The following is a 144179-nucleotide window of genomic DNA, read 5'->3' as shown; positions in this document are numbered from 1 at the left end:
GCTGCAAATTATGTGGAGCCACGTCACTGCTAAGTTGGGCCACACTTCACCTAGAAAGTGGATAAATATTAATTGAATTACCACTATAACGACCCTAAGCATCCGTAAGGATATCCCAACTTTTACAATTTTTAATTATTAAGTGATAATTTAGGTATTACTTGTTACGTTAGCCATTAAAAAATTAAATTTATATGTTAAAATTATGGGTTAAATGCTCCATTAGTATTTGAGTTTTAAGTGTTTTTAAATTTAGTATCTGAATTTTCATTTGTATTATAGGATAGTACTTGAGTTAAGAGTAAAAACACATTTGATACTTTTGTTAGATTTTCAGTTCAAATTTTAATGGCTCTCCACGTGTCAACTGCTGAGTTTGACACGTGACATTATATAAAAAAAATAAAATAAAAATCTTTAAAGAAATAATAAAATAAAAAAATTTTTAAAAAAAAAAGAAAAAAAAAAAAAGAGAGAGAGGGCCACCCCCATGGTGGCCAGAGCCACTTGGCCGGTCTGGGCTTGGGGGTGGTCGAACCATTTCATGGGAGTGGTTCGGCCACCCCCAAGGGCCAAAACCAATACACACACACACACACACACACACACACACACACACACACACACACACACACACACACACACACACACACACACACACACACACACACACATATATATATATATATATATATATATATTTTCTTTTTTCTGTCATAGGGTGGCCAAACCACCCCAAGACCGGCCAAAGGGGGTGGCTGACCACCCCCTTGGCCAAAATGGGGGTGGCTGGCCATCCCCATGGTGGCCAAGAGGGGTGGCTCAGACACCCCTTTTCTTTTTCTTTCTTTTTTTTTTTCAAAATTTTTTTTTATATTTTTAATTATTTATTTAAAGATTATTTATTTTTATTTTTATTTTTATATAGTGCCACATGTTCAACCTCAGCGGTTAACACGCGGCGAGCCATTAAAATTTGGACGAAAAATCTAACAAAGGTACCAAATGAGCTTTTACTCCTAACTTAGGTACCACCTATGATATAAATGAAAATTCAGTTACTAAATTTAAAAACACTTAAAACTCAGGTACCAATGGGATATTTAACCCTAAAATTTTACTGCTTACCACCAGTGGCGGTGTATCAGTGGTAGACCAAGACAATCCCCATGCGGTTAGGCACACATGCACTTAGGGAGCGAGTTTGAATTCCGTGATGAGAATCACTCATTCCTGATTAGTGTTAACTACGTACCTTGGGTTTTACTGATGCTCTGGTGAAGCTTGGTCAAGTTATGATTCAATTGGTTTTGAGGCAACGTCTGCTATTTTTCGCCGTCTACGCCTCGATCTCTTAAGCAATTCCCAGCAGATAGGTGCTACCTTGGTAATGCTCAAGTACAAAATAGCCACAATTGGTCACCCCATCCTGCCCTTTAAAAAGTTATATATATATATATATAGTACTTAATTCAGATTTTTTTTTTTTTTTTTTTTTGTTAGTAAAAATTGTAATACCCAAATTTTCCATTTAGCTTTCCCGTACTTGGTACCGCAGCAGAGGTACCAATCAAATTAAAATTGCACCAGATTCGAATCATGCATATATGTTCATGGGTACTGCAGAGTTCTCATGGATCTGTGATAAATAGATAAAAAAAAGAAAAGAAAAGAAAAAGCCATTTCCATACAGCCATGCCTGTGGCAAAAGATAATTGGGAAATGAATAATCCCTGCAAGAGTAATGATATTATAATATGATCATTGATTCAGCTAATTAAAAATGGAACCACCACTCAAGTTCCTGGATTGAAATGTGGAAGCATTCTAGATTAAAGCCTGCAATTATCCTGCTTTCTTTATATTTCCCAGTGGAGATCCGAAAGGGATTATGCTCGAGTGAAAGTATCTACAGAGAATATTCGTGGATAAAGAAACGAATGAGGGAAACATACATGGGGTAGGAAAAGGGTCTTACAGCATGAGCCAAATCAGTTTAAATTAGAAGATGCATATATGAAAGTGGGTGGCTCAGTTATTTCATGCTTCTGGAGTGCTACCTCATTTTCCACAAGCTACAGCATGCTAGGATTCGTGTTTTGGAGGTGGGTTTAATTTCTTTCCCATGGCCATGGGCTTAATTTTCCTTCTCTTCACTCTGGAATAAAACGCATCGTAGAAGCACCATGCACGTACGTACGTGGCGCAATCACTCTCCCCTCGGTTTCTAGTTTCTACCTGTCCACACTAACCCTTACATCAACCGAGGGGAAAAGAAAAGCTAATTAATGATTATTTCTTGTTCAAATTTCAGGCAATTAAGAGTACGTACGTAGTGCCAATGCTTTGAACATTCAAACCTTAATCCTATCAATAGATTTTGTTTCAACCAAATTTTGTCTCATGACAACGTACTTAAGGTTCAAAAAGATTATTTATATATGTCTTCTATATATCCAATACGTCCGATGTAGTACTCGATCCGTCTTATATTTGAGTGTTGTGAACTTCACTTATAAAGAGGAAAAAGCACTATATATTTATTTGATGTATTGAATATTTTCTAGGCAGCTCAAAAAAGGAAAAAGAATAGTTTCTCCTCCAATTTCCGTACTTATATTGGGTCTAGAAAAGCATCAAATATTTATTTTCTTTTATTTCTTGATAATTTCAAATATGGGTATATGCATCGATCATTCCCAATGATCATACTGTTACCCTTTGGGCTAGCTAGGTTTATTGTGCCCGTCGGATCGCAAGGACTAGTGTCATCAGATTTGACCCCTCTTTCCTAAGGAAAACCACTTACCAGCAGCCTAGTTCGTCGAGTGCATTATGATGAACAATAAGACTACCAAATAGTAGCCAGTAAGACCAATCAGATAACTGCAAATGAAAGGGAATATTTGTTAGCGACTCCTCGTGTCACAACAACTATGTCTTTCTACATGTTTAGGTTGGACAGTCTATACTAACAAGATGTCAGATGTCCAAGCGAGACAATCCGTACTGTCAAGATGTCGGATGCTCAAAAGGAGTAGTCCATAATGACAAGTTGTCGATCGCCCAAATGAGACAATTTGTACTGACAAAATGTTTCCCAATCGGAGAGTACCACGTGGCCCAAGTTGTTGTATCTCCTCTCCTATAAATAGGATTAATCCACTCTAGCAGGTAAATTTCTAATCCCTTAATTTCTAATTAAGTTTATAGCTTTCCATTCATATCAAGAATTTCTTACCGGATATAGGCCCGGTTTGGCAACATCTTTTCCCCAAACCCCCCCTCCCCTCTACAGTAAAACTGTACTAATGCAGGATTTCAAAAGCGACTGTCTGGCACTTGGATTTTCCCATTTTACCCTTTTTCTTTTTTTGCCCTCACTCTTCTTTTGGCAAAAACTGAAACGAATTCAGTGTCTCAGTCGACGAATTCAGTAAAACTGTACTAACGCAGGATTTCAAAATCAGGGGGGATGGGGGAAAGAAGAAATGGTCGTCGACTGAGACACTGAATTCGTTTCAGTTTTTGCCAAAAGAAGAGTGAGGGCAAAAAAAGAAAAAGGGTAAAATGGAAAAATCCAAGTGCCAGACAGTCGCTTTTGAAATCCTGCATTAGTACAGGTTTACTGTAGAGGGGAGGGGGGGTTTGGGGAAAAGATGTTGCCAAACCGGGCCATAATTACTGGAGTGTTCTTTGCCGCTGACACCTCCTACGAGCTAGTCACATATATCTACATGTTTTCCATCCCTCCAATGGTCTCCTTAATTAAATTACTGACATGAGTTCATCTGTACTAACACTTACATAGGGTTGACAATTTCTGATACGACCCGCGAACACGACATGGAAAAATAGGATTTGAGTTTTATATAATCGGGTCAACCCGATTACAATCGTGTCTGGCGGGTCAACCCGCGGGTTGATACGCCAGACACGATTTTGACCTGGTTATTAAAAAAAAAAAAAAAAAAAACTAACCCGAAAGTCCAAAACGAAATGCCCAACATATGAAAATTGAAGGAGAGATGCAGATAAGAGAGAGAGATCGGTTGAGGGAGAGATGCAGATGAGAGGGAGAGAACCCAAGAGAGACACAGAGAGAGGGACTGAGCGGAAGAAAGAGAGACGAAACAAGGAGAGAGAGCTGGAAAAGCGGGAGAAGACCCTATGAAGTATGAACCCCGTGATTGTCGACACCGAGGGAACCAGGACCCGATCTTCCGGTGGATCAACGCCGGCGAAGCAGAAGGTGATTTCTGGCCATTTGAAGTGATTTCCGGCTACTGGGCAGAAAACTACCCCTTTGATGATTTCTGATGGGTTTCTCAGAAACTCTTAAGGGTAATTTCTTGTAATTGATTGAGTGATAAATTCTGGAGTATTTTTGTGTTTTTTGATTATGGATTTATGGGTATGTAATTAATGTGAATTTCTTGTTGGTTTTTGGTGTGTTCGGACGGTTTGGTGTGGGGTGTGATCTCCCCTGTTTTGGCTGATCATGGGTATGGAGTTGGGCTGTTCCGCTGTTGTGGTATGAAATTTTGAATGTGTGTGTGTGTGTGTGTTGGCTAAGCAGTGGTGCAAGAACTGATTTTTGATTGAATTTATGGGTTTTGGGTTGATGTTAGCCGATTGAAACTAGGTGGTGATTTTGGATGGTATTTTGATGTTGGCCGTGTATGGATTGATTTGGGGGTTATTTAGGTGTTACGACCAAGCCCTATTTCAGCCAATTACTGTAGTATACAACAACCATACTATGAAATTGATGTTGAGTCGGGTTAACGGGTTACACGATTATTAGTCGTGTTTATCGGGTCGTGTTCGGGTTATCCGATTATTAATCGGGTCGTGTGTCACAACCCGATTAATAATCGGGTCGGGTTCGTGTCAGACCCGTTTATACAATCGGGTCGGTTGAGTTGACACGAACCCGACCCGTGAACCCGAATTGCCAACCTTACAAACTTACAAACTGCATAACTGTAAATTTATTTATAATTAATTCAGCATATGTAATTAATGTTCCTTTGAGTCCTATCTGAGCTAACTGGTTGACGTGTATTGTCATAAAAGTTCCTTTTACCCAAATAGAACAGTAGTACGAATAGAACGAGTTGCCACCTGCTACTGGAGCAATGACTAAGGGGGCTAGCTTTCCAACCAAGTAGGGACATGCCAACATGTATTATTTTAGATCATCCAAATTGTATCTATACCATGGACCATGATTAAAGTCTTTGCATATTGGCAGCCACGCGGAATTAATTAGAGGTGTTGATAACTGATTAAGCACTATCATTATGAGGGTTGATCATGCTACAAATTGCCATCTCACGTACGTCAGGATGGCCAGTAAATGGTGGCTCTTTCGGTGTGTGGATGCGTGTCCAGATTCTTCGCCAAGAATATGCACTCGATTTGCCTACTGGATATGGCTTGGGGCCGCTACAGGATCTGGGACTGTGGGGAGGTTGCTTTCTACAGAGACTGGTTTTAGTGCGATTTGCATGATCATAATAATGTGGGGGAGTGAAGAGATAGTTTATCCAACACTTATTTATTTATTTATTTATTAATTTATTTTGAGTGTGAATGACGTGGGAACATTGCTCCCCTCTGTGTTTCCCCCACTAAAGAAAACCCCACACAATCAATTTGCTAAATGGGATTTGTAAGAGGCACTTTTGGTGAGGGGGAGAAAAAGAAGCAAAAAGTTTAGTGATTGAAGCCAAAGATTGCCCATCAATTGGGGCTGGACAGACAGGAATTAATGTGATGGAATAGTGCTGGGTACCCTTAATCTAAAAGGGTACCCATAACCATGCCAGTATGGCGTACTTTAAAGGCTGTCCCAATGCTTGGATGGCACATGAGGTCAATAGCTCTCTCGTATATATGTCACCTAGTGCCAAGGGAAACTTTAAAGTGTCCAAATTAGTGGAATCAGAATCTAATGGGAGTGTACTTGGTAACCAATTAATCTCGATTTAAGGGCAATTTTGATTAATCGAGATTCTCTACAATTGAAGATTCTGACAATTTTTTTACCCGTTAAATCCGGCTGGGAGCTGTAAGAGGTCCCTTACAGTTCCTTGCGCACACTTCAGGTAGGATTGGTAATTTTTGACACGATCCGCAAATCTTACACGAACCCGACACAAAGTTAAAGGGTTAGAGTTAAGCTTAAAAGGGTTTGGGTCATAAAATAGTTGACCCGTTAGACGCATTTAATAAAATGGTCATTACAGGGTTAACCTGCTTGACCCGTGGGTCGACCTTAATGCTTAAACATTTTTTTTTCGACATTAAAAATTAAATATAAACAATCATGTTACCTTTCTCTTTCTCTCACCGTCTAAAGAGTAAAGAATAAACTAAAAAAAAATCTCACAAAAAACAAAATTAGTCCTTTTCTTTTATTGAGTTAGAACTTGAACAAAAAAGGCAAAGACTAAAAAAAATTAGCGGCGTTTTTTTTTCTTTCAAGTTTTCGAACTTAGAAGTTGAATCAAAACAAATAAACAATAAAACAACTCAATATTTTATATTTCAACTGTGAAATAATATGATTATTCAAACAATATGATATTTTTTTTAAGTTTAAATTTGTGTTTTTATTTTTATTTTTTTTTACTTTATTAATAAACGGGTCAAACGGGTCGAGTCGTGTCAACCCATTATTTAGCAGGGTCGTGTTAGGGTTTAAGAGTTTGACCCTTTTATCTAAATGGGTCGTGTCAAAATTGATCCTTAACGTATTAGCGGGTCAAACGGGTCGTGTCTAACCCGTTTTGACAGCCCTAACTTCAGGCAAAAAATTACAAGTTTAGATTCAATTGCTACACGTACCTTATAGTAAAAGTTATAGTACTTTAAATTAAAGCTAGAGGAATCTATATTTGCTTCATTCTAAGAGGTTTGGTTAAACTAACACAAGTACATATGTTCCATTTATATATATATCTTTGCTTTGGTCAAGAGTGTTCAGTTTCCACTTTCCAGCAGAGAAGAGATCAATATCAATTTTGTGTAGGATGAGAAGGCTGTGTAACACTCTAGTATTATATTGAGAAAATGAATAGTTTTTATAAATCAAGTGAATAGATTAAAAGGGCATTTATGAGTGTTAATTAAGTTTTATATTGGTTTCTTTATGAGTGAGACTAGCTAGACTTTAAAAGTGATTATAAGAAATTAAATCTCCAATTTGACTAATTTTTTTAAAGTGATACGTTTCTCTGCATAGTTACAAATGACATCCAAGTAACCTAGCTAATAATGCTTTGTTATATTAGAGCATTAATTTGTACAACCTGACCTTGACAATGACGTCATGAATTTAACTGGGAGGAGATTAATTGTAACACTCTACTTCCACATTAATTTCTTACTATATGATAATGTGCTTTATAAATAAATCTTCAGAATTTTAAAATTGACTAATTATATTAGAGGAATAGTGTAAATGTGAATAGTGTTTTTTCCTGCTGTCTTTCTTATTAAGTACTTAACTGTTTTTTTTTTTTTTTATTATATTTTTGGGAAAAATTAACTGTTTGACACGTGTACTAGGAGACACGTGTCAAATTGTAACACATTCACAATTGGACGCGTGTAATAATACACGCGTCCAATTGGACACGAGTATAGAATACACGTGTCCAATTGGACGCGTGTATTATTACACGCGTCCAATTGGACGCGTGTATTAATACACGTGTCAATTTGGACACGAGTATTTAATACTCGTGTCCAATACACGCGTCCAATTGGACACGTGTATTCTATACACGTGTCCAATTGGACGCGTGTACTTAATACGCGTGTCCAATTTTGACGCGTGTATAACATACACGCTCCCAATTGTTGATGTTTTATAATTTGACACGTGTCTCCTAGACACGTGTCAAATTGGACGCGTGTCTACAGTAACCGGTACTGTAGACACGCGTCAAAATGATAAAATTCTTGTAGTGAGTTTTCACGTTTTAGTCTTCTATTTTTTAAGTTTCGACGTTAATCTCTATTAATGTAAAAAAAAAAAATAAAAAAAATAAAAAAATAAAAAAATAGAAAGAAAGAAAAAGAAAATGATGCATCTGATCCCACCAAAACTTTCATCGATCCCCATTTTTCTTTTCTTTTTTTTCTTTTTTTCAGTTCTTTATCGTTAAGGTAAAGTCTCATCATTCTCTTAATTCTTTCCGTTCCTCTAACCTTTTTGTGGTTTATTTTAATCCTTAGTTAAGTATTAATTTGGGAAAAACTGGTCACTAAGTGAGTCATCCATTATTGATCGTGGTGGATATCAAATTCTCTCTCTCTGTGCTGGCTGGCTGGCTGACAACCAGAAACCCACAATCGCATTGCAGGATTCGTGAAGTGGATTAGATGGATTAGCATTTACTTTCTTGTGCCAAATTAAGATGCACAATTTAATACGCATCGATCGTCTTTCAATTGCCAACATATATGCATGTTAATTGCACTTCATTGGGACAGTGTATATAAAACAATTTGGTGAAGGCGGCTGGCTACTTTGAGAATATTGTGAGTATTAGGAATGATTACCACCGCCTAATTATGAATATAATAAAATTTGGTGATGGCCACTGGCTAATTAATTTGAATCCTATTTACTTTAAGATTGCTAAGGCCCTTCTTCAAACTAGCCTGCAAGCTAAATGCCCCAAGAATTAGTTAGATTATATTAAAAAAATTTATTTTTTATTTACTAAAGTTTTAAGTGCATTTAATATATTGAAGCATCCACATCATTTAAAGTATCTCCACTAGCTTGCCCGATCATTCCATTACAGTGTAGGTAGTCATATCCATGCATGTTTGGGCACTGAACAAGGTGAGTAGAGCGATGGGGGAACTAGCTGCATGCGATACATGACACGGGCGCTAGCGCTAGCGCTACGAGGCGCACTTTATACATATGCATCGGAGCGAGAAACTCTAATTAATTTTAGAAATTAAAGTTTACTGAGTTGACTAAGGGAGTCTCAGTAGAAGGCTTGGTCGACCGAACTAGCCATTTCATATGCGAACTTAATGAAAATCTTATCGTTTTCTAGTCGTTGGAAGGGATTAATATACTATTTAAAGTGTCCATTAATTAGTTGGATTTTCCAAACTTCAATTATTATTCATATGCTAATTAATTAGGTAAGTTTCCATCTGCACCATGCGCCCAACATCGTTTATTAGTTTTTTTTTTTGGTTGAGATAATACTACACAACCACCGTTTAATTGATCGTGTGCACCGATTACAATTGAACGACGAGAAAAGTGCCTACGCCTATCGCATTCTTTATGACCAGAAAAACAAAGAAACTATAAAAGACTACTGAAATGCTAGGTTGTACGTACACCATTGTATTCTCGATGTTCCACCCATATATCCTACTTGAGTCTCTTTGTTTTTGTTTTCGTTTTGGTTTTTTTTCTTTTCTTTTTTTCAGAAAAACAAATAAAAGAATAAATGAAAGAAAAATAACTTAAAAAAATCTACGAAAGATGAGGGGGACAGCAAGAGTATATTGGTGGTTAACATTTCTCAAAAGACGTACTAATAGATTCTTTACGAAGAAATGCCGATAACTTCGAGATTTGTGAGGAAACTCTACGTACATATATATAGGGTAGTTTATGATTTTGGCATGTAAATAGATTATTAATTAAGCTTTAGAATGAGTAAGTTATTGACCCACCATCATTGTTTTGATGTGTTCTTTTCCATAGTTACAAAAAGAAAATTTTCTTTATAATATTCATCAAGAAAAACAATAACTTGTTTCATAAATAATCATGTTTTTATACATGCAAGTACGTAAATGTTTTTACAATTAAGTAAATATTCTTGTCATCTGAATTATTAAATATGTTTTTACAAGTAAGTAAACTCTTTCATGAACATTTAAGAGCTTTATTACACACACACACACATATATATATATATATATATTTTTAAAAGTAAACTTATTCCTTGAATATGAAAATATTTAATGCATTATTTACTTTGGTGCATGATTTGTTGCATAAAATTATAAACGAACAATAATAGTTTATGATTCATGAATTTTCAAAATAGCCTCATCAATTTTCAAGTGTGCTAAAATGACCCATCAAACTACCAAAGTGTGCCAAAAATGACACTTTTTTTTTCTTCCGATAATACCCTTATTTTCTTAAAAACTAAAATAAAAACATTAATAAAAAACTATTTTTTTTTTAAAAAAAAAAAAAACAAAAAAAGAAGAAGAAAAAGAAAACAGATGGATTAATACAAAAAAAAAAAAAAAAACCATTTTTTTTTATAAATGCAAAATCAATCCCTGTAATTGGCTTAAATCACAAGTCGTTCTCTGCGGTATAAAAATAATTCAGAGGTCATTAGGGTAGGACAAAATAACAATTTAGTCCATGTAGTCAAAAAACTTTACAGATTCCGTTAATGTCCATGTCCGCATTAATAAAATGATGACATGTGTCACTCTTAGTAAAAGAAAAAGGAAAAAAAAATGCAAAATTAGTTCCTATGATTTACCTAATTTACAATTAACTCTCTGTAGTATCAAAATGAACTTAGATGTCCTGTGGTATAGCAAAAATATAAATGACTTCCTCCAGTCAAATTCCATCAAACACTTGACGAATTCCATTAGCTAGTGTGTCATATCAGCGCCAATAAAATGAAGACAAATGTCACTATTAATTTTTTAAAAAATATAAATATATAAAACTAAAAAGTTAAAGCAAGGGAAAAATGCATTATCAGAAAAAATGGCATTTTTAAAGTTTTTAATTTCTTTAACTTTTTACGTTCTTTTTTATTTTTTTTTTTAAAAAAGTAGTTTTTTAATTAATTTTTTATTATTTCTTTAAGAGTATAAGGATATTATCGAAAAAGTGGCTTTTTTTGGCACATTTTGATAGTTTGGTGGGTCACTTCAACATACTTAAAAATTGATAGGACTACTTTAAAATCGGCAGTTAGTTGAGAGAGTTTTTTTTATATATATTTTTTCCTAAGAAAAAAGTGTGGTACAGTTGTAAATTAAAGAAATAATTATTCAAAAAAATAGCACAAATAGTACCATCACATAATATTTATTTGGGAAGGTGTTGTACCTTGAAAATATATTAAAGGAAAGGGAAATGATCATTTTACAACAGGTGCACAACTTGTGCAATCTTTCTCCTCACATGAGGGTGGAGCCCAGTGTGAAAAACACCATTATAACAAGGGTTACCTGCAACAATAATATAAAAGTTGTTATATGAGAGTTAGACATGTAATTGAAGTAATGTTTGCTAAACATTCATGTAATCATAACTTCCTGCAAACAATTTTTTGGGAACTTCATTTAATTTTCATGAACTTTTATTATAGTTGCAATTATTCTTCTAAACTTAAAAAATTCTTAATTTAATGTAACCATATTTTAATTTAACCAATTCATTAAGATTTTTCGTTAAATTCTAACGGAGGGGTGTCAGAATTCTCAAAATAGCCTTATTTATTTAGGGAAAAAAAAATACAATTGCAATGATTCAGACGTTAGTTAGGATTTAACAGAATTTGCAAAAATACTGACGCTTGAATCTTTGAAATTTTTGATTTATTTAAAAAAAAACAGGGGTATTTTAAAATTTTTGACAAGATTTAACGGAAAAATCTTAACTAAGAGATGAAATTGAAAAATAGATACATTATATTGAGAATTTTTTAAGTTTAAGGAGTTAATTTCAAAAGTAATGACAATTCAGAAGAATTAAGTAACGTTTTCTTTAAATTTTATCTGGCCACCAATTGGATTTGGCATTACAAGCGGATATCCTTTAAAGATCTTTCATTAAACGCACCAACTCAAGATGATAAACAGATTGTCTACAAAAATGGTGGGAGTGGGGTGGGGAATAGACGCTGCTGATATATATATATAAAAAATGGATAATTACACCACTAGTTTGTAGGTTGGCTTAAATTACGAATTACTTCATGTGGTACAAAAAGTTCATGGAGGGTCCTTGTGGTAAACTATAATTACGAATCTCTCCCTAAATCTGTTTTTTCGTCCACCAAGTTAACAGAATCCGTTAGTTTGCTATGTCATATAAATAGTGAGACAATCTTTAAATATTATTTGCATTGTAATCTACTTGGTGGACAGAAAACAGGTTCAAGAAGTGATTTGTAATTATAGTACCACATTGAGTGATTCGTAATTTAGGCCAACCCTAGGGACCAGTGGTGCAATTATCTCTATAAAAAAAAAAAAAAAGAATAATTACCTTTTCCCTCATCAACTATCAGCCATTGTCAACATGCCCCCATGAACTGACTCATCGACCAAAAGAGAGTATCCAATTATAAACTTTACATACTTTGCCCCCTTCCGTCAGTTTAATTCGTGAAAATACTTAAATACACTAACTCAAATTCAAAAATGACATAAATGCCCTCAACTTTTTTAAATATATTAATTTTAATATTTTTTTATTAATTACTGTTGGAGGGCATTTTGGTCTTTAAACCAAAATTAACTCTAAAAAATGGCATATTCCATCCAAGTTAACGGGATTCCCTGAGGGAAGGGGGCAAAATATGTAAAGTTGGTAGTTATATACTCTCTTTTGGTCGAGGTGTCAGTTCATGGGGGCATGTTGACAATGGCTGGTAGTTGATGGGGGAAAATGTAATTACCCAAAAAAGAAAAAAAAGAAGATAATTAAAAATGAAAATCTTTGTTTGATAACATTTTTTTTCCCTTTTATTTAAACCAAACATACAAAACACTCATAAAATACTCAAAACTACATTCACTCTTTGTTGTATAGAACACCCCTTTTTTTTTCCTCTTTTTTTTTTTGTTCTTTTTTTTTTTAATAATTAAAAAAAAAAAAAAAAAAAGCCTTTAAAAAGTACTAAGTGAACCAAAAATTCATATTCCTTATCTGAAAGGTTTTTTTTTGATAAGTATATTCCTTATCTGAAAGGTTGCCGGCCAAATGCATCGGGCAAGAGCCAAGAGGTGCTTGTACTTTATATAGGATAGTTTGATTATACCTATCAGTACCATTAAAAGTAGAACCAGAGGTCCAGAACCATATATATAAATATCTTCCTTTTGTCTGCAATAAAAGTGTAAGGGCCATCTCTTCTTTTTCAATTGACGAAGACCGCTGATATTCCACCACCTCATTCCGGCCCCTTGGCAACTCAAAGAATACCCCGGCAGAACTTGAGGGCCTAGTTTCATTGTTCGGTCAACTTGTCCAAGCATCATGGAGATTGGAGACATGTAAAATCCAACTAAAATCAATGTCAAGCAAATGTGACAGATGGAAAATCTTTCATCCATTCCTATATATTAAGTTTTCTTTTTCCTTGTTGGTAGTGGAATATTTCATGACACACACACATCTATATATATATATATATATTTCATGACATATATGTATGTATGGATTAGCCTGTCAAATTTTTTGACAAAAGTTTGAAAATAATTAACAAGTGTCAACTTTAAAAGCCATTTATGTTAACAAGGCTGTACGTGTAAAAGCCCTAGGGCATTGTAGTACGTAGTTCATACTGGCCGGAAAACTGCATATATATATATATATATGCGTATCTGGTTTGAAAATCAAAAATAAAAACAGGAAGGGACAGGATGATGTGAACTGTGAAGTGGGCACTTCAGTATATATCAAGGAGCTAGTGGAGGACTAAATGTTGTTACTGATTCTATCATCAGCATTGAAACCTTCGTGTACATGTATTTACAAGCTGGGGCCAATTTGGTCCAGAAAAATATGTGAGGAAACTAATAACTAGAGGCCTCTCACATTTGAGTGGGAAACGTTGAAATGCATTAATGTGGTATGATTAATAAGGGAAAAAGGGCCAAGAGCACTGAGTGTACGTATCTTAGTGGAGGATACATAAACATTGAGAAAGATGCCACCACTAAATCAAGAAAGCAAATAAGGAAAGAAATATCATTGGGCGTAACACATAGAGTCGTTGTTTGGCCCATTCTTTTGGTGGGTATCCCCTCAAAGACCTAACCCCAACTTCTTCTAAACCAATCCATGTCCTGTTCAGATTCTTTCGAAATAATATATAAACTTTACATCAGCCCATTATTTGGAAAGTTCAACCAGAATTTTGGTGCAGAATCAGGCTGATCTCGCAAGGAAAGTATCTACTTATTAATTAGAACAAATCATTCTTCATTAACCCTGATTGATCATATGTGTAATACACTGAAAACCCATTACAGGCTTCCACAGTGTGAGCACCCAATAAAAGAGAGATCATGCATATAAAGTTAATTAGATGCGTTTTTAAATTAGTCTCCAACATATATAAGATATACGAACTGTCTCGAAAAGTCAATGCACAAGTTTGAAAGAAGTATATAAATATATACAGCTAGCTAGTGCATGATTTACACATGGAATCAAACAACAGGCTTTATCCAGGAATATATATATATAGGATTTGCGTTTTCTTTTTTTTCCGTGGGGGATCATCAACTGATATGCCTGGATAATAAAGAAGATGAGCAAGGGGCACGCACTGTAGGTTCTTGTTTATTAATGAGACGCAACAATTGAAAAAGTTGACATGATGAGATCACGTGACCGTAAGCATAAACTTCTGATAAATCAAGATATATATATGCAACGTCAATGTTTGGAAAACATGGTGGAGCTCGTGTTTGGCTTATTTTTAGTGAAAAAAAAATAACTGAAATTCTTTTCGATTTTTTAAATTTTTATTATTTTTAATTTTTGCACTGAACATCTCCGATCGATAATATTTTCACTTGAGGTAAAGCCAAATTAACTCGTGGAGTTCTTATGCTTCGTTCTCTCTTGAGTAGTAGCTCGACTTTCAATAAAGCTAGGCTATGTTTGTCACTTTGTTGGGATGTAAAGCCACTTTTATAAAATGTTTTGAACATTTTTTGGTGTGTACGGCTACTGCTAAATAGCATAGAAAAATTTGGTCAATGAAAAAAAAAAACAAAAAAAATTGGTTTACCTTTTTCAAAAATGTAAACGGTTTTTGCAATTAAGCCTCCCACATTCACATGCAATTCCCCAATCCCATCTTCAGAAATGATTTTACTATCAAGCTTCAATTCACCCCTCCTTTAAAATCAGCCGGGCTCCACTAATATATAGTCTGATCATAGGATCGGATTCCAACCCCAATGTACGACACAAGCTTTTTTTTTTTTTTTTTTTTTTGGGGGGGGGGGGGGGGGGGGGGTGTGATAACAAACAATTAATAATGTAATAGTAAGAACAAATAAAATACTAGAGTGAATTAAACAACGGAAAATCCCACAAAAACCCAAACAATTAACACTATATTTTTGATTACGAAGTGAAAATTATTTGACTCTTTGAGCACCTCAAAGATAAAACTACTTCGAGGCATGCATCCAAATTCAGAATTAAAGTTGATCACTATAAAAAATTCAAAGTACAGGCATATATAGTAAAACTTACAAACTCTTGTAACTTACGTACTAAGGCTTCTGTACGTAGACAAATTCATTGCTTGCCTCCCTACCTCCTCAATAGCTCTAGCTCTTCATTGGCAATCTTCTATATATGGCTTCTTTACCAACTCACCGATAGACTTCAAGTGATTGAAGGTTTAATGAAGGTGGGGGTTTAAAGAAACAAACGCCAAGAAAGGTAGGCACAAAAGTTTCAAAATGTTCTAGAGGCTTATTCTTACTCTACCTACAATAGACTATCATCGCCCTTATATAGAGATTGAAGGATGGGAAAAACCCTAGTTTACGCAGTGAAAAAAATTTCAGCACTGTCTAGAAAATCGCATGGTGTTAGAACGGTTAAATGAACCGTCAAGACAGTTCTATGGTTTCTTCATTTAAAACTATGAAAACTAAGGGGCATCAGGACATCCTTCTGATAGTCTTCTCGAGTAGGCTCTTGAGTACTCTTTCATCACGCATCTTGTCTAGGCGACATCTGAAGGTCTTCCTAACGGTAGTCAAAACTCCACATTCCTAAGCCTAGTTTTTTTACAGCAAAACACTTAGGCCTCGTTTGGTTTGCGGATTAGACCCATGGAAAGGAATAACTATTCCTATTGAATAGCTATTCCTTTGTTTGGTTGTATATTATTTAAGGGAATAATTATTCCCATGGAATAGCTATTCCCTTACGAAGAGGAATAGGTATTCCACTCAAAAAGGAGTGGAATACCTATTCCTTTCCTGTAGGAATAAATAAAATTCGTCTTTTGCCCAAAAACCCCAACCCTCTCAACATCCAAGTCTTTTATCCCTCTCTCTCTCTGTTTCTCAACTCATGGTGTATTTGGATACGAAATTTTGAAAATAAAATATAATTCTGATTCTACTTTTTTCAAAAATAAATCATATTTTATTCAACTTTTTCAAAAACAAATCATATTTTATTCAACTTTTTATAAACAAATCATATTTTATTCAATTTTTTTTTCTTCTAAAAAGTCAAATCTCAAAATTCGCAAACAGAATAAGAATTTAATTCTGATTTCAAAAATTTATTACTCAAATGCACCATCAGTATCTCTCTCCATCTCTGCAATTATATTCTCATCCCCCTCTCTCTGTTTCTCAACCCAACTTAATTTGTTGTGGGTTAAACTTTTCTTTCTTTTTTTTCTTTTTTTCTTTTTTTTCTCCTATGATTTAGCCTACAGAATGCACTTAGACGTAGCAAAACGAGTACCTCTTAATATCGGGAGGATTCCAATTGCCTGGTGGAGGTTTGAGAAAAACTTTGTAAGCAAAGAACGAATGTTTGTTGCTGAAAAATAAATAAAAAATAATAAAATAAAAAGGGCTTTGCAGATGATTTATTTTTTTATGATGATTATGTTTTTTTTTTTTTTTTCTTATAAATCATTTTACTTTATAAGCAAAGAATGAATGTTTGTTGCTGGAAAACAAATAAAAAAGAATAAAATAAAAAGGGCTTTGCAGATGATCTATTTTTTTTTCTTTTTATTTTTTTATGATGGTGATATGATGATTATATGTGTGTGTGTGTGTGTGTGTTTTTTTTTTCCTTACAAATCATTTTGTAGCATAATTGTATAAGAAAAAAAAAAAAAGCCATGAACTCTATGAAATTAAAAAAAAAAACAAAAAAAACAAAAAAAAAAAATGTCATAGTATGATTGTTTATGTTTCTAAAATAAAGAAAAAAAATGTCCTTAAGAATATAAATTCTATTTTTATTATAAGGGTGTTTTAGGAAATTTGATTATAATATAATTCCATTCACCAATGTATTGCACTATACCAAACAAAAGAATACATATGCAATGTTCTATTCCACCGTTACAACCAAACAAAAGAATAAGAATAGTTATTCCATTCCACCTTCATCTATTCCCAGGAATAGTTATTCCTTTTCCTAATGGAATAGACATTCCACAAACCAAACGAGGCCTTAAAGGTGATAAAAAGTATACAACCCTTGTTTTGATCACAGAAATGAGGGATATCTAAAACCTAACACCCAACATTGATCACTACGCCCATCTTCACAAAATTGTCATGTAACATTCCCTCTCTCTCTCTCTCTCTATATATAGATCTCGCCCTCAAATGTGCGCTCTTCTACTACAAGACTGGTCTCCTCTGTCACAACCTCCATAGGTTTGACCTCACATTTGCCTACATGATCTGAGCCATGCAAGGTGTTCTTTATCAGACATGTTTTAATAAAAATTTCATATCTCGAGTTTTCGACATTGGATGGGGGCAAACGTAGTTGCATTTACAAAGTAATGTTTCTTGAAGTTTTGCTAACTAATTCCAATGTTTATTTGATCAAAACGGGCCGTGAAGAGGAGATTGAAAAGCTGGACAGAAGCTGTCGTTCCAAGTTCGATTTGAACTAAAAACAGGCTTAAATATTTTTATCAGTTCAAAATGACAAGTGCCTCCATTCGAATGGGTCTGCGACAAATTTGTTAAACCGACCTGTTTCACTATTGTTCTATTATGTTTAGGGTTTTATTTACTATAAATGCATGTTATAGAGACCTAATTAAGAACGCAGTTAATTAGTTCATGAAGCCAAATCGAAAACGTGTGGTACGTAGTTAGGCTTAAGTATATTTATCTTTCTTTCTTTTTTCCTAATTAGTGAGTTTCAATTCCCTCCAAAGATGGAAAGATTCTAATTAATTACTGATATTTGAGTTTTAGTCGTTGAAGAATTGTGCTATCCGTCGTGTTCTAACAATTAATTAGTACAAGATCGAGCAGCGCATCCAAGAAAGTTGACAAACCAATAAACTAACCTGATCCAGAAATTAATTAGAGCTTCAGTCTGAACATGTATACAATTTAGTCAACAACAAGAAAGTTCACGTTAAAGTTGCCGCGATGATGCATCTCAATTAGTGGAGACAAATGGGTTGTTCACTTGTTGTACTTTCCTTTAAAGGTGAATCTTGTTCATGATGGGTCCTAATTAAGATATATACATATATTGATGGAAAAAAAAAAAAAAAGCAAGAGAAAATAAAGAATAAAGGAGCTCCAAAAATGATATTCGATCGACTGGAAAAGGTTAAGAACACAGAAAAGGGTCTTAATTATTTGTTTGCTTCATCTGTTTGCTTCATCAGAAGTTTTGCCGCCCAAACAAGCTTTAGGCATAGGATTCTCTACTTCTTTATATTGGCATTCAGCAAGAGAGTCTCTCTGTCCAACAATATTGGTGCAGTTGAAACATGGATGATGGATAAATAATAATCTTGTGTTCAAATATATATATGCCATTCATTATTCATGACTAAAACTGATATCTGTTGATAAATAATAATCATGGACTAATACTTCATCCATCATTACCTATTCCACCAGCAGTTTCCCACGCGGATTTTCTCTATTTCTTTTTTCTTTTTCATTAAAGTAGACCAAAGAAGAGGTTACAGGAGGCTAGGGATCGATCTTTCCCACTATCCGACCAGAGATCAAGCAGAGGGGATGAGATGAACTTCCATATCTTGTTTCAATTGATATAATGACCTCTGATTTATACCATTAAAATCCAAAATGGCGTCTCAGACATGCATGGCCGATGGCCGGCTGTGCTTGAGAACAAAATCCGTTCTTTAGTCAACTTGTACCAATCATCATGGAGAGACATTGAATCGAACCACAATCCACGTCAAGCAAACGTGACACTTGAGAGAATTTGTTAAATATTTTTCATGTACTCATTGATATTGCAACCAGAATCTATGGAGTTGAGAATTTGATAATAGAGTTGTCACCTGTGAAAGATTGAAAACACACTATCAAGTGCCTTTTTTACTTTTTTCCAGGGCCGGCCAAACCTTTTTGGTTCACCATATTATACAGTAATTGTGGGTCCTTAATTTCAGTATTGCCACGTATGTCAAAACTGGTGACATCATCAGCAAATGAGAAGGTCATGTTTATAAGTTGGAGCCAGTCAGGGTTGTAAAAACAATTTGAGTGGGGAACATTGAAATTAATGCATGAATGTGTTGGTTAGTAAGCTAGGAATAGCCACGACCACTCAAAATATTTTAGTGGAGGCTAGGCGGCCGGCTTTCTAAAATATTGATAGAGCCACTGGCACCAACCCAAGCATGCAATTCAACCCAAGCATGTAATTCAGCAGAAAGAGAAACATTCAAGTAATTCTAAATAATCAACTTATATTTTAACTTTTTAGATTTTTGTCGTTTTTCTTTTAATAAAAGTTGATTTAATAGTTTATGGGTATCGCTACATCAGCCTATTAAGGTGCGTTTGAGATTGCAATTTCGTAGATAAAAAGTGCGATTTTAAATCAAATCGCAGAAAATAAACTGTTTGGAAAATACGTTTTAAAAAAATTGCGATTTGAAAACGCAGAAAAGTGCTTATTCAAATCGCAGGCAATTGAGTGTTTTTTTGAAAACGCAGTATTTTAAAAGGCTAACCTGCGATTTTAAATGTCAAACTGTGATTTTGCCAAACGCTTAACTGCGTTTTTAAAAATCATTTTTTTAAATCGCACAATTTAAAATCGCTATTTTTAAATCGCACTTTTAAAATCGCAAACCCAAACGGACCCTAAATGTATAAAAGTGAAATGAGAGTTGTATATGTAACATTACTGAAAAAAAAAAAAAAAAAAAAAAAAAAAGAGAAAAAAAAAGTTAGTCCAACTAAGTCTAGCACTGCACTTCATGTTAATTTTGACATATCTTTTTAAAAAATATAAATAATGCAGAATTCTGTACACCGTTAGATATATCAACTTTAAATTTTAATTAATAAGAAAAACTTGATACTATTAATTTCAAAAGAAACGAAGAGGATCCTTGTCCATATCTTTTAAGAAATGGATTTGATATATATCATTCTATTACGTACACATGCATCTCTTAGACGGAGATATAAAAATGAATTTCATCTTTTAATTTTCAGATGAATAATAATCTTAACCCATCTTATAAATTATAATCAAGCTATTAATGTTCAGGTTTAGAAAAGGAAAAACGATGTTAACGTACATATATGCATCGATCAAATACAGAAAGTATTGTCAATAATTCGATGAAAATCGGGGCATGATGTCACGATGATGGAGAAATTGATTAACGAACAAGTACTAGTCTTGAATCATGATTTAAGCTGTATCGCACAAAAAGCCCATTAGCTATGCACAGTTTAAGCACCGATCGAAACAATGAGAGACATCATATATATCTGGATAGGCAAAGTTGACTTTGCAAGATAAACTAATAATGTCGAAAAAGGTTAATAGAAGGCGTATATTAATTGGGCATGCATGATTCATATACACAGTTTCATTCATAAATTTCTCTAATTAATCAATGCTAGGCATTGGCATGAACAATATATATGCAATCATGACATGACCACCTGCACCACCAGACGTTGAGTATACTGACCATAATAAAGATAAGGTAATAAAAAAATATTTCTTCTACATCTTTTATATTTTTTTTACACTTCATTTTACGTAGGGGTGTAAACGAGCTGAGCTACTCGTGAGCTTACTCGAGATCGGCTCGAATAAACTCGACTCGTGCTCGAATCGATTATTAAATGAGCTACTCGTGAACACGAAAATCAAACTCGATTATTAAACGATGCAAACTCGTATAAACTCGACTCGACTCGACTAAAGCTCGTGAACCCGCTCGTATAAGGATCGACTCGTATATATATATATATATATATATATATATATATATATATATATAAAACTAGTTTTATAATATAGTATATTAATAAATAATATACTATAAGTAAGCATAAATTAAGTAATAAATAACAATAGTTATTAGTTAGTATATATTAATTGGTTATAGGTATATAAAATAATAAAAGTGAATAATATCAATAATTAATTATTAGTCATATGATATAATGACAATTTGTATACTTAATCATATTATTCATGTTATATAATAAGATTATATGACTATATGATCATATAATAATATAACATTGTGCCATATGACATGTAAATATAAAATATGAAATCACTTTATTATATGTTATGAGTTTATCATTAAATACTTAATAATCATTACAGCATGTGATCTAAGATCTAAGATTTAAGATCATACGAGTTGTTAAATCATGTTAATACATTAAATATGCTATCATATGATAATACTTAGATCTTATGATCATATAATATTAGTATTATTAGTAGGTAGTTATGAATTATGATTTATGACTCATAAATTCATAATGATCAATTTGACCATATTTAATTACTTATTATAGATTCATAGATAATTGTAATTCAGATTCTAGACTCATTAGCAGTTGCCTTATTGTTTGCTTTTATTGCAAAATTCTAATACGTGCAAGTGCACATTATTTTGAAAATTTGTGATTTAATTTTTAATTTTTTTAATTTTTTTTTTTTGCTAAAGTCAATAATTTAAATTATGATACGAGCCGAGCTCGAGCCGAGTACTCGAGCTCGGGATCGACCAAAATGGCCGAGCTCGAGCTCGAGCTCGGACAATAGGTTTTGTTATGCGAGCCGAGCTCGCACAAGATTTTTCAGCTCGTGTCGAGCTCGAGCTCGAGCTCGAGCTTTACTGTTTGTTAAACGAGCCGAGCCCGAACAGGCAATACCCGCTCAGGATCGGCTCGTTTACACCCCTATGACTATATATATAAGAGCTTGAATTGGAATCTCAGCTAAGGCAACTATCACGGCTACATACAGCGCTAGCTTCAATAAGAAATATATTACAAAAGGAATTCGATCTCGGCAATTAGCAGCGCCTCAATATTTTTCTTTTTCTTATTTCTTTTTTCTTTTTTTTTTCTTTTTTTTTTCTTTTTTTTTAATTTTTTAATTTTTTTATTTACAGACCTGAATTTGGGTTCTTCTAAATTTGAGATGTCCTTCACTCTTTCTATAAAATAGATAATAGAAACGGATATGAAAATACAATTACTGAAAATACAATTATGCTAATAATAATAATAATAATAATAATAAAATAATGAGAATCATCGGGCTCACTGCAGGCTACTCCCTTTAAGGTGACGACCCATAAGCCACCGCCTCTAACACACCCCAAGCCTTAAACGAGTATGGTAACTCTTAAAATATATTTCTTGTTTATTTATGATTTAATTTCCTTGTATGCCTATAATAAATTCCTTACCTTACCTTTGATAAAACAAAAGGCACAGTATGAGATTCATTGGTTTTATCAACCTTATTTTAATAAAATCCGTACCTTACCTTCTTGATATACCACATCCTAATTTCCCTATAAATATCATCCAAAGTACGTAATACGGTTTTAAGCAATTCAATACAATATATAAAGAATATTCAAAGATACAGCCATAAGGACATTTCATAGTGTTGATGTAGGCCTTTAAAGTTGTGCCACCCTAAAATTTCTTGGCTCTTTTCAGCCTCTTTGCATCCTCTATTTCTCCCTCATTTTATTTTTATCATAAATTTCAAAATAGTATCAGAGCCATTTTTCTATGCATGGCATTTCACAAATGTCTTCTTCTCGTGTTTTTCTGGCATTGTCTCTCTCTTGTGACCACGCCAATCAAAAGCTCAGAATATGGCATTTTTAACGCTGCCGAAATCATTCCATCAGGTCCAACATGCGCCTCCACCCGCTACTTGCAGTTTCTGCCACCGCATGCCTTTACCGCTATCTCAGTTCTGATTCTGGAAATATAAAATCAGAATCATGTTTTCAATGATCGAGTAGATCTGTCGATCTGTGGAAGCCCTGACACTATTAGACGAAGCGCACGCTGTCACGCACCACCGCATTCTAGTGCCAGTTTCACATACACGACCTTGATCCAGCTCTGGCGAGCAACCATAGATTTCAGCCACTGTTCTCCATTTGTTGGAATAAAATATGTTAGGCCAATAGCCATGCAAAGCACATTGTTATTAAAATATGGAGAAAACTTCACTTAATCCTCGTAAATTTTCATCATTTTTGCAATTTCTCTGTCCCTGGCCCCCTCCCCTTCCCCCTCTCCAAAAAAAGTTAAAAACTCTTAACTTTAAAAAATGGAAAAACTACATAAAAGCCCATTAAACTACTAGCCATTTTTAAAGTAGTCCATGAACTTCAAACACTAGCCCTAACCCCCCCCCCCCCTCCCCAAAACTACCAAAGAATGCCAAAAAGACCACTTTTGTCAAAATATTCCTATGATACCCTTGTCACTTGTCATATATTCAAATTAAAAAAATTAAAACTACTTAAAAATTAAATTTAAAATCAACAAATATTAAAAATATTTTTAAAAAAATAAAAATAAAATTTTGGCAGATGGTGGTTGCCCGCCACCTCCATTTTGGCCAAAGGAAGTTGCCGACTACCCTCATTTTGGCCAAGGAGGTGATTGAGCCACCCCATGGCCGGTCTGGGGGTGGTCAAAGTACCCTCATGGCTCATATATGGGGGTGGTTGAGGCAAAAAAAAGTTTAGAGTTTCGCCCTTGGGGTGACCGAACCCACCCCCAGACCGGCCATGAGGGTGGCTGAGCCACCCCTCCTTTTTCTTTTTTCTTTTTTTTTTTCAATTTTTTTAACCTCTTTTTTTAATATTTTTTAGTACTTCTTTAATCTATAATTTTTTTTTTATATTTTTTAATCAAATATATGAAATGTGGCATGGGTGTTATAAGAATATTTCGACAAATGGGTCTTTTTGGCACTCTTCAGTAGTTTGGGGGGGGGGGGGGGGGTTAGAGTGCTAGTGTTGGTAGTTCATGGGGCTACTTTAAAAACAACTGATAGTTTGTGGGGCTTTTATGTAGTTTTCTCTTAAAATATTTACAATCTCACATTTCCTCTTAGGGTTTGAAAACGATCAAATGATAAAATGACCCTTATAGCGCTGTAAATTTTGTAAAATTAAAAAATTACTAGAACATTCCTTTTTATTTTTTTAATAAATAAAAAAAATAATGGTATTTTGGTAATTTACATATCATCAATTAGGATTTAACATAAAATCCTAACAGTTGTGTGAGATTGTAAAAAATTGAAAGTTGGATATATACATTAAATTGAGATAGAGTTTTTAAAGTGAGATTGCAAAAATAATGAAAGTTTAGCGCTGTAAGTGAAGTTGGGGTTAGCTTTGATGGCTCCGCTTTTGTACATTTTTCTTTCGTTATATAATTAATCGTTCATTATAGAAATTAAAAAAAAAAAAAAAAAAAAAAAAAAAAAAAAAAAAAAATAAAAAAAAAAAAAAAAAAAGAGGAAAATAATTGTTGGAATAAGGTTTAAGTTACATGTCTTGATTTTTTTTTGAAGTAAAGAAATGCTGAAACTCCTTCTAACATCCTTCTAGATGACATAGATTAATCAAAAATATTATCTTAAAAGATGACCTACAAAATATAATTTTTTAAACAAAAAAATTAAATCCACATCATCTAAAAGTACACCAAAAAAAATGCTCTTATGAAGTATCATGTAAATGAAGCATCAGTAGTATATAAGGACGTCCTAAAAGTCCAGCCATGCATGGTACGTGCTATTAATTTCATGAAGCCAAAGCCTCTTTCTAGAGCGTCAAGGGAACTGTGAATGTGTCATAGAAACCGCGGCCGGTATGAAATGATTGAAATTTCAAACGCGTTCTCTCTGATTATGGTCCATGCATATTGCTGAAATGCAGTCAAACGATTCAATATCAAACAATATATATATATATATATATATATATATATCCTGATTGCTATCTATGAATATATCCTGATCGCTACGTTTAAGATTTTTTAAGGCATATCGATTACAGCTTAGCGTACGACAAAAAGGATGATCAATATTATGGTCAATACACAGCTAGCATATCCAGATAATGATGATAATAATGATAATAATATTGTTTGGGGACGGCAAAAAAGAAAATTATGAAAGCACTTGGCCGCATTCCTACAACTGTCAGTGACTCAGTAGTGTATTGTTATTTTTTTTTTTTGTTCCTTAACTTCTTCTGGTTTACCCTGCTCGGAAGTTTCGTGGTTGTCTACAAGAAGAAATTCCAAGCAAGAAAGTCGAAGCCGGCCTGTTAATCGAATATACGACAATTTATTATTATTTTACCAGACGATTTCCTTAAAGACATCAAACCAGAGATATATAAATGGAGGGGAAGTAGTAATGCAGTACTAGTCTCTCATAAGGCATTGAGGAAATATGAACATTGATCATCGTCCCCGGCAGCCCAAGTGGTCCACCGACCTTTGTCAATGTGGAGAGGACCCGAGTACATGTGAGTGCTCTCTCTCAGTGACACAAACACAAATTAATACTCCTTTTAAGAACTGTGAAAATTTAGCCATTGACGTTCATCGAAGCTGTGGTGCAGGTTTAATAACATGCTGTCTTCCGTGCATCACCTTTGGCCGGATTGCTGAGGTTTTGGATGAAGGTCAAAGCTGTAAGTTTGAGCACACCATTAGACTGCATGTCCAGAATGGTATACATGCAACACTACATATAATAAACAGACATTTTTTTTTTTTTTTTTTTTATGGTATGATATAAAATTCATGTTGAACCCAAACTCTGACTGTACCGTTCCTGAATTTTAATCTCCAGAAACCAAGTATAAATTAAAAAAATTTAATGTGATAGGAAAGTACTTTGAAAATTATAAGTAATATATCTATATATATATATATTCCAAATTATAAGTAAATTATATATCAAAGTGTTAACTGTTAAGTGGATGGTAGTATAGTCTCGATCATATTGGTTTTTTATTAAATGAGATTGGCCGGGTTTAGTAAGTGACTTTATGAAGCTCCGATCTGGCCGGTCATAATATTTTGATTGACTAGCTAGTCACATTGATAACGTTACACGGTCTTATTGAATTCGTTTTGATACCATTTATTACGATCAAGAAAGTGCTAGCCAACTTTTGAGGGTGTCACGCACATACTATTTGACTGTGATTGGACTAAACATGACACAAAAGCTTAGGCAGATATATATGAACTTTTAACTTGGTTCTTGTCCGCCACTCTTTCTCCTTCCATTTTGCATAGCTTGCGTCGCAGAAGGCTGCGTTTATGGGCTTTTGATGCTCATCCAATGCCACTGGATTCTCTCGTGCGTCTATAGAGAGAAATTAAGATCAAAATTCGGATTACCAGAGGATCCTTGTAGCGATTGCTGTGTACACTGCTGCTGTGAACCATGTGCTCTTTGTCAAGAGCATGCGGAGCTAAAACATAGAGGCTTGAACCCCTCTAAAGGTCGTTGAACATAACTCACACCAATCTGCTTTAATCATCATCGTATCTCATTATTATTTTAGGCTAACATTGTTTCTAACGTACGTACTAGGTTGGATTGGCCCACCAACTGCTCCTCCACAGTTACCTCCGTCGATGTACAGATGAAGTACTCCTCTTTTCTTTTGATAGAAGATTATGATCATCTGATCCGCGCGCGCGTCTGGTTGCAAGTTTCTAATTATGGTTTGATTGTGTCAATGCTACTTCAATTCTAGTTGAAACATAATAAGAGAAGGATGATAAGTCCAAAAATATAAGATCAAGGTTGATTCGATGGATTTACTTCAATATGTTTTATTGTTTTCTGTCGGATTGGCGTACTATTGATACTTTGAAATCAAATATATATATATATATATATATATATATATATATATATATATATATATGAGTTTTAATTGAATTTCAAGCAATTAAAATAACCAATGTTTTAAAACTGACCAAGAGCTAGCGCTAATTAACTTGGAATCATCAATTAATTAGCTTCCCTCAAAGTTGGTCTATTCCTAGCTACCTCAAATGGAGAGATCCTGCTTTTAGATTGTTAGAAGAGTAATGTTACGTATTATACCCCTATCTCAGTCTTATTCTACTGGCCTGATGTGCCAATGCCCATCAGCCCTTATTAAATAAGATCAAGGTCATCCATTACTAGCAACCTAATCGGGTCCGACCTCACGTGGCCCACGTTATTAATGATATCGATCCGTTTATAGTGACCACCGTACCAATCAAATATGATTGCGTTAGTCACACTATAAAATCATTGGACCATATGGTCAAGCTCTTATACATATGTGCCCTTCGTTTGTACATAACTGATAAGCGTTGAATGTTTTACATTAAAAGTCCCTTAATGTTTTGTTGTGTTTTAGTGTTTTATCTTATTTTTAGGTCATAATAGAAAACACAAGCAAAACCAGCGAAATTAGGCCAAAAATGCATCAAGGAAAGTTCAAGAGTATCAAGTGTGGATTGACCCACAAAAGCTGACGATCGATCACTGCAGAAATCAAAGTCGATCGAGCGCCAGAACTATCGATCGATCGCCTAATGTTGTAGATCGATCACTCCCGGTTCTTCCAGAAACATCAAAATATCTGCAGAACTCAAATGACAACATTTTGACATAAAAATCTATTTGCGTGGCTAGTAGACGATTCTGGGCACCGACCTTATCACTTCAAAAGATATTTCCTTAATATTTTTGTAATCCTTTCCTCTATAACGAGAAATCCATCAAGAGATAGATATATAGAATTTTAGATATGTAGATAGACAGTTTTATATAGTTTTTAGTTAGTTTTCTTGTTCTAGTTTTCCTTTAGCTTATTTTTCGTTTTGACAGAAGGTAGAAACACGACCCATAGTTCCAAAGTGCTCTAAGAAATGGTTTTCTCTTATTCAATAAGAGATTCTCAAATCATCATGAGTAACTAAATTTCTATAGGGTTTTGATGTAATTCTTTCTAAATGCCATGGTTGGATTATGTTTCTCTTAAGATTTTCTACATTTGTACAATAATTGTGTAGCCTAGAAGATTGCAAAACTTTTGTAAATCGTTCTTGAAGTTTATATTTATTCTTGAAGAAAAGTTTATCTTGTCGATGAGAACACTTTTTAGATTGAAATGAATTCAACATTTCTATTTTCTGTGATTGTGGGAACGATAGCTATGCATTGATTCTTTTTTTTTCATAAGTTTAAGTGAGTTTGATGAGCTATGCTAGGGAACGCAAATCAATCCACATCTTAGTGTAGTGTAGTTTAAATGCTTTTCATTGTAACTTAAGTGGAGGATTCGTGTGAAACTAAGATGCTTCATGCTTATTCCTTGAACTATGTATGCTTATTAGAGATGTTTTATAAGGCATGTTAGAGAACATGAATCGTTTCACAAATAGATGATAAGTGAACGATTAGTGCGAAACTAAGATGCCTTATCATTACTTCTTAACCAAAGTATTTTCATATCAAGGTCGTCATATGGTTGACAACCATTACGCGCTCATATTGTGCATATAAAGAGAATTCATGTGTGAGATATAATCTGCCATTGGTATGCGATTTGGATAAAATCAATTCCCTATACTTCTCTTTCTACCTTTATCTTTACTTTACTTGTCATTAGTTTACTTTAGTTTTTTTAAAAAAAATTTAAAAAAAAAAAAAAAAAAAAAAAAAACAAATATCTTTTACGAGTTGAATTGGATAAAGTCTTGGATACTTCATAATCAAACAATCACCACAATTCTTGAGGTTCAATACCCTCTCTATAGTCCTATTCTGTAAAGATTCGTTCTATTGCGAGTGGTTATTGATTTAAAATCCACGTTATCAAATTAATTTTTGGTAATAAGTTTTTGGCGCCATTGTCGGGACTGTTGTAACAATTTATTTTTATAAAGTGTTTAGGAGTGTATCTACTTTAATTCTATACATAGTGTATATTCTGTGCATAAATTGTTTTTGTGTACGAATAAAATCGGTCCACATCATATGCTCAATTATTATAAATCATATATCATTTGCAATAATAATTGTTCGATGAAAGTATTACGCTCATAACATATTTCATTAAGTAAACAACATGTATAAAACATCTCATAATTTATAAAGAGAAATATTGCATTTGTATATTAAAAGAGTTTAGCCGTTCTGTAAGCATTTACTTGTCTCGATCGCTCATCTACATTCCTAAGCATCTTAATCTCACGTCACTACAAATTTTACCCTAATATTAGACATAATGCACACCAAGAATCTTAATCTTACACATGAAACCATAATCATGTGGCTAAAACCCTAAACATGCATTAAAATCCTAATTATGCACTTACTGCCAGCATCGAACAATCAATCCCCTCAGGATCGATCGTTCGGTCCTCTACAATAGGAATTAAACATAAAAATTAACAACAAAATCCTAATATCTTCCAATAACCAAGTTCCTAATCATTACAGAAGCCCTAATACAGGTCATCTATCAATTGCACAATCATTACCATTAATCCTAGCTTCATACGTCACGTTAAATATCAAAATTATTAAGTTGTTATAATCATAATTGAAAACCCATTTGCTAACCATGCAAGATAAGGGCATTGAAACATGGATTAGTGTGTGTTCCAATGCTATTTGTTACAAAAACGAAACCAAGTCTTTAAAATCTATAGTTCTCATGCAAGAATCTAACATCTTATGAATCATTCATTAAAACAAATTGTTAAAAGCTAGGTTTGACTTCCTACCACCGTGGTAAAAGCTCTCCAAGCAAAACCTCCAAGAAATCTCCTCTCTCACCTCCCTCTCTCTTTCTCACTTTAGGATTGTTTGTTTGAAATGGGCAAAAATATGATCTGGGGTTTATCCTAGGTCATTTTATAGAGTCATCCCTCGCTGCATGATTCTAGAAATTTCTTTTAAAAAAACTAGCATCAGAACATCGAACGTTCGGTTCTTAAATCGGTCATTCAATGAGCCATGTGTATCGATTTATTGATGGAAACATCGATCATTCGATGATTGTTGATTTCTAAATTTTAATATCTTTAGATAACCACTGTCAATTCAAAATCTATAATTTAAATGGGTTAGCACCCTCACAAAAAATCAACATTGTGACAAAAAGTTCATGAAGTTGCTTCCCTGAAGCCCAATGTGATGCGTGATTTAAAGCTTTTTGACGCTCTTTATCATCATCAAGCTAACCAAGATCGTAACATGCTAACTTGAAAGTTGGGTACAACACAATATTTATAGTTCTTATTTCTTCTAAAGATCAAGGTTCTTTAACAATAATAAGTAACGTTTGCAAATAAAATAGGAGAATAAATTAGCAATATAGGGGAAGTAGGGGGAATGTAGTTGTTTTTGGTATTTTGTCGTGATATGTTATAGTCAGATCTTGGTATTTGTTTACTGCATTGATTTAACATGCATTCAATATTTGTCTATGCGATGATTTATTACTATACATGTTTTCTTTGCATTTAATATTGTGTTTGTGCATGTTTCCCTAGACTTGTTTATTTCATCAGTGAATTAGAAAGTAGACCAAGTTTAATGGTTTGATATGATTTCTTTGAAATTCATTGAGCTGTATTTATTGTGGATATTTTGTCACATAATTGTCAAATGGGAGATTGTTATGTACTTTTATGTTTGTCTTGGCAAATTAATGTCCTAAAACATGTTATTTTGATTGTAATATTTGGTGTTAAGTTGAGGGTTAAGTCGGTGTAAAAGTTAATCCAAGACATGAAAAATTCAAGTTTATGAATGTTGTCCAAAAGAGACTAATCAGAGCAAAACAACGATATCTTTGGATTCCATCATCATATGAAGTCAAGCTAATTAGTTGCATTGAAAATCTGATTCAAGGGCTAAAAATTTGTATTTCAGGATAACTTTCTAATCCCAATAATTACTATGTTAAAACTACCTTTCAACAAAAGTATAAAATTTGGCATTGAAGACTTCATTCGCAAGTTCATTTGCAGTTGTTCGAACGAACTAATGCAGAAAGCTCTATGCAAAAACTCAAGAGATTCGTTCAAAGGTCGTTCGAATGAACTCGTGACAAGCTTTTTTTTCTTTAGCCAATTTAGCTTTTAAAACTTAGGTTTATCCTACCTATATAAGCCAATTGAGGCAAAAAAATTTGAAAGAGAGAGGCTGCTATTCAAAAATCCTTGGAGAGAAAAACTAAACATTTTGAGCCTACTTTGTAACACATCTCTTGTTCTTCTTTTGCAATAAACCACAAAAAACCTTTAGCCACTAGAGATATATATATGTGTTGCAGCGGACAAAGGCCACAACAAAAGAAGGCTAAAAGTTCTGAAGCATTGTGGTGGGAGGTGAACCGGTCATTTTGAAAGCTGAGTCTAAGATTACAAAGGTTTAATTTGTAAGTTGATTAGTTTGTAACATAAGTCTTTTATAGTGAATACATTTGAAGTTGGCCAGCCCCTGTAGTGATTTTTCTTTTGAAAAGTTCTTTAAAAGTTTTCACTTTGTTATTAAAATCTCTAGGTTCATTTATTTTCTTCTTGCTTGACTTTTGGTAATTACACTACAAAAAAACCAAAGTTTTAAGTTGATTGAATAATGTCGTTTTGGGAGGAGAAAAAAAATGATACTATTCATTTTAAGTCGTTTGAATAGTGTCAGTTGAAAAATAACTTAACACATAAGTTTGGACTCCAGATTAGAGCCGTTTTACTTTAAATGATTGCAATTAAAGTCTTTTTGGTGCAAACAATATTAATCGTTTAGAGTCGTTTGAACTGTGAACAAGACCAAATGAATAGTATTGTTTTAATGTTCAAGTGACACTAATTATTTAGTGTCGCTTGAACCCCCAAATGACACTATTGTGAATAAAAGAAAACAAAATAAATAAAAATAAAAATCACCGGAGCGCAAGAGTACCTAGCACAAGTGACTCTGCGCAAGATCGAGTCCTGCGCTGGAGGACAGGAGACTCTTCCTGTAGGAAGAATTAAAAAAATATATATATTAATAATGTATATAGCAGTAGGCTATAAAAGCAGCTACATCAATTACACCTAAAAAACCAAATTAATCCACCAACAAATTATATCTATACAATCAAAGTTTCTCAACAGTACTAGCAAAAAAAACTTCATCTGCTGCAATACACCACAACATCAATATAAAAAGCACCAAACATCAGCACCCTTCAATTGCAACAAAAAACCTATCTCCTATCAGAACACAAGAATCTTGAACTCAACATGCCAGAAAAGTCTTCCTCTTCCACTTATAAAATTTTTAATTTTACAGTTATAACCTCGCCGTAGCAATCGAGCCTGAAAGAGACATCCAGACTGTCCATGCAGTATGACCTATAGAGTTGTTGGGTCATAACTCGAAGATCTCACCAATAGTCTCAGACACTCTTGAGGTTCTCACCTCCTTTCACAATTGATCGGCCTCAAAGATTGACTATAGCGCCAAGCAAATGTAGCCAAATTTTTTGGTATCATTCCAACTTGTATTTTCCCTTTAGTATCCTAGCAGCTAGCGGCAAGGATCCACCAATGTAAAATGTAATGTTCGTTTGTTGTTGTTTGTACCTTAATTATCTCATCCACTAAAAAAAAAAAAAAAAAAAAAACTGTAAAGAGAAGAGAGAAACTGAATCCAAAGCACAAAGCTTTCCCAGAAAATACACAAACCATTAGGTAATACAAAACTGTAAAGAGAAGCTTGGATTATTACCTCATTTGCTCCCAATGGCCAGAAATTCTCCACTTTGGGTTCCCGAGCCTCATCTCCGTCTTCTTCTTCTTCTTATTCTTCTTGGTCTGCGTCTCTCTCTCTCTCTCTCTCTCTCTCTCTCTCTCTCTCTCTCTCTCTCGGGTTAAGCGTGGACATAAGTCAGAGAATGCAAGGGAGGTGAAGATGAAGTGAAAAAGAAAGAAAGGGGGAGAAGAGATGTTGCACAAATAAAAACTCATGGCCGGTCCACGAGTGTAGATATACATGAAGAATTTTAGTGTCATTTGAAAAAATGACACTAATTTTAAATTAAATTAGTATAGTCTAAACAGTAAACGACATTAAAATTTAGCGCTATTTTGTATAAACAACATTATTCTAAATGACACTAAATCAAAATTTCTTTTTCTTTTTCTTTTTGTAGTGTTAAATCTTTGTGGTTTAATTGTCTTTAAAGTTGATAATTTTGTTAATATGAAATCTGTGATAAGATTTAGATAATCTTATTTAATTTGTTATAACTTGGGGTTAATAACGATTTTTCAAGAGAGAATTATATCAACAGAAATATAATAACTTGCCCAAAAGAGTTGCTTGGTTTAAAAGAAACCAAGCATATTGACATATATAAACCTAAAAGTGAATTAAATATACGCATGACATCATGTCGATGAGCATAAATTATGTTGAAACAGTACTATTATTCAAAGTTTTGGTTGAGATTGATCAAGCAGTATATCTGAGATAGTCAACATAGCTCGTGAAAATTAAATTCTACAGCTTCAACTTTACCCTCTCTTAAGAGATGCAATTTGTACTTAAGCCAATAGCTCCTCGTTCAACCATAATATTAATTTGTTATGTTCTCATTAGAGGTTAAAGAACAAGGTTGTCCAAACTTTCCTCCTATTTTTTTAACAAGGCATATATTGCTCCACCACACTCATAGTCTGAAGTCTGAACCCACAATAGAATTAAGTGCACACATGCATTCTAGCTGACCATGCTGCATTCAATCGTTGAGAGTGTCAAAGAATATTATAAAAGTCGATATGGCTTAGGAATTTTGGTAGGATTTTGTAATGAATAATTGAATATCACATTGACAAATTAAAAGGTGGAGAAATTAATATACTCTTATATGTAGGACGGCTTATCTAAAGAATGTACGTGATGGCATTATTATAGAGGACGGCACTGATCGGCATTATACAAACCATGATTTCAGTATTTTTCTTATCTTCTTTTTTGTGAACCTTTGCTCGGAAGTTTCTTAATTGTTACAGAATATGCAAATACAAGGCGACATTTCTTAGGAGGCCGGGGACTCGATCTTCGAGATGATCATATTTTTAATTAACATGCTCGTAAGCAGAAGGAAAGCTAGTATAAATAGATGAATCCTAGCTAGCTAGCTAGCTTAATTCCTTTCAAATTGGAGTTCCAGTCATTAATGAAATTTTTTGGTATTTCTCTTAAGCCCAAATGGTCCAAGGGCCTTTTTGGGTGTGCAGGGGACAAATGTACATGTAAGTGCCCTCTTTCTAGCTTTCTCGAGCACGATGCGCAAATTTTGAAATATTTACATTCTCATGATATAATTGGCATGCATGCCCCATACAGGTTGCATTACATGCTGTCTCCCATGCGTCACCTTTGGCCAAATCGCTGAGGTTATAGATGAAGGAGAAAGCTGTAAGTATAATCAAGAAATTTCCCTCCAAAACACTTGCACCTACCATATATTCACCCATATATACAAAAAGAGACTCCAAACTTTACTGCAATTAGCTAGCGAAAATCTTCGAATTCATTTTTTAGACTTACAATATGTTTTGATTATGAGTAGAAAAACTATCAAGATAGATAAATTAGTTTTCAAGAGTTGTAAAGTGAAAATGTTTATTAGGAATAATAAAATTAACGGGTAGATATACAGATGATTAATTGACTTCTAAACTATGTCGATCACTCTTTTTGTTATTACAGTAGCTAGGTTATAATTGTATTTAATGAATCAAAAACTTTCACTTGAACTTATTCTTTTAAATTTTGATGATATTTATTACCAATAAAAATAAAAATTAAATTTAGATATATTTCGAATATAGAGGAGTACTGAAAGTTCCCAAAATCAACGAATTGATCATATTAAAGTGTCCCACATTGCCAAGAAATACATGACCTTGGCACTCTATAAGCCATGCACGTATACCCCTCCTCTCTCAAGGCGTCTTTTGAGAGTGAGTAAGGCTCATAGACTTTTACATGATATTAGAGCTCCGGGTTCCTTGAATGATGATGGACATTCCCCCCCGTTGGATACGTGTTTGGACAATTAATAATGCCACACGTGAGGGGGCGTGTTAAGAGTCCCACATTTTCAAGGTTTCCCTGGGTTGTGAACTTTATAAGCCAATGTATCACCTCATTTCTCAATGCATATTTTGAGAGTGATTAAGGTCCAATGACTTTTACATGGTATCAGAGCCAGATTCCTTGAACGATGATAGGTCTTTCCCTCCAGATGTTAAACACGTGTTTGGTCAAAAATTGTCACACGTAAGGGGGCGTGTTAAAGTGTCCAACGTCATCAAGAGATACATGACCTAAGCACTTTATAAGTGATGAACACCCCTCATCTTTCAAGACATCTTTTGAGAATGAGTAAGACTCATAGACTTTTACAGATGTTACCCTTCTTCGAACCATACTAGCTATCCTATATATATCAACCCCCCCCTCTCGTATTTACAGCTATAGACCCCAACCCAACTTGCTCTGGCCCCCGTTCTCCCCTTTCTATTCCTCGAGCAACCATTTCAGCTCTGTGACCATTGGAACTGAGGTGATTGCCAGTACGTACCATACTAACAAAGCATGGACGAGTCAGACCCTTCGGTTGACGTAGTCTTCTTGGAAGATGCATTCTCCTAACAAAGAATAGATAATAACTTGATGGGAAGAGAAGCCCGTCTATGATCTATACATGGGACGAATTTCAAAAGGATTTAGGTATAATATAAGTATACTTTCTATAGAAAACAGGATTGTATATTGAATAGGGGTTATATTGAATATGGGTGAGAAGGGCGGGTAGTTAATAACCGTCTAACCGTTTTTGTAGGCGGCTGAAGAAAATCGCTAACCACTTAGGACAGGATGGTTACTAACCGTTATTCACCTATCCATATATATACATATAAAATAACGTTGTTTCATATAGGGTTTTAAATAACATCATACATTCCGTCCAAAAAATAAAAAAGCCAAGAAAAAAGGTCAAATAAAGGTTCAAAATGCCCAAACTTAAAAGCGGTTATAGCTTTAAGATTAGCGGTTATTTTATAACCGCAAACCGCCTAAGGCGGTTGCACTTACGACTATAAAAATATAATAACTGTCTTTTAACCCCTAAATTATTGAATCGCACATAGAAATGTACAGAAAAGGCTAGCTTATATAAAAAGGCCAACTAATATATATACAATGTGGACGTGGGACATGCATGTACAATGTGGGACGATATATAATCTAACACTTTGATTAATAATGTAATTTGTCCTTTCTGTCTATTTTGCATAGCATGCTGCCGGCAAGGTTGCGTGTATGGGGTGTTGATGGGGTTCCAATTGCAATGGCTTCTCTCCTGCATCTATAGAGAGAAATTACGATCCAAATATGGATTACCAGATGAACCTTGTTGTGATTGCTGTGTACACTTCTGCTGTGATTCATGTGCTCTTTGCCAGGAGCATGCTGAGCTCAAACACAGAGGCTTGGACCCGTCCAAAGGTTGTAATTAAACTAATTAACTCACGTACAACAAATTATTGTTACCATTATTAAAGCTTGACATTCTTTTTTTGATGCACCAGGTTGGACTGGCCCTCCCAAAACTCTGTCCATGTTTAGATGATCTCCCAGTTCGGTAGATCGAAGATCGATATTATCAACCAATTTGCCAGTGCTTCATTCCCTTTTTCCTTTTTTCTTTTTCTTTTTTTCTTCTACAAGTTTTATTAACAAAACCTTATTGGAGGGATAATTACTCCAAAATAAATCGCAATCATGGTGAATGGACTGTTATATATCTTAAATATGCTTTCTTTATTAAGTTATTATTGCAACGACCATCTAAATGCATGTGGTGTCAGATCGATGATGAATCTTCTAAATCTTCATCTTTGTCAGTCTTGACAAAGATCCCCGATGAAAATGATTCTTATTGTTATTGTGCACAATAATGACGAATAATATAGAATTAAAAGAAGAGAGTACGAAAAAATTAAGACATGCATAGATTTATGTGGTTCGACAATTATAAGCCTACGTTCACAAAAATGCGGCTATATATTTGTGTGTATGATGTAATAGAAAAGTTATAAATTTATCCACTATTCTAGTTTTATAATTTATATATTTTTGCTACATCAAGTTAGAAAAACGTTCTTACATAATATTTCTGTTTTTTGTCAACGTTGAAAGTTTTATAATCATGGAGGAATTTGATGTCTTTTATATGTTTAAAATGAATACACTGCTTGCAAGCAACTTATATATGTTTCCAATTCGAGCTAAAATTTGTTCGATCTCTCTACTAGTTTCCTCCGCCTCATCTCCGCCTCCTCACATCCCTCATTCATTGCATGTGTGTCCCATGTGCCTGTTAAGGATCGGAAGAGAACCAAGTGGAAAAAGAAAATCAAATTGAGAAAATCAAGTCACTACAGAGTAGCCTCTGCCTTTCACTTTTCTATTTTTCTAGTTTTCCTTAGCATGCTTCCTTGGAAGTCAGCATGCACACGATCCTAAGAAATCAGGTGATTGATCCTCAGCAGCTTAGAACAGTCTACACAGCTGACCTGCAGCCCGATTCCCTCTAGGAATTCTGCAGCACTTTTCTCCTCCTTGTTTCATGGTTGACTCACGGCTCCTCAAATTCAACAAGACTCTTAATTTTCCCGTTCTTTGTTTCATTTGACATGGTCAATTTGATGTAAAGTGTTGTACTAATATTTCCTAAACTGGTGTACATTGATCATTATAAATAAACACACCTTTCCTGGGTTTGATCAAGTAAGTTAAGTAACTAAACCAGTTTCTTACTTACATTTTCAGTGCCTACCCAAGCACACATGCAGGGCGGAACTAGGTGAGGTTTTGGGGACTAATGTACGTCCTCCAAGATTTTAAAATTTATTCTTAAATTTTATGCTTTTTATGTAATATTCCTTCCAAAATTAACATATATCCCTCCAAAATTTTCAAATTTCCATGTTTTCAGTTATGTCCCATGCATACTTCAATGTCTAGTTCCGCCCCGCGCGCATGGGATCAGCGTGTCTCCCGCGGGGCGGATCTAGATCTCTTGAGTACGTCTCCCAACATAAATAACTAAATTAAGGCTTACTTGTTCAATCTAACCCGATCTTGGTCCTCCTTTCTTCTTCTTTTTTCTGGTCTCTCCATAGTAGGTGCCATTTTTGCTGTAGAGGCTGTAAGAATGTGTCCCCGGCCAGCATATGCGTTAACCGCAAGGCACCTCTTTTGTTGAACAATATTGCAACTTTTCCCAATGGGGCAACCAAGTTCCATTGTTGTCGCTATAGATGTCCCTCCAAACAGCCTAACCTCTGTAATGATTAACAAAAAAAAGGTCTATCCTTTAATTTGGACCGCTTCTGAAGCCGCCATTTTTTATGATCCTTTTCGATCTTGGTTGTCGGGGCAACAAACTATTGGATCAAATCAATTTTCAACATCTTTTAACGTGATTGTTTCTTAATAGATAAATGCTAGAACTCCTTTTAGTATTTTTCTGGAATTCTTCTATGCTGATATTGCATCCTATTGTTAATAAAGAAAAACTACAGCTTATTTTCTCTCTCTTATTTTTATTAAAAAATACAAGGTGTCATGTCACTATAGAATGACCCTAAAAAGACACTAGAAGGAGTTCTATCATTCATCTTCTTAATATGTATCAACTGTAGTAGGTTGACTGTTGACCCTCACCCATTTCTCGTATACTTTTTTTCTTCACTATTTTAATGGGAAAAAAAAAAAAAAACCAGACACACGTGTGTAGGATGTAACATGTGTATTTAGTCCGTGTAGCCACAAAGTGCATGCATGGGAATTGGGATGGTGCCCTGAAGCTTCATGAGTTTGAATAGATGCCCCTAGATGGTTGGTGGTGTGTCCGACTTAATTATTATGGGATTTGTTTATCCCATCCTTTGGGACCATTGAACTAGCTTTCCCACTTTCATTCTTCTTCAGTGATGTGCAAAAGACGACTCGTGCATATCAACCAAGTAGCACATTTTTAATTGTCATAAGGGTGTACGTAGGACTAGCTTCGACTCCAGGAAAAATGCTCTTTATCTAATTTAGAAGAAAATGCCCTTCCCCATCATTTTGGTACTTATACCATCAAACTTAAGAAGTCACACTTCATTCCCTACATCTACTACAATTAGTACAAGTTACACCTTTCATTAATTAGCATACAACATTAAAATAGACGAAAAATAGCCACACGTTACTTGCAAGTGAACTTTTTATTTGAATTACCTATATTACTCCTAAAAATTAGAGAAAATTTTACTTATTATCCCTAATCTTTCATCACTTGCAATCATAGCTTTGAACTTTAAAAAGTGTCAATTTAATGTATTCATGTTTCAATTTTTTTTAAAATCCACCCATCCATTAGGATTTTCTATTATATCATGTCAAAAGTTTCAAAATATCCTTGTTTTATATGTATATATAAACATTTTCAAAGATTCATACATACGTATTTTTGCAAATTCTATTAAATCCTGACTGACGCATAAATTCTTGCAATTTTAAGAATTTTAACACTTCTCTGTTAGGATTTAACGAAAAATTCTAACAGAAATGTGAAATTAAAATATGAATATATTAAATTGACAATTTTTAAAGTTTTAAGAATATGATTGCAAAAATAATAAAATATAAATTGTGGTAAATAAAGTTTTTCCCTAAAAACTAGTGACACATGCACTCACAGCAATCATGGATCACAAGACCCATGGTGATAGCTGGCAATTTTTTACACGACATTAAAGGATTAGGATTTGGCACCCGCTTGACCCGCAAGTTTAATTACTGTTTTATGAAATTATATATATATATATATATATATATATAAATACAAGTTGAAACAAGTCAAACAGGTCGTATTTGAGTCGTGTCAAGTTAGGTTGGTTTTGAGTCTAAACATGTTAAATGTCTCAATCCGTTTGTGACCCGTTTAATAAATGAGTCAAGCAGATCGAATCACTCGCTGGTCATGTTCAGGTTGAATGGTTTGACCCGTTTAACTAAATAAGTCGTGTTCAGATTGACCCTTAACGGGTTAGTGGGTCAAGCAGGTCGAATTGCCAACTCTCGACCAACGGAAGTTTTTTTTTTCCCAAATTGATTAGGGTATTTTTTGTTTTTATGTTTTTTTTTTTTTTTTTTTTGGGACAAAAAGAGTACATTAGAAAATTATAATGTACTCTTTTTGTCCAAAATAAAAAATAAAAAACATAAATCCGGTGATTGTGATTATTTTGGGTGGGTTGATAATTCCAGTTTTCACTTCTTTCTCTTTCTCTTTCTCTTTCTCTTTCTCTTTACGCTTTACTCTTTACTTATTTACTTTCTGCGTCTTTGGAGTTGGGCTTTGGCTTTGGTGAGTTTGGTCTTTCTGCTTCTTTTTGAACAACCACAACAAAGCTCAGTATATTCGGCCAAAAAAGGCTAAATTGTTTAAAAAAAAGGGCTAAAAATGTTTAATCCCGAAAAGTAGGCCCAAAAACTTAATTTGGCCAACCAACTATCTCGATAATATAATAGTTTAAAGGGTATTTTGAATGAGAGATGTGTTATTTGTACACATACTTACATTCGATGTAGGATCTATACATGTGAAATGTGTCTCACATGTAGGGGTGGGCAAATTATCCGCCTACCACCTACCGACCGCTTACCAAACCGAACCGAACCACTATCGACCGCCTACTAACTTTACCGACTAATTTTGATTTGGTAGTCAGTATAAAATTTTGTTCTGAAAATCGGTTTGGCAACCGAATCGAATCAAACCATCTTTTAAGCAGTAACCAAACCGAACCGAACAGCCTTTTAATCGGTAATCGAATCGCATTTTATTCCAACAAATTAAACGAACTGACATAAAACAAAACGATGTTGTTTTAGTAAGAACGAAACGTTTGATCTTTTTTTTTTTTTTTTTTTTCCTTTAAAAAAATCAAAACGAGGTCGTTTCATTACCCATGTTAACCGATTTAACCGACCGCCTATTAACCGTTTTACTGACTTAACCGACCGCCTATTAACCGCTTAATCGACTTAACTTACCGCCTATTAACCAAAATAAATTCACCGACTGCATTTCGACAAAAGTCGGTTAACCAATCGAATTAATTGACTTAATCGCCTACCGAACCGATGCCCACCATTGGGCCACATGCATAGGTTCCAAACCAAATGTAAGTGTACGTACAAAATGTGTAAAAAAAAAAAATAGGGTAAATGTATCATAACTCCCTGAATCGAAGTGCAATTTAAAATGGTCCTTAACTTTCTAAAAATGAATATTAACTCCTTCAGTTTTTCACGAATTTGAAATCAGTCATTCAGTATTTTTCCGTCCATTTTCACAACTTCCGTTAGTGCCACATCAGCCTTTTTGCCACATCACCTTAAAATATTATTTTTTAATAATTTTATTTAAAAAGAAAAATTAAAAAATTAAAAAAGAAAAAGGGGTGGTTGCGAGCCATCCTAGAGGTGGCGTCGGCGACCTTTGGGGGTGGGCTTGCGGGGCACCCCCTCCCTAAGGGGTGGCTGCCAAACCCCCAAGAGGGATAGTGGCAACCCTTCCTTTTCTTTTTAAATTTTAAATTTTAAATTTTTCTTTTTAAATAAAATTATTTAAAAAATAATATTTTAAGGTGACGTGGCAAAAAGGCTGATGTGGTATTAACAGAAGTTGTAAAAATGAACCGAAGTAACTGAAGGATTGATTTCAAATTCATGAAAAACTAAAGAAGTTAGTATTAATTTTTAAAATGTGTGAGACCATTTTTAAATTGCGCTCCGACCGAAAGAGTTATGATAAATTTATTCAAAAAATAATAATAATAATAATAATAATAAAAAAGAAAAATTGTACAAATATAATTCACCTTTGAAAGTACTTTTCCTTATTTAGTTCGTTGTATTGGTCTTCGTCTTCGCAAGTCTCTCGACATCACCACCTAACCCTTGACTGGTCTTCCAATTATATAAATCTCATTTCCACTTCTGTTCTCGGTCAACCCTCTCCTTTTCTGACTCTCTCTGTCTCTAAACCCATATACCTTGTAAGAGATCACACAGAGTAAGAGCCAATTGAGGTTGACTTGTGAGGTTGATCCCACACCATGTCCGACATGGTCAACGAGGCTTGGAGGAAATATCTCCTTCAGCTTCAACTCCACCCTCTTAGAACCAAGGTTTCTTTCATTCTTGATTGAAACCCATGTGTTCTGTCTCTCTCGCTTTCTAAATTAAACCATGCTCTAAAAAGATTTTTTTTTTTTTTTTTTTTTTTTTTTTTTTCTTTTGTTAATGACTAATTTGAGATTGTTTTCCAATTTAAATGTAGTCAGATATGACACATTTTTTTCACTTGTTTTCTGGTTTAAATTTTTGGGTTATTAGGCAATTACATCTGGGATTTTAGCTGGGTGTAGTGATGCAGTTGCCCAAAAGATTTCTGGGATCAAGAAGCTCCAACTAAGAAGATTACTCCTTGTCATGGTATGCTAACTTTGACTGCATAGTCTTTCATTTATTGGTAAGCTTGAGTTTTGGTTCGATCAAGCTCTGAACCCTCTATTTGCTGAAAGTGGAGGCAAAAAGTTGGAAATAGCTACTTTTAGTTGTGTTCTAATGTGATTTTCTTTTCCATTAATTGAGTAAATCAGGTAACCATCCAATTATTGTATCAGGCGTTTAGGCCCGATTAAGTGAGCCTTTGCTTTTGATCAGTAGAACTATCAAAGAGTTTACATATCTTGCCATTTTTTCTCAGCAGACAAACTGAAAATTATTTGATATTCTTTTTTCATTAATTATTAGAAAGTTGTTGTTTTGTGGTATTATTTGCCTTTGCTAATTGAAAACGTTAAGTTTCTTTGCAGCTCTATGGATTTGCTTATGGAGGACCTTTTGGGCACTTCCTCCACAAGTTGATGGATAAAATTTTCAAGGGGAAGAAGGGCAACAAAACTGTTGCAAAGAAGGTAATTCTTTTGCTTCAGTTCATGTTCTTTGTCAGCTGATTTACAGTCTTATGCATAATTCTAGCGATTTTGAGTTATCCAAATGAGCCTTTTTCACTAGCCTAGTCTATATGCAATTTTTTTTTTTTTTTATCAAGAATTAATGGATGAAGTGTTCTCTTATTAGGTGTTACTGGAACAGTTAACTTCCTCTCCTTGGAACAACTTTTTCTTCATGATGTACTATGGCTTGGTGGTCGAAGGTATGTGCATCCATCATGTAATCTCCTCTCGTGATTTGTCCCATGTTAAGCATTGAATCCATTAGTTTTATCTGTTAAATTTAATTAGACTAGTTCCATCATCTGTATCCTGTTTGGGCTTGTTTAAAAGTTTTAGTTTATGCTCTCTTGGTTTATCAATTGGGCTGCACTGTCATTGCATATGATGGATGGATGGATATTTGTCAGTTTGTAAAGTTTAAATATCAAGCTGTTGTAATGTTGTTGTTACTGTTTCATTGCATTTCAGAGAAGAAAAATAATGAAGAGGCATAGTTCTTTAGATTCCAAATCATAGTTGGTGATTAAATACAAATGTTCTCTGTTTGCAAGTTTTGTGGGGATGGGGATTTGCAGATACGAGAGCTGGGGGGGGGGGGGGGGGGGGGGGGGAGGGGGGTGCACGTGCTCAAACCCATCTCCATGTTAAGCACGTGTTCTAAGCAAAAGTTTACCTTGTAAAATGAAGAGAAGCCACTACATGACTTATTTCATTTGAAAAACTGACACCTAAATTCTCTTTTACCATTTAATCCTTGGCCAGTTCACAGTATACCTTTTGTTCACAAAAGAACTTGGCCAAGTTTTGGCATTTCATGAAGAATGCTTATGCCACAGAATGCTGAGAAAATTAACTTAGAAAGAAATAAAGTCTGGTATTCAGGAATTGAAGCTATTGTCTGGTATTGCAGGAAGACCATGGGGTTTAGTGAAGAACAAAGTCCGAAAAGACTACCCCTCTGTTCAGTTGACTGCATGGAAGGTACAAATGAACCCTTCTTTTATTATTTGACATGCAAGGGAGTTCATTAAATTGGCAGCACTAAAGCTCTGATGCTTGTGGCTTGCAGTTTTGGCCTATAGTCGCTTGGGTGAATTACCAGTACATGCCTTTGCAATTCCGTGTTCTATTTCACAGCTTTGTCGCCTCATGCTGGTATGATCTATATCCTTTGACTTTGCCCGCTTCTATAAATTATCCTCCATTATTCGTCTGTGTTATTTACCTTATGTGTGAGGGTGAATAAATAAGTAAAATAATTTATTAACAGTATACCCCCTTAGGGCTCCAATTTTGTATAACCTCAATTACTAATTTCAGTTATTAATGTTATTTTGAAATAACTTATCTCTTTCAAATTTCACACTGAATTTTTGGTGGATGCATCTCCTAATTAATCCAAGGAAATTGGATATTACGATAATATAACTCAAAGCAGGATCCCATCTCTGTTCGCAAGGGCTATCTCTCTTTGTGAGGGAATGGATAGTCTGTTTTAAGTTTAAGGTTAGTTGCTGAAGAAAGAACAAACTTTTTAATGAATTTAATGGAATACTCAATCTTCTTACAGCTGAACTCTCCTTATTTATTTCTTTATTTTCCAAGAAGATTAGATTATTGAAAGGGGAGGTTTATTGAAAGCTACTTGAAATCTGTGTTCTAAAGATTTATAACCTTACCAATTCAAATCGAAGATTGGTATAACAGACAATAGAATGCGTATGAGACTTGTATAAGATATGCTCATCCATGATGAGGCATTTTGGCAAACTTTGTGGCAAGCAGCTAATATTAATGAGAATAGCCAATTGTGTAATCTATTATTTGACATATTGGCAAACTTTAGGAAAAATCTGCAATATAAGTATACAAATTTCAAACCTTTTCAATTCATTTCTATTGTGAGTAAAAGAATCTTACAAAACATGTGGAAAAAGGTTTTAAACTTATTGTGTAACCCATGTACTACCAAACATTTATCTCTTCTGCTTGCAGTTCACTTGCATAAGCACTTTGCATCTTCTGTATATATGTTTCTTTTCCCAAATTTCTGTCAAATAGTGTGAGCAAGAATTACGTTGAAATGCTGTTTCCTTTAGATTCCTTCTGCCACGACGAAAAACGTGATATAAATGGTAACGGTAATGGCGGTTTCTCCCGGCTGGAGATGATTTTGATTAATTTGGTAGTATCATACAAGCATGTAATAGAGAGCAAGTATATGTTTATTGTCTAATGCATTCAATGTAATTATGGCATGGATGACTTAGTACTGATGCATTCTCGTTCTGCTTGATAACTTCAGGGCAATCTTTCTGAATCTGAAAGCAAGAACTGTTGCAACTAAGAAGGCCTAGAATGGAGAAACTCTCTCTCTCTCTCTCTGTCTTCATCTTGTTTTTGAAATGCTCCCCTGAATTATTTTTTTTCCTTTGAATAATTCTCTTGTTATGTTAGTATTATTGGCACTCCCATTTGTGTTTGAATGCCATTTTAGCTTGTTAAGGATTATAGTAAATACAGAACTGGTCGATTGTATGTTAAGAAATACCTCATTCCAACATCTGCGGTAAGCAATGAACCCGCTTGCTTTGCCTTGGCCCTTGGCTCAATTGCCATTGGCTTAGGCATCCTATTGATCTGAATGTCCCTTCGTACTTGATACTGCAGAGGTAGTCCCCTCTATAGGCTACTAATTTTGCTCTCCAATCTAACCCGAGTAACCATAGAAATTTTCATTTTACTAATAAACCCAAAAATAGTCAACATAATATAAATGTTATGGTAGCAATTCGTATTCGTGTGTCAACACGAGTATAAGGCTATATAGGGGGCAATCTTAATTCGACCCATTTAATTAAACGGATTAGACATCTTAACTTTAACTCTCGAATTTTTAGTTAGGTTCGTTTCGGGTTCGCGAGTCATATAAAAAATTGTTAGCGTTAAATGTCGCATGTCTAATTTGGATTATAATTAGGTATGGATATAAGATTATATAGGTCAATCTTAACTCGATCTATTTAATTAAACGAGTTAAACTTTTTAACTCTAACCTGTTAACTTGCTGTTAGTGATAGAAAAATGTCCGCTCTAGTAATTTAGTAAATATCGAAGCTTTTGTAAGGAGTTCCATGAAAAGGTGGGTGGAACTGGAACACCGCATTCCCTTCCATAATTGATTGGAATTCACGCTTTAACCTTTATTCAATTAGAACAGAAATATAAAGTGAAAAGCTACACACATCTCCTTTTCTATATATTCGTTTATAAACCTCTTAGGCATATTACAAGAACAACTCTCTAATCATTTGATTTCCATATTCATTCTAGCCTAATTATTATTTTCATTCTATTTTCTTTCCTAATTAAGAGGAAGATGAACAGGGAGGGGAAAGAGTAAATATCAATTATTAAACTCAAACATGAGTGAACTTTTTTTTTCTTTTATAAAATTTGTATATTCATAAGATCCATGGGATGATGGGTCAACAAAATGAACCCTATGATTTGCCCATTAACCGTTCTAGTAATCTTGCACAACTTTTTGGATTGAGTAGCCCATAAACAAATAAGGGGCCATAAAATTATTTAGAAAACTTTTTTTAAACAAACACTTATCTAACGGTTGGTTGGAACACTACAATTGGGGAGTACTAAATATATTCCAATGACACATTCCCTCACATCAAAACCGTTCATAATTTGAAACTACTAATCTAATGCCATTATAATTATTTGCTATAGGCAGAATATCTTAAAAAAAAAAAAAAAAAAAAAAACCAAAAGGAAGAATATATGGCTTTGCTTGAGAACGCCTTTTGAGCATTCGTTGTCCTTTTTAGGGTAAATTAAAATATACATGTTTGCTAATGTATATTTAACATGCACGAGTCTTTTCACTCAGCTTTTCACAAATTTCTAGATAATGATGACAATGGAACAAAAAATTGTTGTGGAAGAGAAATAAACGTACGTACACATTAATGCCTCGGGAAGAGGAAAAAAAAACAAAATTTAGGAAGCTGTGTTTTTCATTGGGTAGTTACAAACCGAGATTTTAAGGTATCGCAGGTCGGACACTAAAAAACCAAATTCAAATTGAGAAACAACACAAAAAACGCGTTGGCAAACAAGCCCCGTATCTTTAATCAACTTTGCTTTATGCACAATATTGGCAAGTACCATTGGCAATGCTGCAGTGGACACATAATGATGAAACAAAGTTCCTGACCGACAAAAATACGATCGTTCAGATTACAACTATCTCGCAATACTTACGTGTATGCAAATGCTTAATATTAGCCGGCCATCTCACACACAGCATACCATTTGCACCTTATAAGCAACTAAGCAAGTCACAGCATGCCTTGCTATGAATGAGTCTAAGTATGCTACCTAGGCAGGGTTTTTATTTTAATTTTTGGCTGTCTAGAGTATGAGAGACAGAATAGTGCAATGATTAAGAAACACAATTAAGGATCATAATTAATGGTCCACCTATATGATTGGTGATGATTAAGAAGAGTAGGAGAAAGCTGGTGGAAGTTGATTTATGATGATGATAGTGATGGCTCTACCTTTGTACTTCCAACCACCAATCTCATACGTACCACAGCGCCGAAACACAGAAAATTAAGCATATGTATCATCTCCAGCGAGATGATTGCCGTGAAATCAAATTATATATAAGAAGTAGAAGCTGCTCCGCTTTTATTTAATATAGGACCCATTCTTTTATTGGACTGCAGATTACACAATTTGATTTTTTTCCTCTCGTTCTTTCTGAGCAAAAGGGTAGGGGGGATGATCGGAGTGGCTTTTTTATCTGGGCGTGTGATTACAGTAGCACTTACTCGCTAGAAATCAATAACAAGAGAGGCATAGACGAAAAGATCGACCAAAACAAAGCTAATCTTAGGTCTGGCCGACATGCTTCTTCCTAGCCTGCTAGCACTGGTGTACATTGATAGGCCAACGCGCCTTATGAGCTTGTTGGCAGTTAAGGCCTAAGAGTACTCACATTGGATCATGTAAAAGCCTCTTTAAATCTATAATAGATAACAAACTCACAAAAACACCCTTCCATTGGATTATTTATCCTAAATCTAAATAGAGTTTTGGTAGATTTGTGAATAGTGCAACTCTACATGTGGAGTTGCACTATTCACTAATCTATCCATTATTTTATTGTTTTGTACATACAAAAAGTGAAAAAAGTAAAATGACAAAAAGTAGAAAATAGATAAAAAGAATAAAATAAGAGTAAAAAAAGAGTATAGAGTTAAGAATAGATAATTGGATGGAGTGTGCCTTTTAAAACCCATTAGCTAAACTAGATAAAGTGAGTTTTGATTAGCTATTTTAGATTGGAATATACACGATCTAATGTGAGTGCTCTAAGGGTGCTTGAATACCTCCAACGGTAACTAGTGTGTTAAGGAAACTTGGCACACCCTTTTACAGTAAAAGGACTGTAGTACTTCTACTAGCTTCAAAGTAACCCATTTTGTGAAGTGGGGCCGGATATAACTATGAGAAATAGACAAGGGAAGAGCAACTCGTGAAGAAAACTAAGATGTGATATTGGGTGATTAGTCTAATCGTGTCACCATTAGCATCGATCCTAAAGTAAAAAATAAATAAATTCCGATATATATATATATATTTTGTTTTCTAATTAAGATGCATAGGGATATATATATATATTATAAAGCCATTTTGACAAGAAAAGTCATGGGAATTATTTGTTTGGACAAGAGTTTTTGCAAAAATTAGCAAAAACGTCCCGTTAATTAAGTTGAGCAATATTGCCCTTCAATTCCTAGAAAAGAGATGGATCGGAGTTAGCTTGGAAGAGAAGTCTTGCTAACTATCTCCGCACCGGAAGAAAGGTACCCCACGAGAGCTGCGTAGAAGGTCCTCATATAATGCCATCCGCCAGTACTTCTCTTAAAATTCCAAGGGTGCCCTTTCTTGTGTTGTGCGTTAAACATATACAGAGAACAACCATCATGTGGTTTAATTTACGCCATCCACAACCTCTTCTTAGGGAACAAGAATACTCTCTACTCCTATAACTTCTCTCCCAAATTGCTTTCTTTTTTTCTTTTTCTTTTTTAATTAGTTTTTTTCTGATAGACATAGTTAATTTTCTTCAATTGCATCTGTTCCTTCCAATTAAGTTGAGCAATATTGCCCTTCAATTCCTAAAAATATAAGATAAACTGTACGTTGCACCATAAACTAGCTAGTTTATCCCTTTTGATTATGTTTTTCTTAAAAATAAAAATAAAAAAAATAAAAAAAATAAAAAATAAAAAAAATTGAAAAAAGAAAATTTGATTAAAGGTCTAATTAATAATGGTTTCTACAAAAGTTGCCCTTTAGTTCTTCTTCTTGATATTTAATTTGCAGAGCCCTAATGACCATCGATCCGGCTCCGCCACTGAATGTATATATATATATATATGCATGCATGTACTTTTGTCACTTGGGTTGCAGCCTAATTTGTTGGGTCCTCTTGATATCCAAAAGTAATAACAATATAAAAATCCTGAGCATACGAGATTTCTCTCGCCAAAGTAGGCGGAACTAGCTGTAGGATGTCTTACTTGAAGGCCAGCCAGGTCAGATCAAGTTCAAAGATGAACTCGTTCGTTAAGCCTTTATCTTCAAATTATAATTACTTTCTCATGATCGATCACTTTGTCAAAATTTGACAATACGAACCTAATTTTTTAACTAACAAAGAAGAAAGATCAATAGTATTAATATAGGCATGCATTAACCGCCTTATTATCTTATATTTTTAAACGCATTGTATCAATTAGTGAAAACTAATAGCAATTAAAATAAACACACCCTAATGATCACATAATAAAATATGAAGAGAATATTCTTTTTCCCTCTTCAATTTTTCTTTTTCCTTACTTTGAAAGAAATAAGAATACAAAATTTAAAAAATCAAAAATTATAAACTCATTGAAAAAATAAATAAATAAATGCATTGCAGGAGCACTAATAGATCGAGGCTTATAATTTTTATATAGCACTAATAGATAATAAGGAGGTAAACTTCAAAACTTCTAGCCAATTAATTTAACTTGTTTGTATAAAAAGGGGTCAGTTATATCATCTGCTTATTTAAATTATGGGATGTATTAGGGTAGAGGAAATTGACTCATTTTAATTAAATGGCCGGGTTGGGTTCAATTGATTATACACATTTTTTGACATGATTCAAACTCGATACGTGAACACAAATTATCACTCTTAGTTTTGAGAGCCGACAATTATTAGAAATTTTGTTAATTAAACCGGTTATATGGGTTGGGTCGTGTCACCAACCTATTTTAATGCATGGTATTAAACTTGAGAAAATTGAACCATATAATCTTATATTTATGACTTTAAGGGTCGAGCTTGGAGTGATGCCCAAGCCCCCTTCGGCTCCGCCATTGTACCCAAATACCAGGTTCGTTAAGATATCGTTAAGATATTCGAACCTCGACAAGTACTGGGGAACATTCCCACTTGGCAGCCCAGGAGACAACACCACCAATCAGGTTCAACTACCTTCATCATCATTCTCACATGCACACCTACACATCATATATATACACATACAAACATACATGCAAAGCCCATGCGAGCATTGGCTTCTATTACACAAGCCACTCCCGGCCGCTTCTTCAACAGTCAGCTAGCTTTCACGATAAGAAAGCTGATGCGTTCATGCATGGATGTAGTTAACAAGCCAAAAACAAATTCATACATACATACATACATACATATGATACATGCACTGAGGGATAAACTAAGAAACAAAACAAAACAAAAGGACATGCATATAAGCTACGATGAACAAGAAAGCATTAAAGGATTTCGATCTCATGGTTTTCCTCCAAAGTTACACACTGCAGTTTAACCTGCAACAGATACAAAACTAACACACAAGGATAGAGAGAAAGAGAGAGAGAGAGAGAGAGAGAGAGAACGACGTCGGAGTTCGGACTATAACAACATTCCGAGATTCCCGGAAACTTAATGCTTTCACCGGGTTTTGGTGTCGATACAGGACTCACCCCCACCTCCAGTTGGAAGACGTAACGTACATTGACGCGCTTAAAGAACTGAACTTCCTCTGACGTGGACGATACGTGGCGCCAACCAAAGAATGACACGTCCGCGAACCCACGTAGCCGCACCCATGGCGGGTCACATCTGAATCCACCGAGCGAGTTGAGTGGGGTTGACAATCCCAGGGATGTGGGCCCCGTCCGTCTTCAGTACGCTCGCCACCTCAGCGTAGCTCTGGTGCTCCTTCTTGACGCCCGGCTCGGCTTCCGGCTTCGACCTCTTCCACTCGGCAGAGGAGCTCGCCAGGGGCTCGGCCGAGGCTCGAGCCGGGTCGAACTTCTGCCCAAATAGAGTACCCATCGTCAAGAATTCGTACGCCATGTACCCGGCTAACAGCCGGTTGGAAGAGAGCGGCTCGCCGGGCTTAGGAGCTGGTACTGGAGCCAAAGCCGGCACAGCCGACGATTTTATTGCGTACAAACCTTCTCTCTCTTTACGCTTTCTTGACGCCCCAGGCGTCAAAATCCGACGAGGATGGAAACTCATCCTAGCCTTTAAATCATGCCACGTCACCAGCCAAAGCAACTTTCACAACAGGGGTAAAAAGTTAAAGTTGGTTTCGAATGGGGGTAAAAGCGTCAAGAAGTTTCGGTTTCGCAAGGCTAAAAGCGTGAAATAAAATTTTTGATAAAATTTGGGTAAAAGTGTCAAATCAGTTTCAACGGGGGATAAGTAGAAAAAAAAAAAAACAAAAAAACAAAAAGGTACAAAAAAAGAGGCTAAAAAGACTAACTATTGGTTGGGTTAAATGGTATACGTCAACAATCGTAGGGACGAAATAAAGGCAAAATGACGAAAATGGAAAAACATTTTTAATAGAATAAAAGAGAAAAAGCAAAAGAAAAAGAACGAGAAAAAAAGAAAAAGGGGGGTGCGTTAGGTTGGGGGTGGTTTAAATCGTATCCAAGGAGCAGTGGGCGAAGGCAGAGGAGACGGTGAGATCTAGGTGTAGGGAGGTGACCTGAAAAGAGCACGCCGCCAAGCCAGGCGCCGGTGAGAGAAGGAGGGAGTGTGTGTGAGGGATTAGATTGAAGAAATGACTTACAGAGAGAGAAGGAGGGAGAGAGAGAGAGAGAGAGAGAGATAGAGATTTCTAGGGATATATACAGGTTGGGGAGGAATGAGCAAGCGGCGTGGTTCGTATATTTAAAGGATAGGTTGTTTCAAATAGAACCCCTTCTGTTTAGAAAAATATCTGCAATGCCATCATTATCGTCAAATGACGAAACTACCATTTCTGTGGAAAAATGCTAAATAATATATCTCCATGGTATGTGCCCATCACCCATTTGTTTAACTCCGTGTAAAAACACAAAATTCAATAGTTAAATGGGCACTGTTACATTAGCAAAACACAATAAAATATAGGTGTGATGAAAATATAATGTGTAACATTGCTCTTTTTTTATTAGGTAAACTTGTATTCTGTCAAGGAGGCAATTTTATAGGCTAGTTTCATTTACTAGGCTATTATAAGGTAGAGTAATGTTATATACTATATTTTTTATTTTATTGGACTGAAGTATTGATGGGTACTACCATATCAACTAAGTTAAATTGGATGAAATGAAAGTGTAATATGTACCATTATTCTGTATTCGTTTTCTATTCTTTTACTAGCTTTTAGTCAAGTGGTTCTAGGATTTTCTTTATCGTTTCTACTATATAATAAACGATGTCTTCACAAATCAAACTTGTCGTGTACCATATGTGTGTAATGTTTTTTTTTCACCAATTATCGGGTAAATCATAGTGTCAGAATTTGAATTTATGGTTTCTGTTATAAAATCATGTTAAATAGTAATTAACATTTTAATATTCGAGCTCAGACTTCTTCTTAATAAGCGAGATTAATTAAAATGAAGGTGAATTACAAATGTAGGATTCGAACTCAGAACTTTTGTTCTGAGACTATGTTAAAATTAATATTTATCTTAAAAAAATTAAATTAACCTAAGCCGATAGAAAATTGTTAATTAATATTATGACATGTAAAGTATGGTTTTATCACATTTTGAATGATTTTTTTTTCTTTATATTTTAAGACAAATACGACCAAACTTTGTGATACAAAAACATGTATTTGTATCACGAGTATTGTTGTGGCAGTTTTGGGTGTTTGAGTGAACACTTTCAAGGATATTCTTAGCATCTATGTCTGCAAAAAAAAAAAAAAAAAAGGAAATTAGACAAAGTTCCTTGGCAGAGCGGGCTGGCAAGGGATAGCTCCAATGCCTAAGTCAGATATGTTTGAGAAAAAGACTTAAAAAATTGTAAAAAGTTTAAGTGTTGGGAAAAATATCATTTATCGTTATTCTCTTCTTCGCATATATATAGTCACTTGAATGTACATAAATGGTCATGTCCTACTATTCCCTGTCTGAGTTAAGTGATTTAGCTGTCAAATTTTGCATGTTTTTGGTTGTAGGGTAATACCAATGTTCGTATTTTGGGATTCCAGAGATGTGTGATCCAAATACCTTCTTTGTGATGCTTAAGTCTTGTCAAATCATTGTTAGTGCCCCTTACCTATTAAATAACATATTAGTCTTCACATCGATCGGTTTTGTTGACCGGGTCTATCTTGACTAACAAGGCTTGATTCCAATTGCTAAACGAAATTTACCATTCGTGATTGAGAGAGCTAGGTTGATGGAACCGATCGTGAATGAGCTTTCATCTGGTTGGGCTCTCTGGCAATCAATTAAAGAACTAGGCATGCATTTAGGGGCCTAATTCCCAACCAGTATCAATAAAGTTCACTTCATAAAATTTGTTGTGTACGAAAAAATAAAATCTGCGATTATAATGTCATCTGTTCTTGTAGGAATCGGGTGAGTCACGTTTCTTTCAGTGTATTTCCTTCTTTTTTGTGAGTCACGTTTCTTTCAATTTCAAAGTCCCTTTTGAAGCTTTGGGCTGGGTAGAAGAAATTGGAGTCACCCCCAATAATGTTTTTTTTTTTTTTCTTTTCTTCTTTTTTGTTAAGTATAATGCTTATCTTTTAGGTGGAGCCCGAAATAGACGTTATGGGAAATGACAGGGGTCCATTTATGCCCCCAACTCGGGTGAGATTTGGAACTGTTTCAATGACATAAATCCTTCAAAACCACCCCAAATGGAAATTGTGCTTCCTTAACATAAGGCAATCTTCTTTTCCACCAAAATTTTCTCTGGGAAAATCTCGAGCTATATAATATCTAAAAAGTTCACTGAATTAAGTATCATTCAGCACTACCTAATCATGCATGTTCAATGGATCATTTATCAGAATTTAACGTACCTAATTTCTCCACCATTACATGGGCTTGCTTTTATTTTACATGGGTGGCGATTTATGTTTTCATGTTGAGTTTGGATTATGTCGAGATATATTATAAGATTGTATGGATCAATTTTAATCTGACTTATTTAATTAAACAAGTAAAACTTACCAACTCTAACTCACTAATTTCATATCGGGTTCGTGGGTCGTGTTGAGACATGTGTATAAAATTATATAGATTAACTATAATCCGACTCCTTGAACAGGTCAAACCCATCAACCATAACCTGTTAATTTTCTATTAAATTCGCAGATCGTATCAAAAATTATTAATCTTACGTGATGCCAAAAATAATGTAGACATAGATAACTTGCTCATCAAAAATATAAAAAAAAATACCTTCGTATGTTTATATTGTATTATATACCGTACATCATATGGTACGGTATGCAAACATTTTCTTATGGGTGTAAGATATATGAACACTTTGCAGAATTGAAATACATATACGTACAAAAGAAATTTATTATAAACTTGGGATATAATGAACTCTTAAATCTTAATTACTTCAGCTTGAGAAATCTAACTAAATAAGTTAAATAATAAAAATATATTTATATCTACAATTTGGTAGAAGGTAGCAGAGCAAGAAACCTGAAGAAGGGACTGGAGAGTCAAAATAACATTGAGACTGCGGTTTGAAGCCTTTTTGCGATAAGATGGGTGATGGCGACATAGATGAAATGAAAACCCCACAAGCAATGCCCATTGAGATTTCAGATAGCATAGATTCAATTAATCAGCTGCTGCTGCTGCTCCTTGAGTCGTGGCATCAATATATATTAGCAATGCCTAAATGCCTATTCCGATCCTACTCCAATGGGGGGCTACGTACAGCAAAGTCAAAAGAATAAGCCGCAGTTATCAGATCATGTGGCCTCTTTCCTAGCATCTATTCCCATTGCAATGGCTGCGAAGAGTTTGTCCGAGGCTATTGTCCACGTATTCTCTTACATGGATCACCCCCTGTGGAGTATGGATACCCAAATAATTACAGTTTTTTTAAAAAAACTTCACTTTAAGGGTACCGAATATCGGCCTATTTGACTTAAGGGTACTGAACTTTAAAACGTCTCAAATTAGGGTATCCAATTTTTCAAATGTCTCAATTACAAGTACTCCGTTAGGATCGATTTGCCGTTAAATTTTGTCAAAATTTTCAAAATACCCCTATTTTTTTTAGAGAAAAAAAAAATGTTAGGAGTTAGGTATTGGTCAGAATTTAACGAAATTTGTAAAAATACACACGTCTGAATCTTTGAAAAATTTTATAATTTTTTTTTAAAAGAATAAATATAAGGATATTTTAGAAATTTTGGCAGGATTTAACGGTAAATCCTAACAAAGTACTTGTAATTGAGACGTTTTAAAAATTGGATACCTTAGTTTGACACGTTTTGAAGTTCAGTATCCTTAAGTCAAATAGGCCGATAGTTCAGTACTCTTAAGTGAAGTTATCAATTTCTTTTAAAAAATTAAAAAAAAAAAAAAAAAAAAAATTGTCATTTTTGTCATTACGAGAGATATTGACAAATTTTCATAGTTTAAGAAGTATATTGACGAAAGTGATAGTTTGAGGGCATTGGAAATGAGGTATAATTTGAAGAGGATATGTATGTGTGATTTTTCCAAAAAAATTAAGTAAAAAAGTGGGAGTTGAGGGCGGTCTCACTAGCCTCAAGGTATGATTCAGCCACCAACAGCTCCTCAATTATTTTTGGTGCAGTATTATATATGTAGGAGTCTGAACCACATGGCATCGTGTTGATGCGTGGTAAACTGTTCACGTCATAAATGGGACATTAGTTATTTGAATGACGGGTGTGACGCGGTAAACTCTTCATATGATAAATGGGCCACTAATTATTTGAACGACATGTTAATGAGATGATCGATTTGAAACGTACGTACAACCTAATGAGCTTACTTGTCCAAATTGAAAACCTAATTAGGGACTAAATTAAAATTGTTAGAAAACTTAAAGAACCCATCTAATAAAATTTAACAATTACAAACCAAAAATAAAAAGTCGTGTTTCATAGTTCATATATAGGGGATGTACCCATTTTCTAGTTCAAAACGATTCCATATATATATAATTAATACTTTCTTGTACATCGTGTGATCCAAAAAGTCTTTTTGATGTGTTCAAAACAAATCAAAACCTTTTACAATCGATTCGATACGAATCTTTCAATACGAAATGTGATACGCCCAATTTTAGCAATTGTGCTATTCATTGTTAGTGGGAATAAGCTTTGGAGATTCCTATCTTCGCAACATCAGCTCAATTCTTTTCATAAATCCCACCCAATTCTTTTCCCACCTTCAATTTTCATCGAGAAAATTAATGATGGATTTAAAAAAGAGTCGAACAAATGATGAACGTACAAGAGTTGAAAGAATGACAGGTGTTTTTTTACCAATCTATGAGTGAAAGAGGAAAAAAAAATGGCGCCCAACCCGTTTAAGATATAGAAAATTCGAAGGCAAAGTATTCAAAGTATGAATAATATTAGAAGTTACATGTTTATCGAGTAATGCTAAAAAAATATGATATATAATATTGCTCTCCAATTATATATGTTTAACTAGTACAACCTTATTAACATTTTTTGATAACTTTCTTTCTTTCTCCTCTCACACTCTCTCTCTCTCTCTCTAAGAAAAGTCTCTCTTCATCTTTGGCCTTTCTTGCCGGGGGGGAGGCTTCATGCCTCCCTCCCGGTTTCTGTTTTCTTCCTCTTAGCCTTGTTGGGCTAAGGGGGTTTCAGAGAAGGCTAGAAGTCCCCCCCAACTATTATGATTGTATGGTGGTTTCTGTCCCCCCGATTTAGATCCGGTGGTGGTAGTGCCCCTTCTAGTCCTTTTGGACTATGAAGGTTTTGTTTTGTTTGTTTTTTCTTTGTTTTACGGCAGGAAAACACCTAGTGAGGTGTCGGAGGAGGAGTGGTGCTCTACTAGTGTCATCGGTGGCAACGTTGGCCGTTCCTCAACGTTTTAAGCATGTCGCGAGGCCAGATCTGTGTTATTTGCTGTCCTCTGATCGACACGCGCCTCTCAACTTATGTCGCCAAGGTCTTCTGATCTTGCTGCTGTTTTCTATGGCTGGAAAGATGGTTAATGTTCGGCGCGTAGCCCTCACGTGCCAAGTTTTATTGTCATTCTGAGACACACATGAGGGCCACGCTCCGTTTCTTTTGTCGTGGTTCGGTGGCGTCCAGTGGCTTTTGGTGGTTGATGTTGGTAGGAGTGTCTTCTGAGAGGCGTTCTTCTTCTGGTTGTAACTTTGTTTTGGGTGGTTTTCTTGTTTGTTGTTGTATTGGTTTGAGCTTTGCTTAGTTTGGGTACACATCTTAATAGTGTTGTTCTGTGTACACCAGTTGGTGGTGATTTGTACATTTTCTGAATGTTTAATGAAAGTTTGACTTTCCCTAAAAAAATAAAAAATAAAAAAAGCTAGTACAACCTTGAGCTAAAATTGTATTATCGTTTTCATGCTTATTAATTGGAAACACCAAGGGCATAACTAATATTTTAGATGTGATCGAGGGGCAAAATTTAAGAAATAAAAATAGGGGGTAGAAATTTGATTTAAAAGAATTATAATAAGAGTATTTTAAAAGAAAAAAATGGGAAATAATTATATTTAGATCAGACTTCTAAAATCTTAAGCTTTTTAGTAATTCCGCCCCTGCCACAATTAATTAACCTTCCAATTAAGCCTCATTAGGGGATGGGGGGGAAATTAAAAGAGTATTGAATTCCCCCACCAATTTTGGTATGAAGTGAAAGCCTTTGTCTAATTTGATGTTGGAATGTGTAGGCACTGTCAGTGCCACGAATCTAAGATTTTAGAATGGTTTTGGCAACTTAATTAGGTAATTTTGTACCCTTAGCATTGTTTTGGTAACTTAGGTGGTCACGAACCAAGATTTCAGCATGATTTTAGAGATAATTTAATTTGTACCCTTTCACCTAAATAATTCCCATTCTTCTTTTTTCTTTATCTCATACAATTTCATTTGGGAAATGATATATTTAAAGCAAAACTGTAGGAAAAAAAATATAAAATTAGTTCACGTGGTTATAGTGATCGATTTGCAATAAATATCTTAGGTCTCGTTTGATTCGCAAAATAGACTCTTAAAATGGAATGATTATTCTATAGGAATAGTCATTCTTTTGTTTGATAAAAGTATATTCTTTATAATAGTTATTCCCATTGGAATAACTATATATTCTCTTACGAAAAGGAATACTGATTCCTCTAAAAAAATGTGAGAAATAACTATTTTAATGGGAATGGACTATAATTTTCAAAAAATAAACTACTCTTATTTTTTTATTTTCTTTCAATTTTTCCTTTTTCCAAAAAATAAAAAAAAACGAAACCCAATGGGTGGTTGGCTAGCCACATAGGGCGCCGGAACACCTCGTGGTGGACCCCTGAGGCGTTCCGGGGGTGGTCAGAGCAATTGGGGGTGCCATTTTTCAAAAAAAAAAATTGTTTTTTGTTTTTATTTTGTTATAATTTAAGTTATATATATAATGTGGAGTTTCTTTAGTAATTTTGATTGGATTCCAATTAAAGTGTATGCGTTGTTACCAAACTAAATATTATGAATAATTATTCTAGAACAAAAATTTCCTATAATTCACATATAAAAATGACATGTGTCCTTTAAACATGTGAGAATTACCTTCTTTTTTTTTTATTAATGCTATTAAAAAAGCTTGTGAAAAACACATGCTATTTAAATAATATGTACTTTTTATATGCCAATGAACACATATCAATCTTATATGTGGGTTGTAGGAAATTTCTTACAAATCGATTTGTATGTGCTATTTCAATCTATCCATTATTATTGGACAGAGTATTATATCTGTCCATTATTCTATTTCAATCTCTTTTATTATTGGGAATAATTATTCCTTTTTTTAATGTAATACTCATTCTACAAACCAAATGAAACCTATATAATAAGTATAAATGACAAATCAAGAATCTAATCGTCGTCCTAGGAGTAGCCATCTTATATGGTTTGGAACTCGTAAATGATGGTCATATCTTGGAGAACCTCACCTGATCAGACCATTGTTCGAAGATCGTGGATTAAGGTACGTGGTGGTATAATAAACTATAGTCTATGGGACATATATATATATATATATATATATATATATATATATATATATATATATATATATATAGTATTAATTCAAAGTGGCTTTCAAATGGAGACTCGGGTTCCAACTTTTATTTCAACTCCTTTATGCCGTAGAGGGTAGAAATGTAAATGGGAGCAGATATTAATCGTTCGCATCCGCATTCATTATTCGTACATATCCATTATTTGCTAACTGATAACCGCACATGTAGATAATATAGCGGTTTTAAGATATGCGAATGCGAAGAATAATTGCATCCACATACCTTTTATATATAATATATATTCTTATATATATTCCACTTATGAATTTGTAATATTATTATTTATTTTTTATGTTGGATTTATAATTTATGTTTTTTTATGTTTGCTAGCTTGATTGTTATGCTTATTAAATCATGAATAATTAAACATAAGGATGTTTCTTGTGAGCATTAATTATCAAGAATATTTTGAGGTCGATCATATCCATCATCCACTTTTTTATCGGTTCTACATATTTTTAGTGTCAAATTATATTTTCAAAACAAGCTCAAAGACTAAAAATCAGTCAAAATTATTTTTAAAAACGTTTAAAATAGGTTCAGTACCTACTTGCAGATAAAAGATAAGAACCATAATAACCGTGCGGATATATATAGTAAAAAAGTGGTGCGAACGTGGATACGAATATTTAATAGTGATATCCGCATTTTGTGATAGCGGATTCGGATACCCACGTGCAGAAACCTAGCAGAAACAACCAGAAAGCATGTAAACTAAATTCCATTATTAATTTTTTTTTTTTTTAATTTATTGGCATATAAATCAACAATTGTGCATGGGTTAAAAATTATCGTCTAAATTCGGACAATTATTAATGTCACAATCCAGACAATGGCGTTGGAATTAAGCGTCTTTAAGAAATGGCTTTCACATGGAGACTCCCCAGGTTGTATTTCAACTTCCTGGCCTGTGCTCGCAGAAGAATGCGAAGCTCTCGATGTGGAGCTTGTACGTGTAAATGATCTCGTCAAGATGCCAACCAGACAAGACTCTCGGAGTCTCGGGTAGTTTATAAGTCTTTAATTGTTGAGCTTGTCCGGACGCGTTGCTAATGGAGTTGTTGAAGATCGCTATGTGCTCTTCACATAGGGACACCATTTTGAAGCCAGCCTAAACCCTAATTCATAAAGACTTATTACCATTGTTTTGAATATCGAATATTCTAATTAACATTAAAAACCTAACATTATTACATACATTGTATAGTATTTATAGAGAAATTAGGGTATAGTAAACAAGGAAAGATAGATCAAATAAGAAAATGAATTGATGACAAACCTTTAAAAGAAAAAAAAAAAAAAATCAAAGCTTAAGACAAAAAATAGCTTAACATGATAAATATTCTACATATAATACTGACCTGGGTGCTATTTTTGAAGTTTGTGAATACTTTATATTTTATTTTTTTCTCCTCAAGATAAAGTTTTTTTTGAAGGAAAATCACGTAGGGCTGACAATTTTGACAAAACCCGACAATTCGACACGAAATTAACGAGTTTGGGTTTACCTTAAATGGGTTTACGTCATAAATGGATCGATTCGTTTATCTTGGTTTAGCGTGTCGGGTCGCGGGTCACCCAGACACAATTAACTCCTCCTTTTTTTTCTTTTTTCCTTTTTTTTTTTTTTTTTTTTAGAAAAAAAAAAAAGGAAAAAAGAAGGGGGAATGGGAAATTGGGATTCGGCCTTCGGGAATGATCTGTTTACTGTTTAGACTGTTTAGCCAAAATCAAAAAAACACAAAACCGGAAAAAGTGAAAACAAAAAACCCTAAGTCTTAACTTCTTTCTTTTTTTGGTTTTTCCTTCAGCCTCGCCGCCGCCCTTCTCTTCTTCTTCCATTTTCTTCTTCTTCAGCTCCGCATCGCCGCCCCATCTTCTTCCTCCCACGAGGCCCAATCGGAAACTAGACCCGCTCGACGCTATCTCTCTCTCTCTCTCTCTCTCTCTCAGTCTCTCAAGCTAGTCTCTGCTCTCCGCTCGGCCGACTGCCGACATCTCTGCTCTCCGGCTCTCATTTTCTCTCTGCCGCTCTCTCTCTCTCTCTCTCTTCTGCCTATGTTGCATTGGGTACCATCGGGTCCGCCGGTATGTTAATAGACTAATAGTTGATTTCCATTTTTAATTTTTTATAGCATCATAATCATGATGCTTGCTTACTTGGTCGGCATCTAATCCTAATAAAGTTTTTGTATTAGAGATTATGTATGCATGAATCCCGATTTTCTAAGAAATAATTTATTTTTCTTCTTGTATATTTACACCTCGTGATCTGAAAATTTTACTTGAAGTCTCTAATGAACGAGAGACCATGTCACATAAAATTTGGGGCAATGGGTAATGTACAAATGTTACATGCTCTACGTTAAGGAGAAGATGGATGAGGCTCCGACACGGTTCCTTGATACCAGGGTCAAACGGGTCGTGTTGACCCGATTCGACCTATTATGTTAAACAGGTTTCACGAGTCGTGTCGGGTGACTCATAAAATTATAGTGTTTGTGTCGTGTCTGGAACTCCGACCCATTAATATAAACGGATCGTGTTTGGATCTAGACCGTTAAACAGATCGCGAGTTTTAACAGATCATGTCGAATACCCGTTTTACCGACCCTAAAATCAAGTTTACCACTTTACCATGATTTTGACTAATATAATTGATATTGTATTCACGTACGTACGTGTACGATGCATCTAAGTTCACAAGAGGTCATTTCAGAAGCCTGCTGCATTTTATTTGTCTTTTAAGATGATGAAAAATGATTTAGGTGGAGAACTTCTCGGACTTCTTTTGGTTCCCTGCCCTACATATCGTACACACTACACACCCTTTCTTAGATTTTTTATTGAAGGTCTTGGATCTGCAGCAGGTACATAATAACTGAGTGCACGTTGTCCTTAGCAACAACATATTTCAGGTCTTTTATTCACGGGAGTAATGCTACTTTTTCTTTTTCTTTTTTCCCTCCAAAGAGGGCGGAGCCAACAACAGATAAGTTTTAGGGTAATGCTACGGAGTAGCATTATATGCGCACACTATGCGCATTTTCAGTGGTTCGGGTTAACCACCTTTTATTAAAAAAATAAAAAAATAAATAAAATAAAATAAAAAATAAACAAAAGACGACGCCCACTGCATTACTGTTTTCATTTTCCCTCTTTCACTCTCCCCCCAAATTTTTTTTCCCCCAAATTTTTTTCCCTCCACTTTCTCCCACCACCACTGTTCAGCTCCGGCCACCACGAAGCAGTGCCGACGCCCACCCAACGCCCACCATCTGGTAAATCTCCTTGTTTGTCTTTTAGATCTGTTTTTTTTTTCCTGCTATTTTTCCCCTGTAAGAGCCTCTGGTTTCTTATATTTGTTTTTTTTTTTATCCTTTTTTCTTTCTGCTATATGTTGCTGTAAGAGCCTCTGATTACTTAGATCTATTTTTCTTTCTGGTTCTTTTTTTTTACAGAGAGAATGCTACTCCATAGATCTATTTGTTTTGGAATGCCTTTATTTTTGTTCCTTGCTTCTTGTTAAATTGATATTTTGTAGTACGAAATTAAGAGGACTGGTGCGTTTTGTGATCTACGGTTTTGGATAATTATTATTAATTTTTTGGTACTCTCTAAATCCATTGTGTGGGTTCCGTAGTAGCATTATTTTTTCTTTAGTCAGAAGTAAAAAAATTGAAACCATATTTGTTGGGCTATATTTTGTATTTGTTTTCCATCTACTGAATTTCTAGAATTGGATTTTGTTTATTCTAATTGTGTATCTAATCAGCCATTTTACCTTGGATTTATTGTTTATCATGATTTTTTATTTTTCATTTGGGTTGATTAAAGTATTCTAATTTTGCCTTGGATTTATTGTTTATTATTCAGTCAGTTGCTTTGCATTCCTAATGCTGCTTTTGTTCACCATATTTTGGTTGTGCATAATACACTTTTGTTTCATCTTGTGGTTTTGTTTAGGTTAGCATCTAATTTTAAATTTTTCTTGTAATAACTCTTAGATGGACTTGGAGAATGAGTACGATGATGATAATTTGCTTCCACATATTACGGTTGATGATGATCCGCGTCCCCAAGTTGTTCCTCAAAATGGTTTGTTAGGCTCTTCCTCTCTCATTAGTACAACATTTGTTGAATGTTGTTTTGCTAAATTTTATTATTCACGGTGGCTCAACAATGTTTTTTTTTTTTGTTGTTACAGATGAAAATGAAATTGTAAGTGATTTCAATTCTTTTAATTCTACACTTCCATGCTTAACCTTCTATTCTTTTGAGAAAAAATTTCAGCAAGTTTACACCATTGCAAAATTCAAAGAAGTCCAGGAAGAGATATTGGGTAGAATTTATTGTACTGTAGGGTGTATTATCTAAAATCTTGCTCACAATTTTGCAGGATATATGGCCACGCGAGCTATTAAAAGGGTAGATGGAACAAGTGGAATAGAAGGAATGAAAGTTACAATATATTTTGTTGTTTTGGAATTTTTTTGTGTTGTATAGACAAGTGAATATGTAGCTTGTCCCTTTTTGTTGTTGCAATAGTAGATTTTCAAGGTGTTGCAACTACTTGAACAAGTTTATCCCCATGTACTTTGTTGGGATGTTGAATATTGTAATAGGATAGGAAGAATATTATCTATTAAGTTGCCAAATGTTCCAACTTTGGATCGAGTTCTTGTACTTGTATTTTAGGTTTCAATGGCATTTTTCAACATTGTCCATGCAATACAATATAGACAACAATTAAATCTTCCATTTGTTGAATTTCTGAGCTAACTAAAACCATTTGAGTTTCTTTTGCTCCTTATAGCAGAGAATTGAGGAGAATATCAGTATACAAAAGTGGGAATTTTTTGCCCAAAATGAATGCTTAGCAAATGGAAGTTGGTGAAAATGTTACTGTCACGTTAAATTGACCACATGACAAGCATGGATAAGCATTAGATTCCAAGAATGTGTTCCCCAATCCCTGCAGAGTATAAATAGGAATGCACCAAGTCTTCTTTATCTTCATGTACAGGAAGTGAGACTAAAAGTGAAAAAAAAAAAATACCAAAAGCCCATAAGCTTGAAATAAGGCAACATTGTATATTGAAATCAAAGCAATTGTACAAAATTGTTCAAACCAACAAAACTAATGAGCAATCTAGCTCAAAACCGAAACAAAAACCAACAACCAACTGGACAAAACCAGCAAACAACCAAACTAATCAACAACAACTAAATCTATCAGTTACACCAAAAATATCAAGCTATCAGCATTACTCTAAAATGTGGAAACTGGTAGCAACTAAACCAATCAAAAAAATTGTTTGTCCCAACTATATCTCTTGGCTTCTTGATCTTGTTTAAATCACATCATTGGAGAACTTGCACGTTGCCAGTGAAGAACTTGAGCAAAAATTGATAGAAACACCATTGATACCACTGAGTTGCTGGAGCAAAAATTGTCCAATCCCTATCTGCAGCATATGATAACAACTTATCAGAAAGGGATAAAAATTCAAGAGTACAGAAAACAAAAATTAATCAAAAATTTCAATGGGTATGCTAAAGGGTGCTATAGATCTTATGGGTATCCAAAAAAAAGGCCGATTGAATACACAACCAAAATCAAGCACCAAAACCAACAAATCTAAGCAAAACCCAGATCAGTGAACCCAAAAAAAAAAAAAACAAAACCAGCCACAAACAGAGGCTACACCCCAGAGCCGGCAGAAGGAAGGCGGATTTCGCCAATACCGGCGGCGCGTGAAAACACGCACCGGCCCGGTACCACCCAGCCGAAGAGACACCCCCGGAAGCCCCCTCCCCACCGTGCAAGACCAGAAAATGGCGAAACGTGGCCGTCACGCGCGCCGAACGGCAGAAACCCCTCTAGCGCGTGCAGGCCACGCTCCGAGCTCCGGCAACCGGCGTGACCTGTGCGACCGGCAGCAGGAGCGGACAGCGACGGACATTCCGGCCAAAAGGCGCGTGTCAAGCGGAAAGCATCGAGCAAGCGTAGATCTGGCATCAAACATCTGCAAAAAAACAATAATAAACGGGCCAAACCAACACTCCTCCGACGACACAAATCCAGCCACTCTCCCAACCATACCAGACGCGTAGAACCAACTGCCTGAGCCAAAGAAAAAACAAAAACAACTCACCATAGCCCAAAGACTAGATGAAACATCAACTCATCATATCTCACAAGCTAGATGAAATAACCACCTCCACCGGAACAAGAAACCGAGGGGAACAAAAACAGGAAGCTTCCCTCTCCAGCAAGACACAACCGCACAACCCCTCTCAAAACAGGAGAAAAGAGAATCGGGAGCTTCTCTCAAATGGAGAAGCCACCGACAACAAGCGTCCGAATAATTACAGCAAAAGCAAATGCGCATAGTTGTTTCTTTCTTTATTTTATTTTTTTTATTTTTTTATTTTTTTAATAAAAGGTGGTTAACCCGAGTTGGGTTAACCACTGAAAATGCGCATAGTGTGCGCATATAATGCTACTCCGTAGCATTACCCTAAGTTTTAAACTCTATATAAGTAATAAATATTGTATACAAAAATTACATGTATATAAAATTATCTTTAAAAATAAATTTTCTTACGAATATAAAAGTGTTCCAGTTTATTATAGATATATAAATAATAATAATAATAAAATTTTAAAAAAAAACTTTGTATCTCTTTTGAAGTGTATTAAAAAACGGTATTTCATAAAATAAAATTCATTCATTATCATTTTTGTACTGAAATCCTTAAATATTTTTTTTTAATATAACTAGCAAATGATCTGCTACAAATTCATCCTTTTATCCTACTACGTAATTTAGTTTTTATTAGTGGGATAAATATTTTTATTTTTTTTTTGGATTGAATTTCATTTTTACTGGAACTAACATTTGATTAATTCTTAAAAAATAATTTTTTTTTTAAGGGTTTTGAAATTTTTTTTTGGAGAGGCCAGAGATGTGACGTAATTGTGAGTGCTATTAAAGGTACTCAATTTTTTTTCCTTTTTTTAATTTCTGATCAGCTTTTAATGGAGCTAAAAGAGACCAATAACTACTGAACAAACAGTAATAAGGTCCCCTACAGGAGAAACAGATTGAACTGAAAAAACATCCGGTTAGTTATAAGTGTAGGGTTATTTTTATCTTTTCACATATTATGGGACAAAAATGCCCCTACTACAACTAACTGGATACTAATACTCCTACAGGAACTTTAAGACAAAATAAAAATAAATAAACAACAACAATAATAATAATAATAAAAGAAAAAAAGAAAAAAGAATCCAGCATGTACGTGGAGAGAACATGCTGAGGTGGACAATCGAACAAAAGTATTAAGATGCTCTCTAATTTAACCGAACGAGAGAGTATTCAGTTAATTATAAGGAACGGGTATTTTTGAAATGACAAAAATACCCGTTCCTTATAATTAATTGGATACTCTCCAATTCAACGGTCCCTCGATCCGATTCGAACCTCTCCGAGCAATCGGATCCCTGACGCTTGACAGGGTAATTCACAATTTTTGTTTGTTATCCATCCTAATCAAGGTAAAGCTGATAAGACCTGTTAGCGTAATTGTCGCTCTATGTGTAGTTTTGTTACAGATAGATCGACGTCAGTTGTCCCCCCCTCAACTGCCTTCTCACACGTTGGAAATATACAAAAATATTGTTGTATTTTTTTGCTAGTCAAAATATTATTGTAATTTGCATATCTTGGTTAGGTAAGCAGTCTGCATCAGTGCCAGTAGTCAGTACTCGGAAAAAAATTTCTAGCCCCGGACTGGGGAGAAGTGGACCCATTGAGACTAGACTAATGGTGATCGATATTCCAAGTAGTTGATTATCATAAAAAATGTTGGAAAAACAAAAATATTCAAAAGCTGGTCATGCTACTCGATTGTTAAGAATTTCAGTTGAAGACTAAAAAAAAATAATAAAAAAAAAGGATATATATATATATATCTAAAGACGTTTTTAAAATAAAAATGTAAGAAGTTTTGTTGTCCGAAAGTTATCTGTCTCGGTGGCCGGCCCAAATTTGAACAGGGTTTGAGTTTGGAGTGTTGGCCCATTGATCAGGTTGATGTCTAGGCACCAGGCCTTGTCAGTGTTCTGGGCCGAGGAACGACCAAACTACTTTCACGCTATACTTATAGGATTTAATGGTATAGCCTATATATGAGATAATGAAATAATTGAAATTGAAATTCTAAACAAATATTTTTGCACAGAAATTTTCAACAAACCGTTAGTTGAAAATTTCATACAACCCACATATAAGATTGATATGTGTCCATTGGCAAGTGAGAAGCATATGTTGTTTTTAATAGCATTAATAAAAAAACATTTGATTCTCACATGTTTAAATGACACATGTCACTATTATATGTGGATTGTATGAAATTTCCTACAAACTAACATTTGTTTCTCACATGTTTAAATGACATATATCGTACATGTCACTCTTATACGTAGATGGTTCAAAATATAATAAAAATAAGGGTTAAATACATTTTAACTCCCCAAACTACAACTCTTTCTCCAAATGGTTCCTCAAACTACCAATGCTTAGATTCTGGCCCCCTAAACTACCACTTTCTGATTTTTTGGCCTCATCCGTCCATTTATGCCGTCAATTCTAAACAGAAACCTGAAAATACTCTCTTACACTTTGAAATTCTCACGGTTAAGGGAGAGGTACTTTTGAATTTTTTACCAATTTCTGTTAGAATTGATGGCATAAATAGACAGATGAGGCTAAAAAATCAGAGAGTGGTAGTTTAGGGGGCCAGAATCTGAGCATTGGTAGTTTTGGGGGCCATCTGAAAAAATGGTGGTAGTTTGTGGGGCTAAAATATATTTAACCCTAAAAATAACTATAATAGGAATACAAAAATTACGGCATCCATGTATGGTGCAACATAAATTCCAAAGAAACAAAAGAGTTAATGCAGAATTTTCACATGCATTGTCACATCCTTTATAAGTGTTTTTTTTTTTAAAAAAAATATATATATATATTTTAGAAAAACTGGTAATACTCTTAACAATACTCTTCCGCCTTTCATAATCAAATAGTAATACTACATACTACATTTTTATCTTATAATGTTAATGTGATAGTTTTAACGAATTCTTTTCTTTTTTTTAACAAGGATAATTAGATGGTTGTTTAGGACTGTCACGTTAATATTGTAAATAATTGTGAAATAAAAATGTAGTTTTAACATTATCCAAAAAAATAATATCTAAAACCTATTTATATGATTTCTTTCTAGGTAAGTTGTCCATGAAGAAAAGAATGAATCCAATGGTGTAGATTATTTAATTAAGGACTCGTAGTTAAAGTGTTTACATCTCGTTCAACAAATTTATTTTTTATTTTAACTAAAACAAAAAAAATCCTTTTCTATTTTAATTACTCTTTTTTTTTTTCTTTTCTTTTTTTCAAAACACTTATAGCTAGCCTTTTATTTTATCTATCTATTTTTACTATTTAATTAAATATTTTTTTTCTGAAATTTCTTTATTCTTCCCCAAGAGAAGATACAATGTAAAAAGAAAAAAGAACTCTCTCTCTTCTCCTTTTCTCCAAAAACCCCTCTCCTAAACCGTGTCGTAGTTTGCCGGGGGAGGGTTCCAAGCCTCCCTCCTCCCAGTTTTTACTTCCTCTCTTAGCCCTTTTAGGGCTAGAGGGGTTTTTGTTCCTCTCTGGCTTGTTTCGGTGGGGGGTTTTAGTCTTCCTAATCCTTTTAGACTATGGAGGTTTGTGTGGATTTTTAGTTTTTTTTTGGTTTTGGCAGGAAAACACTCCAGAGAGGTTCCAGAGGGGGAGAGTCCACCGCTCGTGTTGCTAGCTGAAGGGCTTGGCCGTGCTTCAGTTTTTTTCAATCTTTGATGCCAGATCTGCGCTATTTCACTACCCTCTAGTCGACATGCGCCCCCCAGCCTTGCTCGCCGCCGTCCTCTAGTTCAGCCACCGCTTACTACAACTGGAAAGCTCATCGGTGATCGGCGTGTGGTCTTCACGCGCTAGGATGTTTTTTACACCTTGGGCCATGCGTGATGGCCACACTCCGTCTCTTTTGTTGTGTCTGGTCGTGCCAGGGGTTTCTGGTGTTCGGCTGTTGCAAGGGATCTTCCAATGGCACACGCGCCGTCTTCGATAGTGTTTTCTTTCGACGGTAGCTTCTGTGTTTGAGTGTTTTTCTTGTATTTGAAGGTTTTGCTTTGTGTTAAATTTAGCTTGGTCATTGCTTTTTAGCACAGATTGTTTGTGACCGACTCCATAGTTGAAGTAAATGTTCATATGTTAACGCAGATGCACCTTTCTGTTGGCTAGGTTTGTTTGTAGTAACTGTCGGTATGATCTGAGTTCTAGGGTAACTGTAATGGGTACTTGTATTATTCTGAATCTATGTAATGGTTTGAGTTTAGTTTGACTCAGTTTTGCTGTAAGTCTGTAACTATGTTATCATTTGAGTGTATTATTGAAATGATTACATTTTCCCTTTAAAAAAAAAAAAAAAAAAAAAAAAAGAAAAAGAAAAAAGAAAAGAGAAGATACAATGGCTATGTTTGGCAATGAACATGCCATGCCACGGTAGTGGGTAGTCAATTTTTTTTTTTTTTTTTTTTTATCTCTTTTTTATTATTTATTTTTCAATAACAATCAACATCAAAACATTCTCACTTTTTTTCATTTTTTCCCACTAAAAAAATGTTTCAATTGAATTGTCATTTCTCACCTTTTTTTTTTTTTTTCCTGGATAATTACTATAAAACAGAAGATCATGCCACCATAGCCAATTAGGCATGAACCTCCGATGACCTGGCTAGCCCCAGTGAACCAGAATGGCACTAGTTATCAGAGACGGAGGGAGGGGGGGCTGGCAGGGGCTATGGCCCCCCCAATTTCCTTGAAAAAAAAAATTTCTTAGGTTAAAAAAAAAATCTCAAAAAAAATAAAAAAAAATATATATATATATATAAAAGCTAAAAAACTAAAAATTTAGCCTATTGACCCCTACCAATAATTGTTTTTTACCACCGGCCCCTGCCCATAAGAACTTCTGACTCCGTCCCTGCTAGTTATGATAAGAAATATGTTTAAAAAATTAAAAGATGAGAAATTATATTTTTTTTAAAAATATATTTTTTTCTTAAAAAAAAATATTAAAAAGAGGAAAAACCTTTTGAAACGTTTACCAAAGAGGGTCATTATTGTGTTCTTTTCTTGTTCTTTGGAAAAAGGGACGGGGTTGGTGTTGGTTAGTTGGGTGGGACTTTAAGACTTGTACTCTCTACTCTCTAGTCTCCATTCTCCTCATTTACATTATTGAAATTGACTGGCTCGGTTCAAAACTGTCGGTTCTTTTCTTACATTTATTTTTGCTGTAAATACTATTTTTGTTCCTAAAATATGGCCTCATTTTCAATTAAATCCCTTGATCTAAAGAAATGTGTATTCATTATGAGAAATGCTAGTAGATCGTTTGGTAAAAAGTTTTGTTGTGAATTTTTTGTTTGAATAATAATGAAAGATAATTGATGTGATATAAAATAAAAATGAGATTGAATTTTTTATGAAAAAAATTGTGAAGAAAGTTGTTTTATAATAGTTTTGAAAGGAGTTTAGCATTTGTTTTTTTTGGAGAAATGAAAGTAAGAAGGGAGATGGTTGCCAAAAGGGGCTGTAGATCCAATGATAAATTTTTTTTATTTTTTTATTTTTTTATTTTTAAAAATGGATGGGAGATGAAGAAATAATAAGCCTCATTCATTAAATTTCTACGCATCGATTGCTAGACAATTGTTGATTATGTGGCTAGTTTTTATAGTGATTGGCTAGCATGGGATCCAAAATTCAACCCATCTTCCACAAAAGAAAGGACAAGGATCTCTCTATTTAGTTATGATTTTAAGGTTGTGCATTTAAGAGTGTACACACGATGTTAATGTTGACCCATCTTTTAAAAAGTTTAAATAATATGATATTAAACTATCGCAAACATGCTGTTGCCGAAAATAGCATCGTTTTGACAATAAATATTACGTTAAGCTTAATTAATTACCCTTCTTAATTACCCTAGCTGCCGCCCCTCTCAAAACCTCTCTTCTCTCTCCTGGTATCCTTCTTCTTCGTGCAGCCGGTGAGGGAGGAGGGAAGGGTCTTTTGGTTTCTGTTTGGGATTTTTGTTTGTTTTTCTGTTCACAGTTTGCCTTTATAATGCTCAATTGTTACTAGACTATTTGTTGGTATAGTAGCTAGATTATCCCTCTTTTTATTTGTTTAGATTGTGTTTAAATGTAAAGAGCGGTTCAAACGTTGTTCATGTAATGTTTGTGTGTTGTTTAGATAGCTGTTTTAAGTCAGATTTTTCTGGCTTAGGGTATATGGGGTCTTGTACCTCAATTCTCTGTAATTGCTCGGGCGTTCTTCAATAATATATGGTAACTCATGCTATCTGTTTAATATATATATATAATTTTTTTAGTGATAAATTTTTAAGTTTTAAAAATCCATGATGTGATATAAAAAGTGAAAAAAAAAAACAAAAATAAATTAGAATGTTTTGAAATTGATTTTTTTGAAGAACCGACCTAGTTTCTGTTTGGGAGAAGTGAATAAAAAAAAATAAAAAAGAGGAGTGGATGGAGTTGCCAAACGGAGCCTAGGTCAGCTCTAAAAAAAGTCAACTTCAAAACATTCTATTTTTTTTTTTTTTCACTTTTTATATCATATCAACAATTTTTAAAACTTAAAAATTTATCACCAAACAAATTTATCACATCAACAATTTCCACATTTTAATATCACTAAAAAAAATTTATCTCAAATATAAAGAAAAAGGGTTGCAAGAATCAAATCAACCGTATGAAAATTTATTGAACATTTATTGTAGAGCGAGAGAAATCAACTTATCGTAATATTTATTGTCAAAACGATGTTGTTTTTGGCAACAACATGTATGCGGTAGTTTACACTACCGCATACAAGCCGAATCCAATATTATGTACGTTGTTAGATACACCAATTTAAATTCTGATAATGAAATTGATACTATCAATTTTATTTTGAAAAATGATAAACTCTTAAAATAGGGACAAACTTCAAGCTCTCTCTCTCTAAAAAGCTCTAAAAATAAAATCTCCCCTTCTCAGATCTCAGTAAGGGAGGAGGGAATTTCTTCCCTCCTCTTCCCACCACAACTCTTATGTTTTCCTCTTCACTATCTCTTCTTTATTACTTTTTCCTTTTCTTTTCTTCTTCTTCTTCTTCTTCTTCTTCTTCTTCTTTCTTTCTTTTCTTTTCTTTTCTTTTCTTTTCTTTTCTTTTTTTTTTTTTTTTTTTTTTTTTTTTTTTTTTTTTTGTAGTCTTTTGTTTGGGTTATTAGAGGTTAGATCTACTCAAAACCCACAACCTCTACCACCCACACGCACCTCCTCCTCCATCGCTAGTTGTTGCTCAACCATTCATCGATCGACTCCCTCCCTCGCGTGTGTAACCCACACGCTGTTGCGGCTCACCTGAGTTATACGTGCCGCCACTCCTTTTGATTTGCTCCATCACAACACCTTTGTCTCTCCTCCTTTATAGAGCCTTTTGGTCCACCAAAAATTCTAGATCTAGATCTCAAAAATATTTGATCTCGATGGTTCTTTGCCCCACCGCCTCAGATGCCATCTCCTATATTACTGTATAACTACCTCTTGGTCTCAACAGCTCCCTTACAAGCTGGTCAAGATCGAGCTAAGTCAAAACGAGTTTCTTTTATTGATGCCCACATCATCGACTATAGGTTGCTACAACCAGCTTGGCTGGCTGTATTCTTGATTGCATTTTTCGTCTTCGAGGACCTCCTTTGAAGCTGTGGCTTGATTGCTGTCAAAACTGAATTTTCTTTTTGGTCTTTGTATTTTGGATTCTATAATTTTCTGTTTTAATAACTGTGCCATTTGTTTGAACTTTTTCTTACTCATCTAAAAAAACATTCAAGGACCAAAATCATGAATTCATATTTCTTTTTTGCCTTTCCAAGTGCAATAAGTAGTTACATGCAATCACATTATTTGTCTGCAACTGACCTCATTAAGACAGACATACTCATTTGGCAACCTACTCATTTTTCCTTTCTTCTTTCTATTCAAGAAAATCAAGCTCGCTCCTTTCTATTAAATTTGAGAATTTCAGATTCTTCTTAAATTTGAGAATCTCAAATTTACTAATCTTGGTTGTCTATAAATTAAAAAAAAATAATTGTCATCATCGTTTTATAGATCGAGCTACTCCATCTTCTCTAAACCAAGGCCCAATGTCAGCTAATTTCATAGTACGTTGAAATATAAATATCATTCATTATCACATTATATGTATATATATATATATTCATCATCATGTTATCTTGTCGAGTTACTCCATTTTCCTATGGCATGATCATTGGCACCCTTTGGGTATTTGCTTGATAAGTTTGGCTATAGGGTGGTCTATGATTTAAGTTTGTCAATGGATGCTAAACTTTCATCCATCATTCTTAATGGTGATTGGTATTGGCCAGGAGCTACATCTGAAGCTTTGGTGGATATTCAGTGCCTTCTCTCAGAGATTCATATTATGGGTTCTCAATGACGGAGAGGGGGGGGGGGGGGGGGGGCTATGGCCCCCCTTCAACTCTTAAGAAGACAAAAAAAAAATTAAGGTAAAAAAAAAAAAAAAAATTAAGGTATTTTTTTTAGATGAATCAAATAAAGGTTTTTTTTTTTTTTTTTTTTTGGCTATTGGCCCTAGCAAGATTTTTTTATTTTTTTTTTCCTTGGCCCCTTCCCTTTTATCATCTGTTCAACTATTGTCAAAACTTTTTCTTTTAATATTTTACGTGTAGCAATGGACATGCCTGAGAAGGTACAATGGAAGGATCTTTACAAAGTTGTAGAGGCTTTGTTCAAAGTAAACGAAAAATGTTTAGTCAAGTAGTGCATTGGAAGAAAACAGGTGTGGATTTGAGGAGTCACAAGCTTGACCAAGCTCGATTTCCTAAGAATGTGTGGAAAAAATAACTGAGACCTTTTTTATTTTTATTTTTTATTTTTTATTTTCTGAATCTTTGGACAGCGGTTTTCTTTACTCTCTTTTTTTTTTTTTTTTTTTTTTTTTTTTTATAAAAACTCTTTTCACTTTTGCTTATTGATTTTTAATTTAAATGGAATAATAAAAATATCAAAACTGGGTTATGTTTAATTTACTTAAAATTTGCATTTATATATATATATATATATATATATATATATATACTTTAACCCCTACTTAAGAAAAAAATTTATTTGGCCCCCTCCCATTAAAATGTTTAGCTCCATCCCTGTGGGTTTTGATTCTCCTATTTGGGACTCAAGTAAAGGAACTTTCTCTTGTGCAGAAACATGGAAAAAAAAAAAAATGAGAGTAAGATATCCGGAAACTAATTGGTGGCAACTGGTTCGGTATTCTACAACCATTCCAAAACATACATTTATGAGTTGGTTGGTTTGTAGGGATGCCCTCATTACCAAGCAAAAGATGGTTTGCTGGGGGTATATGGGAGATCCTGATTGTCTGTTCTGCCATGGGGGTATGGAATCTAAACAACATTTGTTCTTTAGTTGTAGTTTCAGTAGGAGAATTTGGAGGGAGTTGATGCCTGCTTGTTCGTTTATTGATCCTCCTTTGTTTTGGGATGATGTGGTGGACTGGGGCAACTCTATGCAGAATGGGAAAGACTTGAAGACTTGCTTGGAACGGTTATGCTTTGGGGCGGTGATATACCATATTTGGAGGCATCGAAACGACCTTCAACATGGAAATACTCCCAATGCCGAAGAAGCTCTTGTTGCTACTATCAAATGGGAGGTCCGATCAAGGTTGCTGGCTAAAAGGAGATTTAAGGACTTATCTAGCCACCTAAGTTTTGTATATAGGTGTAATTTACACCCTTTATTGAAGCATGTATAGTTGGATTTGTTTGGATTAAGATAGGATGATATGTAATTGTTGATAGTGTTTTTCTGCATTGTTTAGCAGTCTTGTTCTGTTGGCGTGGTCTACTATCTAGCAGCCTTTTGTTCCTATTTGGATGTGTTCCAGTTTTTTTTACTGGAGGGTTGTAGCTCTGTTTTGGTGGTTTATGAAGATTTAATTCATATAAAAAAAAAATTGATAAGTAGAAAGAAATGACTATGCCTGAGAACCCACCTTAATTACTCAAATTACTGTTAGATCAGCAGTCATCATTAAACCCTTATCAGCAATCATTATCAATTGGGTGGCACCTCCACATAAAGTGCCATTAATAGTGGTGGAACTAGACTTGACAATTTGGAGGGGCTAAATTGAAAACAATAAATTTAGAGGGGGGCAAAACTAAAAAATTTAGAGGTAATTTTTTTTTGGAGAAAAATCTTGGGGCTTGGGGGGCGCCAGCGCCCCCCCCCCTGCGGCCCCTTAATGGGTCCGCCCCTAACACCATATATAGCTGCAACGCGATCGCTGCATGTGCTTTCAAACTTATCTTTATTAAGATGACAAGAAAACCAAAATCGATCCAAATATCTCAATCTAGGAACATTGCATGTTCAGACAATATTAAAAATAGATATATGGTTTTCAGAAATTAGCCCACAGCTTCTTAATTTGAGGAGAGAATTGAATGCCAAACAAGTTTTTCAACTTGCATTAAAGTCTTTATCTACCGGGCACATGGAATCGTGGAAGAAGGACCATCTCGATCTGGAAAATATCATAAATCCCTAGCATTTTTTCTTCGAATTGGTTGCACGTACTGGATTTCCCATGTGCAATGCTGGAATTGTTTGTCAATTAATTAAGGTCCATATATATTACATGATTTTTGTTAATGGCGCCATTGGGCATGCATGCATGCCCATAAATCTTAAAGATATATTGTTGTTTTCTAGTGACAAGCTTTTGTGTCCGACAACATGCGAGAGGTGCTTACCATTCCTTGATCATGTAGGATTAATTAATTTGATGAATTTTCGGTGGTTGCTATAATCGGAAAAGAAAAAGGAGAAAAATTCCGGCCATGCCAGTAGATTACCATCGGACCAATGGAGAGAGCGTGAACCAGATGGTCCAGATCCAAAAATTCCAGTAGTTTGATTGGACTCGAAAATATTTAAAGTTCACGTACTGCAAAGTAGGAAGAGTATAAGCCTTATGTACTGATGCAACCCCGAGTGATATGGGCTGAAATGGGTGCATGTCAGAGTTGGGCGCCAAACAGATTTGCATGTTAGGGTTTTCTTTATGTGAATGGCAGTGAGAAGAAAAAGTGTAGCCGTAAATTTGACAAATGCACCAAAAGCGTGGTGATAATTGTGGGGTGCATTATTTATTCATTAATGTGGCGATTAGTTAGTAGTTGAAAGGCATTTAATACAAAGGCAAACGGGTCCCTCGATCTACTATATATAAAAACCCTCGTGCCTGCAAAGCTTTCATCAACAACGAGCTTACAGTACTCCTAAAGAAACTGCCGAGATGGGAGGAGGCACTAAGAGAGTTGCTCTATTATCCTTACTTTGTCTTCATGTTCTTGTAGCGAGTGTGGTTGCTAGGAATGTAGTGAGTGTGGAGAAGAATGAGGAAGAAGAGAAGTTTTTAACTGTTGGAAAGGGAGGAGGGTTTGGAGGTGGGTTTGGTGGGGGAGGTGGAGGTGGAGGTGGAGGTGGAGGTGGAGGTGGATTCGGAGGTGGATCTGGTGGTGGTGTTGGCGGAGGTGCTGGCGGTGGATATGGTGGTGGTGCTGGCGGGGGTGCTGGTGGCGGTGCTGGTGGAGGCTTAGGCGGTGGGCATGGGATTGGTGGTGGTGCTGGTGGAGGGTTTGGCAAGGGTGGTGGTATTGGTGGTGGGATTGGTAAAGGTGGAGGAGCTGGTGGAGGCTTTGGTGGCGGGCATGGGATTGGTGGTGGTGCTGGTGGAGGGTTTGGCAAGGGTGGTGGCATTGGTGGCGGGATTGGCAAAGGTGGTGGCGGTGGTGGAGGCTTAGGTGGTGGCCATGGGATTGGTGGTGGTGCTGGTGGAGGGTTTGGCAAGGGTGGTGGCATTGGTGGCGGAATTGGTAAAGGTGGTGGCGGTGGTGGAGGCTTAGGTGGTGGCCATGGGATTGGTGGTGGTGCCGGTGGAGGGTTTGGCAAGGGTGGTGGCATTGGTGGCGGGATTGGTAAAGGCGGTGGCGGTGGTGGAGGCTTAGGTGGTGGCCATGGGATTGGTGGTGGGCATGGAATTGGTGGTGGTGGAGGATTTGGCAAAGGTGGCGGCATTGGCAAGGGTGGTGGACTTGGTGGTGGTCATGGAAACGAAGGTGGATTTGGTGGTGGTCATAGTGGAGGGTTTGGAAAAGGTGGTGGAGTTGGAGGTGGTGCTGGAGGAGGATTCGGAAAAGGTGGTGGAATTGGAGGTGGTGGCGGAAAAGGTTTTGGAGGGGGTGCTGGTGGAGGCATTGGGAAGGGCGGTGGTGTCGGAGGTGGTATTGGTAAAGGAGGTGGGGGAGGCTTTGGTGGAGGAATTGGAAAAGGTGGTGGCATTGGAGGTGGGATTGGCAAAGGTGGTGGATTTGGTGGTGGCGTTGGAGGTGGATCAGGTGGTGGAGTTGGTGGGGGATACGGCTCAGGAGGTGGTGCTGGGGGAGGGGTAGGAGGAGGCTCCGGAGGTGGTTTTGGAGGTGGATATGGTGGAGGAGGTGGATTTGGCGGTGGTGGTGGCTTTGGCGGGGGAGGTGGTGGTGGTATTGGACACCACTAAGCTTCACGTTGCATGGGGTCGATATCGTACTAAAATGGAAATGTATCTTATCAATTAATGTAATGTATTTCTATCATTATTAAGTGTTTTTGTGGAAGATTTTGTTGTTATATATGTTAGTTTCAGTAATCTATTACCGGTGATGATAAGTCGGATGAGTTATTTTTTTTTTTTCACTGAAATGTATACAGTTATTGATATTATATTCAGTTATCATATTTATTAAATTTAACATTAACTAAATATATAAAAGATGTAGAAACCATGATAGGTAGTAATATAACAAAAATAATAAATCTTCGTATTGACTAATTTAACTTATACAAGGGCTACATCTTTTAATTAATGCATTATGCTTGTATGCGCAGAAAAAAAAAAATAAAAAAAAATCGATGCCTCAATTACAAATGGCTAAGCTTTTACATATATGTTATTCTAAATGTTTTTTTTAGTAGGAGTGAAAATCTAGTTACGGTTATTGGTTAAAATTGGCAATTGTAACCGGTTGACCAAAAATCATCAACTGGCTCCGATAACTGAGTAGCCGGTTACCGATTGGTATCCGGTTATTTGGACCGGTAATCAAATTTTAAAAAAAAATTAGGTTTTTGGGGCCTAATTTGAGTATTGGGCATTTTTTTTTTTTTTTGGCTTAATTTAAACTTTTTTAGTCATATAAAAAAAAAATCAACATTTTTTGACCTAATTTGTTGACATAAGTTGAAATAGAAGTAAAAGTGTAAAATCGTAAATTTTATTATTTTAGTTTTTTAAATATATATATATATATAGACACACATACTTGATTACCAGTTATAACCGGTTTCAATATTTTTTAAAATCGGTAACCGTTCCAGTAAAGCCGGTTACAAATTACTAGTTAGTACCCGATTACCGGCTAGCTTCACTCCCCTATTTCTTAGTGCAAAGATCTTAAGCTCGTTTGAGTGTGCGATTTATTAAAAAATTATGAATACTAAGAGAATTTATTTTTTGAAATTATGTTTGGATGATTTAAAAAATTTGAGACAAAATTAAAAAAATTTTAATAAAATCTGAGTAAAATTTAATATTTGAAAAACGGAATTTAAAAAGTATTTGATTTTTTTTTTTCACACAAATATGCCATTTATAATGGGGCAGAGCAGAGCAAATCCAATATTTTGTGGTTGTCACGTAATTATCTGATGTCATATTTCATTTATGACAAGAAACTAATTTTACCTACCGATCAGACAATTCTTTATTAGTGAACCAAAAGTTGACAGCTAGCTAGGACTATTATTTTGATGAAAGAGGTGCATCAGCTCAGAAGCTACTAAAATCAGACCCCTCATAGGACAATGATCATAAATGGGTCCTAAATAATATGGGTTTTAGTCCAATCTTAAATATATACAACTACTCACAAAATATATATATATATATATATATACAACTAGAAGCCTTTTAAGAAGAGAGATTCTAGTAGCAGGTTTCACACAAAGAGCATTTATGATCATCATGCAATTGAGATGGTTGTTGTGTCACTATCTTAATTATTTCCCATAGATTAAATATAATTTTAATTATGTATATATATATATTAGGATCGTCACGATTCTTAGCCTCGAAATTGAGAATAGGTTTCTCTCCATGAAATTGATACTATCTATTTTAAATGAAATGTCAAAATTTGAAGTTGGTGTATCTAACGGTGTATATGAAGTCAATATTGACACGTCTTTTAAAATTTTAAATTATATAAAATCATGTACACTATTAGATGTATTAACTTTAATAAGGGAAATGCTATACATCCCAAAATTTTTCTTCAAAATTTGGTTCTCAAATGATGTGTCACAATCTCATGGGATTGTGACACATCATTTGGGAACAAAATTTTGGGAAGTACGGCATTTCTCTAACTTTAAATCATAACCATAAAATAAATAACATCCATTTCATTTGAAATGGTGATGATCCTACTCCCCGAAATTGTGGAAGCAGACTTAATGGTAGAAGCTCTAATTTCTTAGTCCTGAAATTGGCTAAACTTGACTTTCCATGGCATAATGGTGGGGATGATCCTACTAGCTAGCGGGCGAAATGTGGGCGGATAATAACCATATGCATTCATTATCTGCAGCTATCAGCTATTCCTTATTCACATATGCATATGCGATTAGCAAAAACCATTATCCGCATATGCAAATGCGGATGCGATTATTAATTGCATCCTCATACCCTTTATATATAATATATATTTAATTAAATTCGCGAAAACGATGTTATTTTGATTTTACCTTACATGCGGATAATGACTTTCCAATATATATATATTTTCACTCTACCAACTATAAATGGATGATGTAGGAAGCTAAATAACGTAGATTAAAATTTCAAAGTAAAATAATTAACAAGTGTGATATGAATAATAGTATTTAACTATAAATAATGTCTTTTTGTATTTACTAGAAGCAATAATTACAATTTAAAGACCCAAAACACCTATTACCTCATACCCTTTATATATATTATATATTTAATTAAATTCACGAAAACGATGTTATTTTGATTTTACCTTACATGCGGATAATGACTTTCCAATATATATATATATTTTCACTCTACCAACTATAAATGGATGATGTAGGAAGCTAAATAACGTAGATTAAAATTTCAAAGTAAAATAATTAACAAGTGTGATATGAATAATAGTATTCAACTATAAATAATGTCTTTTTGTATTTACTAGAAGCAATAATTACAATTTAAAGACCCAAAACACCTATTACCTCATACGCGGATAATGAGTAATAACTGCATGTAATATCCACAATAATCGCACAACGTGGATAATAATCGTATAATGCGAATGCAGATATTTAAAAATAAGAATTGCATTATGCATATGCAGATATATATTGCTAATAACCGTATCCGTATTTTCACCCCTACTAGCTAGATAGCCTAGATCTGCAAAGCGAAGCAATTTTTTTGAAATTCAACAGATAGTCAAGAATGACAAACGGTCATTGGCTATCACTTAGAGGGTAAGGCACAACAATGGTATCAATTGTTGAAGGAAAGTGAGGACTGAGGAGGGGGTAACATGCGATGGCTTGACAATTTTGTAGCCACACTTCAAGGAGACAGCTTGCAATGGTAAAAACAATGGGAAAAGATGATGCTAATTTTATGATATCCAAATAATTTTATGCAATATATGTCATTTTGAAGAATATGTTACAACTTTTAGAAAATATTATTTTTTGGTAAACCCACCAAAAAAATGAGTATTTTGTTAGAACAGTTTTTTAACAAAAAAATTATAAAGTGAAGGTAAGATAGATATAAAGCTAAAGTAGCTATATGAAAGAAGAAATACCCTGAAATTAGGTCTATTCAAATTAGCTTAATTCCAATAGGGATTAGACACTTTTTAGATACTTCAATTTTAGTAGTAGTTTTAGACAAAAAGACCTCTTAAAGCAATAACTAGAGGAGTTCAATCTAATGATCTTGTGAATAGAGTAGTTTGGTTTAACATTAATCCAAATGATTTTATCTCTAGTAATGATCCATTGATCCTAATCTGAAAGGCACAATTAGGATAAGGATAAAAATTAAAGGCCGGGTATAAATATTAAATCAAGTTCTCATAATCTATCAATTCACTAGAAAACAATCCATATATGAATTGACAAAATTACTCCAGGCACCTACAAAATATTTAGACAAATTTTGTAGAAATATTTGAACCTAAACCTTTTTATAGAGAAATTAGTCCTAGATTAATTGATTGGACCGATCTAGAAATTCCAAAATAATGGATTTTTAATTATAATGATTTAACTGAAGATTCAAGCTAGCTCATTCTGGTCCTAATAATATTGCCAGCATAAATGTTATATTAGTGTAATAGTCACAAGAAGGGGACCAAAGGTTGGATTCAGCCGAAGCCTAATGTTAGGGCCCTTGAGATTATGTGTAAGAGCTTGGATAAGTGCTAAACTTTGTGCATTATAAGAATGGACCCATTGACTGAAGTTGGTTCACGGGCCACGGCAACATTGACCAAATAAAATATATATATATATATATATATATATATAGAGTAATGATTCACTACCACCGTTTAATACAACTTTTCACCACCTTGCTTATGTGGCAAGGTGGTCCCCTACTACTTTTTAGGTTTTAAAAATAAAATAAGGTGGGGACCACCTTGCCACATAAGCAAGGTGATAAAAAGTTGTATTAAAAGGTGGTAGTGAATCATTACTCATATATATATATATATATATATATATATATAAGTCCAACAATTTTTGGACGACATTAGTATCTCTCATCTTTTCAACAGGAAGAGCCGAAAAGTCTTTGGATTTGATACCTTGTTTGAACGAAGATTCGTGGGTTTAGGATCTACAAAACCCTTTTTTTTTTTTTTTAAGGCTTTAAAAATAGGATAAAGTTTTCTTTACAACATGTTTTATTAACTTTCTTCTACTCAATTTATAAAAATGTCTTGTTTTTTTAGTATATAAAAAGTAATTTTTTTTAAAAAAAAATAAAATAAAACTTTGCTTACTATTTTTTTTTTTTTATCTTTAGTTACCTTTGAAGCATACATTCAAACTTTAAAAAGTATCAATTTAGTATATTTATCTTTCAATTTTTTTTTTTTTCAATTTCAACTATTCCATCCAAGTTCAACGTTAAAACTTAACAGAAAAAGAGAAATTTCCAAAATACCAATTCCTTCTAAAAACAATAATTAAAAAAAGAATAATGATTCAATGCCACCTAAATATACAACTTTTCACCACCTTGCCTATGTGGCAAGGTGGTCCTCCACTACTTTTTGAGTTTTTTTATTTTTTAAAAATAAATTAAAGTGGGGGACCACCTTGCCACATAGACAAGGTGGTGGAAAGTTGTATATTTAGGTGGTAGTGAATCATTACTCCTAAAAAAATGACAGAAATTTCTTACAAACCGGTTTGTAGAAAATTTTTTATAACCCACATATAAAATTGACATGTGTCTATTAGTATGTGAGAAACAAATGTTGTTTTAATAGCATGTACTTCTCACATGCTTTTTTTAATAGCATTAATAAAACAAGAGTAATGATTCATTACCACCTAAATATACAAATTTTCACCACATTGTCTATGTGGCAAGGTGGTCCCTCACCTTAATTTATTTTTAAAAAATTAAAAAACTCAAAAAGTAGTGGGGAACTACCTTGCCACATAGGTAAGGTGGTAAAAAGTTGTATATTTGGGTGGCATTGAATCATTACTCATAAAACAAAATGTGCTTCTCAAATGCTTAAAAGACACATGTCAATCTTATATGTGGGTTGTAGAAAATTTATGTGCTTAAAAAAATGTGACCTAGTTTGTGACCTCCGGTGGTCACAAGGTGGGTCTTTGGTCAGGTTCGTGACCCGCCGTGGGTCTCGTTCAGTCTTGATTTTTTTGAAAAGATAATTTTTAATTATTAAATTAATGTATTTTTGTAATTTTATAAGCATTTTAGGGATATAAGAGACATTTTACTTGTCAACTGTTTAATTTGAACAGAGGAATAAAATTGAAAGATGGATACAATAAGTTAACATCTTTTTAAATTTAAGGATATAATTATAAAAGTGATAAAAAAACACGGGTGATAAGCAGTTTTTTCTATTCCGAAATCTTTATCCTTAAAAATATACTTTGAGATGGGGATTACCTCGTCGGAGTGGCCAGCAGTTGAGCAAAAGCGAGGGGCAAAATTTCAAACTGGGCCAGGGGACATTCCTTTGCAGGTAAGGTAATATCTCAATATTTTACACTAAAATATTTAATATTAAAAGTAGCAGGAAATATTAGATTAAGAGAAGTGTCACATACCCATTCGATTTATTCTTAAGAAGGATTAGAGAAATAAACAAGATCTTCCTTTCTGTTCCCCCTTGACTGTTCACACCTTCGAAGGCAGGACAAGGGAGTAGATCATAATTTAATGCACGAACTTTGACTTCCCCATATATTGTTTGAACTTTTGAACAACAGTAGTAGCGTAGAAGCAAAATAGCAGTAAGTTCCAGGAAAAACAGAAAAGGCATAAAAAGAGAGAAAAAAAGTTAATGCAAAAGCTTTGGATTCTTGTTTAGCAAGAGAAAATCAAGGGACCTTTTTTCTTGTAGGAATTGGAGAGATGCTCGGTGGAGTTGATGGCTTGTGGGCTCGGTCAATGCCTTTTTTCAATCAAAAGGTACTTTCTTGTGAAGGTGTTTTGTTGATCTCATTTGTTCTTTCTCCCTCAATTGTGTAATGGGTTTCCTATTCTTCCACTCTAGCTTCCAAAATCATACTAACTCAGCTGTATCGTGGTCTGGCTTGTGTTTTGTTCATCTGGGTTGTTGAACTATCTTGTTCTATTTCATCTTTGATGGGCTAGTGGGGTTGCTTTAGGCTTGTTGTTGGTGGATTGGGATGGGTATTGAAGTGGCTTGCAGAAATTTAGTTGATTTTTCATCTCATGAGATAATTTGGATTTTTGAATTCTAGATATTAGCATTTCAGAAGTAAAATGTGCTTATAGCATCACGAAATTATAAAAAGCAAAAACTTTTTTGAAAATTGGAAGTTTGGGATAGCATTTTTAATTTTGTTTTTTTTAGTTCGTAAACGTATGGAATCTAATAGTCTAAGAATTCACTGGTTGAGCACTTAGCATTTTATTCATGATCTAAGAAATTAAGAGCACTTAAATGAGCTGGGGTGTTGTGTTATCTATGTTCTTAGAGGGGTTCTGATTTTGAAGTTTCTGTGGTTGATGCTACTTTAGAAGAAGTTCAATTGGATTGATCCGGTATGAGAACTAAGAATTGGCTGATTAAGCGAGTATACAGCATTCGAGGGAAGTTGTGGAAGATGATGAAGTGTATTTGCTCTGGGGAGCAATTGAGGGTAGATGAAATTGTTCATTCATCGGATTCACTGGCGACTCGTGACTATTCAGCAAGTGGCTATTCATCCCGAGCTGGTGAGAAAGAAACAAGGGTGGACAATAGCAACATTGAAGAAGCAGAGTCTTCTCTTCGTGAGAGTGGTTATCTGAACTATGAGGTTAGTTGCATCTGATTTGTGCTGATCCCTTGCATTTTATTGGATCTTTTGTTTACTCTGTTGTACATAAACTGATATTTACTTATTTTACTGGCAAATGTTGACTACTTGAACAAATCTGAACTTCTTTATCATGTTGTCATACATAATCTACTAATACATTTGTGCAGCAAGGACGTGTATTTGAATGGATGCTTCTACATAGAAGACACATGTGAATGTCTAAAAATATTTGATTGCTTGATAGTGGAGGTGACTAGCTGTGCTTGAGTGGTTTAAAAACTTGTGGTAAAGTAAGCGCATGTTTGTTCATCCCACAAAATTGGATGGGTCTATATGCATTCCATATAGTTTTCAATGAACAAAACCAACAAGAAGAATAGGACAATTTAAAAATAGCAACTATCATCATATGTAACAGAACAACTATCTGTCTATGAATTATGGATGAAATGAAGGTATGTAAATGGAAGATCAATGGATTTGTATTCTGAAAATAGGCATTCAAGGTGTCTGGCCTCCTAGAGCATTTCGAGGCGCCCAACCTCCATTTACAAAGTAAACTGATTACAAATTGAATACCTAATACATCTCTTGGGCCTTGTTTATAAAGACCCTTAGTACTACTAACCAAAACTATCTAGTTGGGCTACAGAACCCATGGATCCTACCAACTATAATATGGTAGACCCATTACAACTCAAGGGCCAATGGCCCACTAACCTAATATACCCATTACATCATAATAAAGTTGAGATGAGGGTATTTCATGAATTGATAGAAGTGATGTATCCCACCCATTTTGGTGATGGCTCCAACTTTTGTGATTCTCCCATATAGGATGATGGAATTTTGTTAAATGCTAATACCAAATAGGGATTCGCTATTCAATATCAGGGCACAACCAAACAGGCCCTAGGTATTTGTTTTGCCATTATTTAGCTCTAGTCATTTCCAGGTGGGAGTGGCTTTGGCAATGGGAATGCCTTTGTTGGTTTACTCTACTCACTAATAGATTCCTTTCTTTCTGGATGGTCGTTGGTTATAAGTATATTAAGGGAATAAGGGCAGAATCTTGTGCTACTAAACCTAATTAATTTGTTTATTTTATTTGGTAATTTCAATATAGCTCTCCAACAATGCTTCAGACTGTACTATACATGCCTATTTTAAAAATATTATGAACACCAAAGTCTGTAACTCTAATGGAAACTTTATTAAATTATTGAAAGATAGGTTTATTTTGTTCCATGAAAGTCATGCTCTTTTGCATCACTCAACACATTGAACGCTTATAACCCCGCTCCTGTGCTACTCAACCAACTGCCAGAATTCTTGCATCAGTACTTTTGGCTGTTGGTCGAGTTGCACGAGAGAGTGGTTCGGGATTCCACTGGTTCATGACATGTGCTATTTTTCCTTATAATTTCTGATTTCTGCATTGATAAATGTCCTTTTGCCAAATTGTCCATGGATGTAGCCAAAGCTAGCTGGTGGAATGTGTTACAATTGTGATGTACCCAAATGAGTATGTAACAAACAATTTTAATTTTGTCTATGATCTCCTTGTTTACTTCCACACAATTTATTCTTGGTAAAACAGATCAAACTGATTATTATCAAATGATTTGAACATTTTCACACAAGTTACCATATTGAGGAACTAGTTATTTAGGGTATTTTAGTTCCCTAGAACTAAGACTTACAAGTGGAATGGTGTTGCTGTAAGTAATTTCTTTAACTGATACTGTTCATGTAACAATTTAGTTTTCAGCAAATTCTTTTAACGGCCATTCATACACAACATGGACGTGAAAGTGTTTGACTAAATTTCTCATGTTAATTGATTAAGGTCCATCGTATTTATTAATAAGGATCTACAAATGTTTATATGTTTTTATTTGAGACTCCTTTTAAGGCTTCCTGCAAATGCCCAAGTTATATTTATGGTGCAATATGGGGTTTCCTTGAAGCTTTCTCAAAATCTTCTTCACAAATTTTGTAAAGCTAAGAGAGTTTATTTTTTTAGGAAGCAAGAGCTTTATTAGGAAGGCTTGAGTATCAAAAAGGAAACACAGAAGCTGCTCTTCATGTATTTGAAGGAATAGACATTGTCGCTGTGACCCCGAAGATGAAAGTTTCCATTTCTAGACGATGTGAACACAATAGACGCCATTCACAAAGTGATGCCTCCCCGCCCATGTCTATGCATGCTGTTAGTTTACTCCTTGAAGCTATTTTCCTCAAAGCAAAATCATTGCAGGGTCTTGGGAGGTTTGGAGGTATTCCCTCCAACTCATTGCTTCTTGTTTATCTTTTTATCTGTTTGTATTGTTTCAGTTATCTTTCACGTTCTCTGAGATAGTATACTTATAACATTGCTGCATGACTAATCTTCCTTCCTGACACATTTTTTGCAGAAGCGGCTCAATCTTGCAAAGTTATTTTGGACACTGTTGAATCTGCATTACCAGAAGGCTTGTCTGAAAACTTTGCGTCAGATTGTAAATTACAAGAGACTCTAATCAAGGCTGTTGAATTGCTTCCGGAGTTATGGAAGCTTGCTGGGGCTCCCCAAGAAGCTATCTTATCATACCGGCGGGCCCTCCTTTATCACTGGAATCTTGACATGGAAACTACTGCAAGAATAGAAAAGGATTTTGCCATTTTTCTTCTGTATAGCGGTTGTGATGCAAACCCTCCTAATCTTCGTTCACAGATGGAAGGCTCCTTTGTGCCAAGAAACAATATAGAAGAGGCTGTTCTTCTGTTACTGATTCTACTTAGAAAATTTGTTCTTAAAATGGTTGGATGGGACCCATCAATCATTGATCACCTTTCTTTCGCCCTCTCTGTTTCAGGCGGATTAAGGGCCCTAGCCCATCAGGTTGAAGAATTGGTTCCAAGAATCATGGATAAAAAAGAAAGATTTTGCACTCTTGCTCTCTGTTACTATGCGGAAGGTGAGGATCAGGTTGCTTTGAATCTTCTGAGGAATTTTTTGCATAATAGGGAGAACCATGACTCCTCCATATTGGAACTATTACTGGCTTCAAAACTTTGTGGAGAGAATTTGATTTGCATTGAGGAAGGGATTGACTATGCTTGCAAAGCGCTTTCTGAATTGCATGGAAAATGCAGCCAAGTGGCAAGTGTTGCAAACTGCTTACTGGGTGTTTTACAGTCAGCTGAATCCAGATTGGTCGCTTCCGATTCTGAGAGGATTTTGAAGCAGTCTGATGCAATTGAGGCACTAGAAACTGCTGAGAGAACAATGAGAGAAAGAGATCCACACATTGTTTTTCATCTTTGCCTAGAATATGCTGAGCAAAGAAAGTTGGATATTGCACTTCATTATGCAAAGCAGCTGTTGAAACTTGAGGCTGGGTCTAGTGTTAAAGGGTATATCCTTTTGGCACGAATATTGTCAGCTCAAAAACGTTTTCTCGATGCAGAGACTGTAATTAATGCTGCTTTGGATCAGACTGGGAAGTGGGACCAAGGAGAACTGTTACGAACTAAAGCTAAACTCCAGATTGCACAAGGTCGGTTAAAGAATGCTATAGAGACATATACTCATCTTCTTGCAGTTCTTCAAGTTCGTACTAAAAGTTTCGGTGGCCGGAAGAAACTTCTAAAGGTATGGTGCCTGATGGGCAAGCATTTTAGATTTGTTCTTGTAGCATTGTAATTAGGAGTCAAAATGGACAAATATGTTTTGATAGTTTTGAAAATGTGTCTAGCTGAAACATAAATTTTAAAGCATTTATAACATATCAATTTAAAGCATATTATTGTTATAGATATTATTATTGTTATCATCATAATCATCATCACCATCTACAAAATTGTCCCTTCTTTTTCAGTTTGGAATTTTGTTTTGCTATTCAGAATACATTTGGAATATGTTATGGTGAAGTTTAAAAGCTTTCTTTCTAAAAAGAATAGTTGACTGGGTTAACTTTGAGCCATGCACCCAATTAATATTTCCAAAAGACTCTTTTGAGGTAACAAATGGCCTACTTTAGTTACATTTTTCTCTTACAGAGTAGGAGAAACCATGACAGAAGCTTGGAAATGGAAACATGGCATGATTTAGCTAATGTATATACAAGCTTGTCACAATGGCGGGATGCTGAGGTTTGTCTTTCAAAATCCCAGGCTATCAATCCTTACTCTGCTTCTAGATGGCATGCTACAGGTATACTCTGCTTTATACATTGCTTTTATGTCCTTGCAGAATTAGAACCTTATTTCTTAGTTTATGGCTTTGTTTATCTTGCTTGTTTAAAATTAATCATGTCTTGTCACCTACTTGAGGAAACACTTTTTATAGCCACTAGATTAGTCCTCACACCCTCTTCCAGATATGTCAACTACAATGGAAGAGTGTCTAGAGTCAAACTGGGATACTTCACTATGTAACTTCTGGAAGGTATTTTTTCTGGATAAGTGATAATCCATTGAAAAAGAACAAAGAACAAATACAATAGCTCAGGGGCAATACCCCAGAATAAAAACCACTTTAAAACGAAGTGGAAGGAGGAAACAACAAAACAAGAGCTAAGATTTTAGAATTGGACTCAGAGAAGCCTCACATCCTAAAGAGCTGCCTGTCCTGGTCAAAGTAGAAACGAAACTTTTCTGTCAGCCTCTAAAGTGTGCTGTGGGCCTTTCTAACCTCCACAAAATATGTGGCCATTCCTTGTATTCATAATGGAACCAAAAACTGAAGTTGCTTGAAAAAGTAGGAATGCATTTTAATCTATATCTCATAAAAACATAGCATCAAAGTTTGTTTTAGTCTCTCTTCCTTGAGTCATTTTGACACATACCTCACAGTATTTTAAAATTTTTGTCCATGTTTCAAGGTCATGAAAATATCTGGTCATATATTGGTTATTTCTTAAGTAGGGTGTGAAGATCAATTTTTTTGCCCAGATCTAATGAACTCAAAACTTGGTGACTTGTTAGGTTTACTCTATGAAGCCAAGGATCTCCACCAAGAAGCCCTGAAAGCATTCAGAAAAGCGTTAGATGTTGAACCCAACCATGTCCCAAGCTTGATATCCACTGCCTGTGTGCTCCGAGATCTAGGCGGCCAATCTTTGCCAGTTGTCAGAAGCCTTCTCACTGATGCACTTCGACTCGACAAAACAAACCCTTCTGCCTGGTACAATCTTGGGCTGCTCTACAAAGCTGATGTTGGAGCAACAGAACTAGAGGCTGCTGAATGCTTTGAGGCTGCAGCTGTTCTTGAAGAATCTTCACCGGTTGAACCCTACAGATGATCAACCCTCCATGCACGCTTCGTCTCTTTGTATGAGCCTTGTGATTGTAGATTACAAATGTCCTTGTCAATGTGCACTTTTTGGACATAAATGTAAATTGTTGACCCTCTCCCCCTGACACACACACAAAAAAAAAAAAAAAAAAAAAAAAAACAGGTTTTGAGAGAAGAAAATAGAAGATGATTCATAATTTAATTGCTTCCCTTTGAATGCTATTTGCATCTTTCTACTCTAGCTTCTTTTCAAGTTCTATTGATGAACAGACTATAATGGATTTTGTATAATTATAATTATATCAAGGACATTTAGAAGTGAATATTTTTGCATGTCCACATTCAGGTGTTGAGGGAATTGGTGAAGGACACGGTTCCAATGGATCTTATATGATCTCTTTAACTAGATTCTTCTAATTGGCCAATGCCATTCAGTTTTGTGGCACTGACATCTAAAGGTGTACACGGCGATGCGGATGTGGTTATTTGCAATATTCGCAATATTTGCAGACGTATCTATACTGCATCCGCATTATCTTTTTACTAATTACATTTGAGCGGTTATTAAATGCAATCATTATCCGCTACCTGCATATTAGGTTTTTTTAATGTGCATTTTGGGCCTATTTTAGACTTTTTAGTCTTTTGGGCATTTTTTGGATCTCTATTAGGACCTATTTTAAACAATTTTGAAAATAATTTAAATTGATTTTGTGTTTTAGGCTTCTTATTTTTTTTTAAAGCCCTAATCTTTTGAAAATATATTAATTTCACATTACTCTTACTTTTTTGCCCAAGTGTTACAGGAAAGGGCAACACAGCTAGTCAAACTACTGTAACATAACCTATACTTAATCCAAAATGACGTTATTCTGGTGAATTTATTACATAGAATATATATTATATATAAAACCTTAAAACCGCTATCCGTATTCGCATGTGCAAATTGTGAATGCGAACGACTAATATTTGCATGTATGTACACCATAACATCTGCCAGTTTTCGGCCCAATCAATAAGATTACAATGGAAGAAATCACCATGAAATTCCACCTGCAGTGGATGAGCCCTAACGCCATGGGTCTTGTTCCTAGATATATCGTTGAGTGATTCCTTCTGTTATGTTAATTCCATTCTATCAGGTCATCATTTTTTAAAGTTTGTACCTTTTGGGGAGAGGACACGTGGTCGGTGAAGTGCAGCTCAACTCAAATACGCCTTAAATCCCAATTAAATTGGGTGCTCAAATAAATATAACCTAAAATTCAAGGTGATAAATCTAAAGGCAGGATTTATTCATGGATTAACAGTTTATGCATCCCTCTCATAATTGGTGAGTTCTTAGAATAAAATTCTACTGGATCCACGCCAATCCAACGGTCCAACAAGGCTTACCTTTGTGAGGCTAATACGGTCTTGGACTCTTGGGCAAATATCACTAAATTAAGATCAATAAAATTAATAAAATTCCATTTTTATTATAGTAACGCTAGATACTATAATTTTATTAAATAATTATTCAACAATATTGATGCGATACTCCAAATCAACCATTAGATATTTCTTTCTTTCTTCTTTTTATTTTTTTTATTTTTTATTGTTAGTTGAGAGTGTCCCGTCAATCTTAATAGACGAATGTTAGATAGAATTATTAAAGTTTATCTAGCATTTCTCTTTTTATTAAGTTTAACATGAACAGTCCACACTAATAAAATTCCACAAGAATTGTACACAATCTTTCAACAATTTTCATGGAGTGATAATGTAATGAAGATTGTGCACAACTTCTTTCAACAATTCATATATAGGAACTCGTGGGCATTGTTATATTTAATAGGGAGAAATACTATATACCATATTTTTTTCACACAATGTTGATGTGCCAGTCTCAACTAACCCTTGAATGAGAGAGAGAGAGAGAGACGAGGAAATTAAGAAAATACTGGAGATGAACTTATATAGAACAAGGAAAAAGGAGAAGTAGAAAATACATAGTAGTTGCAACATTTATCTACTAAAGTATAGGACTCCCATCGGATCTATGTTACTTATACACACCACAAGAAGTGCTTAAAAAGGCAAAAGCACAAAAAAGAGACATCTCCACAAACCCACCACACATATAATTGGGGTGTTTCGTTGCCATAATAGCAGCCCTCGATCTTCATCCGTGAGCATAGTAAATGGCTTCTGATCTATAGATCACACGGAAAGTAGGTTGGCCTGCAAAGCTGCTGTTAGGCATGTTGCTTTTATTAATAGGTTCTTTCATCTGAGGAATTACCTGCTCGCTCTCCAGATAAATTACTTTGTTACCATAACCATGCCTCTTGGGCCGGCCATAGTATTTGTCTATGATACCAAACCCTTCCTTCCCAATCTTGGTAAGGTGATCTGCCATGCTCAAATGATGGATATTATAGCACAACAAATCTACAAATCAACTACCTTTGTTTTGCCTTCCTACTACAAAACTTACAACCCAACCCCGACTATATATATAACCATAGTAATCACTGGATATGCCCTCTAGCTTTCCCCCCACCTCATATATTATGCATGGACCCAACAAATTTGGCCGGTGATTCTTTATAGATTTTTATTTTCTTTTCTTCTTTCTTGAAGATCTATGCATGTGGCCCAATGGGCCGGGCAATCTAGAATTGCATGCATCCTTGGCCATGACAATCGCAAATGGACGCCTGGCATACGTAAGGCTTCTTAGCTCGTGCTTGAGAAACTCAGCTTAATTAAGAAGCAAAAAATATTCCAGGGTTCGGGTAGGCAGTGTTTGATGCTTATTTAGGTAATAAAACACAGAGAGGAAAAGAGAAGAGGTGACAGGATAAGATGTTTATTGCGCTGGTCCAAGGCAAAATGGAAGAAGCATATTCACCCCATTATCGAGATGAATAATGCTTTTAGAGCAATATTCCTCCTTTTGCTTTCTTATGATCTGACTCGCGAACTATGTTATCTCCTAGTGCCTAGTGGCTACTGGGTTGGCAAGTTGGCACGTAGGCTAATTTTGTCCTGATCTATCCAATTTCTAGAAAGTTTAAATCCTTGCATGTGCTCTTAAATCATATTATTACAAAGAAACCCGAAAGTTTTGTGCAAGAAAATGGTATCTCTATCATTAATTTTAGACCATAATTTTGTTAAAGAATTTTCTAAGTCAGTATGTTTAATATCTTCTTTGTGTTTAGGAATGTTTTAAATAGAAGGTTTTAAAGAGCCTTAAAAGAATATAGTCCCACATGGAAAAGAAAAAAAGAAAAAAAAGAAGAAGATCAAATTGACATTTATAAGGCACAACTCACACCAAATTATTACTTTAAAGCTTAGAAATATGCACTTGTGCATATATGTGCGGTAAGGTGGAATGGCACAGGCACAAACAAAGGTCATTAGAGTAGAGACAAAGGTGCAAGGTGTGAGTATGAATGAGAGTCTCTGGAGTAAAGGGCGAAAGGTTCATAGCACAGACACAAACAAAAGCTCCTAAAATAAGGGAAAAAGTGCAAGGTGTGAGTATAAACGAGAGTATTTGAAATAAGTGGCAAAAAGCTCATAGCACGGACACAAACAAGAGCCCTTAAAGTAGGGGCAAAAGTGCATGGCGCATGCAAACTCACATAATCCACAAGTAATCTTGGCGAAGGCGCAATGCAGTGACTGACTCACACGTGAGAGATAGATTCTTGAATATATACATATGAATGTAGTAACATTGGGTCGCACATTGAAATGATGTCGCATATAAACTTGCTGAATATAATAAGTTTCAGTTTGACATACGTTATTTGTTGCTGTTGTTTATGTCTTGCTATTCTTTTTCTGGATGAATATATTTTGATATGATCGGATTGTTTATGTGGCTAGTCTACATCACAGAGGTAATACTGATTACTGACAAAGAAATTTAACGGGTGTTTTTGCCTACCTCATTGATAATCAAGCCCCTTCTTGATATGATAAGATGGTGATTTCATTGAAGAAAGAATTCAAACAATTCTTCCCGTGTGACAATAGAATAGAGTATTTGCTCATTTTATGTATTATTTTAAGATACTAGACTATGATTTGCAAAGGAAAATAACAAATAAAATGGAAAAACAATCTTGAATGACACGGCTCCTTTCCTCCTTTGTTTTTGGGTTGCCAAAACAGAGCTTCTTTCCATACGTGAAACAGGGCTTCACATACATGTTAAAAGCAAAGATGCTGGTGGAAATTGATGTTGTTGTCAATGTGCGTTCAACACCATTGTAGTCATGAATACTTTTGCAAGAATGAGTGGTAACATGTCCAAATGTTCAATGAAAGGACAATGGTAGGCTACAATAAATACCCCTCTCCCTTTCAAATCACTTCCCTCCTCATGTTCAACACATGACCCAGATTTTTCCACCAGTGGAATCAAACGTTCTCTTTCCAATGATGCTCAGTGTCCAGTTTTCCTTGATAGCATTACATGGAAAGTGTAAACTGTATCATCTCCACCTTAGCATCTCGTCCAGATTCGTGTGAAGATTCCTAACGTATATATAGAGAGAGTAAATACATGATCTTCGGATCAGTTAGGTAAACCTATCTAACATTTGAATTACAAACATAATCTTATCTAGAGTTTGAACAGAATTCAAACTCTCTAATTTAAACATACAGAATCCTATCCTATCTAGTAGTTAGGCGTGATTAGAGTTCTACACAATAGAGGAATCTTCCCACGAATCTGGACGAGATGCTGAGGTGGAGATGATACGGTTTACAGAAAGGCCAATACAACAACTTTTTCAGAAGGCTATACATGTCTATCATTATTACTGCAAATTATAGACTACTAATGGAATAGAGCTGTTAGTCCTAGTGTTTCATTATCAAAGGCCAAGTATTTTTTTCCCCCAAAAAATTATTTGTTAGCACATCTTTATGCTCTCTTCCGACACAATAAACATGCTATTTTCCAATGTCATGCAATTTAAAGAAAGCCATAAAGGATGTCATCCATGACAGACCAATTTCTTTTGAAATCAGGGGAAGCTACCTAATATTATATATCTCTTTGTTTCTTAAAATTTCCATTTTATCCACTATCCTGGTTTGGCATCAGCAACAAGGGGAAATTCACGAGGGCATTACCAGTAGAAAAATCTTCACAGAGCTTAAAGCAATTCAAAATCATGGATTCATAGTCTCATAGTCCCATGATTACAGGCAATGAAGAAACAAATAAAACTTGTAGGCTTATAGCAATGAAACTTTCATTAAAACAGAAGATCCAACAGAAAAGCAACACAAAATTAAAAAAAAAAAATTATAACAAAGATGAAGTAACTAAACACGCTTTACCAACACATCCAAAGGCTTGTAACAATGGATGCATTACTCCTTGCGGAGATCTATCCCCGCCTTCTTAGCAACAGCATCCAGGCCATTCTTCTCTATGGTCTTCAATGCCTTGGTTGATAACCGCAGTTTGACATAGCGCTTACCAGCTTCCCACCAAATCCTCTTGTATTGTAGGTTCACAAACTGCAACTTCTTGGTCTTATGGGCTGAGAAAGAAACTTTGTTTGCTCTGTTCGCCTTCTTCCCAGTGAAGGGACAGATCCTACCTGAAAAAAACAAACCATTGAGATTAGTTCTAACAAAAGCCACTGCAATGGTTATCAATGGTACCGACTAATCACTTTACAAAGCACAAGAAGCTAGATAAGCAAGGACAACAATCATTAGAAAGAAAGCAAAGAGGGCAATAACTGCTCACACCCTAAAATATTACAACGTTAAAATGAAGTTAAACAACTCATCTCAACCTCCATCCCAACCAAATCGGGGTTGGCTTCGTCTATCGTTTTTCAACTAATAAGGGTCGACTTATACCCTTTTTGCCATTCTATCGCATCTAAGATTACACTCTCCATCACCTCTTAATTCATCCTATCTTTTTCACCACTTCCCTATGTTATTTCACCATCTAGCCTCTTTCTACTCCAACTTAAGTTAGATCACTTTTTTTCAGTGCCACATTCATCAGTCTTCATCGGTCTTTGTTAATTATTCAAACAACTCTCCCTTATTTTTCTTTAAAAAGATGTCACCCCATCCCACCTTTGAACAAATAATTAGTTCCTTATCTTTCCCAGCATTTACATTTATCCAAAATAGAAGTTGGTAACAAAATGTTGCAATGCACACTACAAACATATACTAGAGCACTAATTTCACATAAAAATTACTTTCAGCATAACACCCTCAAGCTCACACATTTTCGCATTTTCACAATTAACCCATAAACTATCAGCTCATACCATGAACTGACAAACACAGGGCTTATTCAAAATCTACCCTTCAATCTGACCCACAACAAGTAGATATTATTGCAACCCACATTCCAGCACATATACTTGTACGCTAAAAACATGAAAACAAAGAAAGAGAGATTTTTTTTTTTATTACGGGCAATAATAGGCTGAAGAGGAGGAGTGAGGGGGGCAGAGAGGGCTCCGATAACATCCCAGTGGTTGCACGAGATTTTGATGCCGCTCAATTGCGAGGTCACGAACCCTAGCTCCGACACCGCCCTGGTCCTGAACGACGACCTCTTTGAGGAATCCGTTTTACGGAAGCACGGACTGGAAGGGTTTGTCAAAAACACTCCCGATGTTGCCGACGCTGCCATTGCTGCTTCACTGTCTAATTGTTTTTGTGTTTGTGTTTGAAAGAAAACGTTTTTGGGGAATAAAAGAGGTGAGTGCCGTTGTTGGATAACGACTCTCAGATTACATTGTAGCCTCTGGTTTTTCCTCCGCTCGATACTTCGGAAAAATGCAATTCAGGATCGTGGCGTAATAGTGAAAATTTAGCTTTGGTTTTTACTTTTTACTGATTTAAAGACTAATTTACTTTTATTACGTCATTTTAGATATATAACAATCTACTAAATAAAAAATACTACTTAATATTTACGTCTCTTTCCAAATAATATTTTTAGACACAACTCTTGACCACCTTGTCTGTGTTGGCAAGGTAATCTCCCAGATAGCTTTAGAATTTTTTCTTTTTAAGAATAAAAAACAAAAATGTAAAAATAAAAATTACCATGCGAACAAACGTTTCATTCTAATCAGAAATGGCACTGCCACATGGCAATTACCGCAACTAAAAAATTAAACTTAATCAGCATTTCAGAGATGATGGGAAGTTAAAAATGCTTCACCCTTGCATGTATTGGTCAAAAGAGGTAGAAAAGTAGAACAACTAATATTCTTAAGCTAAAACCGATGGTGAGAATGGTGTGCAAAGCAAAGATTAATGCACTTTATGTACTGATAGAAGGTTTTGTTGTAGTTTTGACCATAATCATGCTCGAAGGCAAGACAAAGCAAGATATTATTATATTTCAGTCTCTTTTCCATCAAAACCACAGAAAAGCCCCAACCAATTGAAAGGTTGAGCATGATGCTCTTTCCATGGCAGGAGGCCTTCAGATTTATTAATGGATAAGCCATTTAACTCAAGTACATTACACTGTTGGTTGCCACGCATACAAGCAAAATGGCCATTCCCTCGACACAGTTCTCATGCATAAATCCATATTTAAATTTCGAAAAGCATTAAGGAACTGGGTTTTCTTTTATCAAGAAAATATGATATCATTTCTGCACAGGAAGACAACTGGGTGTAAAATCGCACCTACCTCCGTTCATTGAAACTTTGAAAGTAGTGCAATTAAAATCAAATAAATCCGAGGAACTACATCTTTTCATTTGGGCTATTAAATCCAACATTATCATCCTTTCTAAATGGTAACAAAGAAACTCAGCATGTAAATCCATCTCAGATGCTCAAGCAGCATCCAGCAACTAGCTAAAGCCAAGCACCCTTCTAGACAAGGCCAATATGAAGCATTTTCATAAGATTTCACTTGATTCGCATTCCTTAGCTCATGCTTGGGGCCACGGTCAAGATTTTACATGTATTACTAGCTGGCTCCAAAATTTTGAAATTGTTTTATAAACTGAAACCAACGACTGAGCCCGGACCCGATTCATAAACAAATGTGTACCGAGGGAGGACCCAGTTGTCAGATTGGTATTTTTGTGGAAATTTAAGGCACTGGAAATCGTAACCAGTACTAGCAATCCAAAAGGATTCATTTAGGAAACTTTCCCCAATAAAGATCAAGAGCAACATACTCCACCGTCACAATCCGGTTATCAAAAAGCCGCCCATGCAAACAATGTGCCGCCGTGCAAGAGGCTTCTGTTCTTCCAAACTCCACAAAAACACACCACGGCTCAAATACATGTCCAAGATCACAATTCTGTTTCTCATTGTCACCCCTCTCAGTAACATCTGATTCCATAGCCAAACTGCCATCCAATCCAGCAGAAGCCTCCTTTGACTTACTATCAGCTTTATCCAAAGTTGACCGATCTTCGGCCATCAACTCGTCATCCAAAGTTACGTCCTTCGCTTGAATAATATCAGCAACCTTGTCATCATGGCATTCCAATTGATCTTTCTGACCGCCGTTCAGCTGGTTCGGGAGTTCTTCGGGGACACCATCTGATACATTCTCACAGCCTAGATCTTCAATAACCATGTTACTATCAAGCTGACCCATTTGGCATGACTTATCCTCTCCAAGATCATCAGCAGGTTTATTGTCACTAAAGCAATTCCCCTTCACACCTTCATCTTCTTTAAGTTCATTGACATCACTTGGAAAATCTGCGATGCTATTTTGCCTGGGCTCATAGGCAACATCTATTCTTGAAGAAGCATCTGTTTCTGCCCTTTTGTCATCACACAGCAAGTCTTGCCAGGTCCCAGTAGATTCCGAATTGTTGATAACTTCACATGCTTCTGAGGTGGTGATAAGACTGTTGCTGTGCTTGACAACGTTAACAGATTTAACAGTGCCAAATCTGCAGGACAGTTAAATTTGATATAAATATGAGTATCTAAAAGACCAAAAGAGAAGGATTTGTTTCGTGGTAAAGAAGAAAAACTAGAAACATTGCTTTCAATGGTTAGGGTTTTCCTCAACGGAGAAGAATAGCCAGCAATTGATAACATCATTTTGATATTATCTGAAAATAGGCTGTTCTCAAGAACTCTCTGAAATCGTAAGCCATTTCAGCACTACTTTCTGTTTTATGAATTTGATAATAGAATACTGGTTTTGAAAAATAACAAAACAGGCCCTAAATTCAAAAAAAAAAAAAAAAAAAAAAAAAAAGAAGTTTTCTCAGAGACCTTGCACACTCCAACCGTATATCTTCCAGAACTTCTTCCACATCTTGCTCGGACAGTGGTAACAGACCATCTGGATTGAACTGAATCACATAGAAAAAAAAAATGATAATTAATTTGACCCAGAATAAATTTCTAGGAAAGATATTTGGCAAAAAGAAAACAGACTAGATTAGATAAGCTCCCCCCCCCCCCCCCCCCCCCGCAAAAAAAAAGGAAGAAAAAAAATCCCCAATTATAGAAAATGAGTTAAGTAGACACCGCAAAAGCCATACCACATTTTTAAGCTTTAGTACTTGTGTGGGCTGTTTGAGAAGTGGCATTGCATGATCGGGGACTCCATGGCAAAGAGAATATCCAGCATTTTCCTAGTAAATGTTCTTCTCTGGGTCAGAACACATCTCGAGGTAGAATATTGTAAATAGAAAATATACTGAGAGTGGACTAGCTCCCCCATTACATAGTCCACATACCCCACGGGCCTCCAACGGGCCAAAGAGAGAGGAGGGGGGGGGGGAGGGGGGGTGGGAAGGGATGTATGTACTTAAGAAATTGCATCTCAATTTTTCCTGGGAGAAGGGTGGTGATAAAGTACCGAGAACGATGCATTAGGAATAGCTTGAACTACAGTCAGTACTCGCCCTCCCAATTTCATACCACTCAAACCAGCACAAGCTTTGAGAGTAACTGATTGGTCTACATACTGATGCAGTATAAATAAGTCATAAGAAACTGAAAATGTCATCAGAAAGGGTGTTTTTACTTATATAAAGGAAATCCAAAACTTGAATAGAGCAATTTATAACAAAAAGAGTATAACAGTCAATTTTTGACATCTGTCAAGATTCTAGTGGTCCTGATGCTCAACTAACATATGTTTGTCATAGACATGAAACCAATGTACTAAATACAGACTTAAGTGATGAAGAGTTAAATCAAGCTTAAATACAGTTCATTTGACATTGGGTGCATTCCTTCATCAGACTTACCAACAAATGAAGTAAATGAAGTCACTGATATGGGCATTGGAAAGAGAGAAAAGCCATGGCAAACTAAAATAAAAAAAATTGAAGCTTCAAAAAAGAAAAAAGAAAAAGTGCTTCAATGCAGGTTCTGCAGCTTAAAACTGTCTCCAATGAGCATGCATGTCAGTGTTTGACACAAAAAATGAAAGTGTACTTATTATATAGACAGGACACACATAAGAGATATCAAAATAATTATTTTCGGGGTGAAAAGGCAACCATTCTTATGGGCAACCAACCAGAGATAGAATTCAGAAGAATGCCAACTCTTATGATGGGTAAATAACACATAACAAGCATAATGACACATCCAACAAAGATACTAACAGATTTTCATAAAGGCAAGTAGGCAACACCACTTCACATAATTTTCAAGTCTAAAAGATGCTAATAGCTCTCTTTTTTTTTCAATAAATATGAGCTCTTCTAGAGGTATTACAGCTTATCAGGGACAAACTAGTACCAGATCTCTTTGTAAGATCTAGAATAAAGTATTTAGAAGTACTCCAGAGGTCTCCGGTATTGAGTATTTCAATCCAAATGTCATACTCAGGTCTAAACTAAAATTCGGTCTTAGTTTTTCACTTTAACAAGAAACACTATTTGATAATAACTTCTCTTATCCTAACCATAATAATAATAGTAATAATGATGATGATAACTTCTCTTCCTGAAAGTCAACTATAAAATGAGATTTGACCAGGTTGGGCACCCAAAATCATAGGCCTTATGCATAATTAGCCCTCTCACAAATGGCATGGCAACATAAAAAGGGGGAAGGGAGGAGGGGACAAAGAGAACACAATGTTAAGTCAAAGGATTAAAATGAGATTTGACCAGGTTGGGCACCCAAAATCATAGGCCTTATGCATAATTAGCCCTCTCACAAATGGCATGGCAACATAAAAAGGGGGAAGGGAGGAGGGGACAAAGAGAACACAATGTTAAGTCAAAGGATTGAGCTATCATATAGTTGTAAATGTAGAAAATATCAAATAATTCAGAATAATTTTCAATAGTTATAGTAAATACTAGAAATGTCAAATCATTCAGAAACAGTGATTATAGATAATCAATCATAAAGATCCAATTTACATTATGAGAAACTCGACTGAATGGTATTATAGAATGTCTGCAATACACCACAAGGACAAGCAAATCTCATTCAAAATAAGAAACAAATTTGTGCAAGCAGACACTGGTTTAACCTCTTATTGCAAAGCATTTATCAGAAACAAAACTATAGAGGTACAAGCTGCTGCAGGCTGTATTACCTCCAGAAAAGCACATGGTTCGCCAAGCTCTTCATTTACCTCAAAGTGGTAGGCCTTCAAAGGTCCAAAGGCACTAACAATGTCCATAAGCTGGAATGCAGGATAAAGGCCTAATCACTAAAGAGATCCCATTTATAAAGGAAAATGATAACGAAAAGAGGAACAAAGGAAGAGGGTTTGGTTGGAAATGAGGATATAAAAAAGAGCATGTCATTTAAGGAAATGCTATCTATAATGAATCAAAGATACAAACATTTGAAACATATTACCATTTTTGATGAAAAAGCCTTTGAAATTCCACCAATAAATATCTGTAGCAACACAAAAAAGAAAAAGGATAGTAAGAAACATATCCACAATATTAACCAGGGAAAGTAGCACATCGCACCATGAACAAAAAGTACAGATTCAGACAAATTAAGGGCAAAAAAAAAAAAAAAAAAAAAAAAAAAAAAAAAAAAAAAACTAAGTGAAATCCTGAGGAAACTAAGACATAAAATGGCAAGAAGTACAGATTAAAAAAATAAAAAATAAAAATCAGATAAGCGATTCCCTCTTGAAATTTAAAACATGTATATCATTGTCAACAAAGAACCTTAGTTGTAATTTGGGCAATAGGTAATGCTATTAATACTTTTCCCAGTTCTAATGATAATGGTGATGACCCTAGGTAAAACTCACAAGTGAAGAGGTAAAAAAAAGACATCACCTGCCTTCAAAGTACAGGGAAAGGAGTCTGCTCTTGCGTAGAAACATAAATCGTTAAGAGTACCTTGGACAATTACATCAAGCAGAATCTTTCCACAACAAATATGTGACCCCAAAAATACAGAGGAAGAGGATAAAAGTCCAACTCAAACTATAACATAACAGGATTCATTCGAGAGTGAATATTTATTGAATTACATTTAGTGCTAATGATATGGATAAACAAAAAAACAAAAACACTTTCTTTCTTTTTTTCTTTTTTTGTTAAAAAACAAAAATACATATACACAAAGGTTAAACCAAGGAAAAGTTCTGTTCAAAACTTTGAAAAAATCCATTATGCAGTTGTTTCTTTTTATAAGTAATCGAAATATCATTAAAAGTGTAAGATGCCCCATGTACAACACATGAAGTATACAAGAGAAGCCGCGCTAGGTAGTAGGGGCAAAAGGAACAATGAATTCATGAAAACTAATCACTAAAGGAGAAACATAACCAGCTGTCCAAAGGTACAAAGTGTTTAAGAAAAAAGATTTCAACTCCTCAAAAGACGTCTCGTGGTCCTCAAAACATTACACAATTACATCACTTCAGTATGAAAGTACTGAACTGTGACCCTTAGGTATATTAACATTAGTTTACTATTAGCACATGTTGGTATATGGAAACTGGACTATGTGATATGAAGCAGGTAACCGTGTATAATAGTGACTGCACATGCACCAAATTTATCGCATTTATGCATAGAATACTTCACACCACATATACACAGAACCAAGTTATGAAACTCTTCTGGTTTGAACCAAAAGCTTCACTAAAAATGAAACTTTGTGCAATGACTCCAGTGGATTCCCGTATTATTTTGTATGCACTCGTAGAAACGTAGTTCACAAGTATCCATCACCCTTAAGCCTGCTTGCTCCAACAACCATTTGGCTTGTCTATCTTTTTATGTCGTATGTCTGTTTACTACAGTTACACTAGATTAGACTTCCTCTTCTATTTTTAAGGCATTAGGCTTCCTCTTGCCAAAACCCTAGTGAGGCCCTGATGCACTCCATCTTGGAAAATCTCCAAAGAAACAAAGATATGTGGTTATAAACCCAAAATACTTGGCCAGTGTAAACAAGCCCCCACAAACAAAGGGCCTATAGACTTGGTCTGCCCACCTCATTAAACTCTTCATCAAAGACTGAAGAACTCACCATCTCCTAAAGAAACAGCAAAAGAGCAATTTTTTCGTATTTAATTAATTCTTGAAAAGGGGGAGAAATAAAAAAGGAGGAAGCCTTAGTAACATGGGAAATATACAAAGAGACACCAAATAGAAACAACAAGAACACTCAACCTAACTTCCAAAATCCAGAACTTCTAAGAAATCAATCAATAATGTGAAGGCAAGCAGTCAGTCACAGCCATCGAATACTTCAGCTTTATTCATTTTTCGATCATGGACATCCTGAATAATAGAATGGAAAATATGAACTCAAGGACATCCTTATAAATAAATAAATAAATAAATATATATATATATGTTTTATAAGTAGAATTTGTGAAAATACATATAATCTCATAAGTAGAAGAGGATCCAAACTACAGCTACAAAAACAGATGAAACAAGGCCTGGAAGATACTGATGAGGACCAATGCACTATTTACCAGGAAAATGACCTAAACCATGCCTACAGTGAGATGAGATCGCGAGGAAATGCAAGCAGGTATTTTTCATGTAATAAGCAAAGTAATAGACATCACTGCACCATACAACAATTTAAACAGTAATCTTGCCAAAATGCCCTTACCTCTAGATTAGAAGTAGCCATGACTTTTAATGAAAATCTCGTTTGCTTCTTTTAAAGACAAGGGTAATATAGGAAAATTAAGAAGTGCTTCCACTTTTGGAAAGTGCAAACTTACTTTAGACATCCCAAAAAAAGAAAGGAAGAAGCTTATTTTGGGATGAAGTGAATAATAATTTTTTTTTACAAGTAATTGAAATATCATTAAAAGCGTAAGGCGCTCCGGGTGCACAGGAAGTAGATGAGAAAAAACTTAGCTAACTAGAAGGAGAAAAAAGAACAAGAAAATCATGATAACTGAGAATTAAGGGAGAAATAAATGCAACTATCTAAAGAAAAAGAGTATAGAAGAAAAAAGACTCAAGCTCCTTCAACATTCTCTCGTGGTCCTCAAAATTTCAATCATTCATTTCCCTTCAAAGGCAACACAAGAGGCAAAGAGGCACTATTTTCCACACAACAGCACTCCGACTTCTATGGGTAGTCCAAGCAAATAAGTCGACTATTCGACTACACATAACCCAAGACAGCCCAACGTACCTAAACAGACATTTCATAAGGAGCAAGCAACCTCATAATGAAGAAGATGGTCCACATACTTCCCATTCCTTTTACACATACAATACCTATCATTTACAATGACATGCCACTTCCTAAAATTGTCTATGGTAAGGATCTTTCCTAGGGCCGCCGACCAAGCAAAGAAAACCACCCTCAAAGAAGTCTTAATCTACCAAATACTCTTCCAAGGAGAAGGAGAGCCATCACTACGAACCAGTACACTGCAGAAAGATATAACATTGAACAACCCTTTTTGGGAGGAGGTCCACCAAAGGCTCGTCTTCACTTACTCGTCTCCTACTAGCTAAAGAATGAGGCAAAGATAGCCACCTCCCAATCATGAGCTGCTCTATCAAAGTTAATGTTCCACTAATTAGAGCCACCAAAAAGTTCCAAGCGGGCCGCAACAGAGGCATCATTCCACAAGCAATACCATATAAATCTGGTACGGCTTCATTCAGGGCCTTATCCCCACACCACAGGTCATGCCAGAATCTAACCTTGGAGCCAACTCCCACCTCAAATTTGGTATGACAATGAAATTTCCCCCAACCCCTCCTAATATTCTTCCATAACCCCCCCCCCCCCATATGCCCCAATAGGCTCATTTGAACACCACCCATCCCACGCACTGCCAAAATTTAGCATCCACCACAACTCTTCACCAAGTTTCTCTCTCATGAGCATAGCGACATAACCATTTCCCTATGAGAGCACGGTTACATTTGCAAGTTCCGAACCCCCAATCCACTCTCATAAATCGGGAAGCAAACCTTGAACCAACTTACCAGGTGAAATTTGAATTCTTCGCTGAGGCCCCCCTTCCCCCCCCCACAATACGAAATGTCGTCAAAGTTTCTGTATATGGTTTGCAACACCCATAGGAAGAGGAAAATTGACTTTTCAATAACACCGTCTCAAATAGACTTCGCCTTAAAGCAATCCCCCCAACGGAAAACCAAGATACTTCATAAGCAAAGAAGAAACCCTACATCCCAAAATGCCATACAACCCGTCCACATTCTCAACATTATCAACTGGAACCAATTCCGATTTAGCCAGGTTAATCTTCAATCCGAAGACAACTTTGAAGCATAAAAATAAAGCACGCAGATACTCAAACTGAAAAGAAGGGCATAGATACTCTCCCACTATCTAACAAAAAGCTAATTTACACCAAAAGATAGGAAGTCCAACCAGAATAGGAAACAAAAGAAATTCTAAAAGAGATAACGATATTTAAGCAGTGAATCGATATAAAGTAACATATGGCTGCCTTACTTTACCGCTATCTTAATACAAAAGCAGTTATTTTGATATTACTAGTGTCATACACATACCTTGTTAGGTGAATCCTTCACGGCATCACTTATTGGATCAACTTCAGCCACTGATTTCTCCAGGTGACCAGTCTGCATGAAAATAGCAACTGTCTGAAAACCTGCTACATGGATAATAAGCACAATATACCTCAGAAACTGCAAAGCAGCAGTATAAAGTGCTAATTGAACCAATAATAGCTTCTGTTTAGGGCATAGAATAACTTAATCAAATACAATCATGCTAAATTTATGAAGATTGAAAAGAAAAGGAAGACAATATGAAGTCATAAAATCTGAAACAGTCAGCACAATGTGTTGATTTCAATTTAGGGGGGGGGGGGGGGGAACCCAACAATGGTAATCTCATAGTACAGATTCCATGATGAAATGTTATGAATAAACACCTAAAACTTGAAATAGAATGGTGAAAATGGTTGTTCGATATCCGAAATCTGCCCTTTTATTTAAGGGCTTCTATCTAATATTCATGTTATTCAATACTATGAGTTAATCAATCATCCCATGTATTTCAGAGCATGTCCAACAAGGATAGAAAACCAACAACATATCATCGTTATTAATTGAAGCAAACATGACAGAAATGAAGCTGCAGAAAATAAAAAATACAGAATACTAATAAATTAAGAAAGATTGAAAGGTTGGCACAATTCTTAAATACTCACTGTCAACTTCCAAAAATTAAATGACAACTAAAAGCATGAATCTTGTGACACATTCCCTAAATACTGATGCATAATGCACAACCAGATAAACGCATTGAAACATTCAGTACCAATCAGCACTATGGCAATGGAGCAATAGTTATGATCACATAAGGTCCCAGATTAGCATAAGGGGTTATGAATGTTACTTCTCTATACTGATCATCAAGTCAATGCATTACGTTATGAATATTTACTCTGAGCAGAACCAGAAGAAAACTACCATTTCTCACTACATTACATGGACGAATCATTTTGCTCCATTTAAATGTTTCCAAGCATCATTATAATTTGATATGAAGCTTCTTCATCAAAGTTGACAGATATGGGCATGGCTTCTCTATAATAAGTGCCAAGCCACATTTTGCAGCAGGGTAAACTGAAATCCAATCTGCCATTAGGAAGTTTAATATCTGAAGTAAGAGAAGCTGCCGAAACATATAGAATAAGCTCAATGGGAAAATGTATTCCCACGAAAACTTAACATATTGGCAGTGATGGTGCAATCCAGTTAACAATATTGTTCCACAAGAACATATGAACAAAATGCTAATGAACATGGAATAAAAGAGGGCAGGTGTCAAGTACTTACAAGTAGTTCAGTGGCTTATCAAAATCAAAAGGAGAATCAACCACATATATTGACATGATGAAGAGCATTTAAATGGAGTGGTCAGGGATGTATGAACAGAAACAGAGGAGAATTTGTAACAGGAATCCTAAAATAGTGTAAGAAAAGTTACATACACAGAGTTCCGGATTATAATAGGCATGTATTAATTATTGAAGGTGAACGTTAACCATGAAGGCTTTAATATTGTACTCACAGATAAAATTTGTAGGAGACTATGCTTAGGAAAGATCAGAAATTCCTAGAGGCATACCGTCAGAAAAAGCTAGTACTGATGGATGATGCATTAAAGTCTGATGAAGGAAAGCCAAGAAAATGAAACCATAAATGATGAAGCAGCTATTCTGAAAAGAAAACAAAGCCTCTTTTTTTTCCCTCAGGTTCCGGTTAGCTGGTAGTAGACTTGGGTTAGATAACAGTAAGCTATGCGTTAGGGGTTCAAACCAAGGAACAGATAACAACACCAAAACAAACAAAGAACTGGAGGAACAACTAATACATCTCAAGTCATTAAAACAAGGAGTCATACTTCTCGGTCTAGGTTTAATCGGCATCTCACCATATTACTGAGGTACTTCACCTCACATAAAGCAAATTGGTTGCAACACATTCCTTCAAATTCATTCCTCAGACAAAGACCCTATAAATATCCTCACTGGGGGTTATAAGGGCTACATAAGAAAGTTGCTTTAATGCATTCAAGAGACTATAGAGAAGACACCATATAATGAAAGAACAAATCTCATCAAGATCGGTTTATTAACATAAAAGCATGCAACAAATACAGAAGACAGCAGAAACAAGGACAGGTGATTTGGTTAAAATTGAAGGCAGTACAAGAACAAGAAAAATGACACCAGAATTTATGTTGAGCCTGAGAAAATAGAAAGGCCTGCAATTAATTCATTTATCAAAATTAAATGGAGTTACACAGAGATGAATACATAGAATAGTTTAGCTAGACAATCTTGTGTAGTTAGGTTAAGGCTTCTTTGACCATAGAACATTGGATCACTTCCATCTTTTCATCTTAAACACATTAATGTGAGATGAAAAAGGAGGTCATCAATAAATTTCGTTTAGGCCATTAACATGCCAACTAAACAAGAGAAGGATATAAAGAGCCTAAAATCCCTCCTTTCCTGGGACTTCGATTACTCATTTAATATTCTTGTACCATGTGGAGAAGAATATTCCACCCACATAACAGATATTTCAAGAAAAAAGGAAGATTACAAGGTTTGTAAAAGGGAGGCTAACTTATAAACTTTGGGTGCAACCACAACTGTCAGGAGGATGATAACCTATGGGCACACTACAGTCACTGGTGCTAGCAAAAAGTGGAACTGGAAGTCACACACCGCAATGCAGAAATTCAGAGTGCAGATATCTCCACTGAGAATGAGAGCAGATATCCTAAAAGAACTACATCTCATAAGCAAAATTGTATTACATAAGTTACTAATTTAATAGCTGAGACCAATCACCCAACCAACCAGAAAAGAAAAAGCTGCAAGCACATCAAATTTGTCACTACACCTGGAAATCTTCTTATTTAGGAGTCAGCTTCATCACCATCCTGAACGTGAATTACGATATACGCAACATAAACACCCTATTTAAGAGATTCCAACATGGCAGTCAGAAAAGGCTCACATAACGGGACAAATAGATCATTCCATGTGCAAAAGAAAACTCTTGAAGCTACAGTAACAGTTCCTAGTGTTAAATTTGACAAGCAATCTGAGTTTGCTTCCAAGGTACAAGAATAAATAAGGAACCTATCAAAATTAACCATGCACCATATAAAAAGTCAAAATCAGAACCTTCCCTTTCAAGGATTAGTAATTATCCACCCCCCCCCCCCCCTCCCCCACCAAAAAAAAAACCACAAAAGGCTACTAGTTGCCCATTTGCATCATCTTAGGATCAATCTTTCACGCATCCAGAAAGAGGAGGAGAGAGAGAGAGAGAGAGACAGAGAGACAGAGAGACAGAGAGACAGAGACAGAGACAGAGAGACAGAGACAGAGACAGAGACAGAGGTGGTGAGAGGCCTTTGTGTTAAAGTTCCAAAGCTAAACTATCTTGATATGTTTCCATTTGGCTCCTAATCATACATGACATTCTGATCTTGAACTTTCAAATTTTCAAACACACCAAATCATAGCAGCTAAGGCTACTGGAAGCGATAAAAGGGAGGATGATGCTGGGGTCAAAGTTTTATACACCAATGACCCAAAAAAATAAAAGAATTTGCAAGGCAATATTAGTCAAAGAAGTAAGGGATCACAATTCTATAATGATGAAAACAGTTCACTATCTTATGAAACTTCTTCTAAACTTGTTAGTAAGAAAAAATTTTGCTAACACTTGAGGCTCACACCTTAAGGTAGCTTACAGTCCCAATCAGATATAGTGGCCTTGCTGCTTTGAGTCCTATCACTGTAAATTGCTCAGCAAGAAACAAAAATAGTAACAAGAAGCAGTGGTACAACCTATTTCTAGGTGATGGTTTCCTCGAGTAATTGATAGCTAACAATATACATTATTAGCCCCAACGTTACATGTGGTACAAATGCATTACAACTACATACCTGCATTATTATTAACTCAATATTCACGAACTGTACATTGTTCAGTTGTCAAGAACACCAATATACGCGGAAATGAATTAATTACGCAATATATGTTACAGAAGAGGCTAGAATTTATAAGAAAGATTAAAATGAATGCTATATCCCTATGTCTGGTAGACATGCACCACATCAACAAGACCATTCTACCAATGCACAAGATCTAAGAAACTGACTAATGGTAACATTACGAACCACTCAAATGTTCCAGCCCTATACTCCAAATAATCTGCCTTTTGAATCAGTTATGTAATGAATAAAAAATTTTCTTTATTTTGGTGAATATTTGACATCATAACACTCGTATACCAGTGTCATTCACAGACATGACTTTGCCATCAGATATTTTTCCTAACACACATATTGCCACAAATTTCCACTCAGCTTCTGACAAATGTATTTTTCGATTAATAACAAAACAGGAAAAATTGGGTCCTTCACTACCAAATATTCCAGACTAAATTTTGGCTAAAAAAGGCAAGAACCACAGGTAATAATTTCTATTGAGTTAGTTCTCAGAAGTCTTTGAGAGAGCAATTGTCAAAGAGCAATTGTGGTACACCACAAAATACATCAATCTGAAGGGCCAGACGCCAAACTTCGTACACAGTTGAGTTGCTTCCAAGGCTGTAGACTTACAATTAGCCTCTGAACCCTTCTTCCAAGCTCCAAGTCAGTTTGGCTTAAGGTCAAGATTGACTGGTTAGACATCACCAAGCCTCCTCCAAACAACCACACCACACCGCAATCCTAATGCTTGGGTGCTTGGCTCAGTTTTGGACTTCTGGCCATCCTTGACCTCATGCATTTTTTAAATTAGAGATGAACTTGGCTAAAATTGGCTTCTCTTCCCTTGCAGCCATTGAAGACTATAAGTTCAACCACCACTAGTGGTCCACGCCTCGTTAAGAGTATGATTGAGTTGAACACTGACATGCTCTTAGATTAGAGAATGTTGAAATGCAAGATTCGCAAATAAGAAAACTCCAATATAGCTCACATAACCACCCAGAAGACATTTATTAGGCCAATAAAACAATGCTTTAGCGAGAACACTTGACAAATAAGTAACAAGAAAACTTCTTCTAAGCAAAACCATGAAGCAATTATTTAAACTTCGATAGATTCAACAGATAAGATAAAACAAGCAGCCAAAAGAAAAGGAATAAAGAAATGAGGAAAATGAGAAAGAGATGGTAGGATAGTCATTCTTACTGCCGCTTCAACAAAGTCTTTGGGTCGTCTAACTTTTACAATGGACCCAGAGAAGAAACTGCCATCAAAATAAAGGGCTGCAGAGGCATCCTCAGGTGTAAGAAACTCTACAAGAGCTTGGCCTTTCTCTTTGTTTATCTGCAATTAAATATGGTAAGGCAAGAGTTCTTTATCATGCTAACCTGCATGAAATGAATGAAATGTTATGTCCAAAGAAAAAAAAAAGTGACACTTACAACACAATTGAAACACGGCTGGGTTCCTTGGACACGAGTAGCACCATAAGACAGCAAAAAATTATTAAAGCATTCCATTACAGCTTTCTCAGAGGCTGAAGATGGTATATTTTCTACATAAAGCCTCCTCATAGGCCGGGTAGCTTGAGTTAGTTGAACAGAATCAATTGGGGCATTCGTCTTTGTTGACAAAGCATTAGACACCCCAGAAAGAGACATCATTGCCGTTGAAGAAACAGAAACAGCATTAGCAATCTCATTTACAGTTGAGGCTACATCCTGGTTTGATGACTGAGCATTAGAAGTAACTGGACCAGAAAAAATGGCAGCTGTTCCCACGGGTGGGAGATCCCATCCAGCACTTTTCTTCTCTGGTGAACGACTAGATGGGGAGGAGGTCTTAACAGTAGACTCAATTCTTCTCTTCCTTGGTGAATAGCCACCAAGCCTACTTGTATATCCTCCATGTCGCTGATAATGGCTACTCGAACCATTACTTGATACTCTGTTTCTGTCAATATCAGAATGCTGTCTTCCAGACCTATCCTTAAGAGAATGTGAGGAAAACTCTCTGTGCTCCCCGCCATGATGAGATTTAGGCTTGTGTGCCCTTGGTGATATTGAATTGGACCTTCTACTTCTGGCCTCACGTTCTTGACTCCTTGAACGTCTCCTTTTCAACCTTGATTCTTCAAAGCGTGATTTTGATAATTCCTTCCTCTCTCTTCTCTCCGAAACATCCAAGTCACGATGTTTCCCTTGATCATGTTTCTTCACAGTGTTCCAGTCTCTATTTTTCTCATCATCCCCATTTCTATATTTTCTCTTGCTTTCTCTTTCAGACTTTCCTCTACTTCTATCCGCATGTCTATCTTTAGAGGCCAAATCTCTTGAAAGCTTCTTATCAGCTTCATTTGCAGAATCATCAGTTAACCACTCATTATCTTTTCTTCTACCATGTATTTGTCTGTCATTTTTTCCTAGTTTCGCTTCAGAGCTCAAATCTTTGTTCTTTTTATCCTTCAGTTTGGTATCTGACTCACAGCTTTCTCTGTCCTTTCCCTTAACTACAGCATCTTTCTTCATGGAACTATTCTCTTCTTTTTTTCTGGAACTTACCTTCACTGATTTCTCAGAAACATGTTTTTCCACCGTAGGGAAAGTGTCTTTATTTTCTTTGTAGCCCCTTTCAGATTCAAAACGATCAGAAACATCCTCAATAATTCCTTCCCTTGATATGTTCCCTACTTCAGCAGCTACCTCTTCCACATTTTCTGACAATTTCTTGTTTTCCCTTCTAAGCATAATCTCTTCGATGCTGAAAGGCCTTGTCCGAGCAGCACTTCCTTCATCACAATAGTGCCTACTACCTTTTTCATCCTTTTCTTTTAGCCAACTAGATCTGCTCATCCTGGTTACAGTAAAAATTCCAGTGCTCAAATACAGTATGGAGTATATTCAGCCTGGTAACCAAACAGGAAAAGGTAAACATAAATGGTCAGCTCCTGCAACCTTGAGATCTTTAAAGCCGTCTCTAAGTGAATATCACTGCAACCCCAAGACCAAAGATGTAATATGTCAATGTCAAGCAAGTTTTCAGCCACTGATCCACACAGCTTCACAAGTTTCAAGCCCTCTAACTACTGTACAGAACACAATGGTTGAAAAATTACAATCAAGTGCTAGACCCAAAAAAAAAAATTCAAAGAGGCAAAAGACATGATGCCATCAAAGGAGATCTCAAAGACTTTAAAGCCATTAGTGCATCAATCAGCTAGTTATATATATATTTTGATAAGTCAATCAGCTATCTATATAAAGTATAAACAACATCAAATTCATCCCATGCTCAGTTTTATAAGTAGAATAGTATTTAAAAGAAAGAGACACTCAGGTACACAGAGCATGAGCAAAAGCATCCATAAAGAATTCCAACTTCAAAGTTAATAGAGTCAAGAATATCCAAAAATGAAGATAAGAAAGTATAAACCCACCATTCCAACACGGGGGGCTACTTAATAACCTTCTTCAGAAAACCCCACTGAAATCTAAATAATTTTTCTTTATAAGTAAACACAATTCATTATAAAGCGCAAAAGGTGCAACCCAAGCATACAAGAAGTATACAAGAGAAACCCCTAACTAATGGAAGAAAAAACATAAGAAAAACATGAAATCTAGATATGTTTAAGTCCACGGCAGTTGCCCAGTGATAGAGTCTTAAAGAAAAAATCCTTAAGTTCCTTTACCATCCATTCACTGTCTTCAAAACTCCAATCATTTCTATCCCTCCAAATACACCACATAAGGCAAGACGGAACCATCTTCCATATAATACTGTTCCAACTTCTACCAAAAAACCCTATCGAGCAAGCAAAAAGATCTACCACTCGATGAGGCACAACCCACGGAAACCTTACAACGCTAAAGATGGTACTCCACAGGGCATTAGATATCTTACAATGTACTAAAAATTGATCCATTGACTCCTCACTCTCCTTACACAAACATCACCAATCAACCACGATGACATGCTACTTTCTAAGATTATCCATGGCTAAAATCTTCCCTAAAGCAACCGACCGTTAAAAGAAAACCACTTTCAAGGGAGCCTAATTCCATCAAATAATCTTCCAAGGGAAATGAATACTATCGTGAGGAACAAGGACGCTATAATATGATTTAACATCAAATAGCCCTATCTTGTAAGGTACCCAACAAAGCTTGTCTTCGCCACCCCGTCCCAATCTAAGGGAGTATAAGAAATTTGCTTTGATAAGTAAAACTAGCCTTATTGAAAGCATAAGGTTCCCTTAAGTATACAAAAGAAAACACCTAACTAGGAAGAGAAAAACGAACAAGGAAATCGACAAAACTAAGCGACAATGGGGACAAAAAGGCTAGCGTCCAAAAATACAGAGTATGAAAGAACAAAGCTAAAATATCCTCCATGTAACTCTCCAAGTCCTCGAAACACCTAAGATTTATTTCCTTCCAAACACACCAAAAAATGCAGATTGACACCATCTTCCAAACCGCAACACTTTTCAGCCTTTCAGAATTCCTCCAACGGGCAAACAAATCTATAACTCTTCTATACATAACCCAAGACATACCAAATCGAGTAAAGAGATAATTCCATAGAGCGGAAGCCACATTGCAGTGAAGAAGAAGGTGGTCCGTTGATTCCCCATTCCTCTTGCACAAGCAGCATCTGTCCACTATTATAACATGCATCTTCCTAAGATTATCAACTGTAAGGATCTTGCCTAAGACCACCGACCATAGAAAAAAAAAAAAAAAAAAAGCCGCCTTCAAATGAGCCTGAGTTTGCCACACACTTTTCCAAGGGAAGCGACTACCTTTAGAGCAAGAAAAGGAACTAAAAGAGGACTTGACCTTGAACAGACCTCTCTTGGAAGAGACCCACCAAAGCCTATTTGCACGACCTCTACTCACAATGGACGAGTGCAACACCTGGAAGAAGGGAGCAAAGACATCTACTTCCTAATCACGTGCCTCTCTAACAAAACTCACGTTCCACTTAGTAGAACCACCCAAAATCTCCATATTATTCGCAACTAAGGCATCCTTCACACGAGCAATACCAAAGCGAATAGGAAACGCATCCTTTAGAACTGTATCCTCACACCACAGATCATGCCAAAAAAGGGAGTATAAGAAATTAAAGAACAAGGTAAAGAAATCCACCTCCCAGTCTTGAGCCACTTTGAGAAAGCTAACATTCCACTGATGAGAGTCACGTGAAAAATCCAAAAGATCTACCACTAAAGCATCCTTACAATGGTCCAAACTGATTAAGTCTGAAAAAGCTACCTTGAGCGCCTGATCCCCACACCACACTACACGCCATACCATAATCTAATTCCAACCTTAAATCTAGTGTGACTAGAAAACTCCCCCCAACCCCCTCCTGATATTCTTCCAAGCCCCACCTCATGAACCTCATTTGAACCCCCCCCCCCCCCCCCCCCCCAACACGCAACCATATTTAGAATCCACAACCACCTTCCATAAGGCCTCTCTCTCATGAACACAACGTCAAAGCCACTTCCCCAAAAGCGCTCAGTCAAATGAAAGTAAATTACAGGCCCCCAACACTTTAGGTTAGCTAGCCAAATGAAATTTGAACTCATCACCAATACCACCTAACAAGAAGTCTCGCTGCAACTTCTCTATGCGGTTGGCAACACCAATCGGAGTGGGAAAAAGAGACATGAAGTAGACAGATTAGATAAAGTACTTTTGATCAAGGTCACCCTCCCACCCTTTAATAAATATGTCTTCTTTCATCTTGCCAAACGACGCTCTATCTTCTCAATAATTCCATTCCAAATAGATTTGGCCTTAAACGAAGCTCCCAGCGGAAGGCCTAGATATTGCAAGGTAGAGAAGAGACCCTACAAACCAAAATGCTAGCTAAACCTTCCACATTGTTGACATTGCCAATGGGGAACAACTCTGATTTATCCAGATTAATTCTCAAACCTGAAATCACTTCAAAGCATAGGAATAAACAAAGCAAATTGCAAAGATGATCTAGATTTGCCCCGCAAAACTTTTTTTTTTTTTTTTGACAAGTAATTTGCCCTGCAAAACATCAAAGTATCATCCGAAAACAAGAGGTGGGAAATGTTGAGGGCACCAAGAAAACATTAAATACCACAATGCTCCCGCCACCAAACAGTAAAGAATGAGAGACGATCAACAAATTCACCAGAATTTTTCCACATATGACACCAATCCACTATAATTATTTTCCTCTGAATAAATTACCCAAAGTTTGGTTTTTTTCTCAATGCAGTAACCCATACCCAAAAGAAAAAAAAATATCACCTTTCAAGGAACTGATACACTCCTATACTTCTATATAACAACTGCATGCCAACTGCCAAATTCCGCTATGCTCTTCCAGGAATCTCCATATTCACTTCATAGCGAAAGCTTCATTTCTCAATACAAGATCGCTGATGCCTCGCCCATCAATGCCTTATATAAAAATTGAAATTCACACTAACTCTTATCACACAAAAGCAGTTGCCTATGCAAGACTCAGCAACATAACGTGTAGCATTACTACGTTAAACCTACGAACAATTATTTTTAAAAAGAAAAATAAAAAACCCGATGAAGTAATCATTGGAAGTGATAATAAATGAGAATAAATTCAACAATAATGCTTCTTTCAAATTCCTAGTAAGAAACAGCACTTAAAATCTTAGAACTCCGGAATCTCGCTTAAAACCAACAAAACTAAAACCTGCAATTACAACCACATTATCTTAGTCGAAAATAGCCAATTATTTTGGTAATCTTAAAAATAGTCCTGGAAACCCTAAAAATATAGTCCCAACTAATTGTACAACAATTCTTTCGTACCAAATCATAAGCACGTAGAAGAAGATAAAGATGACACTGCTTCAGGTTGTACCTTTTGAACAAAAGTCGGGCGTAGAAGTTGGGCTGAGAGAGGTGTACGGAACGCCGAATTGGGCACGAGAACAAGAGAGGCTGCGATAGCCGTACTGCCGTTGAAGTTCCGTCGCTAAGTGGCTCGAATAGGGAAACCTATAGAGGGCGACCAAGCCAGACTCGTTATAAATGACACGTAGATTTTTTTTTTTTTTTTTTTTTCTAAAAGATAATTTAACTCTCTTATTTAATTTTTTATTTTTTTTATTTTAATGTTGTCTCTTCGTCATTCTCATGTGTTATAACTTTGTGTTTCAACTAGGGATTTTATTCCTTCAAAAGAAAAAAAAAAAAAAACTAGGGATTTTATAAACGAATAGAAGAGGGAGGGGGGGGGGGGGGGGGGTGGTCCAGGTTGGGGTGGCAAAATGATTACCAATCAACCCTTGTGTAACAGTTGCCTAAACTGTTATGGGAATTCAATAGGAATTATAGGAATGTAAATGGAAAAGAGAGGAGAGATGAATTGATGAATGAAGAAATTGTAGTTGTATTGATAAGGCAGAATTAGAAATTGCCAATCTCCAGAGTTCCAATGAACTTTACAAATCACAGAACGTAATCTCACAAGCCAAATTGTCTAAACATATTGCGACTAAACTAATGCTTGCAATACAAGTAAACAAAACGCACACTCCAAAGAATAAAACGACAATATTTTACTGAAACAAACTCCCACGTGTTCAACCATAAAACTTAATTACAGATGTAATCCATAAAACACCCACTCCAGGCATTGACTGCCATGTGCACCGGAATGACGCCAGCTTATCTCTCAATAGTCTTCTTTTGTTTTTTCAATCTACTCCGACTTTAATTAGCTTCCTAAGTTAGTTTCTTAACTCTTCCCAAAACTTCCCTTCCAGAGATATAGGACTGTGACACCTTGCTTTGGATTGTAACTCTCAAAGGCAAATACCTTAACAATGACCTTACCTTCCTCAATAACCCTTCTAACCCTAGATCTTCCTGACTTTGGAAATGTATGTTGAAGAATAGAAAGGTGGTGGAAAAAGGTGCATATTGGGTTATCTTTAATGGCCATAATATTAATATATGGACTTCTCCTTAGGTTCCTTCAGAACGACCCAAACTCTTAACATTATGAACCTTCCTGAATTCCAAGTGGCCAATCTGATTAACCCTTGGATAGATCCAAGAATTCCTATTTGTTGAATGATTTGTTTGACCCCCCTCTGTCCAACAAATTCAAAACACTACCCCTCAATTAAGCTCTCAAGATAAGAAGGACCTGGGCCCCTTCATCCTTCGGATATTTTTCTGTGAAATTTGCCCAGGCACAGTTGCTTCCCAAGACTCTTTTAGCAGATCTCCTCCCCTTGCTCTTCAATATTGGAACTGCCTTTGGGGCTTAAAACTTCAACATAGGTTAAAGTGTCTTTTTTGGAAGATTGCCTGGAACTTGCTCTTTGTGAGAGCCAATATTAGAAGGTTCATCCATTCTGCAAAGGCCCCTTAGAATCTTCACAGCATATACTCCTGGATTGCCCATTTTCTAGAATCCTCTGAAGAAACTCTTATTAGCCTTTGGCTTTGGTTTTCAGCAATCAACTCATCTCTGACTGGATTAAGGCCGTCTTAAAGCTTCACAAGCTCGTTACCATTCCATGGAAGGACACTTGGAAATTCCAAACTCATGTTGTTGTTAATATGGACCACATCTGGTTTGCTAAAAATCAACTCATCCACAATGGAATGCAGACCGTGATCTCTACCTCTGTTTCAATTTCTTCCATATGGTCTTCCCCGCCTCCTGGAAGTATTAAGGCTAATTTTGATGTAGCTATTCGATGGAATTATGCTATGGCAGCTATTGTTCTTAGTGATTATTATGATGGGAATATCATTGTAGTTGCCACCACTGCATTGTTAGGCAGCTATTGTTATTAGTGATTATGATGGGAATATCATTGTAGTTGCCACCACTGCATTGTTAGCTGCCCGACTTGCAACTTCTAGTAGGTGCAACTCTTTTATCATTGAAGGGAATGCTCTTTACTGGCATCATTGCCATCAACAGTCCAAACTTGTCCACAAATTGGGCTAACATTGTTTCTGACATTCGCTTTCATCTACTTTCTTTTCAGATCTGGATTACTTTGAAAACTCTACGTAATGTTAATTTCAGAGCATATTGTTTAGCTAAGCTGAGCAATGCAGCTCAATAATGCATGCAATTAAATTAATTAATAAAAAAAAAAAAAAATGAAGCTCATAAAATTCATACCAAACTCACGCCTCTTTTCTCTCTTCTCCTGTATTATTTACTGGTGCTTGTCTCTTCAAAGTCAAGCTTCTATAGAACCGTGTCGAATTCTTCATCTTAACGTCTTTCCAGTTGCCTCATCAAGCTGCTACTAGGAATTTCTCTAGTATTTCAAAAGCTGATGGTTTCAATAAATCCTTGGCTGTTCCCTTGGTGGGAGATCAAGCAAAGAATAATAATTTTGAAAAATATGAACCGTTAAAAAATGAAGAACTTTTATAAATATAACCACTAGAAAAAAGACAATTTTTTTTGAAAGACAGTTGAAAAAATACGAATTTTTAAAAATATAATTATTACAGAAATAATAAAAAAAGAAAAGAGAAAAAAAGTATTTAAATAAAATAGTGAAAGTGGATGGTTAAAATGCAAAACTGAATTTAAGTATTCTAAAAAAAAAAAGTAGACAGCTAAAATAATAATAATAATAATAATAAATTTTTTATTTTTTATTTTTTAAAAAAAGTAATCTTTTAGCTACACATTTACCGGGCCGGATATGAATGCACGTGTATTTGGGTTGCATCATAAGCATCTCTACGTATCACAATTTCTACCATTGGTTGCAAGTGTAACTGATATACAGGACAATTTCTCAACATAAATGTGACATAACTCTACTTAATGGATCCAGATAACACCCAAAGGCAACACTTGGTTCACGCCGGCACAGCTCTACTTTTCAGATTCCTGCCAACGCTTTTTTGGCTACTTACTGTCAAGCAGCCAAGAAAAGCAGTCAATGCTTCAATCCTCCATCGTTATATGATGACTAGCATAGCATATATCACCGTTATTCCGTAGGAAGGTACCATAAGTAAAAAATATTAAATTGTCACAATAAGAGACAAAAACTTCAGAACAGTCATCACACAGCATCCAGAAAATGGACTGAACGACGACATCAATTGCCTTAAGTTTAAGTTCAACTAGCCTGGATGGAGACTTTCCGGGACCAAGTATGACAAGACATTTATATTGGTTCCCAACATTCACACTTTTTAAAAGACGCTCAGCTATTCCCTTTTTGCCAAGATATCTACACAGCTAATCTTCCCCATTCAATGTCACCCAGCTATGACTGAGCACATTCCATGTTTCACCTCGAATTTTCTCTACGACGCACATACCGAGTTCTGTCATTGTATCTTGGTCGGTCTTGAGCTCTCTGTGGCTGTGGCTCCACCCTCCTCTGTCTCTCAGGGGACCTTTGAACAATCTCCCCATTCACAAACAGTTCAGCTGCGACATAAGGAAAGGTTTGCATAATTTTGATTATTAAACCTCATGAATAAGAGTAGAGTATTTGAATATATCAAATTAAACCAGAGACAAGCAATGAAGTATAGCATGGTTCCCTTTCCAAGAAGAGGCAAATGATGCAACAAAGTTGGAAAACAAACCTCTAACCCAAAAGTTCAAGAAATTAACAAATTAGATTATACATATGTAATGTCTGGAATTTTTATAATATCAAGCACAGAACGGAGAAAAATAATAAGGAAAAATTTCTCCTGAGAAAAATTCAAGGTATATGATACTTCGGATGATAAAATTGATCTGGATAATTGCATATCAAACTCCCCTCCAGAAAGACATAAGTTAAAAACGAACATCCATGCACATTATGCGCAGTTGGGGGGCATAAACTTCTACCAAGTTGACAAAGATATTATCAATGAACAAACTTCTATAAAGTGCAGTACGCTTTATTACTGCTGATCAGCAATCTATGCACCACAAGAATGAAAAATACAATCAATGTATCATCTCTAATGATTCCGTGACTCCACAAATGTATACAAAGCACAGAACATGAATGAAAGGAAATTTGATGTAAGTTAGCATTCAAAGCTGGACATTACCCCTTCGAGGCTATTAGTTTTGCCAAGATGGATTAGTAAATATGCACCACAAAGATATTATGGGCAGGTGGGACATAAACTTCTATCAAGTTAACAAAGATATTATCAATGAACAAAATGAATAGCACTTTTTACTACTGCTGATCAGCAATCTATACACCACAAGAAAAAAATACAATCAATGTATCGTCTCTAATGGTTCTGTTCCACATGTATAAAAGGCACAGAACAGAAATGAGAGGAAATTTGATGCAAGTCCTTTAGCATTCAAAGCTACACATTACCCCTTCGAGGCTAGTAGCTTTGCCAAGATGGACTAGTAAAAAATTGCAAAATCAAGAAAGGCTATCACTAACAATATGCTTATCATGAAAAATGTTTGCTGCGCCTTGCCAGACTTGCACCCAGTTTCCTTTATACTTTTGAAAATAAATATTACAACGAATATCCGTGTAATGTCAAAAGCCTGAATGAACACAACTTTAAACTGGCATAAAGGCCTGGCAGGTCAAGGCTTGAATAAAAAATGCTACTATATTATGTTTCATCTTCCCTGATCTGCATCTCAACCATGTGCACAAAGCGCAAAACAGTTAAGAGAGACGTTTGATATAAGCCCATTACATTCAAAGCTAAGCATTGCCTACAAGGTTCATTAGCTCCTCCAAAAGATGGACAGGAAGACATTACCAGATTAGTATGTTAACACAAACCACCACCAGTACTATGTTGTCCACATAAAAAAACTATTAACATGCACTACATTAACAAACACATTCACACCCCATGTTAGTCACTTTATTTATGTAAAGAGAAAGCAAATCATCAAAACAAGGCTGCTTTATCCTTGGTAGCCATTATCCGAACCTCATGATGTATAAAAAATGGAAAACACTTAAAATTCATTCCCATCCAGTTACATTCAAATGAAGACCTTGCTTATTACAGGACTCTACGCTTCTTAATAAATGGCGTAAGAAAATTAAAATGATTAACCTGTATCAATATTCTTTGCTTTTGAGGTCATGCTTCACACGTAAAAAAATTCAGATATGGGTAAAAGATGCAAATCAACCATAAAAAACTATTCCCATTGAAGATGTCACATGAACCATATGGGTGATCCACACCGACCATCAGAATGTATTTTCACTGAAGAACCACACCAACCCTTTCATTGACTTACGGAGGCAGTGGCTCAAAAATCATAGACGAGCAAAAGTCATCAACTTGATGACTTCAAGAAAGCTAAATGCCAGAAACCAGAGTTGAAATATGCATATACGTGTACTGAATGCCAACATTACACGTTCACTCGAAAACTACAGGCAAGACATACCATCATGTACTCAATAACACTAAAAAAGTAAAGCAGAGTCGGCAAAATCTCAAATTGAAGACTCAAAGACTCACCCCCATAGTCTTTATATTCAGGATCCACATAAGAATCTGGAAGTACAAACAAAACTCCGGGCAAGCCTGTCACGACAATAAGAAAAACCAAAAAATCAATAACAACCTACGATACATTAATGTCTGCGTGAATATATATTTTTAAGAAAATAAATTTTAGCGAAGTTAAGACAGGCCTTCAAGCTTGTTAGAGGTCTCCTCGTCAATCTCACAGCCAAATCCAAAATACCTCTCGCAAGAAACATTGTAAATCTTCTTCTTCGCTTCCTCCTCACTAATCACATGACCAACAAAAGCACTTAGTAGATAACAATATCAACACTACCAATAAAAGATCAAGGTCTGATTTTCTCCTTATCCTTTTCCTACGCATTCTAGGAAACCAGTCAGAGAAGAGAAAAAAGGAAATACCTGCCGAGGATTTTAGCTAGGGTTTGAATGTAGCAGTCGATCATCTGCTGCTTGGTGGCGCCCTCGCCGCCGGGCTTGTCCATGACGATGAGCCAGTGCTCATAGTCGCAGCCGGGGAAGAGCGGGGCCATCTCGGTGGGGGGCCGATCGCTGAAGTTGGACCCAGAGTTGAGGGGAGAGTAGGCGGAGCCGCCGGACCTGTTCACGCGGCACCGGACCGGGGTGAACCGGGGCGCGGACGGGAAACATCTTACGGGGGCGAGTGTTCGGCGCGATTGGAAGAGGAGAGTGGGGATGGGAGGCTGGCTGGTGATGGTGGAGAGGAGGCGCTTGGAGAGCGCCGCTGGGCGTCGGAGAGTGGCGACGGAGAGGGCTCGGCCTAGGGTTAGGGTTAGAGCCATTTGTTTTCTTTGGAAGTGAGTGAGCGACGGAAATGAGGGTTTTAAGCGGGCTTAAGGGCTTTATATCTTTGACTCTTTGTTGGGACTTGGGAGTGGGGTGGGTTTGTCTTGGGCTCTGGTTTTGAGATGGGTAAGGCTGGGGATCGGATGAGGTTCCTCAATTTTTTTTATTTTTTTATTTTTATTTTTTATTTTTTTATTTTTTTATTTTTTTATTTTTTAATTTGAGAGAATTTGAACAGGTAGTTGTGAGAAAATACTTAAATGTCAAACTAAAATTCTACCAAATAATTAATAAAACAATTGTGAAAAAATTGTTGCTGAGGATTTGTCTAAACTAGATGAGAAAATCAAAAGGAGCTGAATTGATCTGTTGCCTAATGGAGAAAAACTTTAAAAAAACTTTCAAATTTGGTCTACATCAAAGGCCGTAATCGAGCTGAATATTGAATGTTCAAACTATGTTTATATAATTTTATTTGACTATGAACTGAGCTTGTCTTATCACTGAATTAGGTATTTTTTTCAGGTTTGATTCATTTATTTTTTAAACAAATTCAAGTTTGTTCACGAGTTGCTTAATTAACTTATTCATTCTTTATATAAAATAAATATCATAATTATTTATTTTTTCATAAATCCATACTAATTATTATAATTAATTATTGTTAAGGTTTTATCGTTTGATAATTTAATTAACTTGAATGTTAGATAATTAATTCAATCTTGAGTTATATATATGTTTAATAGTATTTATATAAATTAGTTATGCGCGCGCACACATATTTATACATACAAACAAACACACATATATCTATATCAGGACTCCCAATAACAATAATTCAAACTATATATGTTATATTAAGAAGAGAATTCCTCTTAATTTAAGACGTTCTAATTACGAAATTAAAATAATACTATAAATAACAATAAAAATGTAGTTATACAAGTTTATATTAGTCAAGTTGTGTTAACGATCAGCTCATTTATTAAACGAACCAAATTCGAGCCGAGTTTATACGAGCGAGGTTGTCAAACAGATCGACTTGCTCATTTACAGCCCTGCATTCTCCAATTTATAGGCCATTCCAGCATATGCCGCCACAATTTTGTTTACAAGGGAGTTGAGACCCACATGCTGAAGAGCCACTGAAATTGCTGTTCACTTATTTATGTTAGTTTCATCTGAAATGGGCTGTCTGGATTCTATTTTTATGCTACTCATAACTGATGAGAGAAAAATAGACATAATAATAGGTTTCTGGCCAACAAGCCCCACTAATTACCACCAAAAGAAACAGCAATATTTTGTTTTTGGTTAACTGCTGTGGTAGACGAGGTCAAGATGCAAAGAGCTTTATATGGATATAGCGTCAGATTTCGGCAAAGATGGAGAAGCCCTCTCTGTCCCTAAACTTCCTTCATCTTCTTTGTCTTCCATTTTTTTTGTCCCTTCAGTCGACTCAAGCTCAGCTGCTATCCGTTGCTCAAACAGTGCCGGCCTTGTATGTGTTTGGGGACTCCATAGTTGACAGTGGCAACAACTTAAATACAGTAGTAAATGCAAGCTATCTGCCCTACGGATATGACTTCCCTTCCCCGGCCTCAGGCAGATTCACAAATGGCAAAACAGTAGCAGATATGCTGGGTAAGAAGAAACACAGAAATTGTTCTGTTCTTAACCTTTGAATATATAGGCAGTAGTTAATCTGTGATCTTTAAAGGCAGGTTTGTTGCTCAATCTTTCACTCTCCATTCCATTATGGGCTTCTGAAATAGACAAAAGTGGTACAACCATAGAGGGTTTCAACTATGCATCTGCTACTGCTGGTATTCTTCCCGATACTGGATGTGAATTGGTGGGTGTTAAAGAATTAGATTTACTCTTCTCTACCCTTTAACTTTTGGAAATAACTCATTTTTATTGTGATCATGCAGTGGGGGAACACCTGGGGCATGCAAGAACAGATTGCTTTGTTTAATAAGACAGTTGAAAACTACTTGCCACGGCAAATCAAGAACCCAGAGGAGCTTTCCAAATACTTGTCAAGATCTATTTTTGTAATTTCTGTTGGCAGCAATGACTATTTGTACAATTACCTTCAGCCACGATATTGCACTGCTCGTAGAAAGTACGACATGTACACATTTGGCGACCTTCTCATGTCGGAATTGGAGAAACAATTGAAGGTACCTTATTTTGTCACCTGTGTTGGCTTATTAGTCGAAACCATACAATTTGATCACATATTTGAAAGTAAGGAGAGCAATGCTACAAATACAATTCTTTTACAAGCTTTTTATGTTTTGTTGACACGATTAAGCATGTGATTGAAATTATGTCACCCACTAAAAATAAATTTAACACTCTCCACTCACATACATACTGACATGTGTCGACAAATTAAAAAAAAAAAATTAAGTCTAACATTTTCAAATAAGTAATCAAGGGAAGTTCATGACCTGTTTTTTTTAAAAAAAATTTAGTTAAAATAGGGGGAAAAATGCTCTAGAAGTCCTTGAGGTATGATTTTTTTATCAAATCACTCTTTAATGTTTAAATTTTATTGATTTACTACCTAAAGTTTCAATTGTTATCATGTAAATCATTCCGTCCACTTCCCGTTAATTTCTAACGGTGCTTCATACCCAATCAAAAGACAAGTGTCCCCTTTAATAAAAAGTATAAAAAGAAAAAAGAATTAAAAATATAAATATAAGTATAAACAAGAAAAATAATAGTTTTTTTTTTTTTAAAAAAAAAAATACAAAGGTTAGGGGTGGCCTCTCAAGCCACCCTAGCAGTGGCCCAGTGGGGGCGGTCCTCGTGGCCACCCTCAACAAATGGGTGTGGCCACGCAGGCTACCCCAACTAATGGAGGTAGTTCTCAAGGTTAGGCCTGACAATTTTTTATACGACTCGTGAACCTGAAACGACATTAAAGGATTAGAATTTGGTATAAGCGGGTTCGAATCATAAACGGGCTAGCCCACTTTACCTGTTTAATAATCATGTCACAAACAGGTCGATCCACAAGTTGATCTGTTTATGAAATTATATATATATAATAAATACGTGTTGAAATGGGTCAAAATAGGTCAAACAAGTTGTATTTGGGTTGAGAAGAGGTCAAACGGGTTTACCCGTTTGTGAACCATTTATCAAACGGGTCCAGTTGGTTGCATCAAGTCACTCGGGGGTCATGTGTTAGGTTAAATGGTTTGACCCATTTAACTAAACGAATCATGCTCGGGTTGAACCTTAACAGGTTGCCAGGTTAACCGCCCGACCCAAATTGCCAGCCCGCACGACCACACACACCTATTTTTTTTTTCTTTCTTTCTTTTCTTAAAAAATACTTTTTCTTAAATCGGACACGTGTCGCCTTTTGATTGGGTGTGACGTGACAATACCATTAGACGTTTAACCAAAGGTGGACGAACGATCTATTTGATAACAATTGAAACCTTAGGGAGTAAATCAATAAAATTTAAATTTTAAGGAGTCATTTCATAAAAAGACATACTTCAAGGCTGTTGGAAAACATTTTTTCCTTTGAAGAATTAGAGTGTGGTGAATATGTTTTTGAATATTGTGGTAAACGCTAAGAGTACGTTTGGTACGCGGAATAACCCTTCAATTAGGAAAATGAGTAGTTTTAATTGGAAATGAAAAAGGTGGAATGGAATAGCCATGTGAATGAATGACTATTCCAAGTGTTAGAGTATAACACAAAGGCTATTCCATTCTATATAATATTATACACTCTTCCATTCTTAATAAAAGCTAATCGTTTTTCCTAATGAAATAGATATCCCGCGTACGAGACATACCCAGATCCCTAAATATATGTATGTACATGGTATGAATATGCAGGATTTATACGAGTTAGGTGCTAGGAAGATAGTGTTGTTTGAACTTGGCCCCATTGGTTGTTTTCCGATGGTTAGGAAGAAAGGTGAACAGAATGCGAGGTGTGATGAAGATTTAAATACCATGCTGACCGTCTTCAATGGCAAGCTCTATTATAAGCTGACAGACATCGCCTCCTCGCTTGTGGGCACAACATTCATTATCGCACAAACTTTCAAGCTTATTTACGACATGGTGGAAAATCCTTTTGAATATGGTAACTAAAAAAACAATTTTATTTTTAATTATTATGAATTAGTATAAATAATATATAGTATCTGTAATCTGAGAAAGCTAAGCAGGGAATTGTTTTTATTGCAGGGTTAAACGATGCAACAGAAACATGTTGCGTTGTTGAAGAAAAGGGAGCGAGACTGTGCGTTCCGGGCAAGCTTCCATGCGACGAGAGGCACTCATATCTGTTTTGGGATCAGTTTCATCTGACGGAGGCCGCAAACAAGATTGTTGCGAGCAAATGTCTGAATGAGTCCAGTATTTGCACGCCGATGGGGTCCGTGGAACCTGAGGGGCAAGCTGCATCAGGACAACCACCAATCTTTACTGCTTTTAGTACACTGGTTTTGGCTATTATGATCTCAATTTCTTATTTTGTAGCAAATTTTTCCATTTTTTGCTGTCACCCCTTAATCTTATAGCATCTCCAGGGGTGATAGTTATTTTAAGTACTCAAAATACACATTTTTCATTTTATTTTATTTTAGCTTTTAGTTTTTCAATACAAATTATAAAACAGATTATTTATCTCACTATTTACTTTATTTAAATATTATTTTTCAATGTATTTGTTTTTTATTGTGAAAGTTGAGGGAGAGGGAGAAAAAAGAATATATATGAAGTTCAATGTAGTAAAATGGATTGAGATGCTTTATTTTGAAGCATCTGCTGGAGAGATAAAGGGCTCATAAGCTAAAACTATTATGAGCCATATGAAAGACCTGTTGCAGATGCTCTTATTGAGTTGGCTTAATATGAGAATTTTATGAGACATGATATACATATATCATATCTTTTGTATATCTCTTTTTAAAAATAATAATTTGATATGTAGAACTCATATGTAAGTCCTATAAATTTAATGGTTGATTTAAAAAAGAGATGGACAAAAAAAAGATTCGGGTCTAAGTGTCTTAAAAGAATTGAATTTGGTGAATCCAATAGCACATACATAAAGGGAAGAGAGCTAAAGCAATTAGAAATGGGTACAAAGTGCCTTGATTACCTGGAATTAATATTACGTACATTATACACTTCCAAGAGTTGATGGGTACGGCCACCTAATGAAATTAGGGTGCGATGGGGTTTAGTATGTATCATTACTCTTTGATCATACAATGATCTATTTTGCTAAAAGTAAATACAAATGGGTGACACTGACCGATTCAAATAAGTGACAGACATTACTGGTGAAAATTCATTTCATCCAAAATTTGTGAAACTAAATAGGTTTTTGCATTTTGAAAATTTGAATCTATAAATTCTTGTTTAATTTCGTAACGTTTAAGTTAGAGAAATAAGAAACTTACTTATGATAAAGTCCCAAAATAGGAGGCTTGCAAACAAATTCTAATAATGACCATTAAAATAACACCTTTCCCCTGTATAAAAGCAATACATTTAATTGTTCCCAAGTTATTCAAGTATAAAGAGTTGAGCACTCGTTCTTATTCAACGACGCCTGAGGGCACATTCAAATACAGTTATATTGAAGGGATACAAAACTAAGGAGACAAGAAGCGTTTGATAACACATTTGAAATTGAGGGTATCTTTTTGCTTTTCAGCACAGCAGGAGGATATTCAGGAACTTTACTGTAGTCTCCGCCTCGAAACCATGTGCTCCGATTTCTGTGCAAAATAGTTGGAAAACTTTTAGTAGTGTACTGACATGAAGGACCAAAGCATGTTAATTGCCTAAATGAATGCTGAAGGTTAATATCACATGGCTGAGACACAGACATAAGTCCACTATAGTATCTATTGTTTCAAAATAAATAGGCATTTGTGAAAAACACTGAAAAGCATTCATTAGTTCTCCTATATTTGGGCCGTTTTCTATTTCATTCATTTTTACAACAGGGTGTTATATGCAATTTTCATAGCGTTATACAACTCAACCCACCCCGGTCAAAGCTCTTGGTGCCGGAAAAAATGCACTTCCAAATCACATCTTCAATGTCTTCTAAATTGTAAGGTCATTTGAGTTTGTGGGTAGGAATTCATTGAAAGAGAACAAAAGGGAAGGGGGAAAGTAGGATTAAGAGGAATCTTCAGAATGGATCCTCCAATTACAAGGAAAAAGAAAGTCACACATAAATACATGAAAAAATGTAGAAACAATTCAATCCCTCTGCAAGGTTGAGTCGCTTAAATAACTTTAATTCCTTATGACATTATGAAGAAAAAAAATTCATGTGCTAAAGACTTGTTAGATAGGAAAAACTTAGGCATTAGGAAGAATTCCACATATACGAGGCCCATGAGTGAGCTGTTACTGTATGAAGAGAGAGAGAGAGAGAGAGAGAGAAGAGAACAATTAGAACATGAGCATAGCCACTCTGGGGTTTCAAGGAATTTCCTGAAGACTTTGGAGATTAATTTGGATAAGCACTCTCATCCAAATAATCTCCCAGAGCAGAGACGCGAGTCATGACACTCTCTCTTTTCATGAAGGCAGCAGCAACTTTTAACAGCACAAGCTGATCCATGACCATATCATGGATCAACCTAGGAAATCAGCAAAATTCAGCGGGTTTTGACTCTGCTGCTGGCCCAACTTGTGATCCAGTAGCAGGTTAAAATGGTTGACCCTAGAATCCATGTGCACATAAAAAGACATGAAATATGCGAAAAGATGATAAATGAACAGAAACAACCTTCTACTGGCCTTACTTCGAGGGAGCTGTATTTCTTAGCTCATGAGCAAGAAAAGCTCAATTATTATGTGAGTGGAGTACTATGTCAAGCTGAGCTACTGCCATGGTTAGTTTTATGTTGGATATTGCCATCTGATGCTTAAAGTAGACATTTCCCGTCAAGACAAACTTCAAGTTCTAATGCTCTATTGATTACTGCAAATGTTTTTTTTCCCCTCTTTTTATTTAATAACTACTTTAACATTGACTCTACGTGAACAAGATATAATCATACTAAGGCATTCAAGTGCTGACCTGCTCAGTGTGAGGCAAATACTTCCCATCAAATGTCAGAACTACACGATCCTTCCCATCCACACCTTTAATTTTGTCAACCGAGCAAAAGAAATCTATAGCCGACATGCTACGCAAGAAAATAAAAAACAGAAGTATAAATTACAAGGTTAATAATCAAATGAAATCAAGTTAAATTTTCCAGCCAACATGTTTAATTCACTGGGAGTTGAGATTCCATGTCAGTTTGCTGCATTTGGCATGTTACTATATCTACTGTCAGTAAGGACTATCAGTATCATTCTACATATCAGTGGGAAGAGGCATTTCAAGATAGACCACCCCTGCCCTTGCAACAAATTTATGGACCCAAGAATATGAAGATTCAAGAACCTCATTTCATAATATATGATTCGAAGATTGTAAATCTTCTAGTACATATTACCTCATACTTGATATCCATTCCTACGATGTATTCAACTGATAGTATCTGCTTTATTTGCCTTGAATCTTGTCTTAACCACACACATAGGCTTACAATACACAAGAGCCACATAACAATTGCAACATGGAAAATCCCTTCTAGCTTTAGATTGAAAGGAAAACACCCAGTGGGGAAAAATATATATAACCAACTTCCCAACAAGAAGTTTTTATTTTTATTTTTTTATTTAATTTTTTAAAACACGAGCAATCTGAGAAGCTGTTAGCATACTAGTTAAATAGCCAAGTCAATCATTTCTTATCAAATAAAAGTTTTTGGGACAAATATATTATAGTGTCAGAGCATTCGCAAAGTTCAAACCCTGTCTTCACTTTATACCTCCCATTTTGAAGTTGTAGATTTTTTGTTGTTTGAAAATTCAATGTCAAAACTTGTTGTGTTGTTAGTCTAAGTTTACTGGTTAAGTTGGTTTTTAAGTTGAGGTTCAAATTGAAGATCATAGCAGGCCGTTTACAACCTCGATCGAAGGGCGTTTGAACAAGACAATTTTACAAGGTTAGAAATTCAAAGCAGAATGCTCTGTTTGCAAACCCATTCAAAAGGCACTCAAACAAGGTTATCAAGACATTTCAAGAATTGAATTCTAGAATGTACCGATCACAGGCACGATAGCAAGGGCGATCACACTAGGTTCAAAAAAGGCCGAATCATTGCGTTTCACAATATACCACCCAAAGCTTCAATCGGAAGAACGTTCGAAGCAAGTTTGAATGCGATGGTCATCAAGCCAAATCCGAGACACTCGATTGCAACAATGTTCGAATACCATTTAAACGCCGCATGAGATAAGCAGTGAAAGCCTAGCACGTGTTCGAACGCGATTTACTCCCGTTTGAATACTGCAACCTCAAACAATGTTTTTCTTAAATCGACTTGCTCATTGAACTTCAGTTTTCTCAAGGTCTATATAAGCACCATAAGCCATGATTTCCATAAGACCCTGAGGCCATTATTTCTTGCTCTGGGAGAGAAACTTTTTCTTTTATGCCTTTATTTTCCAACCTCTCCTAAATTTCATTAAACCACACAAATCAATCCTTTAGCCACCGGAGTTCTGGCTTGCAGAGATAGCTTTATGGAAGAAAGGCCAGAATTCTGTAGCTACTACAGTAAAAGACAAACAGGTCGTTTGTTGGGGGTACAAGTCAGGTTTTTACTACAAAGGTTTTGCAAGTATAAAATGATTGTAATTTGATTCTTCAATAGTGGATAAGTTTCATGGGGTTGGCTGCCCCCAGATTGATTTTGCTTTTGAATAGTTCTTCAAAAGGTTTCTACTTTGTCACCAAAATTGTGGTGTTTGAATTCTTTACTGCTTTATTTAATTTTGGTGATAATCTATGTGTTTGCAAAAATTTTGTTGGTTGCGATTATCTTCAAACACCTATTCACCCCCCCCCCCCCCCCAGGTGTTATTTGGGTTCCTAAGACGTTTTACAATTGATATCAAAACTTGGTTCACTCCATTAGGATTAACTTCCTAAGTGAGTTCCTTGACTCCTATTGTCATAGCTCAATCCCAATCTCTGTCTATAGCTTCCCACTTTGATGGCAATAACTATACTTATTGGAAGGTACGCATGAGAGCATTCTTTAAGTCCTTGGATGAAAGAGTTTGGATTTCTATTGAAAAGGGTTGGACTAAACCCTCTACCAACATAGACTCGCGGTCTAAGGACAATTTGAATGTTTGTAATTGGAATAGTAAGGGGTTGCATGTTATCTTTTTGATTGTTTCACTAGAGGAATTCAAAAGAATATATGTGTGAAACTATCAAGGATACATGGGACATTCTAGAGGTCGCACATGAAGGAACCAAAACTGTTAAAAATTCTAAACTTCAGACGTTGACCACTAAATTTGACGAGATAGAGATGAAGGAGGATGAAACGTTTGATGAGTTCTATACTCAATTGAACGATATTGTGAACTCTAATTTCAACCTAGGGGAGAAGGTTACTGAAAATAGAATTGTCAGGAAAGTCATGAGGTTTTTGCCTGAGAGGTTTATACCTAAAGTTACTGCTATTAAGGAAACCAAGGACCTAGACACCATAAAAATTGAGGAACTTGTAGGCTCCTTTTAGACTTATGAACTCGTCCTACCTCAACCCAAGAAAAATACCTTAGCTTTAAAAATTGTGAGGTAAGAGGCTAGTGACTCCTCTAATGAGGAATCCATTGATGATGAGGACTTGGCATTGATTGCCAAGCGGTTTAGAAAAATTTTCAGGCCTAGAAAATGGGAGTTTAGGAGACCCTTCAAAGTGGCTAAAAAATCCAAAGAGTGACTCAAGTGGAGCTTCCCAAGGTAAGAAGGACAAGGACATGAAAGACAAGAACTCTCAAGACATTCAGTGTCATGAGTGTTCGTGGTTTGGTCACATTAGGGCCACGTGTCCTAATTACAAGAAGTCCAAAGGTAAGGCCATAAATGTCACCATGAGTGATGAGTTAGATTTTGATGACTTTGATAAGGCAGTTGATAAGAAAGGAAATTAAATAACTTCTACCACTTCAACAAGAAGTGGTAGTGGGTCTAGTGTGGATGACACACTTGACCATAAAGAGTCATCTACATATGATTGTGATGAGGAAGTTGATTTGCAAGTTGCATACAAAAAGCTTTTTAAAGAGTGCACAAAAAGCTTACGTCGTTGCATTGCATGCCTAGGATTGCATTTAGTGTCATATTCATCAACCTTAGAGCATGTCATTTGCTTCTTCTTCTTTTTTTTTTTCATTGCATTGGATTTGTTTTGGTATGTTTTTCTGTTTTGTTGTTGTTTTAATTTTTTTGAATACAAAAATGAGGGGTCCTACTTGGGTGTTGATATGTGGATGCATCATATCCTCGTTTAGTCTAGCCTTGTCATATCACATAGTGTCCATTTTGAGTAGTCATTGGGCTAGGTTTACAACTTTACACATAGAGTTTGCATTTGTTCACACTTCAGGTTACACTTTAGCGTTTTTGTGTCTAGGTTTAAATCTACCCTTAGGTCTACAATTGGGTAGGTTCACATAGGCACTTAGGTTGGTTTTGTCATCACCCATTAGGTTGTGTTGCTTTGGTTGTGTGGGTGTTGATGATTTGTGAGGTTGCTTGTCCAGGTTTTCATGGCTTCGGTTCCAGGTAGGGTGTGTCAACAAGTTGGGGTAAAAGACAAACAGGTTGTATGTTGGTGTACAGGTCAGATTTCAACTTTTGAAGAGTTTTTCAAAAGATTTCAACTTCTTCACCAAAATTGCGGTGTTTGAATTATGTACTGCTTTATTTAATTTTGGTGACAATCTATGTGGTCACAAAATTTTTGTTGGTTGTGAGCAAATACCCATTCACCCCTTCTAGGGGTTATTTGAGGACATTGTGCATTTTTCAAAAGTAAAAACTATTCAACAAATATTAGAGTTTAATCAAATTGACTTTCTCTTTTTATCATAATATTTTGGTATAAGTTGTAATTTATCAGAATCAAAGAAATAGACCCTGAGTAACACTTACATGCCATCACCAAACTCCTCATTGATTATCTCCTTGATGCTCTCACCAAAATGCATAACCGCTTCATTCAACCTACAGAATCGGAAATTGACATGAAAAACAAAAACCCGATAAAAGATAAAACCTTGCTTATGATAAGAAATAGTGAAGAAGATGGGTAAATTGGAAGAACGAAATACCTGTAGATAGTGGGTTCTTGGATCAAGCTGGGGTCGTAGGACCGCATGGGTGGCCTCATCATCTCTTGGAGGAGGTCATCCGTCAGGTCAGGCAGCGCCGCCCGTAGTACAGGGGCGGTGTCGGGCTTGAGCTGGGCTTGGCGTCTGATCAGCTGGGCTACGTAGACGTTGGTGAGTCCCGTCTCTTCGGCTATCTGACTATACGACTTGCCGGACTGGCGCTTCACCGCCAGTAGCCTGTTCGCTGTTACTGCTTTGCTCTCTTCCATTTGTAGCAAACGACTCCGTGTGCCTTTGTGAGAGAGAGGGAAAGAGATACGCAGCGAAAGAGGGAGACAGATACAAGAACCCCCACCCCATATATATATAGACAAAGCAATCCTGATTGGTTATCTATATATATATATATATATATATATATATATATATTTCTATCTATTTCTTATATATATCTATATTTATATTTAAAATAGTTAACCAAAATTACTTTATTTATTTTATCTAATGCTTTGTTAAATACATTATATATTTGATCATTTATTCTTTCTTTATATCATTTTATTTTTATTTTATTTTTTTTTATGAAAAAATACATTTACTTCCTCTAAACTGCATTCATTCTCAAACTCATGAATATTTAACATAAAGAGAGAGAGAGAGAGCAACCCATACAAAAATATGCAGTAGCAAAAATGCATTTTGCATAATCCGATAGAGCTGATTTTTTTTATTTTTTTTGAAGGTTTGTTAGCCATTTTACATATCATTTCAAAATACATAACTCATTAGGAGGTTTAACTGGTCCAAATCCAGATGGATCAAAGTCTTATTCTTTAATAGATTTCTTTAAGAGTAATGCTTGATAGCATTACTTTTTTTTGGGTTGGGGTTCCTAAAACTATCTTTTTAAAGAGCATCCATAATGAGTTTTTAATTTCAAAATTTGGTAAAAAACTCAAAAAAAAAATGTACACTTCAACAAACTCTCTATAATTTTTCTATTTTGGCTGTTGTCAGAATTTTACTCCAAATTTGATTGACAAATTTCATGAGCTATTGAATATTTAATCATTTCTTTCTCCTTTCACTTCAGTTTTCATTTTTTTTTTCCTCATTTGCTAGGAGTGATTGCTTAAAACCAATAATAAAAATAATAATATCTAGATGAAATAGAGAAATATTTAGGGAGTTTGATGTAGGAAATTTGTTAAAAGTAGCAGTTAAAATAACAAAAATAATTTTTTAACGAAAATTTGAAGAGCTCACTAGAGATGCTCTAAGCTGATAGATACCATATACATAAGGAACATAGGTAAAAAGTGATCTTCTCAAGTACTCTTCTTTCTTTAAACTAAATATGTTAACTAACTATGTATAGTAGAGATGTAATGCAACATTTGATATATATATATATATATGAAGGAAGAGATGATATGAATAAACAAGCACCAGTCTAAAATATAGAACATATCTCGATCTCATAAATATATATGTTTTTGGTAAAAAAGTATATATATCGTCTTCAAACTATTATTTTATTGGCAATGTCATTCTAAACTATCAATTGTGTCAATATGTCCTTCAGGTCAGTAAAAAGATAAAAATCACCATAAATTTTTTTTAATAAGACAAAAAGCTTCTTATAAATTCGAAAAATAAAAAAACTAAAACTATTTTTTTTTTTAAAAAAAAAAAAAGGAATTTTTAAAAAAGCAAGGGGGTGCTTGGTTTTTCATTTTTTATTATTATTTTAATAATTTTTTAATTTTACGAAGAATATTTTTGTCATTGGGGGATATTTTATTTTTTTGATAGTTTAGAGGGAGACATTGACATAATTATATGGACAAACATTTCCTACAAACTGGTTTGTAGGAAATTTTATTCAACTCGCATATAAGATTGACATGTGTCATTTTATATGTGAGAAACAAGTATATATTATTTTAATAGCAGGTGCTTCTCAAATGCTTTTTTTAATAGCATTAATAAAAAAAAATAAAAAAAATTTCTCACATGTCTAAAGGACACATGTAGGGGTGTGCATGGGGCGGGGTGGGGCGAATTTTCGTCTTTTTTTTTTGCCCCACCCCGCACCTTTGTGGGTTGGAAATTTCCAACCCGCAAACCGCACTTGATAAAGACTAACCGTGCGGGGCGGGTATTTTGAGTGGCATTTACGTAATATTGATTTTATTTTGTAAAAAAATACTAATTTTTTAAATAAAAAATTAAATTCATATTTCCATTCAAGAACATTTTTCATGAAATTAGCCTTTTAAACTAAAAGCCCTATTAATTATAAGATAAAATTCTAAGAAACATGATTTCTTTTTTCTCCCATCAACAAAGCATAATTGAATAAATGTAAAGAATAAAAAGTTATAATATTTCACTATTCCATGTAATCAATTTTCTTTTCTTTTCCAGAAGTAATGAAAAGATTATTTCAAATAACAATATAATAAAAAAGTGTACACTTTAACATCCCATGAAATTGAACCATAAAAATTGTATTTCTCACACAATGAAATGAGCTAGTGGACCCATTTTTTATTTTTTGTTTTCTTTTTTTCTCCTTTGTGCGGTGCGGGACGGGGACCCGCATTTTTTAAAAGGCTAAACCCGCAACCCGCCCCGCATAAAATTTTCAAATTAAGACCCTAACCAGCAAAAAAACCTGAAAACCCGGTCCTTTGCCGGGGCGGGGTGGGGCGGGTGCTGCGGGGCGGGGCGGGGCGGGGATTGCGGGTTTTGCATACCCCTAGACACATGTCACTCTTACATATGAGTTGTATGAAATTTTCTACAAACCAGTTTATAAGAAAATTTTGTTCTAATTATGTTCATATTAGAGCGGTAGTGTGAAGAATGTATGTGTGTGTTTTTTTTGTTATTTGAAGGATCATATAAAATTACTAAATGACCGAACTCAATCCTCATTTATCATTATATTTAATTATAAAAATATTTGAAGAAAAATTCTTAAATATATTTCGTCTACCTTTCAAGATGACACCTTGAAGTGGTGAGGAGCATTGGAAATTTAGAGTGCGGAAATTGGGTTCAATTTCTTAGGCCCAAGATGTTTGAATAGTACATTATAGGCCCGGGGTTCAAGCAAAGCTGGGCTTGTCTAAGGCCTGAACATTATTCTTCTTTTTGGGTCACAAACTGTAACGCCATGCTCAAAAATATATATATATATATATATATTGTTTTGGTGAGTAAACAGTACTCATTATTGTTAGTGAGTATTCTTCACTCATCAAATTAGTAAGGCTGGTGAGAACTAATTTTGAACCATTTCAATACATTAACTCACAAAATAATAAAAAAAAACTATTTTAATAAGTCTACTAATATGAATTGAATCTTAATATTATATATGTAAGCTCTTACATATGTCTCTTATGTAGTATCTATCAACTCTTATATATTTTAAAAAAAAAATATTAAAAATTGATAAACACTGTCACATTAACCCATAAAAATAAAGACAAGACAAAAATATAGTATATATAATTACTCTTGTTTTATTAGAGCATTAACATCAGTTACCCTATATTGGTTCATTTATCTAAGTTTAGGAAAAATTTTATGAAAAACATAAAAAAATTTCTCACAGTAAATGCCCTAAATATACATAAGGGTTTTGGGAATGTGCAGTAATTCCCTAAATATACATGGGCACTGTACATACCCTGTATTATTTCATCAGGGCCTTGCTCATTGTGGAGTCTTGGGGACGAGCTCGGCGGTGAGGTCTCCGTTGGAGATGGAGAGGATTGGGTTGAGGTGAAGAGACGACGATGCTTCTAGAATGAAGATTAAAAGAAAAAAAAAAAAAAAGTAAAAAAGAGTATTTAATTAATACAGAAAAAGTTGAGTCTATTATGAAGTATTTTTAAAAAAAAATTAAAGAGAATTTTGCTTCTTAAATTTAAAAAAAATAATTGAATAACTGGTGTCGCTGCTCGTAGTGGTTGTGATCAGAAAAGCAATGAAGACTTTTGACTGCCACTTTCGTTGATTGACTAAGAAAAGCAATTTGCGTAGATTTGAGGATAAGTCTACGCGCGTATTTAGAGACTGAGAAACTTCCGGTACGAGTTATTCGCAAGTGGATGCACGCATGTGAAGCTTAACATGGGCCCATTATGTCAATAATTTGCAAGTGGATGATCATGCATTTAGGATGACATGATGAAGTCGTAAACATATCGGAGGATGGCTTCTCAGCAGGTTCCTAATTAACGTTAAATTCATGCAACGATTGTCTATGGTACGTACGTCGTCGTTAAGAGGGCTGCATTAGCTATGCCTATGCTAATTAATGATTGTAGATTCAACCAAATCAAAGGCTGATAAGTGTCAATAGAGGACTGTAGGAGGCCCCGGCCCTCACTAGTACTGCTCCCAGCTACTCATTGGCTTTCTTCTGAAAAAGTGGGATATTTTTGCATAAAAGTCAATGCTCGTGCTATCCATCTGTTAACGTTAAGGTTGCGTTAGGTATGTTCAGTGGCAAAATTTTGTCTGCAACGAGTCAACTTCGATCTAGAGCTTTGAACATTTGAATAGTAATTCATAAACTCCATCGTCTGCCACAAAATCAATCAACTTCTAGAGCTTTGAATATCAAGCACACTCTTCAGTCTTCACAATTGCCCTCCTATATAGCTAGAGTGGAGTTCATTAATTAAAATTGAAGTCACCATTAATTGGACCAATATTAAATGACACTTGCTCTCCCTTTGGAAAACTTTTTTGAAACTTCAGTTTACTATTGAAACGTTGAAAAACATATATATTTTCCTAATTGAATATGAGAAAAGGGTTACAAAATATTTTTTAATATTCATTTTTTGTTTTCAGGTGTGAAGACTAGGCCTTCTCACTAACAAAAAAATAAAAACAAAGAAAAAAGAAAAAAAGTGAAGGCTTAAAGCCTGGCCTGTTTGGTTGCTATTTTAGAAATATGTTTTCTGTTTCAAAAAATAGCGAAAAGTGTTTTACTATTATAATTAGGCGTTTGGCTATCTATTTTAAAAATAAAAACAAGAAAAAACATAAAAAATGAGAAACAAGTTCAACCTGTTTCTGGAAATAAATTTTATGTTTTTGTTTTATTTTTTATTTTATATCAAAACTGATCAAAACATGCGAAAACAAAGTGGAAAACCATTTTCTTTTTAAGTGTACAATACACTCATGATCACAAGGTCAGGCATTCAATTCCTGATAAGCTCCGCTTTCCCTTTTCTTTCATTTGAGAGTCGGAGAACCCACCTCCCTATTCTCCCTCTTCAATTCGTCGCACAACCAAGCCGAGAAAGAGAGAGAATTAACCAAACCGAGAGAATGGGTGACACACGGTGGAGGAGAGCTGGTTTGATTCAACTAAGAGGCTTTACGGCGGGCTCATGGGTGGGAGATACCTAAAAGAAAACAAAATCCTAAAAGAAATTAAAAATATAGTGCGGAATAATAAAATAGAGACAATAAATTTTACTTAATTTGTTCTATACCTACGTCTATAGAATAAAGTTCAAAAGGCTACAGTATAATATTATTCACTTGATGAGTTTATAATATAAAATGCTCTATATATTTATAGAGCTTAGAGATCGATGAAATATAATCATAATCAAATCTCTTGATTTAAGGTAATTCAATATCATCGAATCCTTAACTTGAGAATAATCCAAATATATTCTCACAATGCCAAAGTCAGGTGAGATTTCGTTTTCTTCCTTCCCTATATTTTTGGTATACCCGATTGTTTTATAGTTATAGTAAAGTTGCTCTTCCCTATAATTTTGGTATACCCGATTGTTTTATAGTTATAGTAAAGTTGTTCTTTTGGAGTTTTCATTTGGCCGATTAGAGTATTCTTTCTTCGATACATATTTATTCTCGAAATCAGTTTGTTTTAAAAAACAAAAATAGATTTCGATTTGCTAAACAAGCTAAGCCCTACTTTCACGGATGGAGACTTCTCTCTCACCGGAAGGTACGTGGGTCTCATTTCGTGTCCACCTCCTAGAGAGAGGAAAGGGGTAGAGTCAGTGTCACCCACTCCATGCATGATGCAACTCATGAAGATACGAGCTGGGTCATCCACCCCTGCGGAGAGAAGTTGGAGACCCATCCCCTCAGATCTACACCTCTCGTGGAGGCGCGATAGCGGGTCTCCTAACCCGAGATCCACCTCCTGGCCTGCATGCCCCATAATAAAGGCTAGCTTCCAGCTAGCAAATTTTATTTTTGTTCTATTTCTTTTATATTTTAAAAACTATTTTCAGTTTTGCTTTTTAGAAAGATTTTTCAGGGTATTGAACGAATTTCATTCGTGGACCCTACAAACGACACTTCTTAAGAAATTTCATAACCCAAAACCAAACTTTTTTGGGAATCCCATTTATAGTCCCTCCTCTGATTGATTCAAAGTCTTGTCCATCTCTTTAGTTCAACTTTTTTCTTACCTCATTCAAAGTTTTATATGAGCAAGTCAAGGATAATTAAGGATATTTTGAATGGGCTCACCTTCTTCTTCTTTTTTTCCTTAGTTGTCTCCATCGTGCTGCCGTGAGATTGTAACGTATAAATGCTACTGATCGACTTGTTTGACTGGTTCTTCTCATCTAGAACCCAAAATATCTTTGCCTTCAATTGTTCTTTTCAATTCTATGTGAACCATCAAAAGTGAAAACATTTTATAGATAGTTACCCGAAGTTTTTTTTTTTTTTTTTTTTTTTTCGAACAGGATAGCATTTGCTATCATATATTACTGAAGGCCCCAAGGGCGAGTACAAGGAAAGAGGAACAAGACTCCCCTAAACCTTAAGTCAGAAACAAGTCTGACTTGAAGCAGTTGCCTAAATACAATTCACAAATATTACAAGGACCCAAAATAAAACATCTCTTTACAAATAAAGCCCAAACAATCAACATAAGAGGATTGGCCTAGTCTAGCAGACACCAAATAAGCCCATGAACATTTGTGCATTACATATAGACAAACTGTGATCAACAGTAGACACATGGGAATATACACAGAAACTAGCAGAAAATACAATCCAAAAAACGTCTGAGGGTGGGCACTGTCTTCGCCGGAGGCCGGCGCGTGTACAGCACGCGCCTCCCCCGAAAACCGCCAGCCGACAGATCATCCACCCAGAGCCCCGTCCGTCGCCTTTTCCCGGCGAGCAAACGCCGGAACGAGACACCATGCGCCGGTAGAAGAGAAGACTTCACTGGCGCGTGACAATCACGCGCCGGCCACCATTGATCCCGACAGCCGGAAACAGCAACGGCGGAACAAGAAAGCGCCGGTGAGCCCATCTGGGCGGCGCGTGTCTCTAGAAAGCCGATGGATAGCCGTAGATCTAACGTTGAAAATTGAGGACGATTAATGCACAATACGCTCCCCCGGCGAGACAAAACAGAGACAATAACCCCTGCCGGACCTCTCGGGAAGGACCTCCTGCCAGAGAACAAGAAGGAAGAAAAGAAAAAACAAACATAAACAACACAAACTCCAGAGTCCAAAAGACTCGGAAAAACAAAACTCCACAGCCAAGACGACTGGGAGAAACAACTACCCTCCCATGGTAAACACCATGGAGGGAACAAAAAAATCCACCGGGGAAGGGAGGTTTAGAAGCCCCCCTTCCCGGCGATCAACAGCCTATGTCTTTGGTTTACAGATAGAGGAAGTGAGAGTCGAAGAATTGGAACCGGAGGAGGATAGTTACCCGAAGTTAATGGCATTGGACGAATAATTAATCGACTCTACTAATAAAAATAAATTTAAAAGGTATGAGTGACTCAACTGATCATTCATCACGTTTAGGATGGGGCTATAATAATTTCTTGGGAATTCTATTCCAATTCCAAGATAATCAATTTATTGCTACACACCCATGATGATTGATGAATAGGGAAGGGAATTCTCCAATCTTAGGGTGAGGAATGTCTTTGCCCACAAGTCGCAAAAAAAAATCAAAAAGGTAAGGGGTCTGCTAATAGATACACTCCATACAACATATAATGATTATTCACCACAAAAAAGACATACAAAAATTCAAAATTATTATTGAATCAAGGGATAATTGCACCGTTGGTCCATGTGATATGTCATAATTATTTTTCACTCCCTATGGTTTAAAAAGTGCATGGGAGGTCCCTGTAATATGCAATAATTACAAATCGATCTCTACAGT

At 35.5% G+C, this 144179-nt stretch overlaps 11 protein-coding genes and 2 long non-coding RNA genes across 22 annotated transcripts; 6 read left to right on the top strand and 7 right to left on the bottom strand.

Moving 5' to 3' along the window:
- The first annotated feature begins 25630 nt into the window (after nt 1-25630).
- LOC133858775 (cell number regulator 7-like) lies at nt 25631-27183 on the top strand. Of its 4 annotated transcripts, none has more exons than XM_062294240.1 (4): nt 25631-25862; nt 25959-26030; nt 26644-26853; nt 26945-27183. In XM_062294240.1, exons 1-4 carry the CDS (start codon nt 25787-25789, stop codon nt 26998-27000), a joined length of 414 nt encoding a protein of 137 aa, XP_062150224.1. In that variant the 5' UTR covers nt 25631-25786; the 3' UTR covers nt 27001-27183. The 4 variants fall into 4 exon arrangements, with proteins under 4 accessions (XP_062150224.1, XP_062150223.1, XP_062150222.1 ...); XM_062294239.1 differs by having other exon boundaries at nt 25959-26069; XM_062294238.1 differs by having other exon boundaries at nt 25631-26030.
- Nucleotides 27184-34598: 7415 nt separating this feature from the next.
- LOC133872501 (cell number regulator 7-like) lies at nt 34599-37064 on the top strand. Its single transcript, XM_062310053.1, has 4 exons — nt 34599-34674; nt 34769-34840; nt 36731-36940; nt 37024-37064. Exons 1-4 carry the CDS (start codon nt 34599-34601, stop codon nt 37062-37064), a joined length of 399 nt encoding a protein of 132 aa, XP_062166037.1.
- Nucleotides 37065-42414: 5350 nt separating this feature from the next.
- Nucleotides 42415-46163, top strand: LOC133858555 (peroxisomal membrane protein PMP22). Its single transcript, XM_062294034.1, has 7 exons — nt 42415-42684; nt 42893-42991; nt 43375-43476; nt 43643-43718; nt 44429-44499; nt 44588-44673; nt 45824-46163. Exons 1-7 carry the CDS (start codon nt 42613-42615, stop codon nt 45873-45875), a joined length of 558 nt encoding a protein of 185 aa, XP_062150018.1. The 5' UTR covers nt 42415-42612; the 3' UTR covers nt 45876-46163.
- A 5175-nt stretch (nt 46164-51338) lies between these two features.
- On the bottom strand, nt 51339-52764 carry LOC133858554 (uncharacterized). The gene has a single exon (XM_062294033.1). The coding sequence runs from the start codon at nt 52144-52146 to the stop codon at nt 51739-51741; it is 408 nt and encodes a 135-aa protein (XP_062150017.1). The 5' UTR covers nt 52147-52764; the 3' UTR covers nt 51339-51738.
- A 12514-nt stretch (nt 52765-65278) lies between these two features.
- Nucleotides 65279-66082, bottom strand: LOC133858612 (uncharacterized). Its single transcript, XR_009898537.1, has 2 exons — nt 65915-66082; nt 65279-65672 (listed from the first exon to the last, which is right to left on the bottom strand). It is a non-coding gene; the product is annotated as an uncharacterized LOC133858612 (long non-coding RNA).
- Nucleotides 66083-77724: 11642 nt separating this feature from the next.
- On the top strand, nt 77725-79195 carry LOC133858753 (glycine-rich cell wall structural protein). The gene has a single exon (XM_062294219.1). It carries the CDS (start codon nt 77760-77762, stop codon nt 79020-79022), a length of 1263 nt encoding a protein of 420 aa, XP_062150203.1. The 5' UTR covers nt 77725-77759; the 3' UTR covers nt 79023-79195.
- Nucleotides 79196-84941: 5746 nt separating this feature from the next.
- Nucleotides 84942-91738, top strand: LOC133873568 (protein NPGR2-like). 2 transcript variants are annotated; one of them, XM_062311303.1, is made up of 6 exons: nt 84942-85274; nt 85854-86131; nt 88161-88413; nt 88552-89771; nt 90179-90332; nt 91106-91738. In XM_062311303.1, the coding sequence occupies exons 2-6, from the start codon at nt 85877-85879 to the stop codon at nt 91420-91422; spliced, it is 2199 nt and encodes a 732-aa protein (XP_062167287.1). In that variant the 5' UTR covers nt 84942-85274; nt 85854-85876; the 3' UTR covers nt 91423-91738. The 2 variants fall into 2 exon arrangements, with proteins under 2 accessions (XP_062167287.1, XP_062167278.1); XM_062311294.1 differs by having other exon boundaries at nt 84943-85274; nt 85851-86131.
- A 4927-nt stretch (nt 91739-96665) lies between these two features.
- Nucleotides 96666-98236, bottom strand: LOC133858553 (large ribosomal subunit protein bL28c). The gene is made up of 2 exons (XM_062294031.1): nt 97881-98236; nt 96666-97036 (listed from the first exon to the last, which is right to left on the bottom strand). Exons 1-2 carry the CDS (start codon nt 98101-98103, stop codon nt 96804-96806), a joined length of 456 nt encoding a protein of 151 aa, XP_062150015.1. The 5' UTR covers nt 98104-98236; the 3' UTR covers nt 96666-96803.
- An 867-nt stretch (nt 98237-99103) lies between these two features.
- On the bottom strand, nt 99104-118421 carry LOC133873519 (splicing factor U2af large subunit B). 6 transcript variants are annotated; one of them, XM_062311258.1, is made up of 11 exons: nt 118264-118421; nt 117669-117919; nt 112812-114454; nt 112576-112713; nt 107390-107461; nt 103251-103292; nt 102982-103071; nt 101278-101385; nt 100958-101050; nt 100686-100765; nt 99104-100354 (listed from the first exon to the last, which is right to left on the bottom strand). In XM_062311258.1, exons 3-11 carry the CDS (start codon nt 114219-114221, stop codon nt 99577-99579), a joined length of 2811 nt encoding a protein of 936 aa, XP_062167242.1. In that variant the 5' UTR covers nt 114222-114454; nt 117669-117919; nt 118264-118421; the 3' UTR covers nt 99104-99576. The 6 variants fall into 6 exon arrangements, with proteins under 6 accessions (XP_062167242.1, XP_062167226.1, XP_062167219.1 ...); XM_062311242.1 differs by having other exon boundaries at nt 117669-117821; XM_062311235.1 differs by lacking the exon at nt 117669-117919.
- On the bottom strand, nt 108467-112565 carry LOC133873561 (uncharacterized). Its single transcript, XR_009901130.1, has 3 exons — nt 111111-112565; nt 110264-110339; nt 108467-108484 (listed from the first exon to the last, which is right to left on the bottom strand). It is a non-coding gene; the product is annotated as an uncharacterized LOC133873561 (long non-coding RNA).
- Nucleotides 118422-121376: 2955 nt separating the features above from the next.
- Nucleotides 121377-124734, bottom strand: LOC133873510 (multiple organellar RNA editing factor 2, chloroplastic-like). The gene is made up of 4 exons (XM_062311223.1): nt 124281-124734; nt 124046-124143; nt 123870-123935; nt 121377-121833 (listed from the first exon to the last, which is right to left on the bottom strand). Exons 1-4 carry the CDS (start codon nt 124679-124681, stop codon nt 121691-121693), a joined length of 708 nt encoding a protein of 235 aa, XP_062167207.1. The 5' UTR covers nt 124682-124734; the 3' UTR covers nt 121377-121690.
- A 1336-nt stretch (nt 124735-126070) lies between these two features.
- LOC133872412 (GDSL esterase/lipase 7-like) lies at nt 126071-129265 on the top strand. Its single transcript, XM_062309948.1, has 6 exons — nt 126071-126329; nt 126410-126540; nt 126620-126871; nt 128559-128811; nt 128916-129172; nt 129260-129265. Exons 1-6 carry the CDS (start codon nt 126071-126073, stop codon nt 129263-129265), a joined length of 1158 nt encoding a protein of 385 aa, XP_062165932.1.
- A 900-nt stretch (nt 129266-130165) lies between these two features.
- On the bottom strand, nt 130166-136291 carry LOC133873502 (cyanate hydratase). Its single transcript, XM_062311211.1, has 4 exons — nt 135951-136291; nt 135772-135843; nt 131782-131890; nt 130166-130459 (listed from the first exon to the last, which is right to left on the bottom strand). The coding sequence occupies exons 1-4, from the start codon at nt 136217-136219 to the stop codon at nt 130421-130423; spliced, it is 489 nt and encodes a 162-aa protein (XP_062167195.1). The 5' UTR covers nt 136220-136291; the 3' UTR covers nt 130166-130420.
- Nucleotides 136292-144179: the final 7888 nt, after the last annotated feature.

The sequence above is a fragment of the Alnus glutinosa genome, chromosome 1, assembly GCF_958979055.1.
Source record: "Alnus glutinosa chromosome 1, dhAlnGlut1.1, whole genome shotgun sequence".
NCBI lineage: Eukaryota > Viridiplantae > Streptophyta > Magnoliopsida > Fagales > Betulaceae > Alnus > Alnus glutinosa.
The sequence above is the reverse complement of the archived record's forward strand: the minus strand, read 5'-3'. Positions and strand labels throughout refer to the sequence as shown.

Excerpts from the sequence above, each read along its gene's own strand:
- LOC133858753 (XM_062294219.1), top strand. The coding sequence starts at position 77,760 with ATGGGAGGAGGCACTAAGAGAGTTGCTCTATTATCCTTACTTTGTCTT.
- LOC133858775 (XM_062294237.1), top strand. The coding sequence starts at position 25,787 with ATGAACATTGATCATCGTCCCCGGCAGCCCAAGTGGTCCACCGACCTT. Across the intron at positions 26,070-26,643 it reads TAGACTGCATGTCCAGAATG|CTTGCGTCGCAGAAGGCTGC; the intron begins GTATACATGCAA and ends CATTTTGCATAG. Across the intron at positions 26,854-26,944 it reads AGGCTTGAACCCCTCTAAAG|GTTGGATTGGCCCACCAACT; the intron begins GTCGTTGAACAT and ends CGTACGTACTAG.
- LOC133872412 (XM_062309948.1), top strand. The coding sequence starts at position 126,071 with ATGGAGAAGCCCTCTCTGTCCCTAAACTTCCTTCATCTTCTTTGTCTT. Across the intron at positions 126,541-126,619 it reads CCGATACTGGATGTGAATTG|TGGGGGAACACCTGGGGCAT; the intron begins GTGGGTGTTAAA and ends GTGATCATGCAG. Across the intron at positions 126,872-128,558 it reads AATTGGAGAAACAATTGAAG|GATTTATACGAGTTAGGTGC; the intron begins GTACCTTATTTT and ends ATGAATATGCAG.
- LOC133873519 (XM_062311258.1), bottom strand. The coding sequence starts at position 114,221 with ATGAGCAGATCTAGTTGGCTAAAAGAAAAGGATGAAAAAGGTAGTAGG. Across the intron at positions 112,714-112,811 it reads AGCCGTGTTTCAATTGTGTT|ATAAACAAAGAGAAAGGCCA; the intron begins GTAAGTGTCACT and ends ATTTAATTGCAG. Across the intron at positions 101,051-101,277 it reads TTCCTAATGCATCGTTCTCG|GAAAATGCTGGATATTCTCT; the intron begins GTACTTTATCAC and ends AACATTTACTAG.
- LOC133873502 (XM_062311211.1), bottom strand. The coding sequence starts at position 136,219 with ATGGAAGAGAGCAAAGCAGTAACAGCGAACAGGCTACTGGCGGTGAAG. Across the intron at positions 135,844-135,950 it reads CAAGAACCCACTATCTACAG|GTTGAATGAAGCGGTTATGC; the intron begins GTATTTCGTTCT and ends CCGATTCTGTAG. Across the intron at positions 130,460-131,781 it reads ATTTGCCTCACACTGAGCAG|AAATCGGAGCACATGGTTTC; the intron begins GTCAGCACTTGA and ends TATTTTGCACAG.
- LOC133873568 (XM_062311303.1), top strand. The coding sequence starts at position 85,877 with ATGAGAACTAAGAATTGGCTGATTAAGCGAGTATACAGCATTCGAGGG. Across the intron at positions 86,132-88,160 it reads GTGGTTATCTGAACTATGAG|GAAGCAAGAGCTTTATTAGG; the intron begins GTTAGTTGCATC and ends TTATTTTTTTAG. Across the intron at positions 89,772-90,178 it reads GCCGGAAGAAACTTCTAAAG|AGTAGGAGAAACCATGACAG; the intron begins GTATGGTGCCTG and ends TTTCTCTTACAG.
- LOC133858553 (XM_062294031.1), bottom strand. The coding sequence starts at position 98,103 with ATGGCAGCGTCGGCAACATCGGGAGTGTTTTTGACAAACCCTTCCAGT. Across the intron at positions 97,037-97,880 it reads TCTTCAGCCTATTATTGCCC|GTAGGATCTGTCCCTTCACT; the intron begins GTAATAAAAAAA and ends TGTTTTTTTCAG.
- LOC133858554 (XM_062294033.1), bottom strand. The coding sequence starts at position 52,146 with ATGAGTTTCCATCCTCGTCGGATTTTGACGCCTGGGGCGTCAAGAAAG.
- LOC133872501 (XM_062310053.1), top strand. The coding sequence starts at position 34,599 with ATGAAATTTTTTGGTATTTCTCTTAAGCCCAAATGGTCCAAGGGCCTT. Across the intron at positions 34,841-36,730 it reads TATAGATGAAGGAGAAAGCT|CATGCTGCCGGCAAGGTTGC; the intron begins GTAAGTATAATC and ends TATTTTGCATAG. Across the intron at positions 36,941-37,023 it reads AGGCTTGGACCCGTCCAAAG|GTTGGACTGGCCCTCCCAAA; the intron begins GTTGTAATTAAA and ends TTGATGCACCAG.
- LOC133873510 (XM_062311223.1), bottom strand. The coding sequence starts at position 124,681 with ATGGCTCTAACCCTAACCCTAGGCCGAGCCCTCTCCGTCGCCACTCTC. Across the intron at positions 124,144-124,280 it reads CTAGCTAAAATCCTCGGCAG|TGAGGAGGAAGCGAAGAAGA; the intron begins GTATTTCCTTTT and ends TCATGTGATTAG. Across the intron at positions 123,936-124,045 it reads GACCTCTAACAAGCTTGAAG|GCTTGCCCGGAGTTTTGTTT; the intron begins GCCTGTCTTAAC and ends TTGTCGTGACAG.
- LOC133858555 (XM_062294034.1), top strand. The coding sequence starts at position 42,613 with ATGTCCGACATGGTCAACGAGGCTTGGAGGAAATATCTCCTTCAGCTT. Across the intron at positions 43,477-43,642 it reads ACAAAACTGTTGCAAAGAAG|GTGTTACTGGAACAGTTAAC; the intron begins GTAATTCTTTTG and ends TTCTCTTATTAG. Across the intron at positions 43,719-44,428 it reads CTATGGCTTGGTGGTCGAAG|GAAGACCATGGGGTTTAGTG; the intron begins GTATGTGCATCC and ends CTGGTATTGCAG.